Genomic DNA, 140,276 nt, shown 5'->3' with positions numbered 1-140,276 from the left:
ATGGAGCTGATCACTGGCATACCCCCTTCCTTTCAACAAGGAAGGTCTTTGTGAGAAGGAAAAGTTGAGGTTATAAAGACATTGAAATGTGATCAAAGTATAGGTAATTTTGGTTTGTATGGCTGGCTTCTTTGGCAGTAGGAGAAAAGAGATGGGAAAGTGTACACTCTGTGAACAGGTCTTAGGCAGTTAGCACAGTGCCTGGCACAAAGGAAGTATCTCATAAACGGTAGCAATAATCGTTATATTAATTAATTACCAGTAATAAGAAACTGATAGGAATTTCCAGAGATACTGAAAGGGGTTCCGCTGGCATTGCTCCCACTCAGCAGACAGACATACAGAAACTATGGGACCCAGCCCAGCAGATGGCTTGCTGTCCTGCTGAGCGGGGCCAGGTAGAGCTTGACGAGCATCCCAGGGGCAGGAGCTCACAGAGCGCCTGGCAATCAAATCTCAGGGCCTTTGGAGAGCATCCCACTGCGAACATAAAGCTACCCGCCTTCTCACTGGTGGACAATGAGGCACTGGATGCAGGGTCAACCCTCATTGCCACAAACCTTACTGTGGCTTGAGATTGTTTGAAAGCCACTGACCTAATCCTACGTTCTCACTCTTCAGGTGGGGAAACTGAGGCCTGGAGAGAGGAATGCTCCACCCTGGGGTCAGCCAAGGGTGTGGGTCCAGGCTGCAGTGCTTGGGCTTGGGTCAAGCTTGTCATTGTCATGGGGCACCTCCCAAGGGCAAGGCACTCACATGGGCCAGGGTCCCACAGGGCATGGTTGGGCACTTGTCTGGTAGTTTGGGACTCTACAGCAGATGAACAGGGGACCAGCTGGGTCACCTAGAATCCTGTTGGACTGTGCCAACTGTGTCCCTCCCTAGAAACTGGCAACAAGGTCCCTCCCAGCTGGAAGCAGGCGTGGTCTCTCTGGGCAGGGTGAGGTCATTGCTGACTTAGTGTCACTCACCGGGAAGGAGTAGGTTTCTAGGAGGGCGTGTCCTGGGGACTCTTCTCTCTAACCCTGCACTATTGATCTTATATTGCAAAAGGCTTTTATCAGCGTGCACACATTATGTTGTTTCACAACCTGTGAAGCAGGCACTATTATTAAGCCCAGTTTGCAGAGGATGAGGAGGAAGTCAGCTGGTGGGGGAGGGGGATGGCTAGGATTTGAACCTACAGGCTGACTTTAGAGTCCCTACTTTAAAACAACAACAACAAAATGTCCATTACGATGTGATTTTGAACTTAAAAACTACCAGAATACAGAATTTTTTAAGGCTGTTTATCAAGATTCCCCAAATGTTAATATTTTATCATGTCCTTATCACACCATACTGCTTCACAATACACCCATCTATCTGCATTAGTCTGCTCTGGCAGCCATAACAAAATACCAAACTGGTGGCTTAAACAACAGAAATTTCTTTCGTCACAGTTCAGGAGGCTGGAGGCCTGAAACCATGGCACCAGCAGGGGTGGTTTCTCCCCAGGCCACTCTTTGTGGTTTGCAGATGGATACCCTCTCACTGTGTCCTGTGTGCTTTCTCTATGTGCGTAACCCCCTCCTGTCTCCCTGTGCGTCCAAATTTCCTCTTCTCGTAAAGATAGCAGTTAGGTTGGATTAGGGCCTGCCCTTAAGACCTTCTTTTCATTTATTTGCCCCCTTTAAAACATTATCTCCAGGAGCAGCGCCTGTGGCTCAAAGTGGTGGGGTGCCAGGCCCATGTGCCGGAGGTGGTGGGTTCAAACCCAGCCCTGGCCAAAAACTACAAAAAAAAAAAACAACAAAGCAATAAAAAAAAAAAAAAAAACATTATCTCCAAATATAGCTACATTTCTGAGATTTTTAGGAGTTAGGACTTCAACATATAAATTTTAGTGGGGAAGAAAACTATTTCAGAGTAAAATGCAAATCTGAGGTCCCTGTACCCCTAAATATTCCAGTGTGTATTGGCTAAAATCAAAGACACATTCTCTTACATGACCACAAGATAATCATCAAAATCAGGGGATTAGTATGGATACAATACAATTCTCTAATCTACAGCCTCATGGCCATTTAGTCCATCACTGGAGCTATTAACTTTGATCACTTAGGGAAGGTTGTATCTGTCTAATTTCTCCCCTGTAGAGTTATTATTTTCCCCTTCATCATTTGTAATTGTCCTGTGGGGAAATATCTTGAAATGATGCAATATCTGATTTCTCATCAAGTTTTCACATCTGTTGATGATTCTTGTTACAACCAATCATTACTAAGGTAGTTGCCTAATGGTCATTTTCTAGCTCCATTATCTATTTACTTGAGGAGAAGCTTTTCTTTCTCTCTTATTTGTTTGTTTACTTATTTGTATCAGTAGGGACTCCTAGTTTCTTGTCTTATTCAATAGGTTATGCTTTATTACCATTATTTATTTTGAAGCCCTGATTTGGTTGATAGGACCCCTCTCAACCAGATAACCTCCATCTTTAAATACAAAAATATTTGTACCCCCTTAATATTTTTATAAATAAATAAATAAATAAAATACATCGCACCATGTCTCTTGACCTTGACCAGAAAGAGAGTCCTGTCTGGGGGAAGCAGTCCCTTTGGGATGGATAATGAGGCACTGACTCCTCCCTTGTGAGGCTGGGCATGAGAGTGAGGGATCTCGACAGCATGGTGTTCAGGGGTGTTATCAGGTTCAATGGTCACTTGCTGAACACCTCCTATGTTTCAAGCCTAATCTTGGCTCTTGAAAAGCTCATAGGAAATGGGAATAGAGAAGATAGACAATAAGTTTGTACAATTGAGAACTTTTGTACAAAAGTGGTAACTTGAGTGGTTCTTATAATTATGCAATTGGAGGGCAGTGAGCAACCAGCTTAGGGGATTATTTTGAGTGTTAGACAAAGCTGCCTCAACATTAGTCACTTGGAAAGCTAATGGATCTAGCTGTGTACAAAATCCAAGGTCTTTTAGGTGGTAGGGGATAGACATCACAATGCCAGGTGGACCAAGGCCCAGAGACGGGAAACTGTGACAAGGACTCTGAAATCAAATTCACCACATCAGGCGGCGCTTGTGGCTCAGTGGGTAGGGCACCAGCCCCATATACCTAATGGTGGCAGGTTCAAACCCGGCCCCGGCCAAACTGCAACAATAACAACAAAAAAATTGCCAGGCATTCTGGCGGGTGCCTGTAGTCCCAGCTACTTGGGAGGCTGAGGCAAGAGAATCGCCTAAGCCCAGGAGTTGGAGGTTGCTGTGAGCTGTGATGCCACAGCACTCTACCAAAGGCAATAAAGTGAGACTCTATCACTAAAAAAGAAAATTTTTTAAATTCCCCATGTCTGGGCGGTGCCTGTGGCTCAAGGTTATGGCGCCAGCCCCATATACTGGAGGTGGTGGGTTCAGACCCAGCCCCAGCCAAAAACTACAAAAAAAAAAAAAATTATAAAATAAAAATAAATCTCCCATGTCTAGGGAAGGGGCCAAGGGGCCACACAAAGGCTTCCCCATTTGAAGAAGTGGTATGACCTCTGCAGTAGAATAAGCATGTGCCTAACATGTCAGCTCCACAGAAGAGCTGGCTGTGGAGTGGTGGTACTTCCAGCAGTGAGAACAGGTGAGCAAAGAAAAGGAGAAAGAACGGCAACATGCTCCCCCATTGCTCCCAAAGCCATCACTTTTGGGTGAAGCTCCTGGCCTCTGTGCAAACCCCTCACATTTATGCCCCGTCCCCTGGTTGGGATATATCCCCAAACATATGGACCAGGAATTGTTCAGACCTGGATTTAAATTCCACTTCTTGTACATCCTGGCTGAATGACTTTGGAAAGTCACTTTACCCCCTTGAGCTTCCATTCAGTTATTCCTTCAACATGTATTGTGGACCTACTACGTGCCAAGCACTATTCTAGGCATAGGAAGTGGTGAGCAAGATAAACAAGGTCCAGGTGGATTAGTGGCGCATGTCTGTAATCCTAGCACTTTGAAGGGCTGAGTGAGGCAGGAGGATCATTTGAGGCCAGAAGTTCAAGATTAGCCCAGGCAACACAGTGAGACCTCATCTCTACAAAAAAAAATTTTTTAAAAGACAAGGTCCTACCTTCACAAAACTTATATTTTGGTTGGGGAAGATAGACAATAAACAGTAAGCACATACTTATATAAGGAAATACCTTACAGAAATATTAAGGTAATACAAGAACAATTTCAGACGCAAAGACTTCTTTAGCCGGGGTGATCAGGAAAGTCCTCTCTGACTTGGTGACATCTGAAATAAGAAGGAGCCAGGCAAGTGAACAGAAACAGAAACAGCAAGTGCAAAGGCCTTGTGGCAGGAGTAAGCTTGTGTTTGGGGAACAGAGGAGGCGTGCAAAAAATCTGATCTTTGTTTTGAGAGCACTGGTTGGTGTGTTGGTGTATAAAGAAAGTCTTTAGGGCAGCACCTGTGGCTCAGTGGGTAGAGTACCAGCCCCATATACCAAGGGTGGTGGGTTCGAACCTGGGCCCCGGCCACCTAAAACAGCAATGACAACTGCAACAACAACAACAAAAAAGCTGGGTGTTGTGGCAGGCGCCCGTAGTCCCAGCTACTCTGGAGGCTGAGGCAAGAGAATCGCTTAAGCCCAGGAGTTGGAGGTTGCTGTAAGCTGTGATGTCACAGCACTCTACTGAGGGCGACAAACTGAGACGCTGTCTCAAAAAAGAAAGAAAGAAAGAAAGTCTTTAGGGCAAAGCAGGGAGACTACCTAGAGGCTGCTGCCATTGCCAGGTAAATTGATAGTACCTGGATCAGGTGGTAGGGCTGGAGGGTCCGATGGAAGAAACTGCAGAGACAGATGGGGCAGGGAAGGGAAAATGAGAGACAAAGCAAGGGTCTGAGGTTTTGGCTTGAACAATCGAGATGGGGGTGAAGAGGGACTTCAGGAGTTGGACTTTAGCTGTGTTGTGTTTGCAGTCCCCACTTGATGCCCACTGGAGGCGCATAGTGGGGCAGTTGGCTAAAGTCTAGATCTTAGGGAAGCTGTTCGATTTGGAAATACAAATCTGGGCTCAAAGAAAAGAAAGAAGAGGCCTGAGCCCATCGACTGTAAATTGAGGCTAAGGACAACTCCACCCACAGGGCTCTCGCGAGGTATCACGTGAACGCCGCGGGCTGTAGCTGGGACAAGGGCTGAGAATTCCGGCAGTACCAAGACAGCTGCAACCGTGGGGCGGGGCGTCTATGGAGGCGGGGCCTGAACGAAGGCGGAGCCTGATGGGGGCGGGGCCGAGGGCTGGTCGGCCTCTGGCGGCCGGGGCTGGTGACGTCACCGCATGACTGGGTTTTTATGAATGAAAGGAATCCTGTGAGTGAGTAATTCCGGGAAGCTCGCCTTACAACTCCGAGCGGCCCCGGCCTCCTGTGCCGCCCGCCTCACAACAAAACTCAGCGTCGCACTCCCAGGTGTTCGGTTCGGAACGACCTGCGGTTAGGACCAAAGAGGACGCAGACCAGGGGACCGGCTGGGACAGCAGACCCGACAGCAGCGAAACGCGCGCGTGCGAGGCGCTCCAGGCCAAGCCAGCCGAGAGGCGGGTGAGGAACGCGGGTACTGGAAGGGGACGGCTGGCGGACTCCGAGGCGGCAGGGTTTCCGCGCCTGGGAACGTGCCTGGGGCGGGCGCCGGGCCCGATCCGTCGGTGCTCCTGTGGATCCATCTCAGGGACAACGGGCGTGCAGAAGAGGGAAGCAGCGGTCCGGGGAGCACCGTGACGGGCCGGACTAGCTTGGTGGATGGGGTGGATATGGGGCCCCTTCCCAGGGCGCGGGCGGAGGGGCGGCGGAGCCGGGAGGAAGGGGGAGCGCAGGCTGGAGAGCGTTTGCGTCCGCCCAGGCGGGGGCGGGGGCGGTGTGTACAAGTACGTGACTCGGTGAGAACAGTCTCTGGACCCATGCCTGCGGGCCGTGTGAGCGAGGTTTGTTTACGTCCGAAGGCGGGCGGGCGTGCGTGCATGTGTGTCCCCTGGCGATCGTCCTGCGTATCCTGCCCGGTGCGTGCGTGCGCGGTGTACCTCGGTGTGTGTGTGTGTGTGCGTGTGTGTGTGTGTTTCCGTCCGTCCGTGTCCGCGCCCGCGCGTTCCCTGGGGCCTGTATACCAGCGGTGTGTACCTCAGAGAGGGTGTGTCCTGGGCTGGCCACAAGAGTAAATGCGGAGTAAGAATCTGAGCGAAGGAAGCCCACGCGTCAGTGGTCACACAGGGTCTAAGAATTCTCGCCCTGGGCGCTCTCTCTCTTACCAACCAGGGCTGCCGGGCCTCCGCTCTCCGCGGAGTTTCCCAGGGCAGCCACCATGTGACCCCACTGTTTGTCCCCCGCCCAAGTTGGCGCCTGCAGCCATGGGGTGGGGCGAGGTATCAAAGATCCCACACAGCTGATTTAGGGCTGAAGCGAGGGAGCCATTCTTCGCCCAGCACCCAGGTAGATCTGGTAACAAAATGAGTTGGAGCCCAGATCTTTGTCCCCAGTTTTTCGGACTCCCTGGGGAGAGAGGACCCTCCCCTCAGTCTCAGTAAAAAAAAAAAAAAAACAGGAAGGGCCAGAAAACGCATGGCAAAGGTGGGGGTAGGGAGGGAATCCCAGGCTTCCTCTCTTTGGTGGTTTCTGTGGCTGGTCTGGGTTCTGGAAGCCATATCTGCTGGGTGCAGAGGATGAGGTGGAGCTGGTTTCTGCCCTCAGGTAGTTTCAGTTCATAGCTGGGACTAGTCAAACAGAACCTATTGACAGCCAGACCCCAGGATCTGGTTGAGGACCTGTGCCATCTAGCAGACCCAGAGTCCTTACTCTGGGCCAGGTAGGGTCAGCTGGCAGAGGGGATAGGCACTTTCACTGCATGCAGATTTATGTGTGAGGGGTGGCACCTGAGCTAGCCCCACCCACCCACTCACCCATCAGCCATGCAGAAAGCACCTGTTTAGCCCAGCAGCCTTGGACCTAACCCACTTTCCCTCTCTGCCCACCCACAGGCACTTGACCTTGCTGGGGTGAAGAACCGTAAATTTGAATCTTTGAGCTCTCGGAGCTCTACTGCTATAGCCAGGACTCTCAATGTCCCCATTTGCAGCTGGAACTAAGCCAGGAACCCCCCAGGCCAGGAGCCAGGGATATCCAGGAGTATATGGGCTTTGAATAGAGGGAGTTGCAGTCAGGAGCACAGGAACTAGGCAGGTCCATCCTCAGAGCTGGGCAAGAAACATCCTGTGTCGGGCCCAGGGTCAGGGCTGAGGGGAAGTGACTGTTGACTCAGTCACAGATGGAAAGTTAGCATTGAAAGGTTTGACCTCCCACTGAATCACCCCAGGGCTCCCTAGGGCCAGGGACCCAGTGGGCTCCATCAGTCCTGATGTTTCTATCCCTACATTGCTATTGGGCCTCTGCTGTGGCCAGACTCTGGGGATGAAACTATGAACAAACCAGATCCAGAGACCGCCCTCTGGGAGCTCACAGCTGAGTAGGGGAGACAAAGGTGAAGAAAGAGCCACAGAACTAAATGCAAAGGCACAGCTCCTGTGGGTGGTATGAGAAGTCACTTTGGTTTAAAAGTATATATCAGGGGGGCAGCACCTGTGGCTCAGTGGGTAGGGCACCAGCCCCATATACCGAGGGTGGCCGGTTCGAACCCAGCCCTGGCCAAACTGCAACAAAAAATAGCTGGGCGTTGTGGCAGGTGCCTGTAGTCCCAGCTACTCGGGAGGTTGAGGCAAGAGAATCACCTAAGCCTAGGAGTTGGGGGTTGCTGTGAGCTGTGACTCCACAGCACTCTACCAAGGGCAATAAAGTGAGACACTGTCTCTAAAAAAAAAAAAAAAGTATATATCAGGAGTTTGACTTAGCCAGGGTAATCAAGGGAGGCTTCACTGTGGCAGTGACTGAGTCTGATGAAGTGGTGATATCTGTGAAGCCCCTGAAAGCAGACACTTTCATCTTTGGGTCTTCAGGGCCACACACAGAGACTTGTACACAGTAGGTGCTTCTTGGATGTTTGCTGATTGAGTGCTGAGTCCTTGTCCTTGAAAAGCTCCACAACACATGGAAAAAACGGTCTGGGAACTGCAGAGAAGCAGGAAGCCAGGGCAGGGGCTGGAGGATTCTTGAAGCAGTCTCCCAAACCCTTCCTTCGGGACTCAGGTGACTTCCTCCCTCACATACACTCACACACATTCACTGCCCATTTGTCCCTTTGGAAAACAAGCAGGGACAGTGGAATTTCTTGTCTATTCATTTGATAGGTAAAACAATATCCAGATCAAAACACACAAGACCGAATGCAACAAACATGCAGGAAAGTTTATTTCACACTTGAATATAAGTGGGCTGAGATCTAAAGAGATGTCTGCAGCCCTAAGGGCAGGAAGCAGATCTTTTATGGCAGGCTGAAGAGGCAGCTGGTTTCTATCAAGGACCACCAAACTGTTGTTCTTATCAAAGATCTTATCTCATGATTGGGACACTCCTGGCTGGCAGGGCTTTTATTAGTCTAAGGCTTACAATGTCAGCATATTTCTCATCAGTGTGTAATTGGGCCAGTGAGTTATGACCACCTGTAACAGTCTCATAGAATGGCTTTTCAGTTCAAGATAGGGTTAGCTTGGCCAATCTAAAACAATCGTCTGTTATTAGCATGTAAACCAGGAGAGGGAACACAGGGCCTGTGTGGGCTGGAAGAGAGATGGCATTGCAGGGTTTTGAAATGGTCTAAAAATGGTCATGTTTGTGGGTTTGTGTCAGTGATGATCCCTTTGATAGCTCTTAGGGGAGGATCAATGGTGAGGGATGGAGATGGAGGCAGGTGAGACTGGAGGCCAATGAGCAGGTGCTGTGGTCGTGGTCCAGATGAAAGAGGAAGTGGTCCCTGGCTGTGTAGGTGGAGCAGAGGGAAGGTCAAGGCTGATGGTCTGGAGGTCCGTGCCCACTGCTCTTCTTCTTCCAGTGCTTCCATTCTGCAGGTGGTCTTGGAGCTATGGGTCAGAATCTGACACCATCAATTTGGAGATTGTCATTGTTGGAAGGTACCTTAGGCTCAGAGGAAGTTTGGCATGTTGGGAAACTGAGGCCCAGAGAGAGGGAGTGACATACCTGAAGTCACACAGCAAGTGAGAGTGGGTGGCAGAGCTAGGGCTGGAAGCCCAGGCCGTGGCTTCCCTGCGGTGCTCCGCTCTCCCAGCCTTGCTGGCTCCCCTGCCAGCAGGGCGGAGGCTCCACCAGTGCTTGCTGCCAAGACCCAGGAAAACACATTTTTTCCCTCTGTCCTCACAGAGCAAGCAAAATGGCTCTGCAGCCTGAGGAGCCCATGCCAGTGGGTGGGGATATCTCTGGGATGGACTGGGGGGCCAGGGAGAGGGACGTAGATGGGCTTGTAGCCGCTAACTGGGCAAGGCAGCTGTCTGTCCCCTAAGAGTAAATGCACTCCCTGGGCCTCCAAAGAGCATAAGAAAGCTGCACACCCTGGAGGGCAGCTCTGCTGGCTTCCAAGGGAAGAAACTGGGGAGGGGTGCTGGCGACTGGCGTGGAAGAGGGAGCAATGAGCTGGGGATCAGGATCCCCGGGTTCTGGCCCACAAGTGCCACTGAATAGCCACTTGGTTGCTTCAGTTGCAGAACAGGGCTTGGATCAGCTGCTGTCTCAGGCCCAGGGTCAGCCAGGCAGGCAGAGCCAGAGGACCCAGGGCCCTCAGCTTACAGCCCAGCAGCCCCTGGCTTGGGGCTGGAGGCCAAAAGCCTGAGATTACCAGAAAGTTCCCCCTTCTTGTGACTTTCCCTCCATGACTGCCTAACTTTGCTGAGCTGGGACATTCTGGCCATATGTGGGTGCCTCAGCTGACATCCAACATGTAATTGAGGGGGCTGAGGCTGGGACCAGAGGGCATGGAGGGCAGAGCAGGTTCAGAGCTTCCCTAGGTCCTAAGGGCACTTAGAATCACAGTTAGCTTCACTGTTTTCTAGACCGCTCAGCTCTATTCTGGAGGCAGTGTTGAGAAAGATTCTGAAGTTGTGTCCAAGCTCAGTGGTAAGCAGTGCTGTGCTGAGAAAGATTTGGGGGCTGCATCTCATTTCATTGGGAATAAGTGCAGTGATCAGTTAGTGGTATCTGGGTGGAGAGTGGGCAGAGGGATGATGGTCAGAGGGGCTGTCCACCTGCATCCCCAATCTTGTCTCTCGTATTTTACACACTAATACTAATACGATCATCCCCACTTTATAAGTGAGGATTCCAGGGCCTGGGGGGAAGATTGACTTGTGTGAGGGACCAGGCTATGCCTCTGAGCTTTTGCATCAGCTGCAGCACCCAGCACCCAACAGGCCATCAGTTCACCCGTGCCTCCCCTCTGCCATCAGGTCTTTCTGTGTAGTGGAGACCACTGAGGCATCACCTAGCACACTAGCTCCCCAAACTGCTGGCAGAGGGGGCCTGCACATTTCAGCGTCATGTGCTATCCTGTCCCTAGCAGGCGCAACACAGATCCTGGCACATTAGAACGAGGCAGCCTTGGAAACGAGCAAGTCCAGCCTTCTCTTCACACAGCCAGAGGAACAGGGCCCAGAAGATTACCATGCCAGGGCCATAGTGGGAAGAGGTAAAGGGCTCAATGTGGCTTTAGTCCTCACACGCTGCCTGTGTGACTCTGGACTACTCTATTGCCCTCTCTGGCATTACCTCACAGAGCTGTCAGGAGGACCAGGGAGGTGACAGTGTGACAAGATCAGGATTCAGTTCTGGGCCTTTACAGGTGTTCAAAATCCCTCCCCATTTGTAAGTAGGCAGCTATTCACCTGCTATGTGACTTCAGGCAAGTGATGCCCTTCTCTGGGTCTCTACCTCACCTTGGTAAAGTGAGGAGGGGGTCTGATGGCCTCTAAGAGTTTTTCTTGCCATTCCCCATGTGATCCTGGCCAGCTGGGAATGCTGAATCATAGCCAGCACTATGAGCGTGACCCCTCCTGGATGGACTCAGCAATTCTAATGATCTCCCAGCCACTCACTGACCTCTGCAGTTTATACCACTTGGTTCCACCAAAACCCTACAGGGCAGATATTGTGCCCACCCTCAGGATGGGAAAGTAGAGACCCAGAGAGATGCAGCAGCTTGCCCAAGGTCACACGGAGATGGAACTTGAACCCAGGCTTGACTCCCAATCCAGTGACCCTTTCCCTGTTTCCCGCACCTCGCCTCAGGGCCAGAAGTCATCCCGTCTGTCCCCTCCCATTCTCCTGGCAGCTGTGCTATTCCTACCAAGCAGAAGGAAGGAGACAGCTGGATCTTTTCCAGAAGAATTAGAGACAGGGCCAGGAGGTTTTTCTCTCAGACTGTATTCAGCTAGGCTTGGGCTTGGAAGTAGGTTCGGACACTGAACAGCTGGGTGACGGTGTGAGAGACTCCACCCATTCGTCCCTCTCCAGTGCCTGCACCCTGCCAGGCCCTGTGCTGGGTGGCGTCGAGCACCCAGAGCTGACTCAACCTGGTCCCTGCCCGAGGAGCTCCCTATCTGGTGGAGAAACAACAAGGAAATTCCACAGATGACCACACAGGGCTGGGAGGTGGCTAACAAGTCCTAGGGGTCAGGGAGGGCTTCCTGGAGGAGATGTCTATACTCAGAAAGGATGAGTATGACTCTGCCAGAAAAAGTAGTGGGGAAGTAAGGGAGAGGAGTGTCACAGGGTAGGGGGTGGCCCAGAGGCAGGGAAGTACCAGTGGGAGGAAGTGAAAGAAATTCCTCATGGCTAGAGTGCAGAATGGAGGTGGCAGTGGTGGGAAACGAGCCCAGGGCTAGACACACAGGGCCTGGCATGCCCTGAAGGTGGGTCTGGATCTGTCCTCAGGGTAGCAGGGAACCATGGAAGGTTTTAATCTGGAGGTGGCAGGGTCAGTTCACATGCTGGAAAGATTGTCCAGTCACTGAGTGGAGGACAAGCCAAGGCCAGCAGGGGGGTCATCTGGGACCTCCCCTGCATCAAAGGGTGGGATTGGTGAGGGGGATGGAAGGTCCTATCTCCAGGTAGTATCTCTGTAGATTCCATATGATTTGTCCAGGTAGGACAGGGAGTATGTAGCGGTTTCCAAGGAAAGAAGGAGAGCTAGGTGGGCAGCAGAGGCTGAGCCCCATAGGGATTAGAGCACTAAGCAGGGAAACCAAGGCCAGAGAGGCCTGCATGTCCAGCAGTGGAGGCTGCAGTTCAGGGCTCCAACCCATGAAACCAACCTTACCCCTGTCCCCACCAAGGATCAGCAGAGGATGTCTAGAGCTACCTGAGGCCTGACATGGTGCTCTGGGCCTCGGCTTCTTCTAGTGACCCCAGGAAGCCTGGATGACTCTTAAGATCCTCCCTGCCCAAGGGCCACAGTGGCTGCCTCTATCAGGTGATCTCTTGAAGTGCCAACTTCCCTTTTTTTCCCCACTCCTTCCTTTTCTCTGAGCCATCAGACCCCCCGACTGTCTGGGCTGGAGGGACTGGGGGTTTCCTGAGAAGCCCTGGACAGTACCCACCATGGCCTGAGTCACTCTGAGAGTTTAATGATTATTACTTGAGCGTCTGCCATATCCAGCGCTGTCCTAGGCACTGGAAAGCCTCGTGGTGGATGGGACAATAGCTCTGCCCTCCTGGCGCTGGCAGATATGTCACATGTGAGGGACAATGACTACACATGGGGAAAGGTACTGTGGAGAAACAGGAGATGAGGAAGGGATACAGGGAGAGCGTGGGGAGGGGGGTGCGAAATTAAGTGAACATCAGATTCAAATAGCAACCTGAAGGTGAGGTTTGCTGAGGAAGCAACCCATGTGGCTGTCTGGGGCACCAGGGTGCCAGGCAGAGGGAACAAGCAGTGCGAAGGCTCTGAGGCAGAGCCCAAGTGGTGTGTTTGAGGAGCATTGAGGAGGCAGCACGGCTGAGTGGAAGGGTAAGGGGGAGCTGGGCAGGGCTGAAGTGAGGGAGGCCAGTGCCAGGGGCCCATCACGTAGTTACTTTGTGGGCCACTAAAATGACTCTGACTTTACTCTAAGTGAGATGGGAGCCATGTGAGTGTCCTGAGAGAGGCGTGACCTGATCTGACTTAAAATGAAACTCCTCTGTGTCACCTGGGAGAAAGTAGGACACAGAGAGTTTCAGTGACCTATCAGAATCTCACAACTAGAGAGCGGGGCTATGTCCAAACGGCCCTAGGTGGCTCTGCCATCAAGGTCCATGTGCTTCCACACAGTCTCTGGGAGACATGGGGTCCTATGAGAAGGTAAGGGAGGTCACCTCTGCAGACAGCTCAAAGAATTAGGGCCTGGCCCCCTGGACTTTGCCCCCTGCCCTCCATCAAAGTGGGTATTGCTGATACTGTGGGAGTTTAGAGGATGCTGCCCTGTGGATCACAAAGCATCTTCCTGCATTCTCCTTTGTTTTTATACTATCCTCTCCTTTTCTTTTTCTTTTTTTTTTTTTTTGCAGTTTTTGGCCAGGGCTGGGTTTGAACCTGCCACCTCCAGCATATGGGGCCGGCGCCCTACTCCTTTGAGCCACAGGTGCCGCCCCACCATCCTTTCCTTTTGGGAGCTATCAGACGAGAAAACTCAGGCTCTCACTGAATGCAGGAGACTGCCTCAGCTGGGGATTGGGGAGGGGCTGCTGTAAAAGAGCCTTTGGGAGGCAATCCCCTCTCCAGCCCAGAGAAATGACCATTGGTCCCCAGAATGTACCCTCCATGAGTTTTTATTCCTGTCTTCTCAGTGCCAGCACATTTCTGGCAAATAGTAGCTACTCGATAAATAGTTGTTGAGTGACCATGAGGTTTCATCCTGTGAGGGAGGTACTGGGGGTCAGAGGGACCTCATCAGTCTAGACAAGACTGCCCCCTCTGCCAAGACATATGGAACTACTGCTAGGCAGCCTCAGGAGGTCTGAGAAGCTTTCCCAAAACACAGGTCTGGATGAGGGAGACCCAGGGAAAGGAAGGGACTGGCTATGTCGTGTCTTGACAGGGGTCTGGTTGGACTTTGTCAGTCATTAACCAGTTACATGTTTTGTACATTTTTCTGTATGTAGGTTATACGTCCATGAAACGTTTTTAAAAATCAAATACACATTAGAGCCTCCTGTGAAAGAACAGCCTGGGGGAGGGGTGTCTGTTCATTAGGTGGATATTTACTGGGCCCCAGCTATAAGACAGGCAAGGCCTCTACCCTCATGAGCTTACATTTTGGCAGAAGAGGGTTGGGAGAGAGAGGAACCAAATACAAGAACTGCAGAAGATGAAGGACGCACCTACATCACAGACTTTAACCTTACAAAAGCCAATTATTGAACCCTATCATAGATACCCCTATATTAATCTGAAATTTTAGCTGGATTTTCAGCAGGGTGGGGGGAGAACTGCAGAAGAGATGGCTGTTAGGAGGTTAGTAAAGGGAGTTATGTGATGTGACATGGGGAGTGTTTTGACTAGGATAGTCAGGGATGACCTCTCTGAGGTGGTATTGGGCCTAATTGATAAGGAGTTACTGTGGAGAGATAGGGGAATAGTGAAGGGAACAGCATGTGTAAAGGCCCTGAGGCTGGAGTGAGCCATTAAAGGAGGCCATTGTGGCTGGACCAGTGTGGATGGAGTGAGCTAGTAGGTATGAAGTTAGTTCTCAGAGAGCAGTGGCCTTGAATGCCAAGGTAGCGAGTTTGGATTTTATTCTAAATGGAGAGAAAAAGTGACTTTCATGTCCTTTCTCCTTTAGGTCTCCAGCCCAGAGGACACTTTCTGCAAACATGTCTGGGGACCCCTTATCCAGCAAAGCCCTGAAGGTGAGGAGGCAGCCTGCCCTGTGCTCAGTGAGGCCATCTCTCCTTGCCCATGCTGACCTTGACATCCCTCCTGCTGTGTCCCTTCCTGGAATCCCCAAGGGTGGCTCAGCAGGCACCAGGCACTCAAGATGCCAAAGGGAAGGGCCCTGGGAAGCAGGAGGACTGGGCTCTAACAGGGCTCTAACTCAGGGTACTCCCTGAGGAGGTCACTTCCCTCTCTCAGCCTGCTTCCTCATTGGGTCCTGGCCCACTGGGACATTCAAAGTCTTTCCAGCCTCAGTTTCTCTGGCTGAGTCCCACCTTTGGCACTAGGTTGGAATTCAGGCCGAGCCCTGTACTGATCCTGGTTGGCCTAGTTTCCCCTTTCTGGATTCCTGTTCCCCTTTGGGGTCTTGGATCAAGTCCAACCACCTTCTCAGTGGCTAAGGCGGTGAAAGGGAGCACTAGGGGCAGAGAAGGGCGTTCCCAGCACCTGCTGCGCACCAGGCCCAAGGCTGGGGCCCACAGGCGGGAATGAGCCTCTGACCCTTGGTTTCCCCATGCCCACAGATAAAGCGTGAGCTGAGCGAGAACACACCACACCTGTCAGACGAAGCACTGATGGGGCTGTCAGTGCGTGAGCTGAACCGACACCTGCGAGGGCTCTCAGCTGAGGAGGTGACCCGGCTCAAGCAGCGGCGCCGCACGCTCAAGAACCGCGGCTATGCCGCCAGCTGCCGCGTGAAGCGCGTGTGCCAGAAGGAGGAGCTGCAGAAGCAGAAGTCGGAGCTGGAGCGCGAGGTGGACAAGCTGGCGCGCGAGAACGCGGCCATGCGTCTGGAGCTCGACGCCTTGCGCGGCAAGTGCGAGGCGCTGCAGGGCTTCGCGCGTTCGGTGGCCGCGGCCCGCGGGCCAGCAGCGCTAGTGGCGCCTGCCAGCGTTATCACTATCATCAAGTCCACCCCAGGTCCGGGGTCTGGATCCGCCCCCGGCCCAGACCCCGCCCCCGGCCCGGCCGCCTGCTCCTAGTCCCCGCCCCGCCCCTTCCCCAGCCACGCCCCTCCAGCCCCATCTCTCTCCCCAAAGTGCCTGAGCGCTGTGTGTCTGTGACCAGGTCGCATTTCTTACGGCCACCAGCCCCTGTGGTGAACACATTCCTTCCCTGGGCCCTGTCTTCTTCGTGTAGCCCCTGAAAGTGGGACCTAATGGTCCAACATTAGTGGAGTGGAAATTCTAGCTATAGCGTTGTCCTTGATGGAAACTTCAACTTCTTAGAGACTGTTAAGAATGCGATACAGAGCTGGCTCAGAGAAGAGCTTTGGGGAAAAAGGCACCCCTTAATTTGGAAACTGCTCTAATTGTGCCCATATGCCCTCCAAACACTCCCAGGATCCAGGACTGGGTTTCACTGTCCTGCTGGGAGACTGCACTGAAGAGATTCCTCCACCTCTGCTTTGGGCCCCAGGGTGGCTGGATTTCCAAAGCTAGGAAAGGGGTTAGACATGACTAGTGGAGCCCAGTTAACAGATGGGGAAACAGCCTCCAGTGGATCGGAGGCCACACACCCCTTAGTTGAGCTGGAACCAGCAGCTGAGTTTACTGCTGCCCCAAGACACCCGCCATGGTACAGTGGACAGGACTGAAAAGGTGGTGAGAGGGCCTCCCTGGCCTGGGAGACAGCTCTCCGCAAGGGAAGGGCAGAAAAGTAGAGTGACAGTGAAGGTGACACAGATGGAAGAGCAGGAAGGAGCTGGCCTGGCTCAGCCCTGGGCTCTCCAGTCAGGTGCCCCGGAGACAGCCAGCCAGGGTGGGCCCGTATGACCAGCTGGGTGGGGGATGGGGAGGCACTTTTTCCAAGAGGACCTGGATCCTTATTCAAGGGAATAGGGAATTCTGACTATGGTGACTGCTGTGGCAGATGGGAATGTGATCCTGTGGTCCTGCAGCCTGGAGTGGGGTCTTTGAAGTAAGGGTTCCACCTGGACCCTGTGAGTATCCACTGTGGGGTGGGGGCAGGCCACAGTTATTGCCTTTTTCCTGGCAGCCTGCCCCAGCTCCTCCTTGACACTGTCTGTATACAGCTGCCCCTCCCCACTGTTTATTTATTGCACAAATGAATCTAAGTTATTCTCCCCAGCCAGAGCCTTGCTTCCACTCCCTGGAAAAGTGGATGTGGCCCTGAGCTGGACTTTATATTTTATATCTGAAAATAAATCACATTTTATCTTATATTTAGGGAAAACCGGATGGCAACAACAAAAAAATGTTTAAAAAAAAAATTGCCCGGCCCCTAGAATTTATTTATTTCTTGACTTACAGTAAGCGAGTTATCCGCCTTCTGTATTTTGTAGACTTTCTGAATAAAGTCAAATTCTCTTTTTCCACAGAGAAGTGTATGTTCTGGGGTATGTTTTTGTGGCGGGGGAGGGCTTCTGAATAAGGGGCTTAAGATGGGTTCTGTTCAGCTGCACCCAGGACCTCTGGGGGTGGAGGGTGTGTCGCTATCACTAGCTATGAGGCAGAGCATGGGCTTGGATAGAGGTGGGGCAGGACACAGTGCTGAAACTTTCATTCTTTCCATCTGGGGCACCAAGGGGCCTCCCTGGAAGGCGAAGCACCAGCACATGAAATTCAGGGTTACAAGAGTCCCACCCAGAGAGGAAAAACTTCAGATTTTGGAGTAATCTTTCCAGCACTTTCACATTGAGGTCTGATTTTCTATAGCCAAGTAGAAAGTATTTTCCCCACATTCTAGAAGGTACAGGGTGAGAAGTAGCTTCCTCCGTCCCAGCCTACAGGCCTAAAACATTCATCCTAGGCCCTAAACTCACTAGTTTCAACCCAGCCTGCCTGCCTCCCCTTCTGAGGGACCTTGAGAAGGAGCCCAGTGGACTATGGTCTGCAGGTCAGGGCAGTCAGGGTTTGAATGTAGGTGTGTCTTTTCCTAGCTGTGGGGTCTCTGGTGATAACTTTGGTTTCTTGCAGCACCATTTGTAAAATGAAGGTGCTATGAGATCACAGGTGTGAAAAGCCCTGGATCCTGTGGGGCTGTAGCTTTAATGCATAGATTCCATGTGTATAGCAGCACAGACAACTACATGGCTGGGAGACAGTGGGGCGGGGGACCTGTAGGTCAGTCAAAGGTATAGGGTTTGGGTCTGGGAACAGGCCAAGCCACATGGGTTGGCTGGGTCCACAGGGCTTTCTCCTCATCTCAGGCTGGCCCTTGGTACTTTCCCTGCCAGGCGCAAGATTCTGAAATGCTGAGCTCAGGCTGTGGAAAGGGCAGCAGGAAGCTGCGGGAGGGGCGGGTTATTTGCCTCAAGGTTAGAGGCTGGCAGGATTCTCTCCCACCCACAGCATTCCTGAGTGCTCCTGTCAGCAGGAGGCCAGGCCAGGGAGGCACAGCGTGCGGTGGAGGGAAGATGCCCTAGAGGGCGGGCATTGTGCCTCAAGAATCTTGGGCAGACACTGCTCAGGCCCAGCAGCCCCAGGCCCCAGGGAGGAGGATGGAAGGGTCTGTAAGGAAGATCTCAGGGAGAACTTCAACCCCCAGGGCACAGGTCCCATTCATCATGTTGACTAAACCCCTCACAAGGGCCCTGGTAGGGTGGGGAGGTGGGCCCCTATGACCAGCTGGCTGGGGGATGGGGAGGCATTTTGTCCAAGGGGACCTGGGTCCAGAATCTAGTCTCTGGCAACGTGAACCCCTCATTGCTTGCAGAAAGGGAGAGGGTTTCCTAAGACCGTCCTGCCCACAGCTACTACACCCAACTCCAGAAACAAATGCAGGGGGCAGGGGGAGGAAGGAAAAAACCTCACCCACAGGCAGAAGAGATTTCAATACAATCTATATTATCTCATATATATATTTCTTCCTCACTTTATTTGTTCACTTCTGTCACGCATTTAAAATGTCACAGAGACCAAAATAGAACGGCTTTCTGGTGGAACTCATAGCAGTCACACGACAAGATACAAAACTAGGGGACTCTGTCTTCTCATACATCATACAATTAATTTTTCAAGTATCTTTTATGTACAAAGAGCTACTCTATCTGGAAAAAATTAAAAAAAAAAAAAAAAAGACAAGGTAGGTTATGCATCCTAGGAAGGAGGAGATGGAGCAGTCTGGCAGGTGTTCCTAACCTGGTGTCACCAGGGACCACTAGCTCACTGCCCCTGAGCTCCTCCCACCCCCAGCCACCATGTGGGCAGACAGTGCTGGGCAAAGACCAAGGGGGCCAGGAACAAGCAACACACTTTGGCCTGAAGGAGAAAGGAAATCGAATCAGAGAAACAGATTCAAGAAAGCAAATATAGGGGAGAACCACAGCTGCTCTCAGCCTGTGCCTGCTCTGCCCTCCTGGGCAGCTCCAGGACAGCTGGCATCCCCAGATGGGCGTCTAAGAACTGACCTCCAGTACCCCACATGGAGACCTCTGGACTCCCCCTCCCACCCACCCAAAGGTTGGCTTGGCCACAGGGAAGAAAAAAGGCCAAACAGATGGCTGAGACTTGACCCTCATCACAGATTCCAGGAGGGACCCTGTTCATTCCAGGAGGGACCAAAACAAAGATTCCACGGTGAATGCCAGAGATGAGGGCCTTCTCCCTCCACCTACTTCCCATGGCTATTGCAGCCCTAACCCAAGTACTGTCTGGGTTTGAAATGCCAGGGGACTCTGTCTATAGGAGCATGCACTTTGTCCTAAGGCTCTTCCTAAACCAGGGGCCAAGTAATCCCAGCCTGTCTGGGGGCTCCAGCCCTGGGAAGCCCCAGGTATATGGGTATGAAGGGGGCGAGGGAAGAGGACTTGGTGGTCCTGTCCACTCCTGAGGCCTGAGGGATCTTGGCCAGTGCTGGAGATTTGAGTGCCAGCAGCTTAGCAAGAAGCCCCCAGAGAGTGTCTGGGACAGACAGGGGGTAGGGAGGGAGCTTCCATATGTGACTAAGGCACAGAAAAGGGGGGGGGGGTAAAGGAGGCCCTGTGGGTACAGGAACCTGGGAGAGGGGTCTGAGACCACTGCTGCCACCTCCTAGCTGCATGGCCATCCTTCCCATTCTCCCCTCTGGACTGTCTTCCTCCGGAAGCTGGTCTGAAATGCCCGACTCAGACCTTTCCCCTGAAACAGGAGGGAGAAGCTCCAGGGAGAGACTAGGAGCCAGCAGAGGATCTAGCTATTCAGCCTGGGAAGGAGGGTGAGGAGCCCCTGCACAGCCCAGAACTCCCCCCAGAACTTTATTAAGAAGGACCCCATCAAGAGGGCACTACAGGCTGCGGGCTGTCCTCAGCAGGCTGAGAGGAAGGGGCACGAGGCAGGCAGCGGTACAGCCATGGCAAGGACACCCAGGGGCCAGAGGGCCCTACTTCAATAGAAGAAGGCCCCAGAGGGCCCTGAGTACCCTTCTTAGGTGGGACCCATGGCTCTTGGGGTCTGGCTCTGATCCTTGCAGCATGCCAGGTTGGCCTGGGTCAGGAGTGGGGTCCACAGAGCATCCCCATTTCCTCCTCCTGCCCAGGATGAGGCAAATCTAGCATTGGACAAAGGTAGACAGGGGAGGGGAGCAGTCAGGAAGAGCCCAGGTCAGAGTATTGCACAGTATGTGCGGTGGGCTGGGCCTGCTGATCTTGCCTGGGAGTCTTGTCGGGGAGGGACACCTAGAAGGCTGCAGCCACTAGTCCACACACAGCACGTGGCCTGGGCACAGCTAGTCCCACTGTGCTGCACCACAGCCCTCTGTCCCTTGTTGGGGCAGTGCAGGGGCAGCCATGTAAGAATATTCCTGAAGCCTCGTGGGTGAGCCTGGGTAGACAGCATCTGGCCGCTCCTCTGGAAGCGATATGTGAGTGTTTCTGGTCCAATAAATAAAGGGCAACATCAAAGCTGTGCCAGCTCCCTCTGGCTTGGCCGTGAGGCTGGAGGTGGGCGCAGCTTGCTGTCGGCCAAGGTGCCAGCACTCTCCCCACCACAGCCTGCACCTAGAACTCATCGTCAGAGCTGAGCAGGAGAGTCTTCTCGTTGTCGCGGGCGCCACTGAGGCTGTGGGAGCGTGAGAGACTGTGGGCACTTCCGCGCCAGGTAGGCCCAGGCTCCAGCGTGGACTGCTGCGTGTACTGCTGGTAGGCGGGTGAGAAGTTGTGGATGGCGTCCTGCACGATGTCATGTGGGTTCATGGTCTCCTTGAGACTGCTAGAGATGCTCTTCATGGGGGCACAGCGGCCTGCAGGGCAGGAAGGGCAGCAAGAGGGAGGCTGCTCAGCCCTTGCCCCTTATGCTGGGGCAGCACCCCCACCCCAAGGCTGTCGTTTAACCACTCCTCCTGGAGTAGAGGATGGGCCCCAGGACATGAGAAAGGTCAAAGATATGACTCCCATGGCTGGGGAGTGGGAGTGACGAGCAGCCAGGGAGCCCCAAAGAGGTGGCTCAGATGTCAAAGGGTCACTGCAGCCAAGTTAGGCAGATGGGAAGGGACCCAGGATGCCCCAAAGAGGCTAGGAAGGGCTCAGTACTGACTGAATTTGGGTACACTAGGGATGAGTGGCCTGGGCTCCACAGGTGCCAGGCTCCTGCCCCCACACCTAGGGAGAGGGTCCAGGGACCAGCCCTGCCCAAACCAGGCTGGCCTACACCCTCATGTAGGTCCCCGCCCCCCATATGTGCTTCCTCTTCAGCTGCTAACGAATCACCCCCAGGGGCTCACACAGAATACCCCAGGCCACAAAGCTGAGCTATAAGGCTCCAACTCAGGAACCCAGTTGGAGTTTGGGTTGAGACATCAGATTCAAACTATGAGCTCTTCTCTCCTTCGTGTTCTCTGCCATGGAAACATCACTAAATCCCCACAGATCCCATGAATGAGCTCTTATGCCCCTAGAACTCAGCAGGGAACATTGCAGAACGAGAGACCTGGACAGAAGCAGCAAGCTCTATGAAGGGTAGCTCCTGGCAGGTAGGCACTCTGGGCTCTCCCACCCAGGGGTGTCTGTGGGGAAAAGACGAGGACACAGAGAAGGAACTACACAAAGAGAGAGGCATGCTGGTGACAGTGACCAGAACTGACGTGCAGGACAGACGTGTAGACCCAGAGCACGACCTACCGTAAGGGCCGTACGTTGGCACTGCCCATGGCCAAACCCGCAGCAAAAGCAGGGCAAGGGGGGCGGGGAGAGAAGCAGAGAAATAGAGAAGACAAGAGACAGCTGAGTGAACAATGCCCCCACCCCCAGGCCCACCACTGCGACACTCCACATCCTTCTCTCCCCCTCCCCAGGTCCCATGGGCACCCAGGCAGCTCCAGGAGCACCCCTGGCGTTTGGGGGGATGTCCGCCTAGGGATGACTCCTCCCATGTCTGCCAAGGTATCACTACTCCCACAAGGCTAACACCAATAGGGACTATCCCGCCTGGCGGTCAGAGTTCTCCCTGCAGGTCCAGGTCAGGACACCCCATTCCACTGTTCTTCAGGCGCGATTAGAGCTACATACGGACCACACACTTTACAAACCTCAAAGCACTTCACAGACAAGGAAACTGAAGCTTAGACGGAGGAGCTACTTGTGTAGATCAAACAACAGAGCTGGCTTTGCACCCAAGCCTAACCTGAGGGCTGAGGGGGGCTGGGCCCTGGTAGAGGGTGGCCAAAGGGCCCAGGACGGCAGCAAGGCAGGCATGGGAGAACAGCAGCTTCCCCTCGCCATGCTGCTTGTTGGTAGGTGTACCTGGGCTGCCTTCCCACACTGCAGGTGTGTGGGAAGGCAGCCCAGGCTGACAGCACAGAACCTCTCCAGAGTGCCACAGTGAAAAATGGTCTCTGTGCAGCCCCACCTGCCCCTTGGGGTGGCTCCAGGCTCCATGTCCAAGTGCAGTTGCCCTCAACAATGCATGGGTATTTGCTAGATGCTTCCAACTGGGGGCACCAACTTGAAAGCCAACAGAGGGTCAGCCACAGCAACTAAAGACTGAGAAAGTGACCAAGGGTCCCCTGCAAGCAAGCGTGCTGGGAGAACAAAGCCAGCGTAGGCATCGCAGGGCCTCTTCCCAGCAAGTTGAGGGGGAGGAAGTGGGGCCTTCTACACGCCACTCCACTCACACAGGGCCTCGAGGGCCTGGTGGCAGGGCCTGGTGAAGGGGGTTTCTTGCTGTCAGCCACTTGGGAAGGACCCCTAGGTAGATGTGTTAGACTAGGAGGTTGTCCTCCCCCCAGTCCCAGTTTCAGACATTCCCAGCCTCCTCTTCCTCATCCCCCCTACACACACACACACACACACACACACACACACAGACATTCCCAGCCTCCTCTTCCTCATCACCCCACACACACACACAGACATTCCCAGCCTCCTCTTCCTCATCACCCCCCCCCCACACACACACACACACAGACATTCCCAGCCTCCTCTTCCTCATCCCCCCTACACACACACACACACACACACACACAGACATTCCCAGCCTCCTCTTCCTCATCCCCCCTACACACACACACACACACACACAGACATTCCCAGCCTCCTCTTCCTCATCCCCCCTACACACACACACACACACACACAGACATTCCCAGCCTCCTCTTCCTCATCCCCCCTACACACACACACACACACACACACACACAGACATTCCCAGCCTCCTCTTCCTCATCCCCCCTACACACACACACACACAGACATTCCCAGCCTCCTCTTCCTCATCCCCCCTACACACACACACACACACACACACAGACATTCCCAGCCTCCTCTTCCTCATCACCCCACACACACACACACACACACAGACATTCCCAGCCTCCTCTTCCTCATCACCCCACACACACACACACACACACACAGACATTCCCAGCCTCCTCTTCCTCATCCCCCCTACACACACACACACACACAGACGTTCCCAGCCTCCTCTTCCTCATCCCCCCCTACACACACACACACACACACACAGACATTCCCAGCCTCCTCTTCCTCATCCCCCCTACACACACACACACACACACACACAGACATTCCCAGCCTCCTCTTCCTCATCCCCCCTACACACACACACACACACACACACACACAGACATTCCCAGCCTCCTCTTCCTCATCCCCCCTACACACACACACACACACACACAGACATTCCCAGCCTCCTCTTCCTCATCCCCCCTACACACACACACACACACACACACAGACATTCCCAGCCTCCTCTTCCTCATCCCCCCCTACACACACACACACACACACAGACATTCCCAGCCTCCTCTTCCTCATCCCCCCCACACACACACAGACACACACACACACAGACATTCCCAGCCTCCTCTTCCTCATCCCCCCCTACACACACACACACACACACATTCCCAGCCTCCTCTTCCTCATCACCCCCTACACACACACACACACACACACAGACATTCCCAGCCTCCTCTTCCTCATCCCCCCTACACACACACACACACACAGACATTCCCAGCCTCCTCTTCCTCATCCCCCCCTACACACACACACACACACAGACATTCCCAGCCTCCTCTTCCTCATCCCCCTCTACACACACACACACACAGACATTCCCAGCAGCCTCCTCTTCCTCATCCCCCCCTACACACACACACACACAGACATTCCCAGCCTCCTCTTCCTCATCCCCCCCTACACACACACACACACAGACATTCCCAGCCTCCTCTTCCTCATCCCCCCCCACACACACAGACATTCCCAGCCTCCTCTTCCTCATCCCCCCTACACACACACACACACAGACATTCCAGCCTCCTCTTCCTCATCCCCCCTACACACACACACACACAGACACACACACAGACACACACACAGACATTCCCAGCCTCCTCTTCCTCATCCCCCCCTACACACACACACACACAGACATTCCCAGCCTCCTCTTCCTCATCCCCCTCTACACACACACACACACACACACACAGACATTCCCAGCCTCCTCTTCCTCATCCCCCCTACACACACACACACACACAGACATTCCCAGCCTCCTCTTCCTCATCCCCCCCTACACACACACACACACACAGACATTCCCAGCCTCCTCTTCCTCATCCCCCTCTACACACACACACACACACAGACATTCCAGCCTCCTCTTCCTCATCCCCCCTACACACACACACACACACACAGACATTCCCAGCCTCCTCTTCCTCATCCCCCCCTACACACACACACACACACGGACATTCCCAGCCTCCTCTTCCTCATCCCCCCCTATACACACACACACACACAGACATTCCCAGCCTCCTCTTCCTCATCCCCCCCTACACACACACACACACAGACATTCCCAGCCTCCTCTTCCTCATCCCCCCTACACACACACACACACACACACACACACAGACATTCCCAGCCTCCTCTTCCTCATCCCCCTACACACACACACACACAGACATTCCCAGCCTCCTCTTCCTCATCCCCCCCTACACACACACACACACACACATTCCCAGCCTCCTCTTCCTCATCCCCCCCTACACACACACACACACACAGACATTCCCAGCCTCCTCTTCCTCATCCCCCCCTACACACACACACACACACAGACATTCCCAGCCTCCTCTTCCTCATCCCCCTCTACACACACACACACACAGACATTCCCAGCCTCCTCTTCCTCATCCCCCCTACACACACACACACACACACAGACATTCCAGCCTCCTCTTCCTCATCCCCCCCTACACACACACACACACACAGACATTCCCAGCCTCCTCTTCCTCATCCCCCCCTACACACACACACACACACAGACATTCCCAGCCTCCTCTTCCTCATCCCCCTCTACACACACGCGCACACACACACACAGACATTCCCAGCCTCCTCTTCCTCATCCCCCCTACACACACACACACACACAGAGACATTCCCAGCCTCCTCTTCCTCATCACCCCTACACACACACACACACACACACACAGACATTCCCAGCCTCCTCTTCCTCATCCCCCTCTACACACACGCGCACACACACACACAGACATTCCCAGCCTCCTCTTCCTCATCCCCCCTACACACACACACACACACAGAGACATTCCCAGCCTCCTCTTCCTCATCACCCCTACACACACACACACACACACACACGGGCATTCCCAGCCTCCTCTTCCTCATCACCCCCTACACACACACACACACACACACACAGACATTCCCAGCCTCCTCTTCCTCATCCCCCCTACACACACACACACACACACACACAGACATTCCCAGCCTCCTCTTCCTCATCCCCCCCTACACACACACACACACACACACACACACACACAGACATTCCAGCCTCCTCTTCCTCATCCCCCCTACACACACACACACACACACACACACACGCACAGCCTGGGAGCCAAGGCTGCCCTCCTGGCTTACAACTTCTCTGCTCGGCAGCAAGTCACCCTGGGAGCTCTTAAAGAGTTGGCACACCCTGTCTGCGAGCCCAGACCGAGACCGATTACTGAGGAATGAGGGTGGGGCTGACTCCTGCACTTTTTAAAAGCTCTCTGGGGCATTTTCCTACACAACTGGGGCAGCTAACCACTGTTATAGTGAGGAGGAAGATCAGCAGGTGTAAAAAGCAAGCTGTTAAATGCTATTAGCATCTGAGTCTATTTCTTAGAAGTAATCAGGGTTTTTTGTTAAAACACACACACACACACACACACACACACACACACACACACAGAGGCAGCGCCTGTGGCTCAGTGGGTAGGGCACCAGCCTCATATACCGAGGGTGGCGGGTTCGAACCTGGCCTCAGCCAAACTGCAATGAAAAAATAGCCGGGCGTATGGTGGGCGTCTGTGGTCCCAGCTACTTGGGAGGCTGAGGCAAGAAAATCACCTAGGCTCAGGAGTTGGAGGTTGCTATGAGCCACGGCACTCTACTAACAGCGATACAGTGAGACTCTTTCTCTACAAAAAAAAAAAAAAAAAATACACACATACACATGAACTTCAGAGATGAGAGAACTATAAGACAAATGGATAACCACACACAGTGCTAGGTGTCAGAAGCCCTCAGAAATCTGTCTATTCATTATAGGCTCTGTCCCCACTTTCAAATATACCATCTTGGGTGTCCACAGTTGAACCTGCAGGAGACAAGTAGGCTAAGTCCCCAGGACCAATTGGTAGTACTCATGCAAGGGTGTTCCTCCTTGTCCTGCCCCCAACCTCGACCTCTGCAGCCCCCTCCCCACATGTAAACTGGGGATCCCATGACTCTGGAAGGTGGGGGGACCCTGGCTCATACCTTGCGCGTCCAGCCTCTTGTCAGCATAGACCTTATAGGTGAAAGCATGCCGCAGAGCCAGGGCTGCAAAGAACATCTCCACACAGATGATGAAGTCCTGGTAGCCAGCTGCCACAGTACCCTCGCCCACTGACACACGGGCTGAGTGGATCTTAGGGATGGCCCCACACTTCTCCAGGATGGCCAGAAGCATGCCTGGATAGGAAGCACAGGAGTCTGGACCCAGACTGGACCCCTTCCCAGAGTCATTCCCCATGCTGCTCTTCCCGATGCCTGTGTACCCCAGTAAGGATGGGAATGGGTCACCACTGCCTGTGCAAGGTGGGAATGGCGACACGAAGACTTGGCCTCTGGAAACCCTACTCTCCCAGCTCCTGACCAGCTACTAAAATAGAGACATCATAGTAGATTATACGGGTCCCCTCATCCAAAGCTCCCTAGTTCCTGTGAAAAGCCCTTGAAGAATCCCAATTTTGCTGTCAGCAAGGGCCCAGTGGACTGAGTCCCCTGGAGCTCCAGGCCAGGCTCGTCCAGGACAGTCCACAGCCTGAGGCACACAGCCACCAGGGTCAGGGAACAGAGGGAGGGCCGAGGCTCAGCTGACAGGGCACATGGGAGGTGTCGCAGCACCCTGGGGGGGGGGGGAGAGGGCTCACCCTGCCAGAAGGAGAGAAAGATGACAGACTTGACCATGAAGAACTTGAGGACGGGGCTGTAGGGGCTGAGCAGCTCCCGGGTGGCAAAGTAGAAGAGGAAGAGGGCGTAGAGGGCCAGGCTGACAGAGATGTTGTAGATGATGGTCACATAGAGGTAGCCGCTGGTGACGCTGCAGGATGGGAACATCCTCTGGCTGGACAAATCCGTGCAGTGGATGGAGCCCTCCCCACACACTCCTGTGTCCGACCCCCACAGCTCTTAGCTGCACTCCCGGAGCAGAGCTCAGTGAGCTCCTAAAGGAGGGCGGGTGATCACAGCTCCAGGACTGGCCAGCTTGCGGCCTCTGCTTCTCTCACAGGCGTGTCTAAGCTCTGGTGCCCACACTCCTGATGTTGGACACCCATGTGAAAACCCCAACAGTCCAATGACAGGCATCAAAGTAGGTGACATGGCCAAGTCACACCCCCTGACTTCAGTTTGCTCCCTTGCCCTGGTGGGGCTACCGTGTGGGTCCCAGAAAGTATGTGTATCACTTGCAACCACAGGGCCAGACGCATAGTTACTGGTGCTAATCCCCAAAAGACAGGTGTGTGGACAATGTATACAGCAGGGGCTGTATGCCCTAGAGCCTGGGACTGCCCCTGACCTCACTCCCTGTCTCAGGAAGAGTTGCTGCCCTATCCCCTCATGGCACCACTCTGCAGCCCCCATGTGGACACAGCTAGCACCAAGGACTCATTCCTGGGTCAACAGTAGGGTCAAAGACAAGGGTGCCCACTGCTAGGCTCAGGCTCAGGGAATTGTGAGTGGCATAGCACATGGAAGGTCACAGCTGTGGGGCCCATCTGATGGCCCTTTCCCTGAGCCAGGGCACCAGCCTAGGCAGGGCACCACCCCACACCCACACTCCTCTTCCATGCATAAGGGAGGGCCCACTACTTACTCAAAGTCCCCGTCTCGGTACTTGCCGAAGGCCTGGAGGATCACGGTGCTGACTGCCATGAGTGGCTTCACCACACAGAACTGCAGGGTGGCCTGTTTGGGAGAGAGAAGGTCAGGAATTGAGAAGGAGCAGGGGTCCTGCTGGAGGAAATGGCCACCCAGGGAGAAGAGGTGGGCGGGGGCCTCCTCTTATCTGCCCCATCCACTCCTGGTCTGGTTCCTGGTGAGCCGGGCTTCCCCATCATTCCTGGTCTGGTTCCTGGTGAGCCGGGGCTTGGAGTGGAGATGACCCACAGGAACACCAGCTGGGGAGCTGGAAGCAGCTCAGAGCTTGTGGACTCCAAAATCCTGAGCTAAGTGTGAAATGCATCCTGGCCAGCTCCTAGCTGTAGTAGCCAGGACAGTCCTAGCCTCTGAGTGCAGACCCACTGGTGAAATGGACACATGCCAGGGTCACTGCTTTGGGGATGGCAAAGCTAGACAGTCAGTACCTTCTTGGAGGAATCTCACCTCTGAGCATTTAGTAAAGGCTCCTGCTGGCTTGCCTGGCCCCTGAAAGAATTCCTTAGCCTGGTGCTCCCATTTCCCTACAGAGGCCTTAGTAAACTCAAGGGGAATCCGCAGTGCCCATAAAAACACCAGAATCACCATTCTCCTGGAAACAAATAAATTTAAGCCACAAGGCCCCTCTGGAGAAGCTAAAGGCCAATCAGTAAGATGAAGCTAGTATGGCTCCAAACAGGGTGAGGAGCCTAGAGCAGAAAATGTGACCTGCTGAAGCCTCAGTGTCTGCCCTGAGGGGGCATCAGAGGAGGGGAGCCCAGGAACTGCACCATGGGGCTGATTCATGGAGAGGCATGTAGACAGGACAGAGGTGTGGTCCCTTTCTCAGGAAGCCCCAGAAAATTTCCCTGACCCCACACCCCACCTGGAGGAAGTGGGACCTGCACCCTCCGGGAAAAAAGGAAGAGTGGCAGTTTGCACAATTGGAGTTACGAGCCTGGCAACGGGCTGGAGCTCTTCTGTGTCAGCTCACTTGGTGCTCCAAGATGTGGGAAACACCATCGTACCCACCTTACAGATGAGGAAACTGAAGCACAGAGAAGCTGAAGTGGCAGAAGGAGCATCAGAGCCCAAGCTAGCAGGCCCCAGAGTCATCGCCCAGCTATACCCTGAACCACTCAACAGTTCCCAGCCAGGCTAGACACCAGGGTCAACTGGGGGAGCTTTAATCAAGTGCCAGGTCTCTGAGCTCCATTCCAGACCTCCTCAGTCGGGCTGGAGTGAGAGGATGGCTGATCTGGGACTCTCCACTTGTAACAAGCTCTCCAGAAGATGCAGACCCTGGGAACTGGCCTGAGGATGTCTAAGGCCCACCATGTGCCCGCCACGGTAAAGGGATGAAGAGGCGTTCTTTGTTCTCTGTCCTCTTACTACCTCTCCCTGTCACCTCGAGGATTGACAGCATAACATCTGAGCCCACAGGGCTAGGGAACAATTTACAGCAAGGCCAAGCTAGCTAAGAATCATGAGATCAAAACTTTGTAGACAATATAATCATTAAACAAGGCAGTGAGTCACAGTTGGGCTGGAACCTGGGTGGCTAAACCAACTAGTAAACAATGGCTCTGAATGCCCCACCCTGAGCCCAGGACAGTTTTAACTCTTTCCCCGTGGTTCTAGAGCAGAGATTCTGAATTTAGAAACATACTAGGAAGGAAGATCTGGAAAAAGAACTGGCGACCTGGCCTGTCCAGGTAGATGCCTGTGGGTATGCCCATACTAAGGGCCTGCATCCCACACGGAAGGGAGCAGAAGGGCTGGCCCTCTCCCGGTTGTGGGTTTTGTTTCCTCTTGTGACTACTCCTGGTGATGCTGGAGAGGCTGACGGAGGCCCTGGGGAGTCCCAGAGGAGACTGATGAGAGGTCACAAAGACTACACGTGGCTCAACCCCACCTCCTAAGACAGGATGTCACAGGCTTTCTGCAGCACTGTGTCCACCTGCAGGCTCTCATCTGTTTCTCTCAGCCATCTCTTGAGATCACTGTCATTACGCCCAGTGATGGGCATAAAGCTCAGACAGGTTAAGTAAATTATCCAAGGTTGCATAGTCAGAGAAGCTAGTATCAGAGCGGATGGTCAGACACCTGGGCCTACACACACAGCGCAACCTTGAGGCCTCTACCCTGGCTACTGTAAACCACCCTCAGGGAGGGTAGCTGAGGAAGTCAGAGAGGTTGGACTGCCAAATGGGAAAGGGGGACAAGACCAGAGAGATAGCACTCGCCTGTTCTGACTTGTATCTCTGACGCAAAAACCCTCCTGCCCTCTAGCTGTAGCTGATGAGAACCTCCATAAGCTTCCTCTGATTTTCACACATCAAGACTTGGTCAAAAACAAGCAAGAGTTTGGGACCAGCTCCTGCCCAAAGCTGAACCAGACACTCCCAGGACACCAGGACTCCCAGCACAGCCCCTCTGAACACACGCTGTGAACATGGTACCTTCCTAACAGTCTGAGGAGGCTGGTGCTGGGTGCTGGGAGTTTGGAGGGCTCATAGTGAAATGAGCCTCCACAGGTGGGGGTCGGGCAGCCTGTGGGTGCTCCCCACCCCTGCCAGGGTGCAGACCCAGACTCCAAGTCCCAAGCCTGCTCCTCCTGACCTGGGCAACTACCCAGGGCACACACCTGTTTGCAGAACCGCAGAAATCCGATGGAGTAAGTCTTTCCCCAGAGGCAGCACGTGCCGTACATACAGCTGGACCTGGAAGAGACAAGTGCATGAGAAGGGGGTGCTGAATGAAGAATCAGGATGTGGGAAAGGTTGCGGTTGGGGACAGCTGCCCTCCAGTGCATTCAGACAAGCTGGGCTGAGGTCTGGAGCAGCCCTGGAGCCCAAGGCCAAACACAGGAGAGCAGGGCAGAGTGTCTGCCTGTGCCATGGGCCATGAGGGATACAGGCCTGCTCCAGCCAAGGGGGTGACAAACCAAACTGGACAGCACTGAGTGGAAAAACAGCAGGAGGCAGAAACAGACAAACAGGAAAGGACTGAGGCCGAGACAGGAAGAGAGAGAGAACAAGCCAGAGGGGCCCTCCCCAGAGGTCAAATGAACGGTCTTGCTCAGGAAGTGCAGGAAGAGTGCAGCAGGTCAAGATCAGAGGCAGAGACAGACTATATGTCCAGCTGACACCAGAGCAGCTCAAAGAACATCAGGCCCAGGAATATGGGGTGCTTTGAGGGCTCCCAGGGCTGGTCAGACTCACTCGATGGGCTTCCCCCTGATCTCCGCCATGATGGAGCTCTCTCCCCCGAGGTACTCGTAGCACAGGCTCAGGAAGTTATAGATGACCAAGGCTGTGGAAAGTACCCAGAGAGAACCACTGAAATCAGCAGAGCAGGTCACAGACAGCGGACTTCTCCATAGCAGTGAGATGAAGGCACCATGGCCACACACAGCAGCAGAGAGCACCCTCGGGGACAGACGGATGTGCAAAGAAGCCCATGAAAGGAACACGCAGTTATAGTCCATTGGTCAGTGCACAATCAGCACAGCTGCATCACCTTACTCAGGGTGCACATCTGTGCTGGGCAGGGTCTGACTGCTACCAGAGCAGGACCGTGTGGGGACACTGAGGTCAGGGTGGGCGCTTTGCGGGCTGGCACTGTGTGCATTCTGGGGTGAAATGGTGGTGGCTTTATAATTATTAGTTTTACACACTGTCTACAGAGACTTTGCAACAACAATGTAACTTTCTCCAGAGGGATCTTGGGAGAAATTCCAAGCAAGAATAAGATAGCAAAGTCTCCATCCACCCGCACAGGTGAGTGGTGTGTGCTCAGCTCTGTAAGCTGTGACAAAACACATGAGGCGGGCACAGGTTATAGTGCAAATGTCTTGGGAAGCTCAGCCAGCTCCACGGTGGGACACACTCAACATTCCCACGCAGACCCCAAATTCGTAACAGTGAGTGATGGCACAGCTACAGTCTGCGGCAAACGTCGATGCTATAAATACAGCAATTCTCAGTAACTAGTCTCCGGAGCAGAGGATTTCTGCTGCGTCAGCAAAACGAAGGCTACTGCCTACACGGTGACAGATGCACAGGAAGGTGCCAGGATGGAGGATGAGGTCAGGGGAACAGGTCAAGGAAGCCAGGCGGCCCTGCTGGCAGAGAGCTCCTTCCCATCCGAGCCAGCCAGCCCCGCAGCACAGAGCCCTGCATGGCTTTCAGTGCTGGCCCCTGCCCATGCTCACATCCCTCCCCAACAGCACTCAATGCTGCACCTGGCCTCAGGCAGGCTCTTCACTTCTCTGTGAAGACCCGCTGGATGGAGTGCCCTCCCCCTCCCGGCACTCCCAGGACCCTTCAAACCCAGCGGGGGTGCTGCATACTCTGAGAAGTCTCTGTCACCAGTGACCCGAATGGACATTAGTGCCTTCTCACCCATGGACCTGATCCAGCACACTGCCCAGTATTCTACCCTGTGTCACACTGACCTACTGTGACCCCCTGAAAGGAAGCCTTCTCCTTCCCCAGAACTTAGGAGTGACTCACAGCACACCCAAGGCACATCACAAACGTCTGACTGCCCCAATTGGACACAGAAGGCCCTGGCAACACGTTTTTAGGCAAAAGTGGCTTTCAGCGATTAGGAAAGGAACATACAGTATTTGGGGTACTTTAGGCCACTCACAGTTGCTCTTGACTCTTGTCACCAGGTAGCACCCTACACATAAGTGACACATAGCCTTTGATCATGCTTTGCTGTGACTGTCCCTTCACACACATAATAGCAGAGAGTTTGCAACGTGGCTCTACCTGTGTTGAGCCTCTCTAGGCCGGGCTTCAATTTCATCTTCTATTAATGGGGATCACAGGGGCAGACGGGGTTGTGAGTTTTAATGGAGTAGGTGAAGTATTCAAAAGGGTGGCCAGTGCTCAGTGGAGCTCTCTGGGCACTGGCTGTCCTGGCTCATACTGTTTGCCTGCCTGCCTTGCTCAGGATCAGATGCCCCTTGATGGGTTAGAGGCTGTGCCCTGCCTCCCTGGGCTGGAAGCAGCTTAGGATGTTTGGTGACAACAGAAGCCTCCACTAATCTCCAGAACCCACAATTCACTGGCAAGAATTCTGAAGCAGAGGGAAGAGGTGTGGGCACCAAGCAAGTCATCTAATGTCAGCCTGATAATGACCTTTGCCAAAAACCACACAAGACCCAGTGGAATAGATATAGCCACTCTAAGTTGGGTCCAGCTATACTGCGGCTGATGGTATCTCCCAAAGATGGCCACACCCTGTGATGTCTACACCCCTCCATTGAGAGGTAGGGTCTCAATTCCCTCCCTTTGCATCCAGGTGGATCTGGGTGACTTCAGCATAAGTGGTGTTTTAGGACATCAATTTTGGGGTCAGAAAAGTCCTCTTTCCTCTGGGACCCAGCCACCATGCTGGGAGGAAACACAGCTAGCCCCTATTAAAAGGCCACATACTGGCTTGGTGCCTATAGCTGAGTGGCTAGGGCACCAGCCACATACACCAGAGTTGGTGTGTTCAAATCCAGCCCAGGCCTGCCAAACAATGACAACTACAACCAAAAAATAGCCGGGCATTGTGGTGGGCACCTATAGTCCCAGCTACTTGGGAGGCTGAGGCAAGAGAATCACTTAAATCTAAGAGTTCGAGGCTGCTATGAGCTATGAGGCCCCAGCACTCTACCCAGGGTGACATAGTGAGACTCTGTCTCAAAAAAAAAAAAAAAAAAAAGCCACATGGAGAGTCTCACATGAAGGGAATTGAGGCCCTCAGCTGACAACCAGCATCAACTCCTGACACAAGAGTGCGCCTTCAGGTGACCCCCTGCCTGGCCTTTGAGTTCTGAGGCTCAGACTCCATGGAGCAGGAACAAACAATCCCCCTGTCCCCTGTCCAAATTCCTGACCTGCAGTATCTATGAACAAAATTAATGGTGCTTTATACTTGAACGTTCTGGTCAGATGAATGATTTAGCCTCAGTAAAGGGCACGTTCCCAGGATGAACCAGGATCTCTCACACCCCCAATAGTCTCATTCTGGCCCTATTGCCAAGTCCCAGAGGCAGACCCAGATGGGATGCCACCTCCTCTGTCCTGTCACTATGCTCATGTCACACACTACCTGTCCCTGTGATATATCCTGTCCTAATATGAGAGGCAGGAGAAAGCAGTGCAAGGAGCCATGGGCCCTGTAGCCAGACTGCCTGGGCGTGGACTGTGGTTCCACCACTCAGGAGCTGTGCAGCCTCACTCAAGTTTCTGAAGAGTTCCATGCCTCAGTTTCCTCATCCACAAGCTGAAGATATCTCCTTCCTAGAGGTGTTCAGGGGGCAAGGGGTTTAATGTATAGAGCTTTTTTTTTTTTTTTTTTTTTTATTGTTGGGGATTCATTGAGGGTACAATAAGCCAGTTACACTGATTACAACTGTTAGGTAAAGTCCCTCTTGCAATCATGTCTTGCCCCCATAAAGTGTGACACACACTAAGGCCCCACCCCCCTCCCTAATGTATAGAGCTTTAGATAGGGCTGAGCTCACAGGGAACAGTCCACAGTGTGTGGTCTATTATTCCCGTTGGACTGTAGGCTCCTTGTGGGCAGGAGTCCCACCCACAATGAGTCCCAGAGCGCCTGGTGACATACCCTTAATCAAAACCGAAGAAATGAGCAGACAGACAGACAGACAGGTGAGGCTGCCGAACTGACAGCTCAGGACGGTGGGGCAGGCAGGTGTTGCCTACTCTTAGTTTCCCTGCTGGAGCAGAGAAAGGGTTCCTTATCTCATAGAGGTGACAGGGGTATCCTGTCCCCAGGGTCAGACAGGTCCCACATGTTCAGCTTAATGTAAGAGACCATTTCTACCAGGCAAAGACAGAAGGCAGCTGCTTCCTGCCGGCAGAAGAAACCCGGCTGGCATCCCTCCGCAGACATTCTAAGGGGCTCTCTTCTCACCCCGAGACGTGAGGCTTTCTTTCCTCATCAAAGTTCTCTCACTGGGAGGTGCCTGCACAGAAAGTTACAGACAAGAGACTACTCTCTACTCAGCACCTCCCCCCCCACCGCCCGGTCAGCCAATGACCCAGTGACTGCCACGACACTGCCCTGAGGGTCCCCAGGGCTTCTGCCTGCAGCTCCCGGACATACCCTCTGCTTCTTCAGTCACCTACAGTGCCCTACCACGCTGTGCAGGACCTGATGGCTCAGGATACACCAGGCCACTCTAAGCTCCCCTCCGGTGTACCTTCAGTACTGAAGCTGGGTGCCAGCCTCTCTGCTACACAAACACTCTGCTTATCTGGAGAGACTTGGGGCATTCCATATTCCAAATAACTGGTATATGAGCCTTGAAAACTTACTTTTGACCATGTTAGAATTCCTTCTCAATAAGTAGGAGCCTCAAGACAGTCTTCCACCCCTTCTCAGTGACTGGTCACTCTGGTTGGGAACGAGTACAGTGTGCTGCACAGGGACCTGCGCGGCCCCGAGCTGCTCCCTGCAGCTCTCCTGCCCCTCCCTCCAGGCTGTTCTGGCCTTTGCTGATGCTGCTGAGTCCTGCTTCTTGCCACCCAAAGACTGTTTCTGACCTCTTCTCCACTGGCTCCTCCTTTCTTTCCTCGGATCGACTGAGCTCTTGTAATCCTTGGTTCTAACTGCCAGAGGCAGGGCCAGCAGGAGCTCTGGTCAGCAGGTACCACAGCCAGCCACACAGTCCTCCTGGCAACAAACCGGCCTTGGCTCATTTGTGGCCCTGTGCCTGTGGCCCTCAACTGTGTTGACCCAGCTGGACTCTATCAGAGAAGATGTTTCACTTTAGGACAGATGCCAGGAAGCTAAGTTTGTGCAAAATCCAAAACAGGATGAAGGAAGCATCACTCTCTAATTGTTTCTACCATGCACGTAAAATTTCTTTCCCAGCTGGGCGCGGTGGCTCACGCCTGTAATCCCAGCACTGTGGGAGGCTGAGGAGGGAGAATCGCTTGAGCTCAGGAGTTCGAGACTCGCCTGAGCGACAGTGAGACCCCGACTTGTGAAAAAAATGGAAAAACCCAGCCGGGGCGCTGCGGCAAGCGCCTGTAATCCCAGTGACTTCCGGAGGCTGAGGCAGCGGGGTGCCCGCAGCCCGAGTCTGAGGTTGTGGTGAGCTACCACGCCCACTGCACTCTGCTTAGGGGCATAGGGTGGGACCCTGTCTCAACAACAACAACAACAAAAAAAAAAGTAAAGAAATAAAAAATAAGCAACGAAATAAAATTTAAAAAAGCCAAAAAATTTAAAAAAAAAAAAAAAAAATTTCTTTCCCAAAGAGGAGTTCACACTTCCCAGGGGAAAAGCTGTTCCTTCACTACAAGTAGGAGCAACACTCTAACTCAGAGGCCCAGGTGTGAGTTTAGCCCTTACTATCTGGGTCATCTTGGGCAATTGCTACAACTGACTCAATTTTTTTCTACATTTGTAAAATGGGGATGGTAATATACACTCTGACAGGTAGCAGGGAGGTGAGAATGAGCTCACAGTGATGAAAAACGGGAAGTAAAACTGTGACATGCCACATAAGGTCCCTGCACCCCTGATCATGGAAATCCCCAAGGCTGTCACAGAGAGCCTCTTCAACCATCACCCCCCCCACAACCCCGCAACACCAATGAAATACTAAATACAATTGGGGGATGGTTCCCACCTGCCTCCATCTGCCCCATACACCTCTGGCGGCGCATCCTGTGAATCGCAGCCCTCACCAGAGGGCAATGCCACAGAGGGACCCTGGGCGTATCACTACTTCTCTGAGATTCAGCCCTCTCCTTAGAGAATGGGAACTCTAGCTCCAATTCAGCAGTTCATGGGTTGAACACACACTTACCTCCACTACCTTCCCTCCCTTCCCCTCAAAATGCCATTGAAATGAGAACAAATGGGGTTGGGGTACAAATCTTCTTCCAGGACAAGGAGAATGACAACAGAGGCAACAGACAAGAGGCACCAGTGAAACCTCTGGACAATACAGCCTGGGGAGCTGGGGAGCCAGGGAGAACCCCACTGAACCTTAACACTGAACGTGCCAGGCAGCTCCAAGGGCTGTGGGCGAGGGTGCAGATGGAAAACTGCTCAAAACTTGTTACTTTCAAGAGAGGCTGAGAAGGCTCTGCCCTTGAACATGGCGAGGGTCAGAAAATAAAAAGACTGAGTCTAAATACAAAGGGTAAGAGATCCCTGCAGGTCCCTTCTGTCACCCTGCACTCATAACTGTCCTGTGCTTTCCTCCACGCAGAAAAGGAGAAAATTACTCTCCAGAGAAACAGGCCTAGAATCAAAAGCCTTCATTTGGTAACTGCCCCTAATGCTGCATAAAAATGGCAGAGGAAACATCCCATGTTCTATCACTTAGCTGGGAGACCCAGTAATTTAAACCCTAATTCTTAAATATTAAAAATAGCTGAGGACACTAGATATTTGAAAAACGCTTCTAACACAAAGGTCAAAGACCAAAGCAAAGGAGTAGATGAAAGGAACTCAGGAGATAGAGATAATGCAGGTAACATTCTTCTGTTAACTATAATTAACATCCCCAGAGACAGCAGAGGCATTCTCTCCCCCATACCCACAACAAGGAGCTTTAAAAAAAAAAAGAGGTGGTGCTTGTGGCTCAGTGAGTAGGGCGCCAGCCCCATATACTGAGAGTGGTGGGTTTGAACCCAGCCCTGGCCAAACTGCAACAAAAAATAGCTGGGCATTGTGGCGGGTGCCTGTAGTTCCAGCTACTCGGGAGGCTGAGGCTGGAGAATCACCTAAGCCCAGGAGTTGGAGGTTGCTGTGAGCTGTGACACCACAGCACTCTACCAAGGGCGATGTAGTAAGACTCTGTCTCTTTAAAAAAAAAAAAAAAAAGCTTCTGACATTTAAAAATATATAAAGGAAATTCAAAAGTAAAAAGTTTTTTTCAAAAAACAAAAACTTACACCAACAAGCAAACGGGGCCAGGTACAGTGGCTTACCTCTGTAATCCTAGCACTCTGGGAGGCTGAGGCGGGTGGACAGCTTAAGCTCAAAGGTTCAAGACCAACCTGAGCAGGAGCAAGACCCATCTGTATTTTTTTTCTTTTTTTGAGACAGAGTCTTACTATGTCGCCCTCGATAGAGCGTCGGGGCATCACAGCTCACAGCAACCTCCAACTCTTGGACCTAAGCGATTCTCTTGCCTCAGCCTCCCAAGTAGCTGGGACTACAGGGGCCCACCACAACGCCCGGCTATTTTTTGGTTGTAGTTAGTCACTGTTGTTTGGCAGGCCCGGGCTGGATTTGAACCTGCCAGCTCCAGTGGATGTGGCTGGTGTCCTAGCTGCTGAGCTACAGGTGTCAAGCCCGTCTCTATTAAAAATAGAAAAAAATAGGCTCAGCGCCTGTAGCTCAGCAGCTAGGGCGCCAGCCACATACACCAGGGCTGGCAGGTTCAAACCCTGCCCTGGCCTGCTAAATAACAGTGACAACTACAACAAAAAATAGCCAGGCATTGTGGCGGGTGCCTATAGTCCCAGCTACTTGGGAGGCTAAGGCAAGAGAATCACTTAAGCCCAAGAGTTTGAGGTTCCTGTGAGCTGTGACACCACAGCACTCTACCAAGGGCAATGTAGTAAGACTCTGTCTCAAAAAAAAAAAAAAAAATTCAAGAGGAGAATGAATTCCAGCTTAGAATTATATACCCATCAAACACCCATCAAATAGCACAGTATAATAAAGATACTTTCAGATTCCAAAAACTAGACCTCCATGCACGCTCTTTCTCAGGAAAGATGTGCTCCAACAAGAGATAGCAAGCCACGAGCATCCATGGAGCAAGTGACTCAGCACAGAAACAAACACAAAGTCTGGGCTGACGCTGAATGAAAGAGCCAATGCAACAGCCGAGCACGGGGCCCCGGAAAGCAGGAGAGCCATCTAATCAAAAAGGAGATGGCTCCAAGAGAAATGTCACCAGGGAAAAAGCAGCACTCAGAGATTCCTGGATTAGTCTGGCTTTTCTGAGAGCATGATTTTTTTTTTTCAATTCAATTGGAGCATTTGGGAATAAATTAATGATAGGTGCACAAAAAACTGAACAAACGAAAAAGCAAGACAAGCAGTAACCAGAGCAAAAGCAGTTACGTAAAAAAAGGAAATGCAGCCTTGGGACACCACAAGGTTCAGCTATGAGCAGCGTCTGCAGGCACACAGTAAAACAAACCCTGAATGTGGATTTAGGAAAAGGAGGCCAGGTGTGGTGGCTCACGCCTATAATCCCAGTACTGTGGGAGGCTGAGGTTGAGGCCAGGAGTTCAAGACCAGCCTGGGCAAAACAGCAAGCTCTCATCTCTACAAAAACTAAGAAAAATCAGCCCGGTGCGGTAGCATGTGCCTGTAGTGGCAGCTACTCAGGACAATGAGGCAGGAGGATCACTTGAGCCCAGGCATTTAGAGTTGCAGGGAGCTATATTGATGCCACTACACTCTAGCCTGGGCAGCCAACATCCCGCCTCAAAAAAAAAAAAAAAAAAAAGAAAAAAGAAAGAAAGAAAGAAAAAATAGTGATACAGTCATACTGAAAAGATGAGCGAAATTAAGAGAGAGAGAGTGTGTGTGTGTGTGTGTGTGTGCATGCCAGGGGACCAATACCTAAATCAAAACCTTCTATAGTAGGACACCCCAATGTAAAACTATATAAAACTAAAAAAAAAAAGTATAAGTACAAGCATATTTTGAGGTTATTCTAGGAAAAGACAGTTAAAAGAGTTGAAAGTGCAGTGACCTTAGGAGTGAAAAAAACTGGACAGTTTTGGGCAGTGCCTGTGGCTCAAAGGAGTAGGGTGCCGGCCCCATATATGGGAGGTGGCGGGTTCAAACCCAGTCCCAGCCAAAAACTGCAAAAAAAAAAAAAAAAAAAAAAAAGGGACAGTTTTATGTTTCAATCATGTACCTATACAGGCAGTCCCTGAGTTACAAATATTGACTTATATACAACTCACTCTTACAAACGGAGGCTATATGGTAAATCCCTGAGTTATAAACATCCAACTGATGTATGATTCGCACTTACAAATGAAGGGTATTACAGATAATAGGTCAATGTACCTATTCCAACTTAAATACAAATTAAACTTAAGAACAAACCTACAAAACCTACCTCATTTTGTAACCCGAGGACTGTGTGTGTTACTTTAATAAAAGTAAAATTTAGTGTTTAAAAGCAGAATTTTGTTTAAAAAAAAAAAAAAAAGGCAACATCTGTGCAATGCCCAGCAATGTCTGGCAGGGGCTGGCAGACCTGAAATCGGAGTTCCCCACTGAGCCAACTCCCACCTCCCTGTGCCTGCCTGGCCTGCTCAGCTCTTGGAGCACAGAGGAGAAAAGGTGGAGGGACAAATGCGGGGGGAGGGATCTTTTTGAATTTTAAGGGACTCCTGGTCACTAACTCTGGGGGCAGTGCAGAAAGGGGCAAAGCCAGGGCCAGGCCCGCTGACTCGACACTAACGCTGTTGAACTCCAGGCCATCTGAACTCCACAGCAGCTGCTATGCTGTTTGTAAACTCCCTGCCAGAGGCCGGGCCAAGGAGATAATGGCGTTGCTAGGAGATGCGCTCACAGGGCAGCAGACTTCCTGAGAGGACCTTTACTGGGTGGGAGGCAGGTTGGGACAGGCGGGGCCTAAACAAAGAGGCTTCTGGAGTAGGGGTGACCGCCAACCATCTGCTGCTGCCTCTGGGCACAGAACAGGGACAGGGCAGAGGCTCCCCTGGTTGCGTCCCCCAACTTCTGCCATGTACCTCAGTCTTTAGGGCCCAGCCACAACGATATACTACCCTTGCCCCTTGATCTCACAGGAAGAGGCCCCTTGGCAGAGAACAACTTTTTGCTTCTGAAGGAACCAGACAGGCATATGCGAGGCTGGCAGCTGACTGGAGAAGGACTCTCAGTCCCACCCTTCCCCAGGCTCAGCTGTATGGCTCCCCGGGTACCCAGGGGTTTCTGCAGACCCAGCTGATACCAGGAACACTGGATGCCAGAGACCCAGTTAAGCCCTAAACAGGCTCCCACCTGGCCTCAGTATTCTTACCAGGAAGAGGCAGGACAGGACACCAGCCTAGGAGGAGGGAGCCTTGGAATTCTATGAGGCTTCATGTGGAAGAATGGAAGGCACACTTCCTTGTACAAAAGTTATAGAGTAAATAGCTCCCATGTGCCAGGCTCTGTCCAGGCCTGGGCACCCCCATACTGCTCTGGCAGGGCTGGCAGTCTGCTCAGCACGACACAGCGTAAGCAAGGCAATGCAAACCGTGGGAGAGCGGGCAGGCCCCAGGTTGCTGGGAGCAAGGGCAACAGAAAGTGCTTCTCTGAGAGACACTGGAGGACAGATGGGGAGGAACAGAGGGGAAGCCACCCTCAGAGCAAGGGAAGAGATTTCCAGGCCAAGGGGGATGGACACACACCTGATGTGCTCGAGCCAGAAAGGAGGCTGACAGAGGATGGGAAATGGGGAGACATGAAAGCTGGGTGTGTGTGTGTGTGGGGGGGGGGGTGCCTCTATTTCTTCCTATCCCAAATGCATTTCCTGCACCCTGTTAGTCCTAGGGATACACAAGGTTCAACATGGATCAGGAAGAGAGACTCCAGCTGCTTGGGGAATAGGCACAATGCACCCCAATATCCATGAAGCCCAGCCAGGGCAAAGCCCTCCTAGGTCAGGGATGTAGACAACTTCTGGGCATGGCCAGAGCTGCCTGACCTCAGCCTGAGGAAGACCACATCTGGTCACTTTATCCAAAATCATCAGCAAAAAGTACAGAGAAGAGGCAGGAACTACGTGCCCTGAGGGGCATGGGCATCAAAGTGAGGCTCTTGGGCCGAGCATGGTGGTTAATGCCTGTAATCCCAGCACTCTAGGAGGCCGAGGCGGGTGCATTGCCTGAGCTCACAGGTTCAAGACCAGCCTGAGCCAGAGCAAGACCTCGTCTCTTAAAAAAAAAAAAAAAATAGCCATGTGTTGTGGTGGGTGCCTGTAGTCCCAGCTGCTTGGGAGGCTGAGGCAAGAGAATAGGTTAAGCCCAAAGAGTTAGAGATTGCTGTAATCTATGACACCACAGAACTCTACCAGGGGCAAGAAAGTGAGATTCTGTCTCAAAAAAAAAAAAAAAAAAAAAGTGAGGCTCTTGACTCAAGGGACCCCCCCATCCACCTTCCTATTGGACTGCCTAGGCACCCCTGGCCTGCCACCTGTCTTGAAACCTCTGGCCTCTCCCTCCTCATCTACCCTTCACCTAGATCTGTAAAACCCACAATTTCTAATCTTGTCATATTTTTATGAGTCAACAGTTAAAAAGAAAATGTAAATTCTCTGTAGGGCTTGCAGGGCTGTGTATGTCCCTGACCTTGGCTCCCAGTGCAATCCATTCTCTAGCTACTGACTTCTCCTCTGGCCAAGGCTGGTCCCCAACACAGCACCCCCAATGACCTCCCAGCCACACGTGTGCAGATTCCTCTCTCCCTGTCAGAGTAGCTTCCTTGTCATCTCAGGGTGACTGTTTAGGGACCACAGGTCAAGGAAGGCAGAGACGGTGAAGAATGGCCTTGTTGCAACCCAGAGCCTGGTCCGTGGTCAGAGCTCAGCACAGGAGCAGGAGACGTTTCTGCTCCACACACAGAACCAAGTCCCCTGAAAGGAAGTGAGGCCCCTTTTCGGTAACAACGCAAAGCACCTCATGGGACAGAGCTCTGACTGTTAAGACCCATGGGGATGGACCCTGGCTCTACTGCTGCCCCTGCCCTCCCTGGATAAATCCCCACTCAGCTGTACCTGGGGTGACCTGGAGTTTCTCGATACGCACAGACCACTCACTTGCTGCCACCCCTACTTGGAGAGGCCAGATTGGGAAACGAGACATAAGTGGAGGGCCTGCTGCCAGGTACCTGTAAGGGGAGTCTCCCCTACACTGTCACTGGTCGATTTGGGACAGAAACCCTGCGGGGGTAAAGAAGTGAGGGCTGGGTCAAGACCAGTCATCCTGTGGCTGGCAGGGCCGGCGTGGAGGAGCGTGGCTGGGGCTCCCAGCCCTCCCCCACACCCCAGGCGTCCTCACCCTCGTAGCAGTCACGCACGGTGCCGAAGTACACGTAGTACTGGTCGTTGGTGAAGAAGAGCAGGCTGAGCCAGGAGTCGAAGGCGTAGATGGGCACGATGAAGAGGATGCGCACGATGTAGCGCTGCTCGTTGGGGCAGCTGTAGCAGCGCAGGTGCATGTAGATCTGGGGGCAGAGGGCACGTCAGCCAGGCCTCCCGTGTGCGGGAGGGGCAGCCTGGCCAGGGGACATGGGCACGTGCGGACTCCTAGCTCTGCCACTCACTGGTCTGGCACCTGACTCGAGGCACTCGCCCTGAGCCTCAGAACCTGCTTTGTGAGATGCCGGTGGGGAACCCTGCGTCCAAGGCTATAGTGAGACTCAGACCACCATGTCACACAAAGCCCATGGAGCACACGTGTGGTGCCCAAAGGGCCTCCTTACAGATGCTGTGGTGGTGAGCCCACACCTCTAGACCAGTGGTCAAGGACAAGCCTGGAATCCAGTTTAACAAGCTCGCCAGGAAGTCACGTACAGGTGGCTCTGCCTCGACAGCCCACCGTCCCCTTTGCCCTTCTGGGCAGAGGGTCTAAAGCGGCAGGATGGAGGTAAGGCACACCCACCTGGGTTGTAGCCCGCCCTGCCCTGTCCCCTAACTTATAGTGCAGGGGTGAGAGAGCTGGGGGCCCCCTTCTGAGGGAGGTGGACGCACTTCCTGGCTGAGTGGCAGCCGTGATGTCCTCATGCTGGACCTTCCAGTGTGTCAAACAGAGGCAGCACCACCTGCCTCACCCTGAAGTTAGGAGAATGAAGTATGACTTTCAGAAAACGGGGGTAAAAAATAGGAGTTATACACAAAGGCCAAGAGCTGTTCTAGAATAGTCCTCAGTCCCAGTAGCCCGTGTGTCCTGTCCCAGGTCTCATGACATCACACTTGGCCCAGCTGAGCCCCAGGCCAGGGAGGAAAAGAACAAAATATTCTCCATCTGCTATGAGCTGACCGCCTTGGGCACAAGTGGGTTCTGAAAAGGATGGGACATGGGGTAGCGGAGCTGAGTGGGGGACCTGAGCAGACACACCCAGCCCTTCTTCACTGATCACCTGCAACCTTCCTTTTTGGGCCACTAAGCCTGTCTTAGCCCACACCCAGACCCTGCTGAGGCTGTGAGATAACAGGTTTGGACAGGAAACTTGACTTCCGCCCTAGCTCTGCCATCAACTTACAAGTGACCAAGCCAGCTCTTTCCCTCCTCCCCCTCTGCCTCTCAGTTTTCCATCTGCAAAGGGGGCCCTGCCACCCATGTGCTCCTATAGTTCCTGGCTCCCTGGAGCTTAGGCTGGAATGAGATTAATTCTGACCAATCCTAAGGGAGCAGAAGAGACTAGTGTCGTCTCTGGATTGAGGTGTCTTCCTCACATTCACTGCTCCCAGTTGTCAGAGGGAGGATGCCTTGAAGCTGCACTATGCTGGGGCCGTACAGCAGCACCTGACCTGCTCTGGGCCAAGTTGGGATATGCACAAGAGATCAACTTCTATTGGGTGGTGCCTCTGAAAATGCAGGGTTTATCTGTTACTGTAGCACAGCCTGGCCAAGCCTAATAACTCTGTTGGACTAGAAACCACTCAGGATCCTTCTAGAAGCCCCTCTCCGCCAAGGCCTGGGTACCTGGTGGCAGGTGATAAGCAAGGCGGTCCAAACAAAGAAGCCAGAGATGGCCTGAGCAGCGGTCGTCATCAGAAACACAGGCTGCTCCATGGCGGTGGGGCTGCCCTCAGGGATCGCAGAGACGCTGGGTGAAGCGGCTGTGGTTGTGGGCGACGCTGGATCCGGGGCCAGCGCGGCCCCCCTCACTGTCATGGTGCCCAGCAGCAGGAGGCTCCCTGAGAGAAAGGGTCACAGGAAGTGACAAGCCAGCCTAGAGAAAAGAAATACAAAGTTACTCTACTCCCCAGGCGCATGGCAGCATTTGAAAGAATCTTCCAGGTCTCTACATCCAAGTCTGACCAAGTTTCACCTCGATCCCAGACATCACCCTGGTCCCAGCCACCTTCGTCTCTCCCCAGGTAGTTTCTCGTTCCTCCCAGGACCAGACCCCTGACCAGTCTCCACTCAGTACTCTTGTGACCCTCCCAAGACCTTTGCCATCCAGGCCCCTCCTCTGCTCAAAACCCTCCAACAGCTCCTAGCTCCTTTGGAGTAAAAGCTCATGTCCTTTCAGTGGCCACACAGCGCGGCCTCTCTGAACATCTCAGCTCCTTCAATGCTCAGACACGTGGGCCTCTCTGGTGTTCCTTGAACCCACCAAGCCCAGCCTCCAGAACTGGGAGGAATAACCCATTGGTTTCTGATATTTTGTTACAGCAGCTCAAAGGGGGAAAGACAGGAGACTTGGCTGTTCCCTCTACCCACAGCTCTGACAGAGTGCACTGTTCAGCACAGCCACCTGCTGGCAGGCTGATCAATGTCATCCAGCAAACAATTCTGCCCAAATCACCAACTCTGCCAATAACTTGCAATGCAACCAGTATCTACGTTTGCCAAAATTGCAAATTGCAGAGATGGGCAGTATGGAAGGAGCCCAGCTGGGGCTCAATTATCGGCTCTACCACCAATGCCACCACCAGCCGGCCATGTGCCCTGGTGTGGATGCCCTGGATCCCACAAGCTTTCTGCTCCCTGCCCCCAGAAAATGGACAAACCCCAAACCTGACCTCTTGGCCTAAACCCTGAAGTCAGCCCAGATGACTCTCATGGTCCCTCCTAAGTCTTCAAGGTCATATCAAGCCAGAGCATAGTGACACTGATGGGAGGTTTCCCTGGGCCTACCCAGGGTATAGCCTGATCCCACAAGGAAGAGGCTCCTTTGCCCACTGCCTATCCCCACCACCCCATGTCCCAGCTCCCCGTGAGCAGCCCAGCAGCCCCTGCCAACATCTACACCATTTCAGCTCCTAACCACAAATACATTCCCTAGGAGAGCCCTTCATGCTTCTATTTCCTACATATAAACGATCTCTAATACCCCGACGAAGAGATGAACCTAAAAACTCAAAAATGGAGAACATATCTATATAAAGAAACTCAAAAATGGAGGTGTCTATATAAAGACTGGTGGCAAGCTTTGAAAAAGAGACACAGTGACAAGTCCAAGAATAGCTCCTGTAAGTATGGCTGCAAAATTGAAAACCAGTGCCAGAAATATTTCTTGAAAAGGAAGGTTTGGGTTATAAACCATCATCTTTGTCTATCATCCCAAATTAAATGAATAAACACAGGGAATGGGGGGGGGGTACAAATACTCCTAAATCTTTACCTTTCGAGCAAAGGGTGGGGACATGTCAAAGGCTGTTCTGTTCTTGACTAAAGACAGTGTTGAGGCCCCTGTGCAACTCCCCAGCAGAGGGGCAGCCCCAGGGAACAGACCCTGCCAGCTTCTTCCTGCAGCTCTGCTCACTCACACGCCCAGACCATGCAGCATTCTCAGAGCGCCCTCATGGTCTTTATGTAGGTCGCTTAGTTCACAAGAAATGCACCTAGAGATAGTGGGTGACTTACCCCAACACAGAGCAAGGAATCAAAGCCAGGTCTTACAAACATGTTGTCTCCCCACCTCCCACCAAATGCGGGGACTTGAATGAGCTGTCCCCTCTCCCTGTTCCAGAGCCTCCTAGCAGGACAAAGCTCGTCGTCAGGGAAGCCAATCTGCACAGTGCTACGTACAGCCTGTACATGTTGGGCTGGGGGTGGAGACTGGAGTCTGCCTCTTCATAGTCAGTACGGCACCTACCTGTTAAGCCTCTCTTGCCTGCTCAGGCCCCACAGGCAAGGGAGACACTGGCCTGGCACAGCCTTGAGAAGCAGAGGCAGGGCTGTCTGGTACCTGCCCTTTGCTTCCCTAGAGAAGGGCCTCATGTTACCCCTTTTCCAGTGCAGCCCACGCACCCTGAGGTAGAGGCAGGATGCACCAATGGGGCTCAGAATCCCAGCTGCTCTCACAGGACCCCGTTATTTTCTTAATGGACCAAATGTTAAACTTTTGCCAGGGACATGGCAGAGGGCCCAGAGGGGAAATGCCAGAATTTTTTTTTAAACCGAGTCTCAGTATTGCCCCTACTAGAATACAGTGGCATCATCATAGCTCCCTGCAACCTCCAATTGCTGGGCTCAAGCAATCCTCCTGCCTCAACCTCCCCAGTAGCTAGGACTACAGGCACTCAACCACAATGCCCAGCTAGTTTTTGTAGAGATGGGGTCTTACTATATCACCCAGGCTGGTCTCTAACTCCTGGTCTCAAGTGATCCTCCCATCTAGGCCCCCGAAAGTGTTAGGCAGAATTATCTTTCTAACAAACACATCCTGAGGACACTGGATTTGTGCTGGGCCCTCAGCCTTGCAGCACTCCCATCTCATCCTGGTAACTTCTCTGTGCAACAGGGATAACCTGGAGGCCTCATCACCTCGAACTGCTAAGAGATGAGTGCCCAGCATGAAAGGAGCCTAGGGTGAGCATCAGCTGGCTTGGCCAAAGCTCAGGAGGGGGCCAGGGAAGGCTTCCATGTGGTGGGGCTTTGGGACAGAGTCTCCAAGTGGCATAACCACCCATCAGCTTTGAAGTTTCCCATAGGATTCCCACCAGACTTCACCACCTATGAGTGTGGGTGACTTCTCTCAGAGCCTCAGTTTCTTCATGATAACTAAAAGTCACCATTTTACAACTCCTAATTCAAATAATGAAGTAGATACGGATGATAAAACCAGTAAGTGAAAGGCTGTTGGGGAACTTGGCAATGAATGAATGAGGCAGCTTCCCTAGGCCCAGAGTTAAGATCAACACCACTGAAATGGGGAAGCCAGAAGTCTGGAGCCTCCAGATAAATGCTCATGAAGCCAACAGCACCACCTAGGAAGGACTCTTACCTGAAACATAAACTGAAATCTAAACAAGCCACTAGTACTAGTCACTAAGCCCAGGAGCTAGAGAGGATAGAGAACAGACCAGATGATACCATGAGGAAGCAGCCGCCATCCACAGGTCAAATAATCTGGATCCTCCAACAAATTAATCGCTGTTACGAAGAGGGCTGTAAAGGAATAAGAGACTTAAGGGACACAACTAAACACAACATGTCTGGGTCCTGATACTAACAAACCAATAATTAAAAAACATCTTGGAAATAAGAAAGACAAGAATTCCTATCAATTTCATTACTAATGATGAAGACACGGTGGGTATGCAAAAATTAAATTCCTTAGCAATAGAGGAAGAATAAACTTTTCAACAAATAATGCTGAATCACTGAATATCCAGAAGTAAAAACAAAACAAACGAACAATAAAAACCTTAAATCTTAACCTAAACCTTTGTTCAAAATGGATCACGGATTTTTTTTTTTTTTTTTGAGACAGAGTTTCACTCTGTTGTCCTGGGTGCGGTGTGCTGTAGCGTCATAGCTCACAGCAACGTCAAACTCCTGGATTCTAGTGTTCCCTTGCCTCAGCCTCTCAAATAGCTAGAACTACAGGTACCCGCCACAATACCCAGCTAGTTTTTCTATTTTTAGTATAGACAGGGTCTTGTTCTTGCTCAGGCTGGTCTCAAACTACTGAGCTCCAGCAATCCACCTGTCTCAGCCTCTCAGAGTCCTAGGATTACAGGCATGAACCACTATGCCCAGCTTGGATCACAGATTTAAATATAAAACTATAGAATTTTTAGAACATATAGAAGAAAAAAAATTGAATACTAGGCCTAGGTCAAGTGTTCCTAGTCTCAACACCAAAAGCATGATCCACAAAAGGAAAAAGTGATAAAGTGAACTTCATTCAAGGTATAAACTTTGGTGCTGTGAAAGACACTACTAAGAGGATGAAAAGACAAGCCAGGGAGTTGACGCATTATTTGTAAGACACAGAGCTGGTACGTATCTAGCACCAGGAATATATCAACAATGCTCAAAAAGCACAATGGTTAAAAAAAGAAAGAAAGAAAAAATCCAATCAGAAAATGAGTAAAAGACATAAACAAGTATTTCACTGAAGAACAGATATAGGGGCTGGACTTGGTGGCCTTCACTGGGAGGCCAAGGTGGGAAGATTGCTTGAGGTCAGGAGTTCTAGACCAGCCTGGGCAACATAGCAAGACTCCTAAAAAAAAAAAATAAGAAGAAGAAAAATTAGCCAGGCATGGTGGTGTGCATCTGTAGTCCCAGCCACTGGGGAGGCTAAAGCAAAAGCATCACTTGAGCCCAGAAGTTAAAGGCTCCAGTGAGCTATCTCGCTGCCACTGCATTCTAGCCTGGGTGATAGAGTCAGACCCCAGTCTCTTAAAAAAAGAAAAAGAACAGACACATGGCAAACAAGGACAGTTTAGAGGCTGGCAGAGGGCAGTGACAATGAGGAGGGTGTATAAATTTAAAGGGCAACAAGGGAGCTCCTTCCAGGTGATGAAATAGTTTTTATATTCATAATGGTGGGAGTTACATAGATCTACAACTGAAAAAAATTACATAAAACTACTTGCACATTTGTGGGGGGGTATGGTGGCTTACGCCTTTAATCCTAGCACTCTGGAAGGCCAAGGGTGGATTGTTTGAGCTCAGGAGTTCAAGACCAGCCTGAGTAAGAGTGAGACCCCATCTCTACTAAAAATAGAAAAGAACTAGCTGGGTGTTGTAGTGGGCACCTGTAGTCCCAGCTACTTGGGAAGCTGAGACAAGAGGACTGCTCAAGCCCAGGAGTTTGAGATTTCTGTGAGCTATGATGATGCCATGACACTCTACTCAGGGCAACAGAGTGAGACTCTGTCTCAACAAAACAACAACAAAAAAAAAAAACAAAAAACAAAACACCTATATACATACTCCTCAAAATAGTAAAAACTCAGTAAGGTCTGTACTCCAGTAATAGTACTGCACTAATGTCCATTTCCTGGCTTTGACATTATACTACAGCTAGACAGAAAGTTACCACTGGTGGAGGCTGGATGAAGAGCACACAGGACTATTTTTTTTAAAACTTCTTGTAAGTCTACAATTATTTCAAAATAGGAAGTTTTAAGTATTTATCAAGTAGAGACACACACTGAAGTATTTCAGGGTGAAAAAATAACATGTCAGGGATATACTGTTTAAAAAGGGGAGAGGGCTCGGCGCCTGTGGCTCAAGCGGCTAAGGCGCCAGCCACATACACCTGAGCTGGCAGGTTCAAATCCAGCCTGGGCCCACCAAACAACAATGACGGCTATAACCAAAACATACCCAGGCGTTGTGGCAGGCGCCTGTAGTCCCAGCTACTTGGGAGGCAGAGGCAGGAGAATCGCTTGAGCCCAGGAGTTGGAGGTTGCTGTGAGCTGTGATGCCACGGCACTCTACCCAGGGCAAAAGCTTGTCTCAAAAAATAAAATAAAATAAAATAATAAAAAGGGGAGAGGAAGACAGGCATGGTGGCTTACGCCTGTAATCCTAGCATTCTGGGAGGCCTAGGCAGGTGGATTGCCCTGAACTCACAGATTCGAGACCAGCCTGAGCATGAGCGAGACCCCACCTCTAAACAATCCAGACCTTGCCTTTAAAAAAAATATCTGGGAAAACTGCTTCCACTGCCACAGGATTATATTACCAAACAGTATGTCTGCCACTGATTTAAAAGAAAACAACAAAAAAACTCTCTCATATCTGAACTCCTGAAAAACTATGTAAGAGAATTTTCTAATCTGTTAAAAAAATTTCCAAAGCATGTGAGTGGGTTTTAGACTCATCTGTTAAGAACTTTAAAACTAAAATACCTTCTATTTTGTTTACAGAAACATGATTGGCACCAGAGAGAATGGAAATATACTAGCGAAATTTCAACAAATCCTTTGCATACTCAGTGGACAGGACAGAAAAATGAGTAACCCAATTTAGAAAGGAAGCCAGTGATGCATCTGTTCTGCGTGCACCTTCACATCCCGGATGGAGATCTTTTGCGGGGAGGGGAGCCATTAACACCCGGTATCTAAACAAACTGAACATAGAGCCAGACCTTCCAAACGCTGTCTCGCAGAACATTAAAGCACACTGTCCAAAAATAACCAAGCCTATGAAGCCAGAAGGTTTTTGTATCATCAACAAAGTAAAACATTTTGTAAATTATGACATCTTTAGCTTGTCCTTTGGTTTATATTTTGGAGCAGGTTTTATGATGTATACAGGAAAACAGTGAGGTAGTCATGTACATACTCCTGTGTGTATACTCCATCACTATACATCAGTAGCCTTATACTGGGGCGCATGCTCAAAGAAGTGTTGTGGGTTCTTTTACTGAGAAGGACATGTGATCAAAGTAAGTTTAGAGAGCAGTGTTGTGGTGAAGGGCAAAGGCCAAAGGCTTCAGAATGGGGCCTGATGCCACTCCCCCTTTCTTTGCCTCTCTGTCCTTATTCTTCCCACACCCCCAGGTTCTCTCAGTTCTAGACAGCAAATCAGACAGAAAGCAAAGTCAAGCATTGCCCCTCAACCCCACAGCCCACAGGCCAGCAAGGACTACAGTCATTCCTACCCGCCTCCTGCAAAGAAGCCAGGCCATGCAGGCAGCACTTTGTCCCAGGCTCTGAGTCAGGAAACTGAGCTGGAATCTCAGTGCCATCACCCGAGCTGGGTCTAGAACAGATGACTAGAAGCACCAGGTGGCTCTGTCCCAGGGTCAAGGCCTTTGGGCAAATGAGTTTAGGAATTCAGAATTTTTCATATTTTAGAAAGGATTATGCTGCTAAATATGGCGTGACACCCTAGGTCGGGTATGGGCTGTACCCCACAAGCAAACACATAATATTTCATAGGGAAATGTATGGCTAGTCACCCTAGGTGAGATATTTTTAAAGACCATAATTAGTCTCTCACCAATTCAGGTCACATTTTTCCCACGAAATTAGTCTGCTGCAGATGTAGGAAGAAGCTTTGGGATTTCCAAGTGTTCTGATTTCAGCAGAGAAAGGAACTTTGGCCTGGATTGGACTGCTCCCCAGAATTGCAAGAAGGCAGGAGCCTGAAGAAGCAAGCCTCTGTGTGGTTTATTTTTGTGCTTATTTTCAAACATGACAATATCCCTCCTTCCAGCCTGAAATCCATTCAGAACATGTCAGGAGCCGACTGTCAGACACACACTCTTGCTTGCCCCCACACAGCCTGACCTCCATTCTCTTCTGACTGATCCCCCTTCTGGAGACACCCTCCTTTTCAAACAAGCTATGAAGCTATAGCTATGTGTAATCACTGAACGCCACTACCTGCCCTGGAACTTAAGCATTTCAGAGAACGTCACACCATTTCACCCAAATTTTATCCTGACTCATTTTTTTTTTTTTTTTTTTTTTTTCAGTTTTTGGCTGGGGCTGGGTTTGAACCTACCACCTCCAGCATATGGGGCTGGCACCCTACTCCTTTGAGCCACAGGCACTGCCCTGTCCTGAATCATTTTTAACTTCATGTTCAAGGAACACCTTACTTTTGCCACCCTCCCATCATAGATTTTATTATGTCCCATGTGGTGGACGCCCCTAAGAGGTCCACATCCTAACTCCCCAAATTTATGAATATGTTACCTTTATGTGGTGGCAAAGGGACTTTGAGGAAGTGATTAAATTATCTTGAGAGAGATTATCCTGGTGACATGGGGGGGCCCTTACAAAGACGGCAGCGTGACAACTGAAACAGAGAGAAGAGAGAGTGGGAGACACTATGCGGCTGGCTCTGAAGATGAGAGGAAGGGGCCACGAGGCAAAGGATGCAGGTGGCGTTTAGAAGCTGGAAACAGCCAGGGAACAGATTCTCCCCCAGAGCCTCCAGAAGGAACACAGCCCTGCTGACTCCTCGATTTTAGCCCAGTGAAATACACTTTGGACTTCTGACCTCCAAAACTGTAAGATAATCAATTTGTGTTTTAAGTCGCTAAGTTTCTGATAATTTCTTTCTTTTTTTTTTTTTTTTATTGAGACAGAGTCTCATTATGTTGTCACAGCTCACAGCAACCTCTAACTCTTGGACTTAAGGCAATTCTCTTGCCTCAGCCTCCCAAGTAGCTGGGACTACAGGCACCCACCACAACGCTCGGCTATTTTTTTTTTATTTATTACCAAATTTATTTATTTCTCAGAGTCCAAAACTTTCTGTGAGCAGCCACCCTGGCCTAGATGGAGATCCAACTTCTTACGCCTCAAACTCAAACTCGAAGTACTGTGAGTCAAAGTAGTGGATGCGACGTAACCACCTTCTCCACTGCTGCTGTAGCTCTTGCCATCAGGATGGAAGGCAACACTTCAGATAGGTCCAAAGTGACCTTTGAATCTTCCAAACTCTTCTTCAAAGGCTAAATGGAAGAATCTGGCCTCAAACTTGCCAATCCTAGTGGAGGTTGTGGTTACATCCATGTCTTCCTGACCACCACCCGGCACCACGTGGTCATACTTGGGGGAGAGAGCAGCAGAGTTGACAGGATGTTCTGTCCAGAAGGTCTTCTGATGTTCAAGGGTCGTTGAGTCAAATAGCTTGGCTGTGTTGTCCTTGGATGCAGTGACAAACATGGTCCTGTCCCTGGATAACTGGATGTCATTGATCTGCCGGGAGTGCTCCTTAACATTCACCAATACCTCTCCAGACTTGGCACTATACTGGTTGAGCTCTCCACTCTCATGGCCGGCAATGATGCATTCCCCTAGGGGTCCCCAAACAGCACTGGTGATTTTGGAGTCATTGCAAGGGATCTTCATGGAGGGCTCATTGTTGTTAATCTGGCTTGGATCCCGCAGGTCAAAGAAGCTCACAAAGCACTGGTGGCCCATGTCTGTGGAGAACATGATGATGTTGCCCCCAAAGTCACAACCACAGGTCTGGACAGCTGAATTGGTCTTGAGTAGGGCCAGTTGCTTGCCTGTTTCACAGTCCCAGAGACGACAGCTGTTGTCAGCTGAGCCAGTGAGGACATGCGTGGTATCCCAGTCAGCATCCACACACCACACGGCTCCAGTATGCCCCATATAGGTTCCCAGCCTCTCACCATTTGCAGAGTACCATACATTGATGATAGGGTTTTTGGCCATGGTGAAGAGGAGGTCTCCCTCGCGATTATACTTAATCTGCGTAATGGACTGCTCATGGCCCTGAAGCAGGATCGGCTTCATTTTGGCAGTGAGGCTGAGCTCGGTTATTTTTTTGTTGCAGTTGCCATTGTTGTTTAGCTGGCCCAGGCTGGGTTCGAACCCGCACACCCATGGTATATGTGGCTGGCACCGTAACCACTGTGCTACGGGTGCCAAGCCAGTTTCTGATGATTTCTTACATTACCAAACAGCCTGCAGATGAGGAGAGACCTGGAGGGCGGAGGTCATTTGCCCACAGACAGCTGTCAAACAAGTCCTCCTACCAATGCTGCCATGCTATCAAATCCAAAGTCCTCCCAAGAGCCATGAAAGAGCCCGGGGCTAGCTTTGTGTCCGTGGGCCAGTTACAGAACTGCTCCTTTCCTCAGCTTCCTCATCTGTAAAATGGGGATACAGACACACCTACTCAGCAAGGGCTGTAAAGTAACAAGGGAAAGCTCTGAGCAGGGCGCCTGGTACTATGTAACGTCTCCCATTATCATCACTCTCTCACTTCTGTCATTTCATCCTTCAGTCAGGCTGGGAGTTCATGTTCCCAACAGTCTCAGAGAGCCAGGCCAGTCCCATGTCTGGTTGTCTGCTCACTTTCAGACCTTCTGAGGTCACATTTTCATTCATTAGTTTCAGATCCAAACCCTTTTGTGCTGCAGCCATGAAATGCTCAGGCAGGCAGGCACCTGCCACCCACAGGCCGAGCTAAATTCGCAACACGATCTCTGGAATATTAATGCAACCTGGGAGTTGTTTGTTTTTTTTTTTATTTAACATATACAGAGAAACTTGAGAGGTGGGATTTGACTTGAGCACCATTCACATGAATTGACCACTGTGCTTTGCTTCAGCTGCCCGGGAACAGCAATGAGCCCTCCTGCCTCGGGAGGCTATCTGGTCTGCCAGCTTCTGGCCCTTCTCCAGAGGGGATTAGAGGGAAAGAGTGGCCAGTGGCTGGGCAGTTCTGCCTGCTGAGCCCTTGGAAAAAGCGCCAAATGCCCTCATGGGGATAAGGGTCCACATCTGTCTGTCCCACTCTCCTCCAGTCTACACAAGCAAGTTGAGGCCCCTCTAGCAGCCCCATATTTCTGTCTCTTCTTCTGGAGCTAAGTTCCCATGAATCTCTCAACCAGGAGAAAAAATTACCTAAGCATGCACCTGTCACTTGGGCAGGGTGCAAAAATAAAGGACAGTAACAAAAAACTCACAGATCCTCCAGAGAGGGCTTACTCCATTCAGCCTTGTAATTAGGTCTTTTTCTTTACTATACATACCAGTCCTAATTTTGATCATCTCAGTTTTATCTCAAATTGAGAAGAAATGGACCAACACTCAGCTTCATTAACTGGGCTTTTGAACACCTTTCCGGCCTGCTGAAATCCTAACTGGCACTAAGCAAACGGGTCCCCTACAGATGCCAGAATCCTGAAACGCACCAATCTTATTGCCCTGTGAGAGGAGGTTGTCTAAACTAAGACCCCTACACCTGCCCCATCCCCTGAAACCCTGCCAACAAGAAGCCTGGCTCCAGCCCAGGATGCCCCCAACCTGTATTTCATTCACACAAACACCTATTGACTCGGGCGAGGTAGCATCACATTCTGGGTGCACAGCCAGCAACAAGCACAGATGTCCTTGTTTGCGCTCCCCCAAACAAGGACATATTTCACAGCAGAAGAGGCCAGACACAACCCAAATGCTTGTCCACTGGAGAAGGGATAAATAAATAGTGATATATTCAAACAGGAGACTCCTACGCAGGAGAGAAAAAGAGGAAAAGACCACAACAGGCGACCTGGATGATCTCGCTGATGATCTCTGCCTTCTGTGTGCTCACATTCCCGGACGCTTACACCCTGGCAAACTAACTAAAAGTGCTGAGGTGAGCAGTGGTCATCTTGGGAGACCTCAGTGAGCCATGTGGGGTGCAGGGATGGTTGTGCACCTTGATTGGGCAAATTACACAGGTATGGACAGATGTAAAAATCCACCAAGCTGTACATCTAAGATTTGTTATGAGTTAAATAACTATACAAAGTTTTAAAATATAATCTATATATAACATTAAGCACTTTCTATGTGCAAAGTCCAAAGGATATCTCTGACCCTTTAAGAGCTTACAGTCTAGTGCAGAAGAAAATCCACTTGAATAATAAAGTTGTCCGTGGCCAGTGGGACAAGTAATGAGACTAGGTGGAGTATCGGTATTGGGTGGTGCCTGTGGCTCGGTGGGTAGGGCGCCGGCGCCATATACTGAGGATGGCGAGTTCGAACCCGGCCCCGGCCAAACTGCACTAAAAAAAAAGTCGGGCATTGTGGTGGGCGCCTGTAGTCCCAGCTACTCGGGAGGCTGAGGCAAGAGAATCACCTAAGCCCAGGAGTTGGAGGTTGCTGTGAGCTGTGTGACGGCACAGCACTCTACTGAAGGCAAGAAAGTGAGACTCTGTCTCTAAAAAAAAAAAAAGAGTATCAGTATTACATGTGACCTGGGATATATAGCAGAATAAACTACTTAAATGCAGGAGTAGAGGTAACTGTGTCCAAATCCCACCACTGATGTCTGGCCTGCACCAGGTATATGCTCTGCTTCCTCACCTGTAAACAGGGAATCACAGTAGCTATGTATCCTGAGTTCTTGAGGATGCAAGAAAACAATCTGCACCAGGCACTCAGAGCAGGGCCTTGGCCTCCCCAAATTCCAATCCCACCATGTCCTATTCCTGCTTCTCAGCCAGGCCCACCCATGCCAGGCACATTCACAGCTATCAGACAGGCCTTGGCCACCACAACTTCCAATTCCACCATGAAGAGGGTGGCTACTCATCCACTCACTTAGCGAACATCTAACAAATCAGTGGCTTGGAGTGATACCTGTTCTTCCAAGTCACCCTGGGTAGAGTGCCATAGCATCACAGCTCACAGCAACCTCCAACTCCTGGCTTAAGCGATTCTCTTGCCTTAGCCTCCCAAGTAGCAGGGACTACAGGCGCCTGCCACAACGCCCAGCTATTTTTTGGTTGTAGCTATCATTGTTGTTTGGCAGCCCCCAGCTGGGTTCAAACCCGCCTGCTCTGGTGTATGTGGCTGGCACCTTAGCTGCTGAGCTACAGGCACTGAGCCAATGCACCCATCTTGTCCTAGTGCTAGGATTACAGGCATGAGCCACTATACCTGGCTTAAGTGTGCAATTTTTGATTAGCCCTCTGGGGCCCGAGTAAGCCTGGCCATCCTTGAGTGAGTAGCAGAGCCCTGGCCTTCCTATGCTGGGCAAGAGGTGAGGTTATAGGTGCTATGTTATTTAATTAAAAAAAAATTAATTAATAAATACATTCACGTGATTCAGCAATTACAAGGTACATAGGACCTCCAGCCAGTAACTGCCAGTGCCCCCTCCAGAGGCACCATAGTCACCACCTCCTTGTAGATGCCCAAAGATGCTCTGTACACACACAAAGGCACTTGTTATTTCCCTTCACTTTTACACAGACAGCAGGTCTCAGACACCTGCTTCTTTGCTCAGCCACCTACCTTGGCAACTGTCCTGTCTCAGTGTGGGGAGTCTACATCTCATTATTTATAGCCATGTGGTATCCCAAGGTTTGGACCGACCATAATTTGTTCGTGGCTCCCCGCTAACGGGCATTTAGCTTACTTCTGATCTTTTGCTATTTATTACAAACAAGGCAACCGCGACTAACCTTGCAAATAAGTCTTTTTGCACACATGTTAACACATCTGTAGGATAAATTCTTAGAAACGCAGCTGCTGGTGAAAGTGTACAAACATCTGTAATTTCGGAAAATACTGCCAGAGAGGCAGAATACAGTTATTTAAATTGTTCACCAAGAAATAAGCCTCAGAGTTGGGGAAAATACTAACAACATGTCATTTCGAGGTGCCCAGGTGAAGAAATGGAAAAGAAAAGCTATTTTTGGCAAACGGAGCTCTGGGTCAGAAGAGGTGCTGGACCAGGATCAGCCCCATTCACTCAGAGGTCTGGTCCACACAACAGTGTTTCCTCAAGGTAAGAAAAGGCAAGACCCACACAGCTCCTCCCTCACCCCTTCCCAGAGCACTGATGCCCTGGACCCAGGGCAGGTGGAAGGGTGGATGGTGACTGAGTGGCCATTACATCCAGCCATAACTGGCTTCTCTGGGTGAAGGCACCAGTGCACAGTGGAAGAACAGACCCAGCAGGACCAGGTGGAGGCAGAGTGCCTGACAAAGCCGGAGGCTTCCAGTCTAACCACCTCAAATGAGCAGTGGGCACCTCTTGTCGTTTCCCCATGCAAGCTGCAGGAGACACCACAGCTGTGCAAGACATACCCATGCTCCTCGGCGCTCACTCTTAAACAGCTCTGCTCCTGGGTCCTTCTCGGACGTCTTACATAACTCCTGCGCCCAAAGCCATCGCTACCTAAGCATTAAGCCAGCGACTGGTGGAGATGGAGGCAAGTGACGGGAAGGAACACCAAGTGTCAACTGAGGACAGTGGAGCGTATGTGGTGAGCTGGATAGGCCTTCCTCCCACCTCCACAAACCTGGTGTGACTACTGCAAACGACAAATAGAAGAGAAGGTCTTCTACCACTTGGCCAACCAAGGCAGCACTCGAAAGAAAGAGCCCTCGCCAGCCCCGTCTCCCAGCCCCAGCTCTGCTCCCACTGACTGAGACAGCCAGGAACTTCAGTAAATCAAATCGGACTTAAATGTTCTGAGGTTATTGCTCTTAAAATTTTTCTAACTGGCCCGGCGCCCATGGCTCAAGCGGCTAAGGCACCAGGCACATATACCTGAGCTGGGGGGTTCAAATCCAGCCCGGGCCCACCAAACAACAATGACAGCTGCAACCAAAAAATAGCCGGGTGTTTTAGCAGGCGCCTGTAGTCCCAGCTACTTGGGAGGCAGAGGCAGGAGAATCGCTTGAGCCCAGGAGTTGGAGGTTGCCATGAGCTGTGATGTCACAGCACTCTACCCAGGGCGACAGCTTGAGGCTGTGTCAAAAAAGAAAAAAAAATATTTCTAACCAATGTACAGTATATCAACTTTTCCTCATAATGCAAATACGTGTTGTTTTGGTAAACCTAGATCTTCAGACATCCAATCTGTTTAAAGTCATTGACAAACGTGTGTATGCATGTTTCCTCCTCCTGGAGGTGAAGCTGGGCTGCAGTTACCTGCCTGTGTCTCACACCTGTGTGAGTTCAAGGTGGTCTCATTTCCCACAGGCTAACCTCCACACTCCAAGAGCCCCAGCCCACTGCCCCTCCTCCAGGCAGCACTGGCCCCTCAGCCTGCCCCAAGGTACAGCAGACTGCTGCCTCCCAAGTCATAGTGACAGGTGTTGGTGAAGGGGCCTCCTGGGACCCCTCACAGTTTCGAACTAAACCTTCAGTAATGTGCTTCCAAAGTCTAAGCAGCAATTCAACATTCCGGGTTTCCCAGTGAGTCCACAGCTCTCTGGGGGCAAAGCTGTACTGGTGTGGCCACCCAGAGCAGGAAGGGCACAGGACTGGAAACCAGAAAATCTTAGGCAATTCACCTCTCTGAGCCTCAGTCTCTCCATCTATATAGGCTCAGTAATTTCAAGGTTCCAGGGCAGTTGAAAGGCTTAAATGAAACAACATATGTGAAGTGTAGCAGTACATCTGAAAAGTAATTTACAAAGCCCACACAAATCCCAGAGGATATTAATATTAATATAATTAGGCCAGTAATCCTAGCACTCTGGGAGGCTAAGGCAGTGGATTGCTTGACCTCAGGAGTTCGAGACCAATCTGAGCAAAAACAACACCCTGTCTTTAAAAAAAAAAAAATGGCTGGGCTTGTGGCAGGTGCCTACAGTCCTGACTACTCAGGAGGTTGAGGCAAGATAATCACTTGAGCTTAAGAGTTTGAGGTTGCTGTAAGCTATGATGCCACAACACTCTACCAAGGGCAAGAAAGTAAGACTCTGTCTCAAATAATAATGATAACAATAATAATAATAATAAAATTAGTACACCAATATTAACATTCTAATATACACCCCTTCACCAACACCTATCTCTATGACCTGCAGGCCCCCAAATTGAGCACCCATGAGACCCCAGTTCACTACTCATTCTGGATGAAATAAAATCCATAGGTGTGAGAGGCGGTGACTAGGAGGCTCTGCCAGTAGCTATGACAGCACCACAGGGTTAGTTATTTTTCTCTTGAGCTGTTCGGTAAATGATGACCCAGAGGGCTTTGGGGAACAACCCTGCTCAGGGGAGTGGAGGTTCTTAGCCACCACCAGCAGGACAGAGATCCTGCAGGTACAGGGTGTCCACAGAGGTAGGAGCAGGGGAAAAATAAAGATACCAAACTCCACATGTCTGTTGGATAGGGAACGCTGCCTGATCTGAAAATTTCTTTCAGAGTGACAGAGGCAGTAACTTCCAAAGGTCTCACTCCACCCCCTTTGTGGGGGTGGGGAGCAGCCATCCTGAGATTGCCTGTGATCTACAGGTAAAGGGTCCTCAGACCATGGCTTCCCAGCAGGGAGACTGAAGTCTACAGGAGGATCACCAAACATTTTAGGTTGGGAAAGAAGCAACACACATGTGCACATGCCCACACTGTGCACAACACTCCTTCCATCTCAGAGCCACGTGACCTGCTCTACGTCCCCAAATCACACCCTTCCTCATGGGGGCTCACAGCTTTCTCATCTAGGACCTCACCTGAGCCTGTGAGGTGGGCAGAGGGTGTTTGAATAACCCCCACTACAGGAAGTGAAGCTCAGAGAGGGCAAGTGACTCAGTCAAGGTCATCACACTGGTTTCTGACCCAGTCCAGTTGCCACGTTCACCACGGTACCATCCAGGTAAAAGGTCAGAGACCTCATCTTTTCCACAGAGAACTAGAAACAAATGCCTCTGTTTCATTATAGAACTTCTTTGATTCTTTTCTCTTCAAAACTAACTTTTTAACTTCATGGGTAAATGCTTACAATCCGATGAGAAGTAGGATTAGTGTTACTTGCAATCAGGTAACCCTAGGTTATTTTATGTCTAAAAAGAACATCACGGGTGGCGCCCATAGCTCAGTGGTTCAGATGCCAGCCACATACACCAAGCTAGGCAGGTTGGAACCCAGTCTGGGCCTGCTAAATAACAATGACAACTGCAACAAAAAAAAAATGGCCGGGCGTTGTGGTGGGCACCTGTAGTCTCAGCTACTTGGGAGGTTGAGACAAGAGAATCTCTTAAGCCCAAAGAGTTTGAGGTTGCTGTGAGCTGTGACACCACAGCACTCTACCAAGGGCAACATAGTGAGACTGTCTCAAAAAAAAAAAATAAATAAAAATCACTGAAACCTCAACAGTGATTATTTCCTAATCATGAAGTTTGGATAATTTATATTCTTATCCTCTACCTTTCTGTGTCCCAATTTACTACAATCAGCAAGTATTACTTATATATCAGAAAAGCCTATTGTTTTTCAAAGGTATAACACTGAAATCAATATTGCAAAATTTTCGCTAAAAGAAAAATTCACCTAGTTGTATGTGACTTTTTAAAACACAGTGGAGCTGGGAGTGACGCACATTAGGCACAAAGGATTTCTGGGTGGGATCTTCCGCCTCTAGTTTCCACCCAGAGGAGAAGGAAAAGGAGGTGTCTGCCGGGCTTCCTGCCTCCCATCACAGGCCAGAGACTTCTCACACCATCCAAACAGACCCAAGGCTGTTTAAAAGACACCTGGTGATACAAGCTCAGGCCTAACAATCATGTTCTGATCAGTCTTGGCATCTGTCGCTTTTCAAGAATAATTCCAGGGCAGTGCCCATAGCTTAGTGGGTAGGGTACTGGCCACATACCCCCAGGCTGGCAGGTTCGAACTCGGCCCAGGCCAGCTAAAACAATGACAATTGCAACCAAAAAAAAGTAGCCGGTTTTTGTGGCGAGCGCCTGCTACTTGAGAGGCTAAGGCAAGAGAATTGCTTAAGCCCGAGAGTCTGAGGTTGCTGTGAGCTGTGACACCACAGCACTCTACCCAAGGCAACAGCTTAAGACTCTGTCTCAAAAAAAAGAATAATTCCAGCTTTACCCTGAGTGGCCATTCCATGAACCCATCCAACTAGTCAAAAACTATTTCAGCACCTACTGCATGCAAGGCGTCATGCCACACACTGAGTCTTCATTAATCTAAGACTGGAAAAAGTACGAACCAGAAGTCACGTGTCATCCTTCTCCGTTCTGTCCAAGCACAGGGGTTCAAACTATGCCAAAACAAAAGCAGACATGTGAACGAATGCTGTCGGGGCGTGCAGACTAATTTCAGCTTCTTGGCTACCTCTGCATTTAGACTTAGGCATCCAGTCCTTAGGAAAAGCAGAGTCTGAGAACCTCTTAGGAAGGCTGCGGGCTTGGCTGTGCCCTGGTAAGGTACCTCCATGTCACTAGGAAGAGGTGAAAATGATGGGGAGGGGACAATGAGATCTAAACCTTGGGCAACTATTCAATTCCTCTTTCCATAGTCTCCTCCCACTTTACTTCTTCCGCTTTCTGTGCTCTCCAAGGCCAAAAAGATGGTATTCAATGAACATTTATTTCAAGTCCACTAGGTTCTGAGTCCTACTGCCAAACAATTTCTAAATCATGAAATTGCTTGCCACATGCTATTCCCTCTGCTTGGAACCCACTTGCTCTGCCTGTACATGTGAGGGCAGCTTACATGTAACCTCACCAAAGACGCACCTGCCCAGGTGAGAATGACCTGACGCTCCCTCAGAGTCCCTTGGCAATTATAGTTGCAGATGTGTATTTTTCTTTTTTTTTTTTTGTAGAGACAGAATCTCACTTTATCGCCCTCGGTAGAGTGCCGTGGCGTCACACAGCTCACAGCAACCTCCAACTCCTGGGCTTAGGCGATTCCCTTGCCTCAGCCTCCCAAGTAGCTAGGACTATAGGCGCCCGCCACAACGCCCGGCTATTTTTTGGTTGCAGTTTGGCCGGGGCCAGGTTTGAACCTGCCACCCTCAGTATATGGGGCCAGTGCCCTACCCACTGCGCCACAGGCGCCGCCCTGCAGATGTGTTTGATGTCTCTCTCCCCAGCTGGACTCAGCTCATGAGGGCTCAAACACAGTCACAGGCCTAACAGGAGCAAGGCTTCTCTCCCTAGGTCACCAGGACTGCTCCACTCACTACCTCCCTGTCTCTCCCCTTGTGCTATAGTCCTAGAGACCATCTTTAACCCCTTCCTGAATTCTCAGCCTCCTATCGCAAGGCACCCAATTCAGAAGTCTTCCCCAACTCCTCCCCTCCCATCCTACACCCCATCATCTCCCACACCCTGTCTACCTCGTCCTGAGGTGGACCCCCTTGGCTGTGCTGCATCCCCAAGTGGAGCACATCCAACCACACTACCCTCAGCCCCACAGGGAGGGATGAAATCTCATTTATCATGCTCCGCTGGGACTAGCATGGAGCTGCATCAAATGCTGACCAGCCCGACCGCCCAGCAAAGTAGGTATATAGAGCAGGTAACTCCCCAATGACCTTACAACAAGACCCAGTAGTTGAACCCAGCTTCCCTGGCTCCAATTCCTGCTCTGTCCCCTAACCCCCCTGCCTGTATTTACAGAGCTGATGACTTGTCGGTAGAGATGACAGGTAGCCACCACAGCTCTCAAATGCATTCCAGAGAAGAACGTCAGGCCACACAAGACCTGGAAGAACCAGGAAGAATGTCAGTCCTCAGTGGAGCCATTTCCCGGTCAGTTAGAGAGCAAACATTGTTATAATTGTGGGCTCCAGAGGCTGGCCTGGGCCACCCAGGGTTTTCAAAACCAGAAGGTGCTAGAAGGAGAAGAGAAAGGTGGTAGAGGCTAAAAAAGGTGCCAAGGACTTAGGGAAAGCACACGAGGGAGGCCAGGTCTTCTAGGAGTTATTTGTGGGAAAAAAGGAAGGAGAGTAAAGGATATTACGGCCCGGTGACACATGGCTGAGCACTTCCTTTTTGAAACTTTAAAGGGCTCCCTGTTGACCACACTGGGATCAAGTTCAAACCCCTTAGCAAGGTCTTCCCCCTTAACAGGACTTCCAAAGGTCTTCATAACCCTGGCCCAACATAGCCACATCTGAGAGGCAAGGCATTCCAGGCCTCTACATCCACCCTGAGTTCCCTCTACTAGAAAGCCCTCCTCTTCCTCTAGGGCAGCAGTTCTCAACTTCTGGGTCGAGATCCCTTTTTAACAATGAAAATACATTGCGGCTAAGAACCACTGCTCTAGGGGTTGAGCAGCCCTCATCCTTCAGGGCCAGGAAGACTTCTGGCACACAGAAGGGTCAGCAGGGGAAGAGCATGGGCTTTGAAGTTGGCCTGACTGGTTCAAAGCTCAACTCACCAGCCAGCTGTGTGACCTTAGCACCATTTTAACCTTGGCTGCCTCCTCTGAAAAATGCAGAAGGTGACCCATCTCATTGGGTAGAGAGAGAAAGAAACACAGTAATTCATAAAAGTGCTTTGAACTGTGCCTGGCACACAGTAAATGCTCAATAAACGGGCTCTTGTTCCTATTGTCCTCTCGGCCCCTTTAGGGCCTTCTGTTTCTACCACAACTAGAGCACTGTCTTGCACATATTTGTTACACGTTGGGCTCCATCAACCAACCACGACCTTTGAGAGGGCATGACCCATGGCTCTGGCCTCTCTCCCCTGCCGCCGGGCACAGTGCAGGGCAGCAGGGAGTCTTCAGTAAGTGCTTACTGCCTGCCAGCACCTTGGGCTGGAGGTCCCAGGGCAGACCCCACACAGAGCTCTCCCAAGGCCCAGCTGCTGGCCTCCCAGAACTCACACACCAAATCCCCCTTCTAAAGGCCCAAAGCTTTCGAGCATGCATTTGCTGTGACTCCTTTTCAAAACAATAAAGGGCTGTACCCTGCCTTGCTGAGGCTGTTTCCACTCCAGGGAATTTACAGAGAGAAATGAGCACAGCAGGGACTGGAAATAGCACTGAGCCCCTCTCCGGGAGAGGGCTGAGCAGGCCAGCCAGAAATCAGGAGCAAAACCTCAAAAGAGTGGGAGAAAACAGCCCTCCAGACAGAAGTCCAAGCTCACAGAACTCAGCCAACACAAGTGAACTAGGACAAGTGGATCACTCACACCCGTATTGCCTCGATGCTCTCCTTTCTCCCCAGTGGGAGAGATTTAGAAGGTGCTCCTTGCACGACCAGAACAACTTGCAAGTCATCCAGAATCCTGAGGACACAAAGGCACCCCACGGCTTTTAGGGGAATTCTCAGTGCCTTCACCCGTGCTGGCTACCAGGGCCTTGTATCTGGATTGGGGTCCCTAACAATGTCCATTTCCTCAGCAGACTGGGAGCCCTTAGAAGCCAGACACAAGGTCCCATTTATCTTCAGACTTCTGTGTCCCTAGCATGGTGCCCGGCACACAGTAAATGCTCAATAAGTTACAAGGCAAGAAAATGTGGCAGCAAGAGAGAGGTCCTGGTTTAAGAATGACTCCATCCAAGCCAGGCATGGTGGCTCACACCTGTAATCCTAGCACTTGGGAAGCCGATGTGAGCGGATTGCCTGAGCTTAAAGGTTCAAGACCAGCCTGAGCCAGAGCAAGACCCGGTCTCAAAAAAATGTGAGGGTACTGTGGTGGGTGCCTGTAGTCCCAACTACTTGGGAGGCTGAGGCAAGAGAATCGCTTAAGACCAAGAGTTTGAGGTTGCTGTGAGCTGTGACGCCACGGCACTATACCGAGGGCAACATAATGAGCCTCTGTCTCCAAAAAAAGAATGACTCCATCTAGGCCTACCATGTATCCTGCACAAGCAAGTCACGAGTTTCCTCTGGCCCTGCTCATCTGCAAATAGGGATAACACAGCTGCCTTGAGAACTACCTGGGAAAATACATGTGGAAAGCACAAAAGCCTCAGACAAACATCAGCCGGCCTTCAAACTTCAACTCAGTTGTCTTCTTTCACTGAAGTCTTTTCTGCTGGCCACATTACCCCACTCCCTACCCCAGCACAAAACCCATCTCCACTCCTTCTGTTCTTTTGTCTTATATTCTTCACATCAATATGATCACTTGTTTCCAAATCTGATTCCCCCACAGCCTGAGAGCTCCCTGAAGCCTGGGGCACCATGTGTTTGTGTCCAAGTGAGCACACAGGCCTGGCTGCTAGGGCTTTCCCATCCCACAGCCGTAGGTCCCAACTTAGACACTCCAGTGCCTAGGAGGCCCACCACATACGATGAAAGGCAGGTGGGAAAGGACACAGCAAACATAACCTGTCAAGGAAGTCACACCTCTGAGACCTGTGCTTCCTCAGCAGGTGCAGGTGAGCTTGTTTTCCTGACTGGCTCCACAATGTACAGGCCTCCAGGGCACAGATTGCTGCTTCTTTCCTTACAAAGGCACCCAGCAGTCAGATAAATAATACATGGCCTTCACCTGATACTGCCTCGTATCAGGCAGGCAAACACCTGCTTTGCCCCAAGATGCCCTGGAAGAGGGCGAGGAGTGAAATATCTGGCCTTAGACAGGCTCACCCCCAGAGGGGATATGGACTGGAAACCCATGCCCAGCCCCCAGCCTCACTGCCTTGCCATAGCCTGGAACAACTCGCACCTAGATACAAGTAGATCCAAGCAAGGTACCCAGCTAGGAAAAGTAAAACCTACAGAAAGGTTACACACACTAACAACCAGTCTCTACGGTCCCTCTGGAGGCAAACACCCTTGGAGCCCCAGGTTCCAGGACTTTTCCCTCTAAATACGTTCACCTGTGTGCAAGGCGTGGACACCATTCATGATGCAGCCCCGACCGCCTCCGGCGCCAACCACCCTCGCAGGTCACCGCCACCCGCACAGGGCACGGATGCCGCCACCATGTACTCGGTAGTGCCAGGCGCCAGCACATCCACCCAGGCAGACACAATTCCACTTGCAAAGAGCCAGTCCATCCACCTCCCCTCTCCTCAGCCATCCCCACGGGCAGATCCGATTACACTCCTGGCGCGGCCCCCGCCACGTTGGCATGGAGGGGGAGCGGGCACACCCACGGGCCGGCCAGCGACCCCACAGGGCAAGGAAGGGGCACAGGGCAGGACAGGCGGGGCAAGGGACGCCCCCTCTCTCCTAGGTTGGGCCCTCCCCGCCCGGGGACCGGCGGCCGAAGTGACCCGCGGCGTCCCTCGCTGGGGCCTCTCCAAAACCCAGCAGCCCCCCAGGTCCAGGAGTCTGCAGCCATCCCCCTTGGGGCTCCCGCGCGAGGCTGGCCGGGAGCAATACCTCAAGAGCCCATGGCGGCGGCGGTGGCGTGTATGGACGACGTGCAGTGGCCAGACTCCGCGGGCGGGGCAGGCGGGCGGCGCCGCAGCCCGGGTATCTCAGCAGCCGCCAGCGCGTCCCGGGTCCCGCGGAGTGCCGCCGCGACGCGCCTGCGCGTTGGACGCGCCGCCGGGGAGGGCGGGGCGGCGAGCACCGGGCTGAGATCACCAGCTGGGCCTTAAAGGGGCCACGCGCCGAACCCCAACCAGCCTCCTCTCGAGAGGGGCCGACTCCGGTTTCTTGCCGCTTGCAAAACCGGCCAAGACCGGCCCCTGCCCCACCCACCGCAGAGCTTCCCGGGATGCACGGACTGAGCCCTAGGCTCCCATTTCTGCCCCTGACCCTAGATGACTGTGTGGAGCTTCACTTCTCTTAACCCTAATATCCTCCATCTGAGCCTGATTTAAAGATGAAAGAAAATACAATGACTATTTGTTGAGCGGAGGATACATGAGAAATTGTGGAATGAATGTACACCAAGTGTTGTGTGCAATTACGCGAGCTGAAACTGCAAAGCACAGAAAAAAGGCTTTTTCTTCCCACTCTGCTCAGCAGCACCCGCCTCACTCTAGGCGGCCTGAATAGTGCAAGTCTTCAGATGCTGCCCAAGCCGCCTAGCCTAGTTCTGTTTGCCAGATTCACACCTTACCCAGGTTAACCACCGAGAAACAAAATGCAATCAAGTTCTGGCGATTGATGGATCAAGATCCCCGAATATATTTATCCCCACAGCCCAGACTTCTCCCCTGCACTGTCTACTGGGCCCCCCTTCCTTGGAGGTCCAGTGACCACAACTGAGCCTACCTCACCTTTAACACACAGAGAAACCTGCTTGCCCTCGACCTTCCCTCCCTTAGCTCTTGGCAGCTCCATACTTCCAAGCCAGAACTCAGAATCATCCTTAATCTTCTTGGCTTCGCTTGCAAAATATACATAGACTCTGACCTCTCCCACCCACCTCCCATAAGCCCTACCCTGGTCCAGTCTCTCTCCAGGATTACGGCAAGGTTCTCCCTTTTTCCAATCTTGCCCTTTGATGCAGTCTGTCAATATAGGAATCAGAGAGAGTCTTTTAAAATGTAAGTCAAAACATGGTACTTCTTTGCTCAAAACCCTCCACTGGCTCCATTTCACTCTAAATAAAAGCCAAAGTCCTTACAAAGTGATGATCTGACATTCACCTGCCCGGGCAACCCTGACCTCATCTCCTACTTTTCTTTGCTTCTACACACACCCCTTGATGTTCCTAGAACAAGCCAAGCACACTCATCCTCAAGTCCCTTGCACCAGCTGAGATCACTGTTCCCCCAGATACCTGCGTGGTCCCTCCCTCCCCTTCTTCAAGGGTTTGCTTAAATGTCCCCCACTCAGTGATACTTGCTCTGACCACCCTAAAATTTCCAAACTCCTCACATGCACTCCCTATTTCCCCTTTATTGTGCTCTACTTTTCCCCATATCCCAATTTTTATCATATTATACTATGCATTGTTTGCCTATTTTACTGCTTATCTTCTTCCAGTAGCCCATAAGTTCCATGAGCACAAAGATTTTTATCCTTTTTATTTCCTCAAGTAATCCTTGTACTCAGTACAGGGGCTGGCACAGAGCGCACACCTGAAAAAGTGTTCTGTAGCACAAACCTTCTAAGACCTTGTCATAGCAAAGTTCTATAGAAAAATTCTTTCTCAGCCCCAGGGAAGATGATCTCAGAGCTGTCCCAAGAAGAACAAAGCTTATCAATTGCATTGTAATCATTTGTTGCTGACAGCTCTCTTTCCCTTCACACTAATTAACCCCTTCAGGGCAAAGTCCTTGTCCCAGATGTCACTGTACCTGCAATGCTTAGTGCCGAAAGCTTACAGACCAGCCCAGCCTGACATCCACTGCCACCTCCTGAGTGTTCATGCCAAACTGTACCCAAATACAGGTTCTTGGTCCCTGTTCCTCAAGGACATGCTTGGGGCTCCACTTACAGAGGCCCCAGGCTGGTGGGAACAGAGGCAGGTGGTTGATATTTTTAGGCTTGAGTTGCCAGAAGGGGGCTCAAAGACAGAAAGTCACCTGTCCTGAGTGACATGGCAGGCCAGCAGGTGGTGCTGGGGGCCTAGTTAGTGCTTCCTGGGGGAGGAAAAAGCCCCCATCAAGTCCTTTGCTCCTTTTTCCAAGATGAAGATAAACACCTTCCTCCTTGCCCTCAGTTCCCTCCCCACGTGCAACCATTGTCCACCCTTTTTTTTTTTTTGTAGAGACAGAGTCTCACTGTACCGCCCTCGGGTAGAGTGTTATGGCGTCACAGCTCACAGCAACTTCCAACTCCTGGGCTTACGCGATTCTCTTGCCTCAGCCTCCCGAGCAGCTGGGACTACAGGCGCCCGCCACAACACCCGGCTATTTTTTTGTTGCAGTTTGGCCGGGGCCGGGTTTGAACCCGCCACCCTCGGTATATGGGGACGGCGCCCTGCTCACGGAGCCATAGGCGCCGCCCTTGTCCACCCTTTCTAATCAGGCTCAGAGATGGCGCTCATTTCTGTCCCCTCTCCTCTCCAAGCCAATGGCCACTGTCCTGGTTTATGCCACCTTAACTTTTGGATAGTTTTAAATTTCCCAGCCTCCACCCTAACCTGTACAGGTACCCACTGGCCAATGAAGAAAAAAATGCTTTTCTCCACCATTCCAATAGTACCAAACAGCTACCATTTCTTCAAGGACCAGATCAGATATCATCTTTTGTTTCCTTCTTTTCTTTTCCTTTTTCTTTCCTTTTTTTTTTTTTTCTTGAGACAGGGTCTGAGGCTCTCTCATTCTGCCACCTAGTCTGGAGTGCAGTGGCTCTATTGATCATAGCTGACTGCAGCCTCCAATTCATTGAAGCAATCCTCCTGCCTCAGCCTCCCATGTGGCTAGGACTACAGGGTAATTTTGTTTATTTTTTATTTTTTGTAGAGACAAGGTCTCACTAGGTTGCTCAGGCTGGTCTCGAACTCTTGGTCTCAAACAGTCTTCCTGACTTGGCCTCCCAAAATGCTGCGATTATAGGTGTGAGTCACAGTCACAGTATCCCAGTTGTCACAGTCAACATATCCCAATTTTTTATTAGGAGAGGCTAATTAAAATGGAATGAGGCTGATGATATGATCTCATATCTAGAAAACCCAAAAGACTCTACCAAGAGACTCCTGGAATTAATGAATTAACTCAGTAAAGTCTCAGGTTACAAAAGCAATGTACAGTGGTTACGGCCCCAGCCACATGTGCCAAACATGACAGTTTCGAGCCCAGATGGGGCTGGCTAAACAACAAGGACAACCGCAATAAGAAAATAACTGCGTGTTGTGGCAGGTGCCTGTAGTCCCAGCTACTCGGGAGGCTGAGGCAAGAGAATCGCCTAAGCCCAAGAGTTTGAGGTTGCTATGAGCTGTGACACCACAGCACTCTACTGAGGGCAACATAGTGAGACTCTATCTCAAAAAAAAAAAAAAAGCAATGTACACAAATCACTACCATTCCCATATACCAGTAATAGTCGAGCTGAGAGCCAAATCAAAGACTCAGTACCGTTCACAATAACTACAAAGGAAATAAAATGCCTAGGAGTATACTTAACCAAGGAGGTGAAAGATCTCTGTAAAGAGAGCTATGAAACACTAAGGAAAGAAATCACAGATGACACAAACAAACAGAAAACACAATAAGCTCATGAATCAGTAGAATCAACATTATTAAAAGTATTATTATTAATAATCATTATTATCCATACTACCCACAGTGATTTATAGATTCAATGCAGTCTCCATCAAAATACCAATGTCATATTTCACAGGTCTAGAAAAAATAATTCTGTGTTTCATTTGGAATCAGAACAGACCCCAAATAACCAAAGCAATCTTAAATAAAAAAAAAAAAAAATCAGGAGGCATCACATTACCAGACTTCAAACTATACCAAAAGGCTACAGTAACCAAAACAGCATGGTATTAGCACAAAAATAGAGACATAGACTAATGGAACAGAACAGAGAATCCAGATACTAAGCCATCTACATATACTCAGCTGATCCATGACACAGAAGACAACAACATACACTGGGGAAAGAAAGCCTTATTCAATAAGTAAGTGGCTCTGGGAAAATTGGGTAGTAATATACACAAGAATGAAACAGGATTCATCTCTCTCATCACTTACAAAAATTAATTCAAGATGTATGTAAAGCATGAAACTGTAAGAATACTAGAAGAAAATGTTGCAAAAACTCTTCTAGGTATTGGCTTAGGCAAAAAATTTATGAAGAAACCCCAGGCTCAATGCCCGTAGCTCAGTGGCTAGAGCACCAGCCACATACACCAGAGCTGGTGGGTTTGAATCTAGCCCAGGCCTGCCAAACAATGACAACTACAACCAAAAAATAGCCAGGCATTGTGGCAGGTGCCTGTAGTCCCAGCCACTTGGGATGCTGAGGCAAGAGAATTGCTTAAACCCAAGAGCTGGAGGTTTCTGAGCCCGTAGTCCCAGCTACTTGGGAGGCGGAGGCAGGAGAATCGCTTGAGCCCAGGAGTTGGAGGTTGCTGTGAGCTGTGATGCTACGGCACTCTACCCAGGGTGACTGACTGCTTGAGGCTCTGTCTCAAAAAAAAAAAAAAAAGAGTTTGAGGTTTCCGTGAGCTATGAGGCCACAGCACTCTACCAAGGGTGACAGCTTGAGACTCTGCCTCAAAAAAAAAAAAAAAGAAAAGAAAAGAAAACCTACTGAATGGGAGAAAATAAATAAATGAGTAAAAAACATGAACAGAAGCTTTTCAAAAAGAAAATAGACAAATAGCCAATAAACATACAAAAAATGTTCAATGTCACTAATTATCAGAGAAATGAAAATTAAAATAATGAGATATCACCTTACTCCAATTAGAATGGCTTTTATTTTATTATTATTTTTTATTTGTTTTGTTTTGTTTTTTGTAGAGACAGAGTCTCACTGTACTGCCCTCGGGTAGAGTGCCATGGCGTCACACGGCTCACAGCAACCTCTAGCTCTTGGGCTTCAGCTATTCTCTTGCCTCAGCCTCCCGAGCAGCTGGGACTACAGGCGCCCGCCACAACACCCGGCTATTTTTTTGTTGCAGTTAGGCCGGGGCTGGGTTTGAACCCACCACCCTCAGCATATGGAGCCGGCGCCCTACTCACTGAGCCACAGGCGCCGCCCTAGAATGGCTTTTATTAAAAAGTCCAAAATGGGGCAGCACCTATGGCTCAGTGGGTGGGGCGCTGGCCCCATATACTGAGGGTGGCGGGTTCAAACCCGGCCCTAGCCAAACTGCAACAAAAAATAGCCAGGCGTTGTGGCAGGTGCCTGTAGTCCCAGCTACACGGGAGGCTGAGACAAGAGAATCGCCTGAGCCCAGAAGTTGGAGGTTGCTGTGAGCTGTGTGATGCCATGGCATTCTACCAAGGGCGATAAAGTGAGACTCTGTCTCTATAAATAAATAAATAAATAAATAGTCCAAAAATATCACAGTGTGAGTTGTTTCATGGTGAAAAAAAAATTTTTTTTTGAGACAAAGTCTCACTTTGTCCACTTAGTAAAGTGCCTTGGCATCATAGCTCACAGCAACCTCCAACTCTTGGGCTCAAGTGATTCTCTTGCCTCAGCCTCCCTAGTAGCTGGGACAGGTGCCTGCCACAAGGTCTGGCTTTTTTTTTTTTTTAGCAGTCCCATACTGGGTTCAAACCCACCAATCCCAGAACATGTGGCCGACGCCCTAACCACTGGGCAACGGGTGCCCAGCTGGAAAAAAAATGTTTGAAAGTCAAAAAACAGGCAGGGAGGTGGTTCACACCTGTAATCTGGGAGGCTAAGGTGAGTGGATCCCTTGAGCTCAGGAGTTCGAGACCAGTCTAAGCAAGAACAAGACCTCTTCTCTAAAAAAATAGAAAAAAATTAACCAGAAGTTGGGGTGGGTGCCTGTAGTCCCAGCTACTTGGAAGGCTGCTGCAGAAGGATTGCTCAAGGAGTTTGAGGTTGCTGTGAGCTAAGCTGACACCAGGGTTCTCTATCCCAGAGATTCTGTCTCAAAAAAAAAAAAAAATCCAAAAACAATAGATGCTGGCATGGATGTAAAGAGAAAGAAGTCATTTTATCAAAAAGACACCTGCATTTGAATCTTTTTTTTTTTTTTTTGAGACAGAGCCTCAAGCAGTCACCCTGGGTAGAGTGCTGTGGCATCACAGCTCACAGCAACCTCCAACTCCTGGGCTCAAGCAATTCTCCTGCCTCAGCCTCCCAAGTAGCTGGGACTACAGGTGCCCGTCACAACGCCCGGCTATTTTTTGGGGTTGCAGCCATCGTTGTTGTTTGGCGGGCCTGGGCTGGATTCGAACCCGCCGGCTCAGGTGTATGTGGCTGGCGCCTTAGCCGCTTGAGCCACAGGCGCCAAGCCTTGCATTTGAATCTTTATTGAAGCACAATTCACAATGGCAAAGATGTGTAATCAACTCAAGTACCCATCAATTCATGAGTGAATTAACAAAATATGTACGTGTATACTATACAATACTACTCTGCCATGAAGAAAGATGAATTAATTAATCCCTTTTGCAACTATTTGGATGTAACTGCAGACATTATCCTAAGTATCAAAAGAATGGAAAAACCAATACCACAGGTATTTGTTGTTAAATTGGAACTAATTGATAAGCACACATGTGCACCCAGAGGGAAGTAAAATTTACTGGAAATCAAGCAAGGAGGGGGAGGAGGGTATGGGTGAAAACTTATCTAACAGATACAATGAACTCTATCTCTGCCTGGGCTCGAGACTCACGCCTATAATCCCAGCATTTGGGAGGCTGAGGTGGGTGGATTGCTTAAGCTCAGGAGTTCAAGACCAGCCTGAGCAAGAGTGAGTGAGACCCCATCTCTAAAAAATAGCGGGACATTGTGGCGGGTGCCTGTAGTTCTAGCTACTTGGGAGGCTGAGGCAAGAGAATCCCTTAAGCTCAAGAGTTTAAGGTTGCTATGAGCTGTGATACCACGGCACTCTACCAAGGACGACAAAGTGAGACTGTGTCTCAAAAAAACAAGAAAAAAAAAAACCAATTAACACTACCTGGGTGATGGGCACACTTATAATCCTGACTTAAGCATAATAAAATTGATACGTGCAACCAAAAACATTTGTACCCCAGTAATATTTTGAAACTAAAATTAACACAATAAGGGCGGCGCCTGTGGCTCAAAGGAGTAGGGCGCCGGCACATCCGGAGGTGGCAAGTTCAAGCCAAACCCCAGCCAAAAACTGCAAAAAAAAAAAAAAATTAACACAATAAAACAGAATGGGGGAGGTTAGAGGAGGAGGCAAGATTAGGCAGGGGTGCAAGCTGATGAGTGGCCCAGAGCACAGAGCACTCCAGACCCATTTACCTGCAGCATCTGTGTCTCCCAGTTATATCCTCAGGGATAGACAGACAGACCTGTCCAGGTGACCGGAAGGGTGTGTGATTTGGAAAGAAGAGCATTAGCCTGGTTCCATTACTTCCTAACAGGATGATTTTAGACATGGACTTTGCCTCTCTGAGCCTCAGTTTCCTCATTGTTAAGTAAGTGGAGTGTAAACCCAAGTGGCAGGGTTGTCTCAAGGATATATGAAATGTTGACACAGCACTGTGCACACATCTGATGACTGTGCTGCTAAGACTCGACGAACTTCCTACCTGAATTAGGCCTTTTTGGTGGCAATAGACTAAAACCCAATTAACCAAGTTAAGCAAAGGAAGAGAATTTATGAGCTCTCTTAATTAGGAAGTACAAAGCAGAGGTGGATTTGAGGACTCACATATTGTCATTAGATGCTATTTCTGTTTCTTGCTCGTGTGTGTGTGTGTGTGTGTGTGTGTGTTGGCCCCATTCCCAGGGCCTTCTCTCCCCCCACCCATAGTGGCAGAGACAGCACCCATTCCCCAGGAATTCCAAAGTATGTCTGTCCCAGGATCACCTCAGATTGGCCCCTAGCTTAGGTAACATTCTTATCTCTGAACCAATCAGTGTAGCCAGGAAATGCAATTGGCCAGGCCTGGATCACGCCCCCACACCTCCAGAGCCAGTAGGCGAGTCAGCCTCTTCTGAACTAAAGACACTGAAGAGGAGGGGTGAGTCCCAAAGGAAAATAGGGTGTCCTGATCAGTAGAATAGGCAGAGTGCTGCTGGAGGAGAGGAAAAAAATAACTGCAGATGTTCAATAACTCAGAGAGTTTGAGTGACTCCGAGGGTCATCCAGAAAGGAATATCAGGACAGGGCCAAAACACGACCTCATCCAGAGCAGAAAAGGGGGAAACCAGGACAGGGGTGTCAGCACGGGCTAGCTCTTGCGAGACATTTTAGCCTGTGCAATGGCCAACTGCCAAATCCCAATGGTCAAATCCCGGCTCTGACAGGCTGCGAGGCTTTGGGCAAGTCTCTTAAGCACCCCTAAGCCTTAGTTTCTTTATCTGTAAAATGGGGATAATAACAGGACCATCCTTTTAGGGCTGATATGGGGAGTAAATGAGATAACACAAGTAAGGCTGTTAGCACAGGGCCTGGCACAGTATAAGCACTCAGTAAGTGTAGCGTTTGTTATCTACAATATTAAGGAAAGTAAGAAGAGCCTTTTTGAAATTCCTATTTGAAAGTGAAAACATAAACAAGCCAAATAGGCCAGTTTGTTGTTGTTGTTTGTTTGTTTTGTTTCGTTTTTTGCGGTTTTGGCCAGGGCTGGGCTTGAACCGGCCACCCTAGTATATGGGGCTGGCGCCCTACTCCTTGAGCCCCAGGTGCTGCCAAAATAGGTCAGTTTTTAAGCAAACTTGTTCCAAACACTGCTGCCAATGATTCCATTTCCAGCAACAACCTTTTTTTTTTTTGCAGTTTTTGGCCGAGGCTGGGTTTGAACCCGCCACCTCTGGCATCTGGGGCCAGCCCTACTCCTTGAGCCACAGGCGCCTCCCAACCTTTTTTTTTTTTTTTTTTTGAGACAGAGTCTTACTTTGTCACCCTTGGTGGAGTGCAGTGGCATCATAGCTCACAGCAACTTCAAACTCTTGGGCTCAAGTAATCCTCTTGCCTCAGTTTTCCTTTTTCTTTTCTTTTCTTTCTTTTTTTTTTTTTTTTTGAGACACAGTCTCATTATGTCGCCCTTGGTAGAGTGTTGTGGCATCACAGTTCACAGAAACCTCCAACTCTTGGGCGTAAGTGATTCTCTTGCCTCAGCGTCCTAAGTAGCTGGGACTACAGGTGCTTGCCACAATGCCCGGCTATTTTTTTTTGGTTGCCGTGTCATTGTTGTTTAGCCTGGGCTCAAACTTGCCAGCCTCAGTGTATGTGGCTAGAGCCCTACTCACTGAGCATGGGCGCCAAGCCAGTTTTTCATTTCTAGGAGAGACAGGGTCTCACTCTTGCTCAGGCTAGTCTTGAGCTCAAGCGATCCACCCACCTCAGCCTCCCAGAGTGCTAGGATTACAGGCATGAGCCACCCGTGCCTGGCCTCCAGCAGCAGCGTTTTGTCTAGTGTCAGGGCCTTGCTACGGCTGTTCCCAATCGCCTTAAGCACTGTTTCTCATTCTCCCACCATCCCTTTCCTTTCTCTAGTTGATGCTCACTCCTCCTTCATGTCCCTGACAAAACTTCGGTTCCCCCCAGATATGTCATCAAGTGGAAAAAAGCAAATAGCACACAGAGCGGTACATCTGGTTATCTCATTTATGCAAATATATGTGTGTGATTTGAAATGCCCAGGAGATTTGTGGAAGTCAGGAGAAATGCTGCTCAGGTAGAGCATAAAGGACTAGATCTTAATCATCTTTGATTGGCATCTCTTGCCACACAGGGGCTGGCTTTAGTGTCTTCTTCATCATCTTCATCAGGACTGCTGTTTATTGAGTATCCTCCACGTCAGTGGTTCTCAACCTGTGGGTTGTGACCCCTTTTAACAATGAAAATACCTTGTGGCATTAGGAAGGTTGAGAACCACTGCTCTATGTACACTAAGCTGTTTACTAGACAGTGTCTCCGCAAGCAGCAGTGACTGTCACTTGGCAGACTGGGGAACTGAGGCACAGAGAAGCAATGTTATTTAGCCAAGATCACATCTGGGCAGCCTGGCACAGGGCAGGCCCTCTAGGATGTTTGTTAAATGAACCCAGGACCCATGTCAGCCCCCACTGGTGGAAATCAGCCAGCAAGAAAAATGCTCCCCACTTCATGTAGCCCTTCCCTTTGGGAGGGTGACATCAATGACACCAGCAAGCAGAACAAGGCCATTCCTGGGGGATACCATCTGGGGGTGTGTGTGAGTGACTCAGGGATGCGTCTGGTGATGATTCACAGATTGCTGTGACAAGAGCCTGACATGGATACACAAGAAAGAACTTCCTTTACCTGGCTTGCTCTCGGTTGCACACATATCTGTACCCCCAGCCTAGCTGTGACGAGTCCCCCTGCCAACTCACCCAGCCGACACAAATGAGCCAGCAAAGAAAAACAGGCCAAAGAAAGGATACACTCTCCAGTTTTCTTGGAATCACTAGGAACATCTTTCAAATTCTCGATAAAATCCCAGGTTGCAGACAATCTTTCCTGGACATACCTTTAGGAAAAGGAGGCCCATCATGGGTCAAGGGCATGCGGGGAGCTATGGAGGCTGGGTCCTGGGTTTTCTCAGGGAAGCTTTAAGGTGAGGGAGGAGAGAGGAAGAGGAGGAAGGCAGAGGCCTGGGTGTCCCAGTCCCCATGCTGCAGTGACTCATTAGACCTCCTGCCTGCGCCTGGGTAAACCTCCAGGAGATCCCTTCAAAGGGGCCACATCTTGATCACAGGTGCTTTAAAGATGTTGAGATGAAAGGCCTTGGGAGGTATGATTACCTGAGGGGCCCAGGCTACAGTCCACAGGTCTGCAGGCATCCGTTGTGGAGGTCCCCAGTGGGGCCTCCTCAAAGGGGCAGCATTCTTCCCTGTAGCCCCTGCGCCGAGCCCCCTCCCTTCTCACTGGCAGCCCTCCCCACCATCAGCCTCTCCTGCACAGGCAGTGCAGCTTCCGTGAAGCCAAGCCCTGGGTATGCCAATTCCTGAACCTCAGTACACCAGGGATGTGCCTCACAAGGCCCACTTGGAAGGACAGGGAGCTGCCAGTGGTGGGAATTGCGTAAGGCCAGTGTGAAAGAAGAGGAGGCCAGAGGAAGAAGGAGGAGGGAAAGGTGTCCCCATGGCAACATCTAGCCTGCACCTAACCTCTTCTTTCTTCCCAACCTATGAGTAGGCAGGGAAACACGGAAATGGCAGGCCCCAGAGAAGGCTGCAGGGATTGGGCAATGCAAGGTCAGAGGTTGAACTTTGTTCAAACCTCCAGTGACTCCATGAATTCCCATGGGTGCCTGTGCTGTAGGCTCTGGGAAAGGGGCCTGGGGTGGCAGGGGACTCAGTATCTTAGCTTCAGCTGTTCCGATATCTGTTTCTGAAATAGAGCTGGGAGGGCGGGGAGGGAAAGAACCATCTTCTTTGCTAGAGCTGTGTTGAAAGGACCTGGTCAGAGCTGCTTCAGTGTCTGCCCGATCTGCTCTCCCATGGAAGGCCCTGGAGTAAGGAGTGAGGGCATCAAGGGTACAGAGGGGGCAGGCAGCAAGCAGAGAGGAATTAAAGAGGGAGCAGACCAGTGACACCAGGGACTTGCCTTTTTGCAGGGGATGAGACACACAGGGGAAGTAGCAGGACCAAGTTCACATGAAGCCTCCCCCTCCTTTTGTCCTAGGCCAAGATCTCCCTGGCTCCTCCCTACTCCTTCTGAACCTTCTACTGTCCATCTTCCATACCCCCCTCCTCAAGGGATCTCTGGCCTCCAAAACACAGCCTCTCTGACCTTCACAACAGCCTCCATGCTATTCCACCCATGGGAGTGCCCCTCCTGGGTTTCGGGCTGAGAATGCACCATTCTCCCCACCAGCTTCACTTTGTACCCTGATTCGTTCTAGCTTTCCATCAGTGACCCTGTTATGCTCCCAGCCCCCACCCTTCTGACCCCTTGCTGTCTCGCATTCTGAACTCGTTCAGTCCTCCAGGCCTTCTGGACACTTCCTGCCTGGGTTGTGACCATAGCTCCCTAAGCCTTCCCCTGCCTCCTTTCTCCTTCCTACAAACTTCCTGTCCAGTGTTGCCAGGCTCACATTCCTCCAGTTAACGCTTTCTGCCGTCTGCCCTCAATAGCAGCTCTGCAGATGCAGCTGCTGACCTGTGGATGTCAGGCGAGTGGGCCCTGGTTTGGCTAAGGGGAGTAACAGTTTCTGTACAGCATGACTATTACATTACAGATTAGGAAGCCAGGGGTCGAGAAGGATGAGCTGCTTGCAGCTAGGCAGTGGGAGAGCTTTCTAAATACATGCCCACTTGTGCACGATCTGGCCTCTGTCTCCCACAGCCTTAGCTACTGTGGCTGGCCCCCTCCCCCTCCACTTGGAAATCCCTGAATAGATCAAATTCATACCTCTGGGCCTTTGCACAGACTGTTTTCCTCTGCTGGGAGTGAATTTTCCTTTTTCATGCTCTCCTCCTGCCCCCACAAATTCCTGTTCACTTTTTTTTTTTTTTTAGAGACGGAGTCTCTGTCACCTTGGGTAGAGTGCTGTGGCATCATAGCTAACAGCAACCTCAAACTCCTGGGCTCAAGCAATCCTCCGCCTCAGCCTCCCAGGTAGCTAGGACTAAGGCACCCACCACTACGCCTGGCTAGTTTTCTTTTCTTTTCTTTTTTGACACAAAGCCTCAAGCTGTCACCCTGGGTAGAGTGCCGTGGCATCACAGCTCACAGCAACCTCCACTCCTGGGCTCAAGCAATTTTCCTGCCTCCGCCTCCCAAGTAGCTGGGACTACAGGTGCTCACCACAACACCCGGCTATTTTTTGGTTGCAGCCGTCATTGTTGTTTGGTGGGCTGGGCTGGGCTGGATTCGAACCCGCCAGCTCAGGTATATGTGGCTAGTAAATAGCCGCTTGAGCCACAGGGGCCGAGCCATGGCTAATTTTTCTATTTTTGGTAGAGATGGAGTCTTGCTCTTGCTCAGGCTAGTCTTGAACTCCTGAGCTTGGGCAATCCACCCACCTTGGCCTCCCAGAGTGCTAGGATTGCCGGCAGGAACCACCATGACTGGTTGACGTTTCAAGGCTCAGGTCAAGTATCTTTTTTTTTTTTTTTTTTTGCAGTTTTGGCCAGGGCCAGGCTTGAACCCACCACTCCCGGTATATGGGGCCAGCGTCCTACTCCTTGAGCCACAGGCGCTGCCCATAGGTCAAGTATCTTTGATGACACCAGACACATTCCCTACTCCTTTGTCCTTAGTTCACACTGAGCATCTCACAGTGGATTCTGGACTGAGGGAACCATTTGCTACTCAGAGTGGAATTTCCCCTAGGACTATGAGCCCCTAGATGCCAAAATTGACACTAAGTTTAAAATATATAGTTACCATTACTGTGCACCCACTGGAAAGTCGCCTGGTACCATAAAGGTTAAGAGGGTAGGGGTGTGGAGCTAGTTCTCCTGGGCCTCTGGGCCCACATCCTCATAAAATGGGGACCATAACATACCAACTTCACAGGCTTGTCCTGAGCAAGAGGTTGGAAATGGCTCAGCCCTCAAGAGCCCTCAATGGACTCAGCCCTTGTGTTCATCTACCTTATCTAATCCTGACAACCCTTAAAAATAAGCATCATTGCCGGTCATGGTGGTTCATGTCTATAATCCTAACACTTTGGGAGGCTGAGATGGGTGGATTGCTTGAGCTCAGGAGTTCAAGACCTGCCTGAGCAAGAGCAAGACCCCATCTCTAAAAATAGCTGGTCATTGTGGCTGGTACCCGTAGTTCTAACTACTTGGAAGGCTGAGGTGAGAGGATCTCGAGACCAAGAGTTTGTTTGAGGTTGCTGTGAGCTATGGCACTCTACCCAGGGCAACAGAGTGAGACGCGGCCTCATAAAAAAAGAAAAAAACAAGCATCACCACCCCTTCTGTACAGAGGAGGAAACTGAGACTTAGACAATGCTCAAAGCCCTCTGGACTCCCTGTTCTTCACTCCTGCACTCTGCTCCCCCCTCAGCCTAGCACCTGGCTCCCTGGCACCCACCCAAGTCCAATCAGTGTGTCTGCAGCATGAATGGAAATGATTCAACAGGTCGCATGTTTGCCTCCTCTGCACTGGGCAAAGTTTCCTGGTGACTGTTTGGCATACTTAATACTTGGTATGGTTGACGGTTGACACATTCTGGTCACCCCTTTGCGCTCAGCTTAATTGTCACTTCCTCCAGCTGTTTGCCACTGCCCTCTCCCATATATATTAGCTCTATGAATAAGAACTGCAGGAAGAATAAACTAAAAGCAAGTGAAAATGGGAACAGGATGGGAATGGACGGGAATGCTTCTGATTAGAGCTTTTTCATAGCTTGAATTTTGTATATGTAAGTATCTTACATATCCCCCAAATAAAATTAAACCAAATAGTGGGATGGGGGAGGGGGAGAGAGAAGCATTAACTCATTATTAAAATTGGCAAACTAATAACACAGAGTAAGGAATCATTTCAAGTTACTTCTGGGCACACCACTCGCTTTTTTTTTTTTTTTGAGACAGAGCCTCAAGCTGTCCCCCCCTGGGTAGAGTGCCATGGCATTACAGCTCACAGCAATCTCCAACTCCTGGGCTCAAGCGAGTCTCCTACCTCCATCTCCCAAGTAGCTGGGACTACAGGCGCCCATCACAATGCCCAGCTATTTTTTTGGTTGCAGCCATCATTGTTGTTTGGCAGGCCCAGGCTGGATTCGAACCCGCCAGCTTAGGTGTATGTGGCTGGCGCCTTAGCCACTTGAGCCACAGGCGCCGAGCTGGGCACATCATTCACTCGTCTCTGGGTTGAGACTGGGAGTAATGGCCATTGAGTTAATGAAAGGTGGGAAAGTAAGGGCCAGGCGCAATGTATTACACCTGTGATACACTATGAGCGGCTGAGGTGGGTGGACTGCTTGAGCCCAAATGTTTGAGGTTGCTGTGAACTATGATGCCACGGCACCCTACCCAGGTTGACAGAGTGAGACTTTGTCTCCAAACAAAACCTGGATCTACCAGTTATTTTACCCCTGAACCTTTTTTCTTCTGAAGGCAGTGCTATCAACCAGATCTAACTCACCAATTCTTATGTGGATAAAATCATGTTGTAAACAGCTTTTAGTACCCTGCTTTCCAGAGTGTGGTCCTGGGCCATCAGCACCATTGAGTGTGTGGGAGGTGCCTTCAACACCACCCCAGTGCAACAAGACCCCAGTTGGCCCCCCCAGACAGACCAGCCACTGCTCAAGTGTCTGAGATGAATGTGGTCCCAGCCACACCTGCATCCGAGGGAAGGTCTTGTTCCTTATTGACTCTGGTCCAGGAAAGACCCCCTTCCAGGTCTGGTGGAGGAAGTCCCGGGGGCAGAGAGAGACAAAGGGCTGCCCACATCACATTATCCTTTTCTACTTTATTACTTCAAATTAACAACCACAATAAAGCTCAAAAAAGTCCAATATTTACACAGGAAAAAAGTACAAAATTCCCCCCAAAGTTCTTCAGTATTTTTTTCAGTTTTTTAAATTACAAAGTAATAAAAAGTTTTGCTCTGTAATTAAAAAAAAAGGGGGAAAGGGGGAAACAGAGGTAAATAAATTAGGAAAAACACACAGAGAAAACAAAAAAACAAAACCAGGAGTTAACTAAGGATGGGGAAATCCAGCACTTGATCCTAACCTCAGGCTCCTCCTCCTCAGAAAGGTGAAACCTGGGGAGAGGGGAGACCCCAGGTGACTATCAGAACCAGGGGAGTAATTTATAACCCACAGTCAGATGTTGTTAGAAGTAGTGTCCAAAGATTCTGCCCTAAGACTAAGCATGGATGGTGGGGCTGCCACAGGCTGATGACAGTCTAGGGGTGGTGAGGACCCTCTGTGCCCTGAGGGATGTGGATGTCACAGCCCAATCCATGCCCCTGTTAGGAGACATGGGGGAAAGGAATTCACCCGGGGAGGCGGGGACGCAGCACCTGCTGCCCTGGGGAACACAGGTCAAATATAGCCACAAACACACAAAGCATCTTGGCCCTACCACCTCTCCACCCACTCGAGGTCTCCAAGGAGAGGCAAAGGAGAGGTGGGGGCTGTGCGTTTCTCCTCGGTTCCAAGGCTCATAAAACCCAGTGGAACCTGCTTTTGAGTGACCACACCACTTCCTAATGTGAGTTCCTCCAGCCACTTCTGTTGGCGTGTGAGACCCAGCTGCAGCACTAAGGTGTTCCTCTTCCAGCAAGTGGGAGCAGTGGTGGAACAGGTAGCTGGGCTGGGGACTTGGCAGTTGCCTCTTGTGGCCCAGGGTTGTGGGGATGGGCTGAGCAGCCTGTGATGCCAGGGAGCAAGGTTCCTCAGTGCTAAGGGTGTCCCATCTTCTTGTCATTGGCAAAAAAAAAAAGAAAAAAAAATTTAAGAAACAAAATCCATCGTCGGTTTTGTGCTGGGTCTTTTGAGTGTTTTTTTTTTTTTTTTTTCATCTTGTTGTTTAAAAGAAAATAACAGTGAAGACACTAGAAGAGAAAGAAAGAAGAGAGGTCAGGTGCACTGCTGCCTCCAGATACCCATCTGCCACACTCTCCTCAATTCCTATCTTCTCGTCCCTGGGTCTGTCCTTCTCTGGGCCCCAGCACTCAGCTCAGGGCCCAATACACAGCAGGTGCCCCATTTTTATGAGAAGGAAACAGTCTCTCTCCCTCCTCTGCCCTCCTGGTGAGCAGCTCCCTGGCCACACACTTGCCCACCCCAGCCACAATGGCCTGATGAGGGTCCACCATCCTGTGTGTGTCTCTGCTGTGTGGATGAATTTCTGCAAACCCAGTATGTCCTGGTGTGAGACCGAGTCTCCTGACTGCAAACTACCGCCTCCCAATGTACATCTCTTCTCCACGGAGCTCAGACTGTTTCCTCACATACTCAACAAGCCTTCTGACACCTCCCCTTCCCCAAGCCAGGCCCCAGAGTGAAGAGTTACTATTCACCACCTCAGGGCCTCATGGTGTCCTGGAGAAAGGACTGAGGCTCCCACTTGCAAAAGGACCTATCCTGCCCCTGGAAGGCCAATAGGAGCCTGAGTCCACAGCAGGTGAACTCCTAAGCCAACAGTCCTGTGCTCAGTGCTTTGTGAATTAACTCAGATTAACAAGCCAGATGTCAAGAGCCCATGACCTGGTCAATGCTATGACCAACTTTCCAGACTGTATTAAAGGAAAAGACTGGCTCAAGGGCAGGGAAAGAGCTCTGCAGCAGCAATTAACCCATGTGGAGCCAGGCCTGCTCAGAGGATGCCTCAGTCCTCCCTTGAGGTCCTTGGTTTTGGGGGACCTGGTACCATCTGCCACTCCCTGAACCCTTTCCACAACTGGTCTCCTCCTGGGGCTGTGGGTGTTTCTAGACCTGGCTAGGCTGGGCTGTGTCTACAATAGACACCAACTCACCTAAACAAACACTGGTCCGATGGTGGCACTCCTCACTTCCCGAGATGGTCAAATGGCACGCTTGTCTTTGGGGAAGGGGAAGAGATTGGGGGTGGGGGGACAAGCTTCAAGTCAAGTCCCTCTGCTCCTGGGAAGGGTGATCTGGCAAATTCGTCCCCAGGGTGGTGCTCCTCTTGCCCCCACCAAGCCCCTCAAGTTAAGGGAAGGTGTGTGATGTCCCAACTGACTGCGGCAGGCCACACCCAAATCGGTGGCCAGGGTGGAGGCCCCTCCCTCACAGGCAGGAGGGCAAGTCTTCCACCTACCTCTGCCAGATCCCCTTCCCTGGGCAACCACACATCCCTACTTCCCAACTGTCCTTGTCCAAACATGGCCTGAGTGGAACCACTGGACAGGACCTCACCCACTCATCCATCTCATTCTCTGGCCAGTGAGGGGCCTTCCTCCTGGCAGGGACCACAAGCATCTTATCTCTAAGGCCCTGGGTGGGCAGCTCTCCCACCTGCTGGGGCATGTTACTTCTCCCAACCTCCTTTCTGACTTTGCTGAATGGGGCTAATTAGGCCTCAGAGGATTAAATGAGACCAACTCTGGGTTCTAGGTTGAGTCAGGAGAGGGGAGAACAGAGTCAAGAGGTCTGAGCCCAGACTAGGGGGTTTCTATAGGGTCTGCAGCTCAGCTGGGAGTGGCTGGGGTGAAAGCAGCTCACCTGTGAGGCGGGGATCCGGGAGACCTCTTGCCGTCCAGTGAGGTCTGAGGATGATACGTTGGCGGGTGCGCCCCTGTGCAGCCTCATACTCACCTTCCTCTCCCGGTCGACCCGTGAGATCGCTCTGGGAGATGTATTGCCTAGAGGATGAAGTGAGGGAAACCACCTTCAGAGTGGGCACAAAAAGAGCCCACGACCCCCGCTGCCCCTCACTGCTCTTGAGGACCCTATTTACCAGCTTGCTGGATGCGGGAGGCAGGGGTGGAAGCCACAGGTTCGGCTGCACTGCGGAGCCGGTTGGCAGTGGCCCCTGTGGGGGGACCAGGGGGCAGGGCCCGGGTCGTGGACCCCCGCAGTTGCCCCATCCTCTCCTCGCGCTCGTGTTCTCGCCGCTCCCGGTCCACGTCCTCGGGGTTCCGGGATGCACCCTGCAGGGAGGAGACACCAGTCAGCCCTGGAGGCCCAGGTACTCTGGGCCCCAGCACCCCACAGGACAGTAGAGCAGGGGAGGCCAGGCGGGCATCTCAGAAACCCTCCAGTCTAACCTCCTCCCTGTGATCACATAGCAGAGAAATGAAGCCACATAACCACCAGAAGAGGGAACAGCAGACATTTGAGGGACAGAAGGAGGTCAGTCTGCCATGGTCTCACAGGGCTGGAATCAGAACCAGGAGGGCTGATGTCCCTAGAATAACCAAGGATATCCCTTGGCCCTTCCGACTGGGGGCTAGGACCTACTGTGGGCCCCTCTGTGTACCAAGAGTCCTCAGCCCTTTCAAGGCTTTCACCAAACAGGGAAAGGTGTCAGAGGCCACTAGCAGACAGGGAAGGGGTGTCTAGAAAGAGGAAAGAACAGACCCTGTCACATAATCAGTTGAAGGCTATGCCAGGAATTGGGGGGGCTTACACAGCTAAGGGCTCTTTTCATGAGAAGGCCATCCTTCCCTTGCCCTGGGATGTGCAATGGGTTCTGACAGATGCTGTGGAGGCCACAGCCAGGAGGCCCAGGGGACCCCAAAATGCGGCCTGCCTTGGAGACAGGAGCTAGGGGGAGCTGGAGAAAAAATGGGGCTCAGTGCTCCATGGAGGAAGAAGAAATCAAGTGGCAAGGTGGGGACAGAAGGGGTCCCCTGAGCCCTGCCCTCCAGCCACTGCTGGCTGCTGTGCAGGAGGAAATGAGAAAGGGCCAGAGAGGAGCAGGTGTGGGAGCAACATGGCTGCTTTACCTAGTTGGTCCTGGGGGTGTCCACAGAGAAGGGCAGGGGGCTGGCAGGAGGGGGGCCGCATCTGTGGAGGAGAGAGCTATAGGCTGAGTTGGAGGCCTGCTCGTGGGCCATGGGGTAGGGCTTTTGCAACCCGTGTCTCTCCCAGGGGACCGGCCAAGAAATCGGGTTAGGGTAGGCCTGTCTTCAACTCTAGGAAGTGGTGGCTGGATCACAACAATCCCTGGATCCTAGCAAGGTACCAAGGCTCAGAAGAGCTTCTTGACCTGCCTGGGGTCACACGGCTCTGGAGCTGAGGTCAGAACACAGGTGTCTTCCACCTGGTCCCACTGTGTTCTCTGCACCCCAAGAGAAAGCTGTTCAGAGACTTGCCTTCGCAGAATACTCTAGGGGCACATTTCTTCATCCACCCACCCAGAAGCTTCGCAGGCAGACCTGGGAGTCAGGAATACAGCTCCTGACCTCTGGCCTCCCCCTGGGCTCCTACCCAGTTAGAGGATGGCAAAGAGGGTGACTCAGCCAGAGCTATACCAGGGACCATGGGATAAGTAAGAGTTGTGCATCACGTATCAAACCTCCTGTGGACAGGGGCACATTGACTTCGCAATGCAAGTTAATCTCATCCCCCAGTTAAGTGATTTGCTCCAAGGTGCACAGCCCTGTGGGACCCCAGCAAGCTCAGGCCAAAACCAGCCTCAGAGGAAGGAGGTAAGCAACTCTCCTTATTTCAATCCAACCCCAGCAATGCCTTAAGAAATGCAGATCAAGGAGCTTCCTTGGCCTTTATTTCCCCACAACACAAAGGTTCAGCCATGTCACAAGTTTCCACACTTGCTGTATGGACCTGTCCATGGCTGTGCATCTCTTCCCCGCTGCTGGCTAGACCTCAGAACACAGTGGCTGTGTGTGCTGAGAGCAGGATCCAGGCCCAGGGCTCCGGGGATCCTAGTGCCCCGATGCCAAACAACGCGGTGAACCACTCCAAGGAGGTTGAGGGCGCAATCCTCATTATAGGAGAGTCTGCAGCCTGGTGGTACCCAGCAGCGTCCTGTCCTCTGCCAGGTGCTTAATGAAAGATTGCAGGACAGGGTAGTGTGGGAGGGGCCTGTTCTCAAGAGTGAAAAGTGTGGAAAGTTCCCACTGTCCATCCTACAGATACTTCTGCCAGGGGCTGATGGAGGTTGCTAAGCAGTGATGCGCCAGAGGCTGGAAGAGGGTAATGCTGTGGGTGCTGCTGCCCTGCTTCTGACCCCAGGACCTGCCCCAAGGGGGACTTCAGGAAGGGGGGGTAGGGAGGGTGCTCCTGACTTGGCTTGAGAAGAGATCTTGTTGGCTGGACAAGAGGCCGAAAGAGGGTAATGCTGTGGGTGCTGCTGCCCTGCTTCTGACCCCAGGACCTGCCCCAAGGGGGACTTCAGGAAGCGGGGGTAGGGAGGGTGCTCCTGACTTGGCTTGAGAAGAGATCTTGTTGGCTGGACAAGAGGCTGAAAGAGGGTAATGCTGTGGGTGCTGCTGCCCTGCTTCTGACCCCAGGACCTGCCCCAAGGGGGACTTCAGCAGTAGGTAGGGAGGGTGCTCCTGACTTGGCTTGAGAAGAGATCTTGTTGGCTGGACAGTCCCGTGAGAAGTTCTGCAAGGAGGCATCTAGAGCAGTGTTGTCCTCAGAACTTTCTGGGATGATGAAGGCAACGATCGTATCTGTCTTGTTGGATGTGGTGGCTATTGCTCAGCCACTTCTGGCTCCTAAGAACTTGTAATGTGTCAAATATGACTGAGGAACTACATTTTCAGTTTTTATTAAGTTTAATTAATTAATGGCAGAGGTCTAGAAAATGAGAAATCTGTTCTTGGAACTGTGCTGAGCCGAAGGCCTAAACCTGTCACAGAATCAGACTCAGGAATGACTTTGTATAGCGATGAGCAAATAAATGCCCAGTGCCTGATGCCCTTGAGGTGAGAAAAGCTAGCCCTGAGGGCCCCAGTCCAATCCAGATGGTCTGGGGTAAAAAAAGGCATGCCCCCCTGCCCATCTGCCACCTCTACCCTCACAAGGGAGGGCAACAGAGGCCTCTCCCTGAGGTTCTTGGCCTGTGAGACCCCTGTTCTCTGCCCAGCCTCTGTCCTACTCCTTAGGGAACAGGATCAGGACACTTTCTGAAACCCAGCAAGAAAAGGAGCCCAAGCCCAAGGCGCTGACCTCCACGTCTGGGAGAACTAAGCCTCGCTCCTGAGCATCTGGCAGAAAGGGCTGAGGGCCCACATGAAGGGAGACACACACCAGGATGAAGCAGGGTAGGAGTTTAATAAGCTCAGGTGCAATACAGAGGCCAGCGCCGGGGTCTGGCTGTGAGCCTGCTCCTGGTGCCCGTTTCTGCCACACCCAGGCGCGTTGCCATCTCTCCTCCAGGCTCTCTCCTGCCCTCAGGAAGCTGGTTCATTCCCAAGAATCTGAGGCAGGGCCTCTTCACCCCGCCCTCTGCACTGCACTGCCACCTCTTGGGCACAAGAGTCACCCTTATCACTGCAGAGGACACTTCCTCAGGCCTGGCCATGATAGGCTCAGGTGTACCCAGCGACATCAGAAACGGGGCCCTGGAGTCCAGACCACAGGCCAGTAGTTTTGGGGGGGCAGCTCTTCCACCTCCTCCACTTCTTCCATGGGCCTATCTGGGGGGTCCTGGGTGCCCAGGGGGGCCGGGCACCTGGAAGGGACACACAGAGCACACCTGAGGCTCAGCCTCTGGCACTCACTGGCCAAGTGGCAGATCACAGAAAGGCCAGGCCTTGGCGGATCCTTACCAGCATGTGGGTGGGAACGTGGGCCCGGCACAGGGACAGGGGCGGGGACAGAATGGTGCGATAGCTTCACTGTCATGGGGCTGAGCCTGGCTCGAGGAAGCCCCCTTTTCCAGAAGAGGTGCGAAACAAAACACAATTTCACGGATTCCGGAGCTCTAGGCACAACTGACGAATGCTGCTCCCACCCCCCACCCAGGACCCTTAAACGGGGGAGACAGAACAGCTGCCTAGCAAGACCCAAGGTCCCATGACCAAGAAGAAAGAAACAACTATAAATGGGCCCAGGCTGGCCAGAGAGGCTGCGGCAGAGGCAGCCACCCGGGATACCCAGAACCAGAGCAACAGGCCAGTGTAGGCGAGGACCAAGGCAGCAGGGGGGGCCACCAGCAACACCCTTGTGGCACCACAGGCACCCAGGAGGGACTCAAGCCCAAGTCGGATCCTCCTCGGTCTGGTGGGGGGCATCAGCCTGCCCGGGCTCTGTTGGCCATGGTGGCATGTGCTGTCAGCACTGAGAAGGCTGAGTTTAGGGGACTCTGGAACCCCAGTGAGCTTGGCTGCACTGTCCAGCTCATACCTCCCGCTTGCTGGCAGGCCTGCCCGCCACCAGGTCACTCTGCCCTGAGTCAGGGCCTTCCCAACCTGGTCCCCCAAGCCTGCCTCGGCCTCCAGGTGACTCACGAATTTGAGCATGTTCCAGTCGAAGACGTAGTCGTAGGAGAAGCCCTGTCGGTGGAAGAGGTTGCGGAACAGCTGGCGCAGGTAAGAGTAGTCAGGCTTGTCGTCAAACCGCAGGGAACGGCAAAAGTTGAGGTATGTGGAGAACTCCGCTGGGGATCACAGGGGACAGAGGAGGCTGCCATGAGGCCATGCTCCCAGAGCCCCCCAGCTGGCACCATCCTAGCCAACCACTGTCCCTGCAGATACTTTTGGTCTAGAGAGGACAGGATGACCAGATAAGAGAACAGCACCCGGCTCAGCACCTATGGCTTAAGCGGCTAAGGCGCCAGCCACATACACCTGAGCTGGCGGGTTCGAATCCAGCCCGGGCCCGCCAAACAACGATGGCTGCAACCAAAAAATAGCTGGGCACTGTGGCAGGCGCCTATAGTCCTAGCTACTTGGGAGGCAGAGGTAAGAGAATTGCTTAAACCCAGGAGATGGAGGTTGCTGTGAGCTGTGATGCCATGGCACTCTACCTAGGGTGACAGCTTGAGGCTGTCTCAAAAAAAAAAAAAAAAAAGGGGGGGGGGCGGCGCCTGTGGCTCAAGGAGTAGGGCGCCGGTCCCATATGCCAGAGGTGGCAGGTTCAAACCCAGCCTTGGCCAAAAACCAAAAAAAAAAGAACAGTACCCTCATTCCCACCTCCCAGTGGGGATGAAACCCCAGTCTGTTTTCAAAACTACTGGACGTTATTACTAAGAATAGATATTAAAAACAAACCAACTGGGTTGGCACCTGTAGCTCAGTGGCTGGAGCACCAGCCACATACACTGAAGCTGACAGGTTCAAACCCAGCCTGGGCCTGCCAAACAACAATGACAGCTACAACCAAAAAATAGCCTGGCATTGTGGTGGGTGCCTGTAGTTCCACTTATTTGGGAGGCCGAGGCAAGAGAATCTCTTTTTTTTTTTTTGGCCGGGGACAGGTTTGAAACTGCCACCTCCAGCATATGGGACCGGCGCCCTACTCCTTGAGCCACAGGCGCCGCCCGCAAGAGAATCTCTTAAGCCCAAGAGTTAGAGATTGCTGTGAGATGTGACGCCATGGCACTCTACTGAGGGCAATATAATGTGACTATGTCTCAAAAAAATAAAACCAACCAACCAAAAACCCCAGCCTGCCTGAGAGCAGAGCCTCTGAAAACTGAGGAAGTAAAGACCTGTGAACAGCAGCTCAGAGTCCCTTTACCTGCTCTTCCCAAGCTCTCAGGGGATCAAGGAGGCCACAGAACAATACCTGTCATATACTCCAAGGACATTCATGAGCCTGATCAGACCTCCCAACACACCCTAAACAGTAGGAGGAAAGCTTCCAGATCCTCCTCCTCAAAAAAAAGTTGCAGTGGGGGGCAAGGTCCCTGGGAGCTAAGGCAGGGATGTGGCTGAGGGACACATGGTATAGAGCAGCCAGGCCCAGGCAGTCCAGGCCCCCAAGTATGTCTGAGCAGCAGCAGAGAGCTCTGATGAGTACTCTGGTGCTAAGGGCTGTGGTAGCCGAGCATGGGCTTTGTGTGACCTCACCTTCCCCTCAGAAAGGGCCTCAAGGAGTCCCCAGGCTACTCTGGGCTACTCACAGGGGTAGCCTTTGCAGAGGACCTCGATGGGCGTCGACATCTTTTTCTCGCTGATTCGCTCGTACTTCTGGCGCTTGGTGGCTGCTTTGAGGCCCTGCCAGGGCAGGGAGCCCAGGTTGAAGTACATGAGCACGTAGCCCAAACTCTCTAGGTCATCTCGACGGCTTTGTTCTGCACGTAGAGTTGAAAGCAAAGTGAGTGGCAGGGTCCACTCAGGCCCCCAGCTCCTCATCCAGGTTGTGTTCCTCACTATGTACCCGGCACCCCCATCCCGTGCCAGTTTGCTGCAACCCTGTTTTGAACAGGCATTGCTACTGTCTTTCTTCTACAGAGAAGGGGCCCAAGGCAGAGCTTCCTCAGCTCAGTTTGGGCCTAGTTTTTCCAACTTGGGCACTTAAACCATTCAATATCTACAAGTGGGTACCCACAGTGCCTGGCCCATCATGGAGTGGCCACAAGCTTTGGCACAGAGGAAGTCAGGGTCAAATCCAGCTCTGACACTCACTGAGCTGCATGACCTCAAGCAGCCTGGGTAAAATCTGAGTCTGTGTTCCCAGCCCACACAAACAGGCATATGTCCTCACCCACTCAATGGGGCTGCTGGGAGGGTGGGACTGGGCATGCGGAGGAAGATCCAACTTTGGTGCGAGGTCAGGAGTGAGTCCAGGCTTAGGGGCAGACAGGGTCAGGACTTTTGCAGAAAGGCTGACAATGAAAGTGCCCAGGGCCCCTCCACCTCAGTAGGGGCAGGAGGGCCTGAGAAAGGTCATGGCCAGTAACCATAGGTGTGCTCTGTTGTGGGGCTAGCTCGCTCACCGATGCCCAGGTGGGTATTGATGGAGGCATAGCGGGCAGTGCCAGTCAGGTTCTTGTTTTCCCGGTAGGGGATGTGCTGGTGGGTACGGGCGTCTCGGTACTTCTTGGCCAGGCCAAAGTCGATGATGTAGACCAGGTTGCCCTTCTTCCCTAGACCCATGAGGAAATTGTCAGGCTTGACGTCCCGGTGGATGAAGTTCTTGGAGTGAATGTACTCTATACGGCTGATCTGGGGAGGAGAGAGGGACAGCAAGCCATTCACCAAGTGTTCAATGGAGGGGCCTTCACTAAGTGCTCTGAGCCAGGCCCAAGCTGGGGCCACAGAAATGGAAAACACACACATGGTCCCTGCCCTGGTGAGGGAGAAAGATCTGCATTCAACTATAAAGGATGATTTCAAGGGGCAGATCAGGATAGGTTTCCTGGAGGAAGTGACATTAGGATGAACTCAGAAGGAAGAATTCACCAAGTTTGTTGTGAGACAGGGAAAGAAAGCAAGGTAAGAAAGCTAATCGTAAGATTCAGAAATGAAGATGAACCTGAAAAGACGTCCAGACCTCTACAGAAGCCGTTCTGGCTCTACCCTCGTGGGATGTGGGGAGCCAGAGTCATAGAGGCAACTGAGCATCAGGGAAGCCTGAACTCGGCAGGGATGACAGAGATGGAGCACAAAAGACGGGACTCATCTCCCAGCTTTCAGAGGACACAAAAGTCAGGAACACAGCCCTTTCTTTCCCGTAAGCTGTTTCAAAAATTCAAACTAAGGCTTGGCGCCGTAGCACGCAGGGGTTATTGCGCCAGCCACATGCACCGAGCGTGGTGGGTTCGAACTGGGCCTGGGCCAGCTAAACAACAATGACAACTGCAAAAAAATAGCTGGGCATTGTGGCAGGTGTCTGTAGTCCCTGCTACTTGGGAGGCTGAGGCAAGAGAATCGCTCTTGCCTCAAACCCCAAGAGTTTGAGGTTAATGTGAGCTGTGACACTATGGCACTCTACTGAGGGCAACATAGTTAAGACTGTTGTCTCAAAAAAAAAAAAAAAAAAAAAAATCAAACTAATACCCATGCCCATGACCTCTGGAGGTCACACTGCTCTGGGCCTCAGGCTTTGGCACAGCTGAGCACCACTTGAGCCTCACACACTGTGAGACTCTGACGACCCTCCTCTGTGCATACACATTTAATTTAAATCCCAGAGTGTTTGCAGACACGTTGCAGGTCAGCTGCAGATGAAGACTAAAACTCCTGCACGGCAAGATCTCCCTGTTCCATTCTAGGCCCCAAATTCTATGGTTTCTTATTTTTAAGAAGCTTTGCTCCTCTGTGCTTATGAAGAGCTTAGGACCTACCAATGGCTCGTTAGCAGGACCCACTCTGGCCCGGCACTGCATGGTACCCACTTAATCCCCACAACAACCCACAAAGAGGAGGCTCTCACATGAGGCAACCAAGGCTCAGAGAGGCTTAGCTATTTCCGACGGTTACCACTCTGGACAGGATCCAGGTCTATGTGACCCCAGGCACCGCCTGGAATCTGCATTTTAAACAAATACCTCCAGAATTCTACAGCTGGAGGTTGAGGTCCCCTGGTCCAGACCTGCCCTTTGTCTCTACCACTGTTCCCTCCTCCAGCACCCTTTGGAGGAAGAGTTAGTATCCTATCCTAGCCCCACTGGCATGACAGGGAGGTAGAGGCTGGTTGGGCAGTGGCTTGCCTGGCAGGGCCCATAGGCATCTGGCCAAGGTGGGTGGGTGTGGACTCACCATCTGGTCGGCCAGGAGCAGCACCGTCTTGAGGCTGAATTTTCGGGAACAGAAATTGAAAAGGTCCTCGAGGCTGGGCCCCAGCAGTTCCATGACCATCACATTGTAGTCCCCCTCGGCTCCACACCACTTGATGGATGGGATCCCCACTGGGAGCCAGAAAGGGGAATATCAGAGGTGGTCACGCCCCCACCCCCCACCCTCTTCACTGTCACAGCTCTGGGCCCCTTCCCGGCCCTCACCTCCCCCCTGCATCATCTTGTAGAACTTGCTCTCGATATGCAGCTGGGGGTGCTTTGTTTTCACACACTCAAGCTTGATGGCGACTTCTTCACCAGACGCAATGTTGGCACCTGCCGGGGGCAGAGAAGGCAAGGGAACAGGGTCACCCTCTGTACCTCACCTGGCACTTTGAGGTCTGGTGAGCTCCAGGCCTGGGGCCGACTAGTGTCCCACATGAGGGAGGCTGGGAAGGAGGCAGGAAGAGCTTAGCAAGGGCTTCCTGAAGGGACAGCAGAGACAATGAAGACTACTCAAAGGAGCCACAGGCCGGAGGCAGAGAGGAGGCTGGGCCTGTGGGGGATGGGCAGGGACACAGAGGCTCACAGACCACCTACGGGATGCAGTTTAACTGTGGAGAAAGGCTGGGTCAGTGGGGTGTGTCAGGCTGAGGTGGGGTGTGGAGGCAGGGGCCCAAGAGGGATGGGAAGTTGTACCTACTGGGACAACCCTGGACTGCAGGATAACAGGATGGCAATAAACAGCCAACTACCCGACCCACATGAATGCCAACCCCTTCCTGTTCTATCCCAGCAGCTCTTCTGATTCTCATCCCCACTTTACAGAGAAAACTGAGACCCTGTTCTAGGTCACATGACCAGTAAATGCCGATTCAAGCATCAATCCGAAGCCCAAGCTCTGCTGGCCTCCAAGTCTAGGTAAAAGGGTCCTGCCTAGACCTCCACCTCCTCTGAATCCCACCTCTAGGTTCTCGAGGAGTTCCGGGTAAGACTATACCCTCATACACACCAAGATCCACCCCACAATTCGTCACAAGAAAGACCAAACCCAAACTGCACTGTGCCTCAGTTTCCCTAGCTATAATAACAAAGAGGGAGGCAAGGTGGAGGGCTAGGGGCTAAGCTAACACAGGGAGTCTTCTTGGTGGCCACGAGTGACTCCAGACACAAGAGCTTAAACAATGCAACATTAGCACAGACAGAACAGAGACTCCAGGGGGATGTGACCACTGGGAGAATTCAGGGCAGGATAAAGCTGGCACCTCCTGTCAGGGAAAAGATGGGACTGTTCAATAAATGTCCTTGGAACAAGTGGCTAGCCAGATAAGACACCACAGCTCACATTACAAATTCCAAGTGCACCAAGAATTTGTATGTAAGGAAAAAAAAAGGTGGAGGTGAAAGTTGGCATGAATTCTTTGTATTTATCAAGTAGAGCTGAACATAAACAAACCCTGGACCCAGCAACTCCACTCTTGAGTATATGTCCTTTAGAACTCCAAGCACACTAGGGGATGGGGACAAACAACCCAATGACCAGGAGCAGGACAGTTAGAGTGGTGAGGTCACACAAGAGATCCCACAAGCAGTGAAAAGGAAGGATGCTGCTGCCTCTGCACAGGGCCCGGGTGGACTCCCAGCTGCTCACCTTGGGGTAAGAGAGCAGGCAACAGCTCTCCTCACCAAAGCCACAATGTGGCCACCACCCCGTGTCCATCACAGCTGAACGGATGAACAGAATGGGGTATGTCCCTCCAGGGGAATGTTATTCAACAATAAAAAGGAACAGAATTCTGCTATATGCTACAACACAGATGAACCTCAGACACAAGTTCAAGGAAGCCAGACACAAAAAGACAGATAATGAACAATCCCCTTCACACAAAATGTCCAGAATAGGCCAATCTATGGAGAAAGCAGAGCAGTGGCTGTCGGGGGCTGAGGGCTGAGCTACAGGGGACACCCGCTAAGCGGACTGAAGGTTTCTTTCTGGGTGATGAAAACTGTTTTGGAACTAGACAGGGGCAGTGGTTGCAGCACACTGTGAACATACTGAATTGTGCACTTTAAAATGGTACATTTTTTGTTATGTGAATTTTACCTCAATTAAAGAAAAAGAGAGAGAGAAGGGAAGCACAGGTCTATCTGTGTTCACTTCAAAGCAGATAATGACACTCATATACTTACAGGGGACACAAATAACACGTTAAAACCCCAACAAAAGGGAATAATTTAAATGCTAGACAGTGGCTACCCCTGTGAGGGGAAGGTAGAGGGTAAGACAGACGAAGGGTGCCCAGGGGTCTTTAAAAGGTGACAAGTATCGGGCGGTGCCTGTGGCTCAGTGGGTAGGGCACCAGCCCATATACCGAGAGTGGTGGGTTCAAACCCGGCCCCGGCCAAACTTCAACAACAACAACAAAAATAGCCAGGCGTTGTGGCAGGTGCCTGTAGTCCCAGCTACTTGGGAGGTTGAGAAAAAAGAATCGCCTAAGCCCAGGAGTTGGAGGTTGCTGTGAGCTATGATGCCACAGCACTCTACTAAGGTCAATAAAGTGTCACCTTAAAAAGAAAAAGGTGACAGGGATGTCCTCATCCAGCTGGGTGGTGCCCAGGAAAGGTCACCTTATACCATGAACATATTTTAAGTCTATTCTTTGTATCTACTCAACACTTAATAAAAATTAAAACAATGAAAGGTTCAAGAAAAGGGAGAATCACCTTATAACCCTAGGGTTAAACAACCCTTTTTAAAATCTGACTTAAAATTCAGAAGCCATTAAAAAGCAAACAACTCTCTCCTCTCCTTCCCACGTGGCAAAAACACTAAAGGCATAAGAAAAAATACCCCAATTCTTATCACAGGCAAAAAAGGAATATGTGGATATGAGCTCCTACAAACCAGTGGGAAAAAGACTCAATGGGAAATAGGACAAAAGATTTGAACACACACTTTACGGAGAAACTATTAAAATAAATGGCTTACTCATAGGAAAAGATGCCTGACCTCCTTGTAAGAGAAATGCAAATTAAAATGATCCTAAAAGACCATCGTTCACCTAGGATTGTCAAAAGTCCCACAAGGTAACATCCATCTGTCAGCAAACTACGGGGCAGTCAGGCATTCCTTCAGGAGGTCAGTGTGAGCTGGTAAATCCCTACTGGAAGATGATTTGACCCTACTCAGCTCTGACCAGCAACCCCATTTCTTGCATGGTACAAAAACAAGGCCTGGATGAGGCTGTCCAACATCGGCTGTTTGCAATAGCAAAAGCTTGGAAACCACCCAACTGTCCATCATGCGGGGACTGATTAAATAAAGAACAGCCCATCCATAGAACAGAACACAATGGAAAAGAATGAGGAAGCTCTCTTGGTACAGAAATGGAAAGATCTCCAAGATACAGGAAGTGAAAAAGCAAAGTACAGAAAACAGTATGCATCCTGTGCTCTCATTTCAGTTTTTTTTTAAAGGTGGGGCAGTGAGTTATCTGCATTTGGCTGTATCTGTACACACACACCTCCAGGAACTGGCACAGTGGCTGTAATCCTAGCACTCTGGGAGGCTGAGGTGGGTGGATTGCTTGAGCTCACGAGTCTGAGACCAGCCTGCGCAAAAGTGAGACCCCATCTCTACTAAAAATGGAAAAACAGAGGCAAGATGATCACTTGAGCCCAAGTTGGAGGCTGCTGTTAGCTATGACACCACGGCACTCCACCCAGGGTGACAGCTTGAGACTGTCTCAAAAACAACAACAACAACAAAAAAAAACTGCTGAGCAGAAACAAGAGAGATCAGCAAAGACAGGGCAGAGGTAGGTGGGGCAGGGAGGAGGGGTACTTCACTAGATACTATGGTAGAAGTTGTGATTTCAACACTTTTATTGAGGCATAATTCACATACTCTTCAATTCACTCATGCAAAGTGCACACCTCACTGGTTTTTAGTATGTTCACAAGAATGTGTGACCATCACCACAATTTTATAGAACACAGTTAGCCCTTAATACTCATGGGCTCTGTACCTGCAGGCTTGACAGCCATGGGTCAAAAACATGTGTCTGTGTGCTGGGTGGGTGGGTAGGGAATAAAAATAACAGAACTAAAAAAATAAAAAATAGGGGCGGTGCCTGTGGCTCAAGGAGTAGGGCGCTGGTCCCATATGCCGGAGGTGGCGGGTTCAAACCCAGCCCCGGCCAAAACACCACAAAAAAAAAAATAAATAAATAAAATAAAAAATAGTCTAGGCTGGGCACAGTGGCTCATGCTTGTAAGTCTAACACTTGGGAGGCCAAGGTGGATGGATTGCTTGAGCTTAAGAGTTCAAGACCAGCCTGAGCAAGAGCAAGAGCAAGATTCCCTATCTTTAAAAAGAAAAAAAAAAAAAAAAAAAATAGCTGGGCGTTGTGGCAGGTGCCTGTAGTTCCAGCTACTCAGGAGGCTGAGGCAAGAGAATCACCTGAGCCCAAGAATTTGAGGTTGCTGTGAGCTGTGACGTTACAGCACTCTACCAAAGGCAACAAAGTGAGACTGTGTCTCAAAAATAAATAAAGTACAGAGAAGATGTGCTATGTGTAGAATGTGTACAAATACCAGGCCATCTTACAGCAGGGACCTAGCATCCGTGGATTTTGATACCCAAGGGGATCCTGGAACAAAGCCCCTATGGATACCATGGGACGACTATATTTTCATGACCCCAGAACACCCGTACCCTCTAGTAGTCAGGACTTATGTCCCCCAGATCACCTCCAGCTCCTGTCAACTAGTCATCTACTTTCCATCCTTACAGATTCGCTGTTCTGGACATTTCATAGAAACAAAGTCACAGAAAATGATCTTTTATGACCAGCTTCTTTTACTTAACATGTTTTTGTAGTCTGATTTCTGATTTTGTGTATGAACTTTGATTTTTTTTTTTTTTTGAGACAGAGTCTATGTCACCCTCAATAGTGTGTTGTGTCATCACAGCTCACAGCAACCTCAAACTCTTGGGTTTAAGTGATTCTCTTGCCTCAGCCTCCCAAGTAGCTGGGACTACAGGCACCTGCCACAACACCCGCTATTTTTTTTTTTTTTAGAGACAGAGTCTCACTTTGTTGCCCTCGGTAGAGTGCCGTAGCAACATAGCTCGCAGCAACCTCTAGCTCTTGGCTTAGGCAATTCTCTTGCCTCAACCTCCCAAGTAGCTGGGACTACAGGCGCCCGACACAATGCCCGGCTATTTTTTTGTTGCAGTTTGGCTGGGGCCGGGTTTGAACCCGCCACCCTGGGTATATGAGCCTGGTGCCCTACTCACTGAGCCCATAGGCACCGCCCAAAACCTGGCTATATTTTTGTTGTAGTTGTTATTGTTGTTTAACAAGCCCAGGCCAGGCTCAAACCCACTAGTCTCAGTGTATGTGGCTGGCATCCTACCCACTGAGCTACAGGCGCTACCTGGACTTTGATTTCTGGATCACATAAAACAAAAAGAAAAACACGACAGATGTGACTACATATAGTGAGCAATGGGAGAGAAAGTGATCTGTAAAGCGTTTTTGACATTTCAAAGGGTAGGCATAGGTTCCCAGGATGCTATGAGGAGATGGCACGGGAGAGGCATGGGGTTCCCAGGGGTCTAACAGCCAGGCTGTGTCCCTGCCAGCACAAGGGGCAGGAGAGCATAGTGGGTCAGAGGGTGGGCTCTGGAGCCCAAATCCTGACTCTACCACCCCCCTAACTGGGGACGTTGGACAAGTCATTTCACCCTTCTAAGCCTCACGTGCCTCATCTGTAAACTGATGACAGTATTTGGTTCATTAGGCTGCTGTGAAGAGCAAACATGCTTAGGAGAGTGCCTGGCACATGGAGTGCTCTATACGGTCAGGTGTGATGGGACGCACCAGCCCTGGGGCCACAGAGTAGAGCCAGTGGAAGGAAGAGGGGGTAAGCAAGGTGATGGGGGAAAAGAGAGCCTGCCTGGAGGGAAGCCTACAAGGGCCATGTGACAGACAGACTTCACAGCACATGCAAAGGCCCAGCAGGAGGGGGTGCAGCCAATTGAGTGGTCTAGTGCCACGTGAGCCTCCAGGGCAGATGAAAAAGATAGTGGACAGGTAGGTAGGGGAGAAATCTAAAGGCTTTTAAATGGCCAGCTAAAATCCTGGCGTGAGACTGCAGGGGCCAGGTTCAGGTGTATGATCACAGGGTGTCTCGCACCACTGACATTTGATGCTGGATAATGCCTTGTTGTGGGCCTGCAAGATGCCAGTGGGTATGCCCCTGCCCCAAGTTGTAACAACCAAAAGGTATTGAGATGTAGCCAAATGTCTCCTGGGAAACAAGACACTCTACACTGAGATTCCTTGCTGTACTAGAGGGCTAGGAAACAACAGGGGAGTGGGAGTTCTGGGGAGGCTACAGCAGCTCTCTAGGCAAGAGCCAAGGGTGGCTAGGGTGCAGAGGCCAAGTGACACTTTGGAGGCAGAGCCGCAGGAGGACAGTGTAGGGGAACCTCCTTGAACCTCACCCCACCCTGAGAGTACTACTCTAAGTATTTCCATTTGACATATGGAAAAATGGAAGACACCAAAGGTCGAACAACCATATGCCACGAAACTTCCCAGGGACACAGAACCAAGCTGTTATGAGAAGTAATGGCTCTTAAATGTACCTGGAAACCTTTTGCCACAGGTGCCACCAGACCCCTTGGTTGCCCCCAAGCTCTAAGCAGAATGCTGCCAGGCTTTTCTCTGAGCTCCCTACTTCTTATAAGCCAGAGTTGAGGCTCAGGGAGGTCAGACAGAGCTGGCTGGGGCAGAGCCAGTATTTAAAACGTAGTCCCCAGGCTGGGCGCGGCGGCTCACGCCTGTAATCTTAACACTCTGCAAGGCCGAGGTGGGTAGATTGCCTAAGCTCACAGGTTTGAGACCAGCCTGAGCCAGAGTGAGACTTTGTCTCTAAAAATAGCCAGGTGTTGGGCGGCGCCTGTGGGGCTCAGTCAGTAAGGCCCTGGCTCCATATACCGAGGGTAGCGGGTTCAAACCTGGCCCCAGCCAAACTGCACTAAAAAAATAGCTGGGCATTGTGGTGGGCGCTTGTAGTCCCAGCTACTTAGGAGGCTGAGGCAAGAGAATCACCTAAGCCCAGGAGTTGGAGGTTGCTGTGAGCTGTGTTTACCGAGGGCAATAAAGTGAGACTCTGTCTCAAAACAAACAAACAACAATAAAAAAAAAAAACTTAGTCCCCAAAGCCCCTGCTCCTTTCTCCATTCCAACTCTAGGCAAGGTTTCCTGGGTGAGGTGGTGTATGGGGGCTAAGAACACAAAGGCTTGGAAGCTAGAAGAACTATCCTATTTCAGGAACACAACACATCCCAATAGTTACAGTGGGCTTGTGGAAGGACTGGCAAGTCACCAAAACAAATTGGACACAGAAATGGGCTTGGGGGGTGGTGCCTGTGGCTCAGTGAGTAGGGCGCCAGTCCCATATACCAAGGGTGGCGGGTTCAAACCCAGCCCCAAACTGCAACAACAACAAAAAATAACTGGGCGTTGTGGAGGGCACCTGTAGTACCAGCTATTTGGGAGGCTGAGGCAAGAGAATCGCCTAAGCCCAGGAATTGGAGGTTGCTGTGAGCTGTGTGACGCCACAGCACTCTACCGAGGGCGATAAAGTGAGACTATGTCTCTACAAAAACAAAAACAAAAAAAAGAAAGAAATGGGCTTGGGGGCGGCGCCTGTAGCTCCATGGGTAGGGCACCGGACCCATATACCAAGGGTAGCAGGTCGAACCCGGCCCGGGCAAAACTGCTACAAAAAAAATAGCTGGGCGTTGTGGCAGGGGCCTGTAGTCCCAGCTACTTGGGAGGCTGAGGCAAAAGCATCGCCTAAGCCCAGGAGTTGGAGGTTGCTGTGAGCTGTGACACAGCACTCTACCGAGGGTGGTAAAGTGAGACTCTGTCTCTTAAAAAATAAATAAATAAATAATAAATAGAAAAGGACTTGGTGGCTCAGCGCCTGTGGCTCAAGTGGCTAAGGCACCAACCACATATACCTGAGCTGGAGGGTTTGAATTCAGCCCGGGCCTGCCAAACAATGACAGCTGCAACCAAAAAATAGCCGGGCGTTGTGGCAGGCGTCTGTAGTCCCAGCTACTTGGGAGGAGGAGGCAGGAGAATCGCTTGAGCCCAGGAGTTAGAGGTTGCTGTGAGCTGTGATGCAATGGCACTCTACCCAGGGCAACAGCTTGAGGCTCTGTCTCAAAAAAAAAGGGCTTGGACCTGGACAACCCCAGTGGGGTTGGGACCTTGTGAATTCCAGGTGACAAGAGGGGTGACCTGCCTGACATGAGAGCTCATTCCAGACACCCAGACAGACACATGGACACAATCAGGGACCTGGCTGGACTGAAGGACAGGGGATACAACGGCAGTGTCCATTTTAACCCCCACCCCTCAGAAACCTGGAGTGCTCCCTGTACTACCTCTCACTTTCCAAACCACCTGCCAAGGCAGCACTGCTGCCCATCCCTTCAGAGCTCTAGACAGCTCCCCAGGACACAAGGCCAGTGAGTGGACCTCGTGCAGCCAACTTGAGGCCCTTAAGAAAGGAGGTCCCGGGCGGCACCTGTGGCTCAAGGAGTAGGGTGCCGGTCCCATATGCTGGAGGTGGCGGGTTCAAACCCAGCCCCGGCCAAAAAAAAATAAAAAAAGAAAGAAAGGAGGTCCCAGGGCTGGGAATGGTGGCTCACGTCTGTAATCCTAGCATTCTGGGAGGCCAAGGCGGGTGGACTGCCTGAGCTCACAGGTTTGAGACCAGCCTGAGCAAGAGCCAGACCCTACCTCTAAAAATAGTGGGGCACTGTGGTGGGCACCCATAGTCCCAGCAACTTGGAAGGATGAGAATCGCTTGAGCCTAAGAGTTTGAGGTTGCTGTGAGTTATGACTCTAGGGCACTCTACCAACAGTGACAAAGTAGACTCTGTCTCAAAGAAAAAAAAAAAAAAGGCGGTCCCACTTTTACCCATTTAGGATGCTGGGGTTGGAATGGGGTGGGGGGCGGCTTGCAGCCACAACTAAAGTGTGCTGGCCCTCAGCTGGATCCTGGAAAGCAAGGCTCCAGCCCCACCTACAGAGGCCATCTGGAGTCAGGCCCTGGCCCAGCACTGGGGACAAGAATGTAGCCAGAGCTTTGAACAAATGGAGCCAGCGAGGCCAGCTAGAAAGACCCTACAATCATCACTGTCCCCAAACCAGCAAATGAGGAACCCAGGAGAGGCTGGGTCAGGGCAGAGCCCCTCACCAAGGCCCCTGCACTTGGTGAAGGCTGGAAGCCTGGACAGTTGGGAGAACTGACTTGGTTCCCCTGACTCAGGCCCAGATGAGCCTGATCCTTTGAAAACAGCAGCTCCTAACCAAGACCCAAGGCAGGGCCCTGCTGGGCTGCATGAGCAGGGGGACCTCATTACTTCTTACAACCCCATTTCAAAGATGGAGAAGTCAAGGCTGGCAGAGATCATCATTTGCTCAAGAACCTGCAGCTAGAAAAAAGAAACGCCAGCACCTAACCCTAGATCACTCCTGAACCTAGTTTTAAAATGAACGAGATAACTACACAGACAAATAGGAATTTTTGTCCCCAGGGAGGTCCCACAAGAACCAACGACACGTTGGCTTTGCTGACTGACCTTGAGCTGGACAAACGCCCCCCATGGGGCGTTTCCTTCTGCGAAAAAGAGGGACCAGGACTGGGTGTTATCTAGGAGCAGGTGTGTGCCTGTGCCAGGAGCACAGTCTGGCCTTCAGTCAGGGGCTCCAGGCTTCAGTCCTGAGCCCAACAGCCTTTTAAAACATGCTATCCCCCTCCACTCTGAGCTCCAAGTATTTACAAGGGAGGGCAACCTATCAAACGCTTGGCAATGAATTGCACCTGTGGCCAGCACTTCACAGTTTACAAGAAGCTTTCCTGTCTGTTGTTTCATTTGGGTCTCCTAACAGCTCCTGGACAGTCAGTAGCATCATCACAAACTTTACAGATGGGGACACTGGGGCAGAGCAGCTACACAAAGCTGCTCTAACACCTCCCTCCCCTATCCGGCCTCTACACCTTCTCGCCCATCTAGAAGGCTGTGGGCAGAGGCTACTGTTGCCAGTTTTCCAGAGCAGCCTAGGGAGACAAGCTCCACCATGCTGCACCTCAGTTTCCTGATGTGTGAAATGGGAAGACCTGGTACCTTCTGTAGGGGCTATGAGGGAAGACCTGGTTCAGAAAATGCCCTGTAGCTAAGTCCTCAGGGAATGCGGAATTCCCTCCCTGTCCCTTGAGAAGCAGATTTCATATTCCAAGGGGGCAGGAAGTCTAACCATGGGTAAGCGAAACTCCCAAGTTCTGAATTAAGAAACATGACACACTTGTTGGTTTTCTCTGCCCAGGACAAAAACCTGATTCATTTTTGTTTTCTGAGGAGGGAAACTGAGGCATAGGTATAGATCTAGCCTACTTCTGAAGGCACAGGGACAGACTCTAGTGCTCCAACCACTCTGGGCCCCCATTCTCCCATCCACGATCACCAACACTAAACACAGCTCTTTCAGACCATTGCAAAGGAAGGCTACGGCTTGTGGCCGTGCTCCTCAGCAGGCTGAGAAAGTGGCACTGAAACACTTGAGCCTCGTTCATCCCAGCTGAGAAGATGGCTAAGAAATCAGTGATTTGTTTAAAATGACAACATTAGGGCAAACTCAAACTTTCAACAGGAAGCACATCCGGAGAGAAAACTCTCTAAATGAGACTCTCCCACCCAAGGCTACTGGGGGGGTGGGGGGCCCCTGCGTCATCCCAAAGCCTGCCTGGGCTGCATTCCAGGAGGCCAGACCACAAGGAAGGGGCCCAGCCAGGGTCAAGCGATAGCCCAGGCCTCTTCTCTATTAGCATCCTCCTCCCAAGAGGCAGGAGACTGGGTGCTTTCCCACGCCCAGCTGGAGGCCCAGGTCAATTGTGCTGGAAATCAGTGCTAAAAATACCCTCCTCTGTCCACCCTGCAGTACACCAGAGCCTTGTGCTGCCCTGGCCATCAGGGAAGCCCCCTGCCCTGCCTTGCCTGATCTGTTGCTTCCTGCCCTCTGTCGGATGGCCCCAAGGGCAAAATATGCCACTGGAGCCAAGTCTGGCTTCAGATTACCAAATCCTGGGGTCTTTCCTCCTCCTGGAGCCAGGAACACTTACCCAGGTAGATGTCTCCGAAGGACCCGCTCCCAATCTTCCGTCCCAGACGGTACTTATTCCCCACACGTAGCTCCATGATTGGCTCTTGCTGCAGAGGAAAGCACAAACACCCGATTCAGAGAAATGGGAGCAGGGAAGGGGCTGGCAAAGCCACATAGAACTTGAGAGGCCAACATTCTCCCTCTGGTGTCCAGGAAGAGAGTTGGTCTCACTTTGCCTGAGGGCAACCAGGTGTCTGGTGGTATACGCATGGCCTGCGCTCCACCACCTGGGGAATGGGTGAGGCAGATTTAGAACAGGTTCTGGGTAGCCAGGCAAAAGGCAGAATTATTAACACCAGCCTGAGCAACATGATAAGACCCAATCTTTACAAAAAAAAAAAAAATAGAAAAACTAGCAGGGCGTGGTGGCTCATGCCTATAGTCCCAGCTACTTAGGAGGCTGAGGCAAGAGGATCGCTTGAGCTAAGAGTTTGAGTTTACTGTGAGCTATGATGATGCCACAGCACTCTAGTCTGGGCAACAAAGTGAGGCTGTCTCAAAAACAAAACAAAACAAAACAAAAAACCCAAAACAAAAACAAAGTGGAAGTAAGAGGTGTGGCCTGAGAGGCTACAGCCCAGCAAGCATCACCCTGGGAGACACTAACTGAGATCCCTCCAACAGCAGCCACTCAAGGGGAGTGCTGGTCACAATGTGCCAAGACCCTGAAAGGAAAACCAGGGACAAAGGGAATGCTGAGGAGGGGAATGCAGGAGCTGACCACCCAGGGGCACCTCCATGGCAACCCAGATAGGTCCAACCTCCAGGATGGGAGGACAAGTTGAAGGGAAGGGTCCTAAAGGACCTCTTAAGCCTCTTTCGTCCTCTGAAATGATAGTGGCCCTAACTCCCACCCCCAGGCTCCACAGCCTGGCCTGTCTTCCCAAGTACTGCCTCTGAGCAGAGGTCTGACCTCACCAGTCCCCAGTGTGCCCTGCCGGACAATATCTCATCCCAACTCAGGGGAAAGGCAGGAAACAGACATCTTCCAGTTGTCCTCCCCTACACACTAACAACCTCACATGGGTCTCTTGCACATAGCTCTTTGGATCAACTATTTAGAGCTGGCTTCCCTCAAGACTAGAAGGGAGGGTCTCCTATGGGGGCCTGTGTAAAGAACTGAAGAGTACAGAAGTCAGGTTTCCAGCCACCTGCCTCCGGTGGGTCAGTTGGGTGGGGGGTGTTTCCGCTTTGAGCAGCTTCCCTCTCTCCTGTGACCTACCCTGGTGCCCCAAGCCCAAGGGACATCAGGGCCCAGGGCCATCTGAGTGGGACCCCTCTGCTCTGGCTGGGACAAAGGTCTGGGCACACTGTGCTCTTGGCCCACATAGGAAAAAAATCAGAAGCCTGGAGGCAGTTTCAGCTGTTGGGAGGGGTAGCCCTGAAACCTTGAGTGCTTATAGGAGGCCAGGATCTAAGACCATCAAGAGGGCGGCGTCTGTGGCTCAGTGGGTAGGGCGCTGGCCCCATATACCAAGGGTGGTGGGTTTGAACCCGGCCCCAGCCAAACTGCAACAAAAAATAGCCGGGTGTTGTGGAGGGCACCTGTGGTCCCAGCTGAGGCAAGAGAATCCCCTAAGCCCAGGAGTTGGAGGTTGCTGCGAGCTGTGACGCCACAGGACTCTACTGAGGGTGATAAAGTGAGACTCTGTCTCAAAAAAAAAAAAAAAAAAAAAAGACCATTAAGAGGGGACACCTTTCACAGACAGGGAGCACTGGCCCAGACAGGCCATACCACCTACCACCCCACAGTCACCTAGGGCCTGGACAGACCACCTGCCTCCACAAACAAGACCTATTTCATGCCAGGGCTGGGGGACAAAACAGTTAAGGGGACAAAGCAGCTGTGCTGGCACAGAGGATGTGCCTTCCCCATGCCAAGTGCTCTCCCCAACAGCTAGACCAGCCTGCACACAGAGATAGGAGATTTATCCCACAGCAGGCCGAGCCCGAACTCTCCGCCCAGCACAGGCCAAGAGACAGGCCAGCGCCAGCACCAGGTCCCAGGGAGTTCACTAGCCCTTCACCAATAACCACCATGAGAAAGAAGGAAGCCTCCACCCCATGCCAGCCAAACTCCAAGCTCTCAATCAAGGGCCTCTGCCCACTTGCTTGGCCTGTCCCAGCTGAGGTGCCATGCTGCCAGCAGAACACACTCCACGTTTGCAGGAAACCCACACACCACACACCCCACGTACACACACATCCAGCTTTCTAAGTGTGTATACTCCAAAGGAAGAAAGAAAAGCAGGCCCACAGTGAGCCCCACTAGGACAGGAGTATACATGCAAACATCCCCAAAGTCTGTATTCCACAGCACCAATTCAGAGACCACACAGGGCAGCCAGGAAAGCCACAGGTTAGGAAAGGAACATAAATACACCCGCATCCTATATTACATAAATACCCACGCCAGGTTATATAAATATCCGTGCCCTCTGTCTGGGTGTCTTACATAAATATACTGCACATGACCCCCCAGTCTGTCCCCACTCAGCAGGCTGTCTGCAGAGAAGGGGAGAGGGGATACAAACACCCTGAAGGACCCCCCCCAACTGCTGTGTTAGCTACCCAGACCCCCAGTCTCTCCTGCACATTCTAGGAGGCCAAAGCTCCTGGGAGAGCCTAACTGTCCTAGCACTACTCCCACAAAAGCCTCCCAGAGAAGACGAGAAAGGCTCCATTCAAGAATGGGGGAGGCTTTCCATTTCCGCTGCTGCCTCCCCCATGGTGGGGGGGGGGGATAAAGTGGGGAAAAAAACGCTAATATGAAGGTTCAGGAGTTTCAGCAGGTTAAAAAATTAGACAAACTACCAATCAGCACATGGGTAGTGTTTTCACTCCTTGAACCCCCTTCCCCAGAGCCAGGGTCCTTGTCCCTGGAACATTAAAATAAAAACTGAAGGGACATCCTAGACCTAAGGCAAAGGCGACCCAAACACAGGCATTTATTTACTGGAAGCAACTTAAGACACTGTGTCCCCTTCTCTCTCCCCAAATCCTTCTCCCTGGAGGTTATGCCAAGAAGAAAATACGCAAAAAAAAAAAACTATGGGGAAAGTTGGGGAGGGGGCTCACGCCCCTCTGAGTTTAGGTATTAACAGGAGCTTGGGAATCCTCTCTAATGAGAGCCAGGCACAGTTTGTCGTTCCACAGAGACTTGCAAAACATGAATTTCTCACAGAGAGATGGGAGAATCCGATTGATAAATAACCCCCATCCCTTTCTTTCTCTCTACAAAGGAAAACAAAATCGGTGGCCTGGTGACCACGCACCCCACCATCTCAGGAGCCCTAAACACCCCCATCCAACGCGGGAGCAGCCCTGCTGACCTCGGGTCTGGGGCACCCGGGCCGAGCGACAAGGGGGCGCTGCTGATTGTCCGGCGGTGCAACCTACACAAGCCGAATCAACAGTATCTGACGCCCCCAGCACCCCCTCCTTCAGCGTCCCCAAAACACAGCCGGGTGGCCGCCTTGGCCGGCTGGGGCCTTGGAGGGTCCAGCTGGGGGAGGCGGGGAGGACCTTCTCTCCGGCAAGCTTGCAAAATAATAGTCACCCTCCTCCTCGTCCCCAGCCGCGCCTTTGTCCTCGCCGGGCCGAGCGGGCGGCGCCCGGACTGCCCCCCCATACCCCAAGCGCGAACGCGCGTGTCCGCCTCTCCTCCCCTCCCTCTCCCAGCAAAAACAAAGAGGCGGAGGGAGCCCCGTTTCCTCCAGGTTTGTGCCCTTCCGCGGCCCCGCAGACCCCCAATATTTACCCCGCCAGGAAGGCGCCGGTGCCGGGCCGCTGCTCCGGGGGCTGCCGCGGGCGGAGGCGGCCCGCCGGGGCGGATGCCGGAGGATTCGCGGAGCCGCCCGGCGCGCCAGCCTCTCCCGGCCCAGCCGCCGCCGCCGCTGCTACCGTCGCGTTCCGCTTCGCTCGGCCCTGTCCGGACTCAGGATCTGGGATCTTGCCGCCGCCGCCGCCTCTCTCCTCCCGGCCCTCCTGCCCACCGGCCCCCGACTGCCGCCGGCTCGCGCGCTCTCGCCGGCGCGCTCCCGCCGGCTCCCATTGAGCCCCGGGCCCGCCCGCTGATGTCATCCCCGGCCCGCCGCCGCCGCCCCGGAGGATTTAAAGGGCCCGCGGCCCCCGCGCCCGGGGCTGCTGGAAGCCGCAGCCAGTAAACGCGGTACCCCAACCCCAGTATGGGAACGCAGTCTTACGGGCGTGGGTGTGTGTGTGGAGGGAGCACCCATAGACACGGACACCCTGCTGCAGTCCAGGGCACAGGTGGAAAAACGGTGGGGAGGGGCAGAAGGACGAGGAGGGTGTACAAAAAGCAGGAGATGGTAGGGAGGGTTATACACCCAAAGCCTCCTCTCCTCACTGCCGGGTTCTCTCATGTCCAAGGAAAGCAGGGGCTCCTGCTAAAGCCGCAGGATGTTTGCGCGACTCTGCAAAAGCAAATGTTAGACAGCTGAGGGGCTCCCTCCGCCTCCTGGTCATGGGTGCTGCAGTGGCTACAGGCCAGGTTGACTCTGGGGACAGTGAGGGAGGGACTAGGCAAGGCTCAGAGAGGTCGCCTGCGCTCATATACTCTCCTCCCATGGGAACATTTAGGATGAGGACCTTTTTCTTCCCCCCATCCTGGCAGCTCAAACTGTGATGCGCACAGAGAAGACCGTCAAATGCTAACCTCATTCTCACGGTTGAACGAGGGGACCCACACACTTGACCAACACTCGAGTCAGGGCTCCAGCGGTTGAAGTTTACCCAAGTTACCTCCCAGCTCTGGGCATGGGTTTCCTTAAACTACAAATGGCAAGAAGGACCCTGCACTCCCCAGATCACGGAGAATTAATGAAGGCTTCCTACTGGCTGCTCTAGCCGATGAAAGGTTCCGGGATGGGGTTATTAAAACAATGATATTTACACTATGCCACGCAAAGCTCTCAATTATGACACACATTCACACACACAACATTAACGATACCTCCCATCCCCCAACCAGGATTTGTGTATGACTGTGAACACACAAAATGCCTGAGTGTACTACATCCCATTCCGGAAGCAGTTCCTGGGAAGAGTCACTTCCATTATAACCACATCTTCTGTAGAGCCTGAGGGACTTAGTCACACACACCGTCCAAACTGTCCAAAAGACTAGGTCCTTTCAAGCCAGGAAACTGTGGCCCAGAAAGGGAGGGAATTTACCCAAGACCACAGAGCCCAGAAGGACAGCCTGTTCTCCATGGTCCCCGGAAGCTGGTTCTAACAACACCCCATTTGCAAGAGCAGAAGATTGAGGGGCTGTCTTCCCAGGAGAGGCCTGCAACAGTCAACGGGGGATCTGTTCTTAGTTCTTAGTGCCACCTTCACCTGAGCAGGGGGTCCCACCAACCAGGTGGTAGGCTTTGTTTGGCCTGCTTTGTGTTCTTTGCAGTTATTTTGTTAATGAATTTCCACAGTTTAACACTGTTGAAGCAGTGGGAGTTCTGGCCACCTTGGCCCTAACCACTTGGAGTTGGCCAGGGCCACCCTTAGTAAGAGTCCAAGGGCCCCATTTTATTTCCTCCTATCAGCCCAGGCAGAGTGGGCTTGGTGCAAATGAGCAGGGGGAGTCCACCTCTGCGTTCTCCATCCTATACCCCATCCTTCCTGCCTGGGCCCTGCTTCTCTCCTTCAGCACTCACTAGTACTTGGGAAAGGAGGTTATCTCATTTAATCCTCTCAAACAACAACAGATTAAATCTGAGGCGCCTCACAGCACTTGCCTAAGGGTGCAGATAAAGCTCCAAGGAGGCTCCAAGCTGGGTCTGGCAGGAATAACTGCCCCACCCCTTCCCCAGTCAGATCCCTGGAAGGACAGCATTAACCACACCTCCCATCCCCTTTCCCCATCAGCATTAACGATACCTCCCATCCCCCCACCAGAATTTAAAATCTGGCTAGTTCCCTGGGCTGAAAGGTCTTAAGAGCTTCCTTCCCCTCAGGGCCCGCTAAAGACCCTCCTTGTTTTTCTCTTGGAGGGATATGCCCCACATTCTGTCACCTGACAAGCTGGCCCCAAAAGATCAGTCGGTGCATCCTTCTACAGAGCTTTGCAGCTAAGCTCCAAGGAGAAACAGCCATGACACAAAAACAAGCCAAAGAGAGGAGACTGTTCCAAAGTGAAAAAAATCTTACCTGTCCCAGCAACCCCTGGCCAGCTTCTCTCTGATTGGGTTCTCAGAGATTCCTCCAGAGAATTCCAGACTTTAAAGCCCGGGGGTGTGGCCAGCTAAGTTTCCCTAGCCATTCTCCCTGCAACCCATCCAGAAAATGCAATCAACTGGAACAATAGGTGAGGAGTGAATTTCAGCTCCTAGGGTCCCACTCTGGTTTTTAGCTGCTCTGCATTGGGTTCATGAGTAGTGGCACTAGTAGCTTCTTCCCAAACTGACTTTTGTGCCTGTTTCCTATTTTTAGACCCTTCAAGACCAGTTGGCACCCCCAAGCACTGGGCTAGGGTCTTCAAGGACAGCCCTGGAACTGCCAGATAGTGAAGATGCAGCTACAGATAAAACCAGCAATGGAAGATTTCAATACCTCCCAAAAGAATCTAAGCCTCGAATGTGGACATTCAGATTTACTAAACTTCAAGGACAGTCCTGAAAACAGTGCTCCACAATCTTTCCTTGACCTTCCTTGGCTTCCCTTCTTGCTAACAGTCTTCTGGCCTCATTGGCCTCCTGGAATGAGCAACAGGCTCTGGCCTCAGGGTTACAGCCCTGGCTATTCCTACTGCTTGGCACACTCTTCCCTCAGAGGGCCACCCTGCTCACCTCTTACCCCTCAGGTGCCCTTCTTTGTCTCTTGATTTAAAATTCAGACCCAGTGGTCTGAGTGCTAACAATGGCTCCTAACACTATGGAAAGCTGAGGCAAGAGGATCTCTTGAGGCCAGGAGTTCAAGACTAGCCTGGGCAACACAGCAGGACCCCATCTCTACAAAAAGATAGAAATAATAGCCAGGTATTGAAGCACTCACCTTTAGTCCCAGCTACTCTGAGAGGCTGAGGTGGGAAGATCACTGGAGCCCAAGAATTTGAGGTTGCAGTGAGCTATGTTGACAAGACTGTATTCTAGCCAGGCACGGTGGCTCATTCCTATAATCCTAGCACTTTGGGAGGCCAAAGTGGGTGGACTGCTTGAGCTTAGGAGTTCAAGACCAGCCTGAGCAAGAGCTAGACCTCATCTCTAAAACTAACCAGGCCTTGTGGAAGCGCCTGTATCCCAGCTACTCGGGAGGCTAAGGCAAGAGGATCTCTTGAACCAGAGTCTAAGGTTGCTGTGAGCTATGATGGTACGACACTCAACCCAGGGCGACAGAGTGAGATTCTGTATAAATAAATAAACAAACAAATGTAAATAACATTCTGACATCCCCTCACCATGGGCACTGTCTCTCCCCTTCTCTCAGACTCTTTCTCTGGCCCTTACCACTGTCTAACAAACTTTATGAGATGCTTTGATATTTTTATTTTTTGGTCTGCATCCCCCCTCTTAGAGAACTAAGCTGCATGAAGGCAGGGAGTTATGCTATTTTGGGTACTACTATGTTGCCAATATCTAGAACAGCACCTGACACATTGGAGGCATTTAACAAATATTTGCTGAGTGAGTGTGAATGAATGGATGGTGAAGAGACAGCCTCCTGCTATCCAAGTAACATGAAGAGCTGTCTCTCACCATGTGCCAAGTCCTTTAGGGACACGTTGCTTGCACTGACACAAGTAGTGCTCACTCCACCTTCACTGTCAGAGCCAGGCTGGTAGAGGATACAGTTCCAAGACCAGTCCCCAGTGCCCTCCATCAGTGCCCCCATCACCTGCACTAGAGAAGCAATTCTAGGCTCCCATGGAGACAGTTACAGATTATTCCACTTCATTGTTTCACAGATAGCCAGACAGACGCATAAAGAGGGATAGAGCCTTGTCCATGGTCATAGGGAGCACGCAGCAATAGCCCACCAAGCTTGCTGGCCACTTTGCCATTTTTCAGCCATGTGGCACCAGGCAAGTCCCTTAAACTGAGTCTCATTTGTAAAATGGGGATAATACAGATAATAAGACACAACAACAAATGAACCCAGAAGCCATGAGGAAGAGAAAGATGTTGATACTGTTACCTGCCTCAGACTCCTCTGAGCACCACAGGCCGCATCCCTGGCTTTTTCCTTCCTCTGGAGGGGCAACCACCAGCCCCTTTGTTGGGGGTGTTGGAGGTTTGCAAACCTAGTTGGGCCCAGGTAAGGCACTGCTAGCTTTGCCCATCTTGGTCCAGGCTCTCAGAGGCCTCTGCAGGAAGCTCCTCCAGGTCTTCCCCTTCTCAGCTCTTGCCAAGACCCCTGACAGTCAATGGCCCACACAGTCTCTAGGGGCCCCCCAGGCCTGCCAGACTGAATATGCAGCCCTGGTGCATTCTTCTTGACCCTAGGCCCTTCCACAATATTCCACCCACCCGGACTGCTCCCAGGGCAGCTCTTCAGCCCCCGCCTCTGCTTTCAGACGCTTCTCCCGCTTCTCCCGAGTGACCTCATCACTTCGCCATGCCTGGTCAGGCCATTCCTGGCAGTGGTTCCTCCCTCCTCCTCCATCCTCAGTAGGGAAGGAGCAGGGTGAGGTCTCCAGGCCCAAGTTTGAGTCCTAGATCAGTCATTTCAATGAGACTGATTCCACAGACTTAACTCCTCTGAGGGTGCCGGACAAGGTGACCTCTAAAGCTCTGTCTCCCCATCTGTACTCTGAGGGCAGGACTGGAGAAGGCAGGGCTTCGACACTCCACACCCAGGGCACTATAGCGGAAGAGCCTCTGAGGCAGAGGTTCTCAACCTGTGGGACGCGACCCCTTTGTAACAATGAAAATACACTGCAGCATTAGGAAGGTTGAGAACCACTGCTCTAAGGTGTCACAAATCTGGACTCTGTGGAAAGGGTTCTGCCTCCCACACCCATATTCAAAACATGAGCGCTTTCTATTGGCTCTACCTTTCAACTGTGTCCTCAAGCCAACCACCTCTCTCCATGTGTCTTTCTCTTGGACACTACAGTGGCCAGTTAACCAACGAGGTATGTCCTCAGCTCCTGGAAATACAGCAATGGCTCCTTCTTCCCTTAGCATGAAATCCACATTCTTTCCCAGGGCCTGCTGCAGCCCCTACCTGTCTCAGACCTCATTTCACACCTCGCTGCCCCTCACTGGTCTTCTTTCACTTCATCATACCTCAGGGCCTTTGTACTTGCTATTTCTCTGCCTAGAAGTGTCTCTCCCGCTCCGGCCCCTAGTCTTCAATGGCTGCCTCTTATGCATGGCTCAGATCACAACTCACAATCACCTCCTCACGGTGGTGATCAGCCAGTCTTGAGTGGGTTTCCTCCCCTCTGTTTTTCTGACCTGGGGATACACTATTTTACTTTCTTTCTTTTTTTTTTTTTTGTAGAGACAGAGTCTCACTGTACCGCCCTCAGTAGAGTGACGTGGCGTCACATGGCTCACAGCAACCTCTAACTCTACTTTCTTATAGTACTTACGATTAGCTAAAAACATGATTTTGTTTATTTTTGATGCTCTTGCACATAAGCTCCAGGAGAAACCCCCCTCTGGGTGCTCCTGTGGATGCCCCAAGAATATTTGCATAATGAGCATTGTTGTGTGTGGTCCTGGGGGTGGAGGCAGGCCCTAGCACTTTCCATCCCTGGGCCAAAGCATGCCTAACAGCCTCCTTCAGGAATAGGGTTTGTCTCCTTCCCAGGGTGGGGTATCCTTCTCACTCTCTGGGGCTGGAGGTGGGCTAACTCCCTCAGCCTTCCCTAGGCTTGGTCTCTTTTGGGCATGAAACTCCCAGAGGAACCAGGACCACCCATCACATGTCCCACTGGCACAGGGAACACCAGCAAGTTCCCTGGGACCCCCATGGGGCCACCTGGCCCTGCCTTGGCTCACTCTATCTGCCTCCTTTCTTCTTCTTTTTTTTTTTAAATTTCAGACTAATATGAGAGTATAAATGATTAGGCTACAGTGTTTGCATTTGTTAGGTAAAGTCCGTGTTGTAGTTGTGTCCACACCCAGGAGGTGTGGCATTATGCTTACACTGTGCCCATTAGATGGTAGCACACCAATCCTCTCCCCTCCTCCCCCCAACTTGAATTGAACTGAACTTTTCTCTTGTGTGGGCGTGTATTATTTCATTTACTGGCTTCATGTTAGTATTAAGTACACTGGATACTTGCTTTTCCGTTCCTGCAATACTTTACTAAAGAGAATGTGCTTCAACTCCATCCAGTGCTTCCTTCCTTCAGCCTGGCCTGTCACTTCCTTATCCCTTTGGGCTCAGCTGATCTCTGCTCAGCAATCCCTTGTTTGTGCTGCTGCCATCTACTTCTAAAGCTTGCTCCTTCCATCATCCTCTGGGAAACCTGGGATCCCCATTCCCGGGATGCACAAGCGCTCATTAGCTGGGCCAGGAATTACGATGATTACTGTGGCTAATAACCCCGATCCCACAACACTTGTCACTCAGCATCGCTGTGCGACTCATCCTCTCCTTGCCACATCACACGTTTGTCCACAAATATTTCCTGATGCCAACTCTTTGCAGGCCTGAGAGGGCTACACTGGACCCAGCTTGACGAGAGTTGACAGTCCAGCTGGAGAGGCCAACTATACACAGGAAAAAAGATGGACTGACAATATTGGACTGTGCTAAGCAGTGACTGCCACAGGACAGATCTGTGTGGCCTGGGGTTGGGCGGGCACCACGGGCTGGCAAACAGCCCCTCCCCTGCCAATGCAGTAGTACACAACTTTGGTTTTCTTTCTTTTTTTTTTTTTTTGTAGAGACAGAGTCTCACTTTATGGCCCTCGGTAGAGTGCCGTGGCCTCACACGGCTCACAGCAACCTCCAACTCCTGGGCTTAAACGATTCTCTTGCCTCAGCCTCCCGAGTAGCTGGGACTACAGGCGCCCGCCACAACGCCCAGCTATTTTTTGGTTGCAGTTCAGCCGAGGTCAGGTTTGAACCCGCCACCCTCGGTATATGGGGCCGGCGCCTTACCGACTGATCCACAGGTGCCGCCCTGCAGAGAAATTCTGCAGAAAGCTCTGTCTACAGAGAAATTCAGGAGTTGTCACTGGGTTGGGTGGAAAGCTGAGAGACTTAAAATTAGGTGAGACCTGAAGGGGGGAAGATGGCCCACTGAGTAAGAAACAGCCCCAGCAAGGCTCTGTGGTCGGAACCTCAGATCTAGGCAGTAGGTGGGGCCCACTATGGGGACACCAGCCAGAGGGCACCCAGGAATTTCCTCCCTCAGGGAGAAGGCTGAAGAGAAAGGTGGAGAAGGGAGGGTCTCCCATCCCAGGGGGCTGACTTGAGAGTTACCTAGTGGCTTTGCTCAGAATAGCTGGAGTTTTGCCTGTGGAAGGAAAGGGGGCGAGAACTAGCACTTAGCACTGAATCTGGTTTAATTCCACAGTAATCCTGGGAGTTGGAGATCACTGTGCCTAGTCTACAAGTAGAAACCCAAAGGCTCAGAGAGTTGAAGAGAATGACCTAACATTCCTAACCGTTCTGAAGGACTCCAATATACCTTTCTAGGCCTACTATGTAGCCCCCACCTTGCCTCATCTGGGCCCCACTCTGCCTTTGTCTCCCCCTTAGTATATAACTGTGCTAAAGGAGTCTGCTCTCCCACTCTGGAAGCATCCAGAGTATTCTAGCGACCACTAAGGTGGCTTTCTCTAAAGTAGATGGCTGCACCCCTGCAAGTTCATGAAGTAGGGTCTAAGAAGAAAACAATCAGAATTTGTATTCTTTTTTTTTTTTTTGTAGAGACAGAGTTTCACTTTATCGCCCATGGTAGAGTGCCGTGGCCTCACACAGCTCACAGCAACCTCCAACTCCTGGGCTTAGACGATTCTCTTGCCTCAGCCTCCCAAGTAGCTGGGACTACAGGCACCTGCCCGGCTATTTTCTTGTTGCAGTTTGGCCGGGAGCAGGTTTGAACCCGCCACCCTTGATATACGGGGCCAGTGCCCTGCCCACTGAGCCACAGGAGCCACCCAGAATTTGTATTCTTTGCGTTTTAATCTCAGCCTTCTAACTATTCTATTTTAATGCATGTTTTATAATACACATATTAATACAGAAGGACATGTATACCTAAGTTATAAACAAGTAAATATACATTGGAGTGTAAAATGAACACTCAAAAATGTTTTTCGGATGGGGGTATGCAACCACAGTTCACATCCTGTGGGAGACCCCTGCAGTGAATTCTCGCTTGTGATGCAGCCATAGTAAAGGCTCTGCCTCAACAACGTGGTTCAGACTCTTTGAGGACTACTTCAAGCTCTAGGCCATGTGGCTGAGTGTTTATACAACCTTCCTAAATCTTTGTTTCCTCACTCAGAAGTGCAGGTGGCAATAGCACAGTCTCAGGTAGATTAAAAGCTTAAAAGCCGATGAGGTGTCTGTAGTACAGTGGTTACACCGCCAGCCACATACATCACATACACCAAAAGTGGCGGGTTTGAACCAGGCCCAGGCCAGCTAAACAACAATGACAACTGCAATAAAAAATAGCTGGGCAGTTGTAGTCCCAGCTGCTTGGGAGGCTGAGGCAAGAGAATTGCTTAAGTCCAAGAGTTTGAGGTTGCTATGAGCTGTGACGCCACAGCACTCTACCGAGGGCGACATAGTGAGACTTTGTCTTAAAAAAGGAAAAAAAAAAGCAGATGAGGTGCTGCCCAAACCGGCACATGAATGGTAGATGCCGTGATTGTTAATTCAGTTATACGGAGCACAGCCTGCCTTGGCTGGGCCTGATGGTGTGTCCAGTGGTGCAATGCACAGGGTCCCTGCCCTGGCAGAGCTCACCTACGAGGGAAGACCCAGATAATTGAATTGATTGTCATAGTGTGAGCAGGTCTAAGACAGAAATCATCAGGATGTCAATGGACACCAACAGCCCAGAAAGCCCTGTAGCCCTGTGCAGAAGACAACATAGAGATGTCTTTGAGAACACATATGTGTGTCATACACCAGCTCAGGCTAAAGAGGCAGCCTAACATAGCAGTGAGAGGAGGGCTAGAGGGAGGCTGCCTGAGATTCAGTCCTGGCTTCACCTGGACCACTTACTTAACCTCTCTGTTCCTCAGTTTCACCATCTGTAAACTGATAGTGTATCTACTTCACAGTACCGTTCTAAACCACTTAGAACAAGAGGCTGGAAATGAGGCGCTCAGTAAGAATTAACCATCAGCTTCTTTTTTTTTTTTTTTTTTTTGTGGCCTCACACAGCTCACAGCAACCTCCAACTCCTGGGCGTAAGCAATTCTCTTGCCTCAGCCTCCCAAGTAGCTGGGACTACAGGCGCCCGCCACAACGCCCGGCTATTTTTTGGTTGCAGTTTGGCCGGGACCAGGTTTGAACCCGCCACCCTCGGTATATGGGGCCGGCGCCTTACCGACTGAGCCACAGGCACTGCCCAACCATCAGCTTCTTGAACAGCAAAGTTGTAGAGCTGCAAAAGTTTCAGAACGTGCCAGGGGTGGTGGCTCATGCCTGTAATCCTAGCACTTTGGGAGGCTAAGGAGGGTGGATTGCCTGAGCTCACAGATTGGAGACCAGCCTGAGCTAGAGCAAGACTCTGCCTCTATAAATAGTTGGGCATTGTGGTGGGCGCCTGAAGTCCCAGCTACTCAGGAGGCTAAGGCACGAGAATTGCTTGAGCCCAAGAGTTAAAGAGGTTGTTGTGAGCTATGATGCCAGGGAACTCTACCGAGGGTGACAAAGTAGTGAGACTCTGTCTCCCAAAAAAAGTTTCAGAAAGTGTTTTCCAGGCCCAAAGAAAGACTTGATTATGGGTCCTGGGGCTGTTACTCTAAATGACTAAAAATTGTGACTATGGGGCGGCGCCTTGGCTCAGTGAGTAGGGTGCCGGCCTCATATACCCAGGGTGGCGGGTTCAAACCCGGCCCATGTCAAACTGCAACAACAACAAAAAAAATAGCTGGGCATTGTGGTGGGCACCTGTAGTCCCAGCTACTCAGGAGGCTGAGGCAAGAGAATCGCCTAAGCCCAAGAGCTGGAGGTTGCTGTGAGCTGTGACGCCACCAAACGGCACTCTACCGAGGGTGACAAAGTGAGACTGTCTCTTAAAAAAAAAGAAAAAAAATTTGTGACAATGCAATGAACAACCTTCAAGTTTTGGCCACCAGGAATTGGAAGGTGGCTGTCCCATTCTTTTTTGTTTGTTTGTTTGAGACAGAGTCTCACTTTGTTGCCCTTGGTAGAGTGCTATGACATCACCGCTCACAGCAACCTCCAGCTCTTGGGCTTAGGAAATTCTCCTGCCTCAGCCTCCTGAGTAGCTGGGACTACAGGTGCCTGCCACAATGCCTGGCTATTTTTTGTTGCAGTTTGGCTGGGGACGGATTCGAACCTGCCACCCTCTGTATATGGGGCAGGCGTGGTATTCACTGAGCCACAGGCGCCGCCCAGCTGTCCCATTCTATTTTAGAACATCAAGAACCCCTGAATACCTGAGCACTAGGGGAGACTCTAGCACAGTCCATGATGGTGGACCAAGTAAAAAGGGATGGCCTCAGAAGCTCATGGACCCCTACCTTGAGATTGTCCTAACACTCAGGGACTCCCACCAAGGCATGGAGCCCTTTGTCTCTCATCCAGCAAGCATGTGTCATGGGTGCACATCACAGGAAAACCCAATTAGAAAAATAGAGCAGGGCGGCGCCTGTGACTTAGTAGGTAGGGCGCTGGCCCCATATACTGAGAGTGGCAGGTTCAAAACCGGCCCTGGCCAAACTGCAACAAAAAAATAGGTGTTGTGGCAGGTGCCTGTAGTCCCAGCTACTTGGGAGGTTGAGGCAAGAGAATCGCCTAAGCCCAGGGATTGGAGGTTGCTGTGAGCTGTGTGATGACACAGCACTCTACCGAGGGCAATAAAGCAAGACTCTATCTCTACAAAAAAAAAATTAGAAAAATAGAGCAAACCCCCCAGGCTGGAGAAACAAATGGCTCAGGGAAATGTTGATTTCCCATCCTACTGTGGTATGGTATGGCCACAGGTAAACATCTGGTTCACCTGACAAGTAACAGACATCACCTCTGAAAATGGCCAGGTAGTTAAGAAAATGAAGAGGTATGGGCGGCACCTGTGGCTCAGCGAGTAGGGTGCCAGCCCCATATACCGAGGGTGGCAGGTTCAAACCCAGCCCTGGCCAAACTACAACAAAAAACAGCCAGGTGTTGTGGTGGGAGCCTGTAGTCCTAGCTACTCGGGAGGCTAAGGCAAGAGAATTGCCTAAGCCCAAGAGCTGGAGGATGCTGTGAGCTGTGATCCATAGCATTCTATCGAGGGCTACAAAGAAAGACTCTGTCTCTTAAAAAAAAAGAAAGAAAGAAAGAAAAAGAAAATGAGGAGATCAGGGTGGGGGTATATGATTAGAGATCGAACATGCCCTAACGTGAGAGGAAGGCCTATTTACCTATCAATGGACAGGCAAGTAAGTAGTAGATTATTATCCTCATGAGGAAACAGAGGCTCAAAGAACAGAGAATGTAGCTGATGACTCAACCCTTATTATCTTCCTTCCTTACTCCCCCATTGAGTAGTCCAGTGTAGAGACCCCTGGTGAAGCTAGGAGCCCTGTGGCTAATCTGACTCCTTTCACTATTCCTCCCCTGGATGTTCAACAAATCATCCATCTTCTGAGCATCATTGTCCTCATCTATAAAAGGGGTTGGTTACTAAGCTCCATCTCCACTCCTGCCCCCCACTATTCCTCCAATCCCCTCACTCCAGATCTCTTCCAGAAACTCAGCAGAAGAGGATGAACCTATCTGGGGGCCTGGAGATCACTGGCCATGCCCCAGGGTCCCTGTCTGTGCCTGGGCCACACAAAGTGGATGTGGACTGGTTTATGTCCACCTGCCTCACCCTCTCATCCCCTCAGGCAAAGCGATGTCACCATTCTGGGTATTTTCCCAAGAGCTCACCCCCATCCCACTTTCCCCTGCCCTTCTCATACTCTGGCCCTTTAGCAGCTTCAGGTGATCCCTATTCCTCCTTCAAGGCCACAAACGTGGATCTTTTCTTGCCGTGGTAGCAGTGATGGTGAGGGTTGTTCTACATAAATTAGTTAATTTAATCTTCACAATACCCTAGGGAAGTAGCTCTATGTACCCATTTCCCAGATGTGGAAACTGAAGCTTAGAGAGAGCAAAGATCTTTCCCAAAAACCCACTGTTGAGAGTGGAGGTCTTGGCCTGTTTGTTCTGTTACACCTAAGTGTTCAGAATGGCACCCCACTATGGCCAGTCCCTCAACTATAACATTATGCGGCCATTAAAATAATGATTACACATAAACAAATGACTAATAACACAAAGAAATGCTCATGACACAATGTTAAGAGATAAAAGCAAGACAAAAGTTGTGAATATGGTATGATAAAATTATATAATATTAAAACGATTGGCATGGGAAAAAGACTGAAAAGAAGCACACCAAAACATCTGCAGTGGGTTTGTTTTGTGTCCTAGAGCCTCAGCAATTTCTTTTCCCTTTTTTTTTTTTTGTAGAGACAGAGTCTCACCTTATGGCCCTCGGTAGAGTGCCATGGCCTCACACAGCTCACAGCAACCTCCAACTCCTGGGCTTAAGCGATTCTCTTGCCTCAGCCTCCCAAGTAGCCGGGACTACAGGTGCCCGCCACAACACCCGGCCATTTTTTATTTTTTGGTTGCAGTTCGGCCGCGGCCGGGCTCGAACCCGTCACCCTCGGTATATGGGGCCGGAGCCCCACCAACTGAGCCACAGGCGCCGGCCTTCTTTTCCCTTTTTTTCCCATTTGCCAACTAGTCAATCTGTGCACATTATTTTACAAGGAACAAAAGGCACCAAAACAATAATAACAACAATAATACATTTGGGTTTTTTTGTTTGTTTTGTTTCTTTCTCACTTTGTCGCCCTTGGTAGAATGCTGTGGAGCCACAGCAACCTCAAACTCGGGCTCAAGCGATTCTCTTGCCTCAGCCTCCTGAGCAGCTGGAACTACAGGTGCCCGCCACAATGCCCGGCTATTTTTAGAGACGGGGCTTCGCTTCGCTCTGGCTCAGGCTGGTCTCGAACCTGTGAGCTCAGGTAATCCACCCGCCTCGGCCTCCCAGGGTGCTGGGATTAGAGGCGTGAGCCACCGCGCCCACAATAATACATTCGTGGTTGAAATGTGTGGAAACTGCTGCTTCCTCTTCCCCTTCCTCTCCTTCAAGTCCCTCCAAAGGCTACACTTCAGGACAACGTGACTATCACCAAGAGATGAGCAAGGAGTTTGGGGAGCAACCAGTGTCTCCACGGACCCGTGCTCACCTTCTTGTCTCCTCTGACTTGGTTCTCCTCTGCGTGGAGTGAGGACCCCCACCCCTACCCACAGCTCCCGCTGCCTCTCACCTGACACTCGCTGGTCGTCCTCCTACACGCGAGACGCGAACACCTGTCCCTCTCAGAGAGGACTCGGCCAGGGAGGCGGGCGCCGTCGGAAGGACGGAGACGGAGGGGCGGGGCCGTGACGTCACGCAGCCCCGCCCCGGCTTCCTGGCCCCGGAGGCTTCGTGGTTCTCATGCTTGCGAGGTGAGGTGCTGGGACACGTCTCCGGACTTGCACGCCCCTGGCAGCCTGGGTCGCTTCCAAGTGCGGCCCTGGGGATGGGCGGTCTAAAAAGGGGCGATTCTACTCTTCTGAAGCCAGAATCCGAGAGAGAGCCGGGATCTCCCTCCTCCCGCTCCCAGTTTACGTAGAACTATCGGGTCCTCGGACTCCAGATTCAGATCTTGGGGCGTAAGGAGTAACCTCCGGAGGAATGCAGACAGCCTCTGATGTAAATCCCTGAATGTTTGCTTCTCTTTGTACCACGTTCCCTGTTGTTCTCTCTCCTACTCCACCTCCAACCCCTCCAGCTAAGGAAACCAGGAGGGGAGAGAGAGATGAGGGGATGAAGCCCTGGGTTTGGTGAAGTACTTGGCTCAGGACACTGTATCCAGCGTTTTGGTTATTACCTGAGATTGTATTTGGCAAAAATTTTTCATTGAAAATGTCAGCTTGCTGGTGGTGGCATAGATAAAGGGCCCCATTTCTTTGATAAAGGTTCCAACTACCCTAGAACTTTAAAAATGTGTTAGGCTTGGAGCAGCAATTCCATTTCTGGAAATCTATCCTAAGGAAATCATGCAGAAGACCTTCTCATTGTCGAGTTCTTTATAATAGGCAAAATTGGAACTAACCTAAGTGTACAACAAAGAGGGGTTGTTAACAGCACAAACACACAAAATATTATGCACACATTGAAAGATTTGTTTGCAAACAGCTTATAATAATGTGAGTATGAGGAAATATGCTATAATATTAAGATAATAAAAGCAGAGTGTTAGTGTGTGGTAACAACAGGGTTACAGTTGTACTTAAAAAACCATTTATGCACAGGGAAGAGCCCAGAAAGGAAATGTTTACTATGACGATTTCTGGGTGGTGACACTATGAGGCTTGTTTTTTATGTCCTTCTGTTTTCTTGTATTTTCAACATACTATGTGATTATATCACTGTTTTTTTTTGTTTGTTTGGGGTTTTTTTGCAGTTTTTGGCCCGAGCTAGGTTTGAACCCTCCACCTCTGGCATATAGGGCCAGCGCCCTACTCCTTTGAGCCATAGGCGCTGCCTGATTCTATCACTTTTATAAAGTTCCTTTATTTCTTAAAAAGTTTCCTTTAATTAATAGCACCTACTATAATTTAGGATAAGACCTTTTCATGTAATCCTTGCTATCCCTGAGGTAGGGATTATTATCTTTTTTTTTTTTTTTTTTTTTTGAGACACAGTCTCATTTTGTTGCCTTCAATAGAGTGCTATGGTGTCATAGCTCACAGCACCCTCAAACTCTTGGGCTCAAGCAATTCTCTTGCCTCAGCCTTCTGAGTAGCTGGGGCTACAGGCATCAACCACAACGCCAACTATTTTTAGAGATGGGGTCTCCCTCTGGCTCAGGCTGGTCTGGAACCCTTGAGCTCAGGCAATCCACCTGCCTCGGGCTCCCAAGTGCTAGGATTACAGGCTTGAGCCACCGCACCCAGAGGAATGATTATTTTCCTCATGTAGCAGATGAGGAAACTAAGGTCTGAAAGGTTGGTGCCCAGGTCATACAGGTAGAAAGGGCCAGAGATAGGACTCTCTTTTCTGAGGCCAAGGAGGCCTTCTGATTGGCTACCAGCCTCAGTTGGGCTAAAAGGAGCCTGGGGTGGCGCCTGTGGCTCAAAGGAGTAGGGCGCCAGCCCCATATGCTGGAGGTGGTGGGCTCAAACCCAGCCCTGGCCAAAAAAAAACAAAAAAATAAAATAAAATAAAAGGAGCCTGGAAGGGTGCTTGCCCACTCTCAAGCTTCAAGGGGAGGCAGTATGAGAGGAAACTACTGAGTGTATAGGGGGAAGCGTCTCAGCCTGCCTTCCTCCCTGAGGGGGAGCCACTCACTCCCATCCAGGAGGCTTTCAGGCAGCCCCTGCCCACCTAGGGAGAACCCTGGGAGGACAGAGCTTCCCAGAAGCTGAGCTACAAAACTGATAGATCAGCTAGTTAATAATTTTATAGTTTTAATATAGTTTTCTGATTTTTTTGTTTTGTGTTTTTGGGTTTTGTTTGTTTTGTTTTTTCTTTCTTTTTTTTTTTTTATTAAATCATAGCTGTGTACATTAATGCAATCATGGGGCACCATACATTGATTTTATATATATATATATATTTTTTTTTTGTAGAGACAGAATCTCACTTTATGGCCCTCGGTAGAGTGCCGTGGCCTCACACAGCTCACAGCAACCTCCAACTCCTGGGCTTAAGTGATTCTCTTGCCTCAGCCTCCCCAGTAGCTGGGACTACAGGCACCCGCCACAACGCCCGGCTATTTTTTGGTTGCAGTTTGGCCGGGGCCGGGTTTGAACCTGCCACCCTCAGTATATGGGGCCGGCGCCTTACCGACTGAGCCACAGGCGCCGCCCCATACACTGGTTTTGTATACAATTTGACATATTTTCATCACACTCGTTAATATAGCCTTCCTGGCATTTTCTTAGTTATTGTGTTAAGACATTTATATTCAGGCAGTGCCTGTGGCTCAAAGGAGTAGGGCTCCAGCTCCATATGCCAGAGGTGGTGGGTTCAAATCCAGCCCCAGCCAAAAACTGCAAGAAAAAAAAAAAAGACGTTTGTATTCTACATTTAGTTAAGTTTCACATGTACCCTTGTAAGATGTACCATAGGTGTGGTCCCATCAATTACCCTCCCTCCACCTATCCTCCCTACTCCCCTACGCTCCCTTTCCCCTTTCCCCATATTCTTAGGTTATAATTGGGTTATAGCTTTCATATGTTTGTTTGTTTTTGAGATGGAATCTCCCTCTGTTGCTCTGGCTAGAGTACAATGGCATCATCATAGCTCGCTGCAACCTCAAACTCCTGCACTTAAACAATCCTTCCTCAGCCTTCTGAGTAGTTGGGACTACCTGTCACCATACCCTATTTTCTATTTTTATTCTTTCATATTTATTCTTTTTTTTTTTGAGACAGAGCCTCACTGTGTCGCCCTGGGTAGAGTACCATGACATCACAGCTCACAGCAAGCTCCAGCTCTTGGGCTTAAGCGATTCTCTTGCCTCAGCCTCCCAAGTAGCTGGGACTACAGGCACCCACCACAATGCCTGGCTACTTTTTGGTTGTAGTTGTCACTATTGTTTGGCAGGCCCGGGCTGGATTCGAACCCACCAGCTCCAGTGTATATGGCTGGTGCCCAAGCTGCTGGGACTGAGCCTATATTTATTCTTGTATTTATTTATTTATTTTTTGTGAGGCAAAGTCTCACTTTGTCACCCCCGGTAGAGTTCCATGGCATTATAGTTTACAGCAACCTCAAACTCTTTGGCTCAAACAATCCTCTTGCCTCAGCCTCCTGAGTAGCTGTGACTACAGGCACCTGCCACAACGCCCGGCTATTTTTAGAGACAGGATCTCGCTCTACTTCAGGCTGGTCTTGAACCTATAAGCTCAGGCAATCTATCCGCCTCGGCCTCCCAGAGTGCTGGGATTACAGGAGTCTATTTTCTTTTTCTTTTCTTTTTTTTTTTGAGACAGAGTCTCAGTATGTCGTCCTCGGTAGAATGCTGTGCTGTCCCAGCTCATAGCAACCTCTAACTCTTGGGCTTAAGCGATTCTCTTGCCTCAGCCTCTTGAGTAGCTGGGACTACAGGTGCCCGCCAGAATGCCTGGCTATTTTTGTGTTGCAGTTGTCACTGTTGTTTAGCAGGCCCAAGCAGGGTTCGAACGTGCCTGCCTCCATGTATGTGGCCGGCACCCTACCCACTGAGCTATGGGCACCGCCCAGTAGCCTGTTTTCTATTTTTAGTAGAGATGGGGTGGTCACCAACTCCTGAGCTTAAAGATCCTTCCACATTGGCCTCCCAGGGAGCTAGGATTATAGCTATGAGCCACTGCACCTGGCCTATATTTTTCTGATTATAAAGACAGTATGAATTTATTATAAAAAATTAGGAAAGTTGGGTGGCGCCTGAGGCTCAGAGAGTGGGGCGCCGGCCCCACATACCGAGGGTGGTAGGTTCAAACCCGGCCCTGGCCAAACTGCAACAAAAAATAACTGGGTGTTGTGGCGGGCGCCTGTAGTCCCAGCTACTTGGGAGGCTAAGGCAAGAGAATCGCCTAAGCCCGAGAGCTGGAGGTTGCTGTGAGCTGTGATGTTACAGCACTCTACTGAGGGTGACAAAGTGAGACTCTGTCTCTAAAAAAAAAAAAAAAATTGGGCGGCGCTTGTGGCTCAGTGAGTAGGGCGCCGGTCCCATATGCCGGAGGTGGCAGGTTCAAACCCAGCCCCAGCCAAAAACCACAAAAAAAAAAAAAAAAAATTAGGAAAGTTAGGGTAGGCATGGTGGCTCACACCTGTAATCCTTTTTTTTTTTTTTTTTTGCAGTTTTTGACCAAGGCTGTGTTTGAACCCGCCACCTCCAGTGTATGGGGCCAACGCCCTACTCCGTTGAGCCACAGGTGCTGCCCTCACACCTGTAATCCTAGCACTCTGGGAGTATGAGATGGGTGGATTGCTTGAGTTCAGGAGTTTGAGACCAGCCTGAACCAGAGCAAGACCCTGTCTCTAAAAATAGGCAGGCATTGTGGTGAGCGCTTATAGTTCTACCCTGTTTCCCCGAAAATAAGACGTCCTCCGAAAATAAGACCTACTTACAGGAAAGATAAGACGTCCCCTGAAAATAAGACCTAGCACATCTTTGGGAGCACACCTTAAAATAAGACACTGTCTTATTTTCGGCAGGGTAGCTATTTGAGAGGCTGAGGCAAGAGAATCCCTTAAGCTCAAGAGTTTGAGGTTGCTGTGAGCTATGATGTAATGGCGCTGTACCAAGGGTGAAAAAGTGAGACACTGTCTCAAAAAGAATATGCCATAGATGATGATGTGACCTTCCTAGAGCATCAGAGCAGGAGGCTCAGAGTGTGGGGCTGTCCTGCCTCACAGTGACGTTAGGTTGATCAGTGGCTTAGGGGTTGTTAGCCTCATTCTTCTGTTATAAAGTTTCCCACCTATTTCACCCATCAATTAGTAGTTAAATAAATAGGCCAAGAAGAAGAGAAGCAATTGGCCCAGTGTCCCAGGACTGGTAATAATCAACAGCTACCACCATGTGCTGTGCTCTTGCTCTATGTCTGGCTGTATGCTAAGCACTTTATCAGAACTGACTTATTTCATCTCAACGACCCCTTCTGGTTGACCTTATATTATGTTCATCCTTTTCAAATGAGGAAACTGAGGCCCAGAATGATGAAGGGACCTGCCTTTGATGAGTCATTTGTAATTCATGTCAGGAGATTCTGGAGAACACAGTTCTTACTTTGATAAATGTAGACACAGACTAGATGATCAGAGCCACTAAAGAGGAGATGGGAGTCATGTAGTAACACTTCACAGGAAGTGTCACTACAGCTGGGCCTTCAAGTATGCGTAGAAGTCTGCCATGGGAGTAAAGGCAGAAGAATGGGCCCACCATCTGAGTAAGGCCTGAGATGTGATTTGGGCTGGGGCCAATGACTCCATTCATCACCACCTCTCACAAATATCTGCCCTTGGGCAGGAGGAAGAGAAAGAGGATGTGGCTTGGCCCATCACACACTTAGAGTGTGCAGACATTGTCACAGAGTGAGGAGTGCAACAGCACTGGGCTAGGAGTCTCAAGAAGAGTGTTCTATACTGTGAGAGAGTTCTGGTGCTAAACCCAGCTGTGGTCCCTGCCCTCAAAGGCCTAAAATAAATGATGGACATAGACTATGGGAGTCAGCGGCTCCTAACCCAGCAAAGAGAAAGGCCATCTGCCTAGCTCTAGCTCCAAGACTGCCCACGGGGATTCATGTCAGATACCTGGATGATTGAGTTGAAAAGCACCCAGCAAACCCCAATTTAAAGTATCCATTGTTGCCAGGCACCATGGCTCACTCCTGTAATCCTAGCACTATGCGATCAGTGGATTGCTTGAGCTCAGGAGTTTGAGATAAGCCTGAGCAAGAGTGAGACCCCATCTCTAAAAATAGCCAGGAGTTGTAGTGGGCACCTGTAGTCCCAGCTGCTCAGGAGGCTGAGACAAGAGGATTGCTAGAGCCCAAGAGTTTGAGGTTGTTGTGAGCTTTGATGCCACAGTGCTCAACCTAGGGCAACAAAGTAATACTCTGTTTTAAAAACAGAACAACAGAGGCTGGGCGTGTGTGGCTGACACCTTAATCCTAGCACTCTGGGAGGCAGACGCCGGTGGATTGCTTGAGCTCACAAGTTTGAGACCAGCCTGAGCAAAAGTGAGACCCTGTCTCTACTAAGAATCGAAAAACAGCACAGCAGTCTACCCAGGGTGACAGCTTGAGACTCTGTCTCAAAAAAAAAGAAAAAAAAAGAGCAAAGCAAAGTGTCCATTGTGATACAAGTGTATTTGCTTCTGTTTTTTTAGAGATAGGGCCTCACTCTGTCATCTAAGCTCATGTACAGTGGAGCAATCATAGCTCACTGCAGCCTAAAACTCCTGGGCTTAAGCCATTTTCCTGTCTTAGCCTCTCAATTTCCTGGGACTGTAGGTGCATGCCACCATACCCAGCTAATTTTTAAATTTTTCATAAAGACAGAATCTTGCTATGTTTCCCAGACTGGTCTTGAACTCCTGGCCTCAAGTGATCCTCTGGCTTTGGTTGCCCAAAGTGCTTGGATTATAGGTATGAGCCACTGCACATGGCCTGCATTTGCTTCTATGTACACGGAATTCTCCAGAAGAGTCCAGCAGAAAAATATTAAGTTATGCTTTCTTAGATATGTGAAGAACACCTAGAAATCAATAAGAAAATACCATATACCATATAGTACATGTATAAATATGACTGAGAATAGTAACAGACCATTCATAGGAAAGGAAATATAAAGTCTTCTAAATGCAGGTAAAGATGGCAGCCTCATTCAAAATAAGAAAAAGGCAAATAAAAACTACACTGAGATTCCACTCTCCCCAGTTTGAGCCACTCCTTTGTGGCTCAAAGAATAGGGTGCTGGCCCCATATGCCAGAGGTGGTGGGTTCAAACCCAGCCCTGACCAAAAATTGCAAAAAAAAAAAAAAAAAATTCAGAAACACACTGATGGCCTGGCTCTAGGGAAACAGGCCCCTTCACCCATGGGAGAGGAAATTAGTGCAACCTTACGGAGGGTAATGGCCATATCTATCAAAATGACAACAGCAAAGTTCTTTTCGCCCCAGGAATTTTGAATTCTGGTTATTTGTCCTGCAGGTGTAACCACGTAGGAGGAAAATGACCTATGAGAAGAGCTATTCATAGCCGTGTGTATCAATAGGGGACTGAGAAAGCGATCACAGAACGTTTACTCAGTGGAACACACGCAAGTGGTGAAATGGAGGAGGGAGCTCCTTAGGTACAAATGGGGCAAGATCTAAAAAAGCAAGGTTCGAAGGAGAGAATGCTATAGTTTGTGAGTGTTTATGTAGAAATGCAGACAGAAGGGAGGATAAGCATCCATTTTTGCCCTGCATAATTCGTGGTTATCTCTGGCTGCGTGTAACTGGCTGGTCCCTGTACAGTTGCTTCCAGAAGATGGACTGGGTTGCTGGGGACAGAGTGGAAGGGAGGGAGCAAACTCAGGGGGCTGTGAGGGACAGCTCTCAGAGGGCAGGATTTGTGTTCATTTTTGCTTTTTGGAGGAACTATGCCACCCTGACCTCTCCTCTCTCAGCTTCAGTTTCCCTGTCTGTAAAACAGGGAAAAGAATCCTGCCTTACAGCTTAATGGAGCTAAAACTCACTGCCTGGGGAATACCAAGTGCTCAGTAAAATGGGGCACCTGTCTTCCCTTGCACCCCTGAGGAGGAGGGGGCAGAGAGTAGTCTGGGAAGGTCTTTTTGTCCCGATCTCCTTCTGCTCAGGGAGCAGGCTGGTCCCTGGCCAGCAGCGCCTCCAGAGAAGGAAATTCTTTGAACTTCTTAATAATGATGGGGACAGAAATGATGGTGGTGACGAAGAGGATGTTGGTGGTGGTGGTGAAGATGAAGCTTTGGCCCCTCCCTGACATTCCAGCAGGCCAAGCCAGGCTCATCTAAGTGCTGAGCATAGCTCTGGTGGTGTGCGAGTGAGTGTGAGCACCCAGCGACTCTGCTGACCTTGGCCCTGGCACCCAACCATGCCCCACCCTCAGATCATGGCCCTGATTGTTTCCTCTGCTCCACCCTTGCTACTTTCTGACAGAGCACATCCCTTGGGACTGACTATACAGGAGGCCACATTTCCTAGAAGGTTGTAAGCAAAGCCCAGAGAGGGGAGATATTTACCTGAAGTCACACAGCAAATCTGGGGCAGGGTAGGAATCTAGGGCTCCTTACTCAGTCAGGCTGTCTCTACCAGCCACACTTCCTCCTGCTGAGGTAAGAAGCTGGACAAGAGGCTTCATTAAGTCAACCCCTTGGCAGATTCCAACTGAGCCCCTATTATCTGTTGGTACTAGGGTGGGCCTGGGATTTGTCAGATGGGGCGTTTGGGGAAGGTCCCCCATGAACTATGTAGGAGGCACTCAGAGGACAGAGCAAGGTCACCCTGGCAGCATGGGAAAGGGCATTCCTGGTGTGAGTGGGGGACACAGTGGGAGTGGGGACAGGCAAAGTGTGGACCTTGGGGACTAGGCAGGAAAAGAGGCTTGAGGTGGGCGCAGGTACCCACAGGGCTAGTTCAGGGTGTGGCACGTGGTGGGGGCCCAGCCACCCTCAGGAGTGATGGGGAGGCTTTGTGCCAGGAGCCTGAGTGTCAGAACAGAGCCTCTGAATTGTGCCTGGCAGACCACAGGGGTCCCAGGAGGCTTTTAGCAAAGGACAGATATGAGGGTCTCCCCAGAGGCCTGGGGTAGGGGCCGGAGGGCTGCAAGACTCTAAGACTCCCTGAGTTACGGTGCCCCGGAGGGGGCCGTGTGAGCACAGTGTCTTGTCTGGTGGACTCTGGGGACTCCCTGAGTTACGGTGCCCCAGAGGGGGCCATGTGAGCACAGTGTCTTGTCTGGTGGACTCTGGGGACTCCCTGAGTTACGGTGCCCCGGAGGGGGCCGTGTGAGCACAGTGTCTTGTCTGGTGGACTCTGGGTGGGGAGTAGGGAGCGAGCATGTGGCTGTTTCCTGCTTGCTGGGCCCTGCCACTCGGCTCCCTTCCCCTTTTGCATTCTGTGGCCTCCCTTTCAGTGTCCTGGCTTTTTTTTTTTTTTTTGAGACACAGTCTCACTGTGTTGCCCTTGGTAGAGTGCTGTGGTGTCACAGCTCACAGCAACCTCAAACACTTGGGCTTAAGCAATTCTCTTACCTCAGCCTCCTGAGTAGCTGGGACTGCCACAATGCCCAGCTTTTTTTTTTTTTTTAGCAGGCTAGGGCTGGGTTTGAACCCACCAGCCCTGGTGCATGTGGCCGGCACTCTACCCACTGAGCTATAGGAGCTGCCTGGTGCCCTTGCCTTTTAAGGACACTCTCACACCCCTTTCCTTACTTTGGGGGTTATCTATCTCCTGCTTCAGCTGCCCAAGTCCAGCTCATTTCTTTTCACTTTTTTTTTTTTGACAGAGTCTCACTGTCACTCTGGGTAGAGTGACATGGTGTCATAGCTCACAGCAATCTCAAACTCTTGGGCTCAAGCAATCCTCTTGCCTAAGCCTTCCGAATAGCTGGCACTACAGGCACCCAACATGATGCCTGCCTAGTTTTTCTATTTTTAGTAAAGACGGGGTCTCACTCTTGCTCAGGCTGGTCTCGAACTACTGAGCTCAAGCAATCCATCTGCCTCTGCCACCCAAAGTGCTAGAATTATAGGCACGAGCCACCACTCCTGGCCAGCCACCACACCCAACCTCTTTTTACTTTTTAAAATAAAGATAATGTTTTATTAATAGATTGTGGTAAAACATACACCACAGAAGTATATGTTTTGTGGCACTAAGTACACTCACACTGCTGTGCTCCCACCACTGCCCTCCGCCTCCAGAGTGTACCTGGAGCCGTACCGCCTGCTGGTTGCTGAAAGCTCAGAGGACAGGCTGAGGATCCTTGAAATGAGGCTGGGCCTCTCCTGCTCCCTGGACCCAGCCTGGAGTCCATGCTTGGGCAGAGGTCCCAAGAGGGCTTCTCACCTGGCCTCCTGCTTCCACAGAACAGTTTTTGGTCTGGCCAGAGGAAGAAATTCTTTGAACTTCTGCCAAGTTCATCATGATGGTGAAGATGATGATGATGGTGGTGGTGTTGAAGAGGAGGAAGAATCTCTGGCTCTCCCACTGATGTTTTTCTCTGGCAAGGGCAGTCCTAGAGGCCAGGATCATGTCTTTCACCACCCTCTGCTGAGGCAGGGCACAGCCTGGGTGTGGCAGGAGAGGACTGTGGTTCAGTCACCACAATAGCACCTGCCCCTGTCCTTGCCCACAACGTGGCCTTAAGTGGTCCTGGTCATCTCTATTGGTGTCCTTCCTTCTCCCAGCTAACCTGGGGACCCATGGAAGGCTGGCCTAGGGTGGTCCCCGCTCCCAGGTATCAGTGGTTGAAGGGCCTTCTCAGCCTTGGCCTTACTTTACAGTGAGGAAGCAGTTTGAGCCTCTGACGTCAAGGCCCAGGCTGTACCCAGCCTCTGCACTGGACATGCTACCTGAGAGAGATAGAAGGGCTTTCTTCACTATTTCTTTTTATGCAGTAGGTGAGTAGAGCTAGGGAAACTGAGGCATAGGACAGTGCCCTCACCTGGCCAGGTCACCTAGAAACCCACTCCCTTTGCTGTTCTTTAGATTCTGGGGCCACACAGGGAAGCAGCCTGCAGGGTCCGTGCCCAAGAAATAGGCATGAGAGGCGGCACCTGTGGCTCAAAGGAGTAAGGTGCCGGCCCCATATACCAGAGGTGGCAGGTTCAAACCTGGCCCCAGCCAATAACTCCAAAAAAAAAAAGAAAGAAAGAAAAGAAATGGGCATGAGAGCCAAGTAGACCTGTGTGCAAATTCCAGTCTTCTTCCACCTTTGGGTGGCTAGGGCTCCTTCCTCACCTGTAAGTGGGTGTGTGACAGTGCTGCCTCTGACCGGCTGGAGCACCCAGGGAGGCAAGTACAGCAAGCTGGGGTCAGGGTTAGGGCAAGGACTCAGCAAACATGCCCTCTCCTTGCCTTTCCTGCCCTGAGATCTGCAGGGAACAGCCCCATGGTGTACACAGGCCTAGAGAGAAAGAAGTTCAAGTCCTGGCCCTGCCTCTGACCCTCCCTGAACCTCGGTATCTTCATCTGCCTCTGGAGGCCACTGTGTCATGCAAGCAGGAGGCATCATTCTCAGGAGCGCCAAAGGCCATACCGAGATTTGTCCCTCCCTCCTACAGGGGATCAAAGGGGCTTGGAAGGGGCAGGTGCAGAAGGCCTGGGCCAGGCTGTAGCAGATCACTGGGAGGTGTGGAAGGGATGCTGTTTCCTGAGTCCAGGGCCCCTGGTGCCTCTTCCCTTCTGCTGTGGAAACAGGTCTTTTTTTTTTTTTTTTTTTTTTTTGAGACAGAGCCTCAATCTTTTGCCTTGGGTAGAGTGCTATGGCATCAGAGCTCACAGCAACCTCCAACTCCTGGGCTCAAGCAATTCTCCTGCCTCCACCTCCCAAGTAGCTGAGATTACAGGTGCCTGCCACAAAGCCTGGCTTTTTTTTTTGTAGTTTTTTGGCCGGGGCTGGGTTCGAATCCGCCACTTCCGGTATATGGGGCTGCGCCCTACTCCTTTGAGCTACAGGCACCGCCATGCCCGGCTATTTTTTGGTTGCAGCTGTCATTGTTGTTTGGCGGGCCTGGGCTGGATTCAAACCTGCCAGCTCAGGTGTATGTGGCTGGTGCCTTAGCTGCTTGAGCCACAGGTGTGGAGCCACACACAAGTCTTAAACCAGCATGGGGACCGCCAATTCTGGCTCTATTAGCTAAGCAATAAAGGCAAGGGGTGGGGACTGCTCAGTCCTTAGACCTGGAGGGAGGCACTGAAACAGCAAAGTCAGAGCCCCAATGTCAGTTCCATGCACTGGAACAGCAAAGCTCAGTCCTGCCCTGTTCTCAGTCTGAGGGAGTGGGCGAATCCCTCCCATTTTGGACCTCAGTTTGGACCTCATCTGTAGTTGCAGATTTCTACCAGCCCATAGCTAGGCTTGGAGTCAGGATGACATCAGGGGATTAACCTCCCTCTCCCAGCTCCTTGTCTCCATCTGGGCATGAAAAGCTTTTATGAAACCAAGGCCAGGGCTGGTGCCTATAGCTCAAGCGGCTAAGGGGCCAGCCCACATACACGGAGGCTGGCGGTTCGAATCCAGCCCAGGCCCGCCAAACAACAATGACAACTATAACCAAAAAATAGTCGGGCGTTGTGGCGGACGCCTATAGTCCCAGCTACTTGGGGGGCTGAGGCAAGAGGATCGCTTAAGCCCAAGAGTTTGAGATTGCTGTGAGCAGTGACGCCACAGCATTCTACCCAGGGCGACAGCTTGAGAGGCTGCCTCAAAAAAAAGAAAAAAAGAAATCAAGGCGGGACCCCTATTTTGTAAGCTGGGACGCCGGGCACAAACGCCCCCCTCTATTTGTTACTAAAGTTCGCTCACGGTCAGAGTTCCAGGGTCAAAGGCCCTTGCAGACAGCCTAGTCCATCTGACAGATGCAGAAACTAAGGTTGCTAGGGTGAGGCGGCCTGCCTGGGCTCCCAGCGCCCGGCGGTCGGACCTCCAGCCCGCTGGAGCAGGGACTCCGGAGCCGGGCGGCGCGCACCTGCTGCCCCCGTGTGGCCGTTGCGGGTGCTGCGGGAGAGCCCTGGCCACGCGGGGCTGGGCGCTCCCCAGAGCCAGGCCGGGGCAGATGCGAACGTCGGGGGCACCCCGCAGAGAGAAGACCTGCCCTGAGTTCCCAAACTCTCAGGCCTTAGCCTGTGACTTGGAAAAATGCCCTGAACGCTCTCACCTCCCAGCAGGAAACCAAGGACGCTTCTAGGAGGCTGTGTCACTTGAACAGATAGTCAGGAGTGTTGTGATGACTCTGCTTCTGGGGAGTACAGGCCAAGGATGAATTGTGTCCTGTCTCAAAAAAAAAAAAAAAAAGAAGCTGTCTTTCAAGACCCTCAGAGCCTACCAGAACATCAGCACCGCCCATCATCACTGCTGCCAACGTGTGACCTGTTCTCCTCTCTGATCCCAACCAACCTGGACCTGTGAGGAGCCCAAAGCTTGGTGATGGCAGATGCCAGTTGGGGCACTTTGCTGGGAGAAGCTACTGGACCTAGTGACTGCCTGTGAAGGCAAGGAAAGGAAGACCCCAGGTTGTTCCTGGGGGAGAAGCCAGTATTGTGTGGAGGGGTGGAGGGGCCGGGGGCAAACATTTTTGGGGCCCTCTGAGCTGGAGGAGTGTGGGGAGGTAGAGGCAGGCCCAGGAGGGGCTGGATGTGTAGAGGCTGTCCCAGATGGGATGTCCTCACAGCTTCCCTGTGTGGCCAGCAAGGCCAAATCCCACAGATGAGATCACAGAGTTCCAGGGAATGCATGTCAGCAGGTGAGGAGTGTCTGAGCTGACAGGAGCCCAGCGACCCCAGCCCCTCCGCAGGTCTGCTGGGAAGCTCAGGCCCTCAAGGTCAGAGTTCAAAGGAGAGGATGTGGCAGGCTCAAAGGCTCATAGCTCCAGGGAGATGATACTTTTTTTTTTTTTTTTTTTTTGGAGACAGAGTCTCACTTTGTCCCTCTCAGCAGAGTGCTCTGGCATCATAGCTCACAGCAACCTCAAACTCTTGGGCTTAACTGATCCTCTTGCCTCAGCCTCAGAGTAGCTGGGACTACAGGCATCCCCCCCCCCCATGCCCAACTATTTTTAGGGACAGTATCTTGGTCTTGCTCAGGCTGGTCTTGAACCTGTGAGCTCAGGCAATTCACTCACCTTGGCCTCCCAGTGTGTTAGGATTACAGGCCTGAGCCACCACGCCTGGTCTGGAGACTGATTCTTTAGGTGGCTTCGGCCATGTCATTTCATCTGTTTGAGCCTTAGCTGCCTTACTTGTAACTGCATAAAATGACTCCCTACGGAAAGGGTGGAAGGATTAAATTAGATTTTTTTTTTGGTAGAGACAGAGTTTCACTTTATGGCCCTTGGTAGAGTGCCGTGGCATCACACAGCTCACAGCAACCTCCAACTCCTGGGCCCAAGCGATTCTCCTGCCTCAGCCTCCCGAGTAGCTGGGACTACAGGCGCCCGCCACAACGCCCGGCTATTTTTTTGTTGCAGTTTGGCCGGGGCCGGGTTTGAACCCGCCACCCTCGGTATATGGGGCTGGCGCCTTACTGACTGAGCCACAGGTGCCGCCCTAAATTAGATTTTTTAAAGTGTGAAAATGCCAGACTCAGCAGCAGGCAGCTAGTAAGCCTAGTGGGTGATGAGTACTCCTTCCCCTTCTGCTTCCTGCTGGAGCAGTCAGGAAGGCTGCCTGGAGGAGGCAGGCCTTGAAGGTGAAGGCTGATTCAGAGAGACCCAGAGTGAGTACAGGAGCTGCTTCTGGGCTCCCTCACACCCCAGGCACCTTGGATACAAAGCCAGGTTGTGTGGACCTTCTGCTGTAGTCACAGCTGCCCTCCCAGATCACAGAGCACCAGAACCCCAGCCCGAGAGATCTCTGTCTGAGAGTGGAGAGAGAGAACAAGATTATTGTTTGGCAGGCCTGGGCTAGATTTGAACCCGCCGGCTCTGGTGTATGTGGCTGGAGCCTTAGCCGCTTGAGCTACAGGCGCCGAGCCCTCTTAGTGAATTTTGAGTGAGTGAGCAAAGACGAGTATGAGTGACAGTTCTGCTTTTGAGTGACAGAGAGACATCACTCTCAGATATAAAGAGACTGAATCACCTGAGATGTGCAGAGTAGCTTCCAGAGTGACACACAAGGGACTGCTACTGGTGGTTGCCTCTGGGGCTGAGGGTGGAGAATGAGGAGGGAGGGAGACTTACTTTTCTGTTTGAATGTTTACATTTTATATTATAATGTGTTATAATTACAATCACTACCATGTGCATGCTCACAAATTAATGCAGAAGGAAATAATCACCTGGAAGCTTCTTAAACATGTAGACTCTCAGGCCACAGCCTCCAAAAACAGAGGCAGCAGGCTGGGGGAGGCAGGGGCCAAGATGAGCGCCCAGGTGAGTCCAACACAGGTGGCCCTGGGTCACACTTCAGGAACAAAATCACCATCTGGGTCCTCTTCCCACCGGCCAACCAGCCAGACTCATTTGCATGGTCTTTTGCATATATTTGCATAACACCCCTGGTTCCAAATCCAGCCTGTGTTAGCTGTGTTATCCTCACTTCAGCTGGATCTGAGAAAGCTTCTCTCCTCTACACCCCATGCCCAGCATCACCCCTTAGTCCTGACCTGGCTGGCTGGCTAATCCACTTCCTTCTCCCCTCCTGACTCAGTCAAATATGTCATCTTTTACCCTGTCTCCACATTCTCCTAGCCTCCAAGGCTGGCACACACATCACCTTCTCCAGAAGCCTTCCTCATCCTACAGCTGAAAGTCTGTTCTCCATCCCACACTCTCCAGCCTCCTCCTAGGAACTCCCCAACTCTGGTCCCTCTCTGAAGACCATTTTTTTTTTGTAGAGACAGAGTTTCACTTTATTGCCCTTGGTAGAGTGCCGTGGCATCACACAGCTCACAGCAACCTCCATCTCCTGGGCTTAGGCGATTCTCCTGCCTCAGCCTCCCGAGTAGCTGGGACTACAGGCGCCTACCACAACGCCCGGCTATTTTTTTGTTGCAGTTTGGCCGGGGCCGGGTTTGAACCCGCCACCCTCGGCATATGGGGCCGGCGCCCTGCTCACTGAGCCACAGGCGCCGCCCTGAAGACCATTTTTGTATCCTGAACATTCACTGAGCTCCTAGGCCTGCACCAGGCCCTTTACCAGGCCTTTCACCATCTCTCTCTCTTTTTT

General features: G+C 51.2%; 4 protein-coding genes across 12 annotated transcripts; 1 reads left to right on the top strand and 3 right to left on the bottom strand.

Moving 5' to 3' along the window:
• The first annotated feature begins 5,329 nt into the window (after nt 1-5,329).
• MAFF (MAF bZIP transcription factor F) lies at nt 5,330-17,176 on the top strand. The gene is made up of 3 exons (XM_053585885.1): nt 5,330-5,577; nt 14,745-14,811; nt 15,361-17,176. Exons 2-3 carry the CDS (start codon nt 14,776-14,778, stop codon nt 15,817-15,819), a joined length of 495 nt encoding a protein of 164 aa, XP_053441860.1. The 5' UTR covers nt 5,330-5,577; nt 14,745-14,775; the 3' UTR covers nt 15,820-17,176.
• Nucleotides 17,177-18,624: 1,448 nt separating this feature from the next.
• Nucleotides 18,625-68,357, bottom strand: TMEM184B (transmembrane protein 184B). 3 transcript variants are annotated; one of them, XM_053585882.1, is made up of 11 exons: nt 68,203-68,322; nt 48,803-48,877; nt 45,461-45,710; nt 43,814-43,979; nt 31,946-32,036; nt 31,369-31,444; nt 28,681-28,772; nt 27,737-27,906; nt 27,081-27,275; nt 21,894-21,914; nt 18,625-21,016 (listed from the first exon to the last, which is right to left on the bottom strand). In XM_053585882.1, exons 3-11 carry the CDS (start codon nt 45,650-45,652, stop codon nt 20,775-20,777), a joined length of 1,245 nt encoding a protein of 414 aa, XP_053441857.1. In that variant the 5' UTR covers nt 45,653-45,710; nt 48,803-48,877; nt 68,203-68,322; the 3' UTR covers nt 18,625-20,774. The 3 variants fall into 3 exon arrangements, with proteins under 3 accessions (XP_053441857.1, XP_053441856.1, XP_053441858.1); XM_053585881.1 differs by lacking the exon at nt 48,803-48,877 and having other exon boundaries at nt 68,203-68,357; XM_053585883.1 differs by lacking the exons at nt 21,894-21,914; nt 48,803-48,877 and having other exon boundaries at nt 68,203-68,357.
• On the bottom strand, nt 53,663-68,156 carry LOC128582201 (eukaryotic translation initiation factor 3 subunit I-like). The gene is made up of 2 exons (XM_053585884.1): nt 67,695-68,156; nt 53,663-55,307 (listed from the first exon to the last, which is right to left on the bottom strand). Exon 2 carries the CDS (start codon nt 54,949-54,951, stop codon nt 54,091-54,093), a length of 861 nt encoding a protein of 286 aa, XP_053441859.1. The 5' UTR covers nt 54,952-55,307; nt 67,695-68,156; the 3' UTR covers nt 53,663-54,090.
• A 15,387-nt stretch (nt 68,358-83,744) lies between the features above and the next one.
• CSNK1E (casein kinase 1 epsilon) lies at nt 83,745-124,212 on the bottom strand. Of its 7 annotated transcripts, XM_053584440.1 has the most exons (12): nt 110,419-110,659; nt 106,618-106,705; nt 95,632-95,742; nt 95,390-95,538; nt 93,625-93,853; nt 92,809-92,979; nt 91,193-91,341; nt 87,716-87,776; nt 86,725-86,917; nt 86,490-86,629; nt 85,781-85,845; nt 83,745-84,856 (listed from the first exon to the last, which is right to left on the bottom strand). In XM_053584440.1, exons 2-11 carry the CDS (start codon nt 106,691-106,693, stop codon nt 85,829-85,831), a joined length of 1,296 nt encoding a protein of 431 aa, XP_053440415.1. In that variant the 5' UTR covers nt 106,694-106,705; nt 110,419-110,659; the 3' UTR covers nt 83,745-84,856; nt 85,781-85,828. The 7 variants fall into 7 exon arrangements, 2 of the variants coding, with proteins under 2 accessions (XP_053440415.1, XP_053440416.1); XR_008378854.1 differs by lacking the exon at nt 110,419-110,659 and adding an exon at nt 124,154-124,212 and having other exon boundaries at nt 85,781-86,629; XR_008378852.1 differs by having other exon boundaries at nt 85,781-86,629; nt 110,419-110,660.
• Nucleotides 124,213-140,276: the final 16,064 nt, after the last annotated feature.

Source organism: Nycticebus coucang, chromosome 3 (genome assembly GCF_027406575.1).
Source record: "Nycticebus coucang isolate mNycCou1 chromosome 3, mNycCou1.pri, whole genome shotgun sequence".
Lineage (NCBI taxonomy): Eukaryota > Metazoa > Chordata > Mammalia > Primates > Lorisidae > Nycticebus > Nycticebus coucang.
This window is presented reverse-complemented; position numbering and strand designations above follow the sequence as displayed.

Excerpts from the sequence above, each read along its gene's own strand:
- MAFF (XM_053585885.1), top strand. The coding sequence starts at position 14,776 with ATGTCTGGGGACCCCTTATCCAGCAAAGCCCTGAAG. Across the intron at positions 14,812-15,360 it reads TATCCAGCAAAGCCCTGAAG|ATAAAGCGTGAGCTGAGCGA; the intron begins GTGAGGAGGCAG and ends CCATGCCCACAG.
- CSNK1E (XM_053584440.1), bottom strand. The coding sequence starts at position 106,693 with ATGGAGCTACGTGTGGGGAATAAGTACCGTCTGGGACGGAAGATTGGG. Across the intron at positions 91,342-92,808 it reads CCTCTGCAAAGGCTACCCCT|CGGAGTTCTCCACATACCTC; the intron begins GTGAGTAGCCCA and ends TGTGATCCCCAG. Across the intron at positions 86,630-86,724 it reads CTCCCGCATCCAGCAAGCTG|GCAATACATCTCCCAGAGCG; the intron begins GTAAATAGGGTC and ends TTCATCCTCTAG.
- LOC128582201 (XM_053585884.1), bottom strand. The coding sequence starts at position 54,951 with ATGAAGCCGATCCTGCTTCAGGGCCATGAGCAGTCCATTACGCAGATT.
- TMEM184B (XM_053585881.1), bottom strand. The coding sequence starts at position 45,652 with ATGACAGTGAGGGGGGCCGCGCTGGCCCCGGATCCAGCGTCGCCCACA. Across the intron at positions 43,980-45,460 it reads TGCTTATCACCTGCCACCAG|ATCTACATGCACCTGCGCTG; the intron begins GTACCCAGGCCT and ends CTCTGCCCCCAG. Across the intron at positions 21,017-21,893 it reads GCCAACGTACGGCCCTTACG|GCCGCTGTGCCCCCATGAAG; the intron begins GTAGGTCGTGCT and ends CCTGCCCTGCAG.